This window comes from Hoplias malabaricus, chromosome 3 (assembly GCF_029633855.1).
Source record: "Hoplias malabaricus isolate fHopMal1 chromosome 3, fHopMal1.hap1, whole genome shotgun sequence".
In the NCBI taxonomy this organism is placed as follows: domain Eukaryota; kingdom Metazoa; phylum Chordata; class Actinopteri; order Characiformes; family Erythrinidae; genus Hoplias; species Hoplias malabaricus.
In genome coordinates, this window is record NC_089802.1 from 11,978,438 (window position 1) to 12,122,616 (window position 144,179).

Sequence of the window (144,179 nt, forward strand, 5' to 3'; positions counted from 1 at the left end):
CTGTCAGAAACAGACTTCATGAAGGTGGTATGAGGGCCCAACATCCACAAGTGGTGCTTGTGCTTACAGCACAACACCGTGAGGGCGATTAGACATTTGCCAGAGATTTGCCACTATCGCCCTGTGCTCTTCACGGATGAGAGCAGGTTCACACTGAGCACATGTGACAGACGTGACAGAGTCTGGAGACGCCATGGAGAACGTTCTGCTGCCTGCAACATCCTTCAGCACGACCGGTTTAGCACCACATTGCACCACAGACTGTCCAGGACATCCCTCAGGAGGACATCCGCTGCCCAGGAGCATGCTTAGGCATTGTAGGGAGGTCATACAGGCACATGGAGGCCACACACACTACTGAGTCTCATTTTAACTTGTCTTGAGGAATTTCCACTGAAGGTGGATCAGCCTGTAATTTGATTTTCCACTTTTATTTGGAGTATGATTCCAAATCCAAACATCCATGGGATAATAATTTTGATTTACATTGATCATTTTGGTTATTTTGTTCTCAACACATTCCAATGAATAAAGAGAGAGAGAAAGAGAGAGAGAGAGAGAGGGAGAGAGGGAGAGAGAGAGAGAGAGAGAGAGAGAGAGAGAGAGAGAGAGAGAGAGAAGGAGAGAGAGAGACAAATGATTTTGGCACGACGAATTTGTATGGTATTTGTACACCAGATAAACTACCATACTTTACCATTGGAAGTCTAGCAGTACAATAAAATAAAAAAATCTGCTCTGGGTTTAAAACGTCTCTCTTCATCTAAAGAGAGAGGAAGCAAGATTGATGCAGAGTGGACAGATTTTCTTAAAAAGGCTTTCTGTACAATCCTATTATAAGTAACATTTTTCAAGTTCAGTTTGTGCAAGTTTGAAAATGTCTCACCATGTGACAATGTGATTCTGAACCCTCCACCTTTATGTCTGTCTACCCCTCCTCCCCCCAAATCTGTATACCTCCTTCTAACGTCCAGTTCTGCATCACATCTCCCTTGACCGACAGGAACACAGAAAAATATGAAAATGGAAAAAAAAACAACACAATGGGTTCATTGAGAGGGGAAAATACGAGGGATGGGTATTTTCTCAGGAGGAGGACAATGGGCGCTCTCCTCTGTTTGCCTTCCCCCTTTCATCCTCAGCGGTCCACAAGGGAGCCAATTGTTGAGATACAATGCAAAACAGGGAAACTTTTGAGAAGACACATCGCATTTAATTAACTAGTGGTAATGATCTCATTATTGGGAAGAGCTTCTCTCTCTGAGTCCAGAGTTCACACACACACACACACACACGATGGAGAGGTGAGACAGAGGTCAGTGGAACAGAACAGAACCTCAGTGCCCCACACACACATTTAAGCAGCAGTCTGCAAACAGAGGAGAGGAGAGGAGAGGAGGGAAAAGGTGAGGAGAGGAGAGGAGAGGAGTCAAAGGGGTCTATAGGGTTTTTGGACACTCATCCAAGTCTAAAATCCTTTCCCCTGAATTATAAGTCTTCATAATATTTTCTTTAGTAGATAAATGAACCTTAATGGAGAACAGAAAGCCTTGAATTCCTGTGAAGCCAAAGGCTCGATTCATGTACCCGTTTTTCTTTCAAGAGATGAGAGTTAATCTTTTGATATCACTAAACAAACATTCTTTGGTACGCTTTGCAAAGTTAACCTTGTCTGCGAGTGTTTTTGTTTGGTCTGCCAGTTACTGAAAGGCCTCTTACACTTTTTGAGCTGAAGAAACCTAAATTTATACACCAGGGGAGGATGCTGCAACACAAACACAGGAGGAATACGTAAACAAGACAAGGCCATGATATATTTAGACAGACCAGAATCAGAGTGGGGCCAAAACCCATGTTTGACAATTTCCGTGAATGAAGAAGGGATTAAAGTAAAAAGGAATGAGGAATAATAATAATAATAATAAGGACGGGTTTATAAACTACAGTGGAATGCTAACATTAACTGTTAAATTACTTAAGGATATGTGTGATATGAAAATAAGACAAGCTACACAGTGTCAGAGTAAGGCAAGGGGGAAAGGGAGATAGAGAAACAGGCTGGGGAGGAGTGTGTGTATGTGTGTGTGTGTGTGTGTGTGTGTGTGTGTGAGAGAGAGAGAGAGAGATGAAGGGGAATTCTGGAGAGGTTCTTATCTCCAGACAGGCAGAGCCAGAGAGTGATAATAAGATCAGGGGACAACATCCGCTCTCTTTTTACAGATGGAAAAAATATTCTTGAATTTGAATAGAGTTAATGGAGTAGAAATTTGCATTTTTAAATATCTAAGGATCAAAATATTTTAAGATTATACCTACTTTAACAACAGTTTAATTTCACCCATTCGCCCTGAAGTTATAGGGAGTGTATCTTCAAATATTATATATAACAAAACCCTAAATGACATGGAGTGATATTAATGAACTCCTCGAATGTTCCTTTAAAGGAGATATTTGTCCTTTGTTGTGGCTTTGTGTCTGCTTTAAGGACTCTCAGTTCTCTGAATTCTCAGACTGGAACACCAAGATAAGCAGAGCAGCACACGGTACATGCATCAATCAGTCTGGACTGAGAAACGGACATGAAAGATGCTTAGTTCACATATAGGTTACATATGACTGGCCTGTAGTTAATCACACGAATAGCCTCATGACATCATATGACACAGGAATTACAAGCAGCGATGTCACCGCAACTACCGATAAAAAGGAGGAGATTTTTGAGGCCGATAGTTAAGTGTTTCCAAAATGCTGCATCTCCATTTGCAACAATTGTGTCAACTATGAACAAACACAAAAACGATTATAAAGGAAAACATTATTAATCTAAAGGTGTGGTAAATCAAAATAAAGTACTGTTTTTTCTTGGCGGTGTAAAGCACACAACCAACATTGTAAAGAATGAGAGGTAAAAAAAGAAAAAATTAATACCTGAAAGTGGTCCATAATGGATTTTTGGATGAAACCAAAGAACATACAGAATTAAATCCCTTATTTACTAAGATTAACCAGCATTCATTTTTTTTTGTTTTCAATCATGTCTTTAATAATCACAACTCCTCTTCATTTCTCTAGTTAACAGTTAATGAAATTCTGTTAAGATTCTCAAATATACATAAATACACACAAGGTCAGACAGTAACATATATAGAAACAACACTGCTGAATGATTTGTAATCTTCTAGATGATGAATTGGCATATGGATGCCTTTTGCTCTACTGTAATGTAGCAGGATAACAATCAACAAACAAAATATTTAAGTCCTACTACTCAACACAGTGGCAAACTATAATAACAAGAGTGATTTAAACTTCACTCTTGGACTGCCCCAGAGGTGTTAACATATTGGAGAAATTTGGAAAATCTGATATGCCTGGTCTTTAATCCAGAAACATGTGTCTCTAATCAAAATGTCTGTGCTTATAGGCTGGGCTCAATGAACACTCTTACCTGACATAATCGTCTGATATTTAACGTGTTCTTTAAAAAGGAAAGAAAAAAACGAAAAGAAAGAAGAAACTTCTTATACTTTTAAGCCAAGGGAAAGAAAGAAAGAGAGAGAGAGAGAGAGAGAGAGAGAGAGAGAGAGAGAGAGAGAGAGAGAGAGAGAGAGAGAGAGAGAGAGAAGAGAGAGAGAGAGAGAGAGAGAGAGAGAGAGAGAGAGAGAGAGAGAGAGAGAAAGAGAAAGAGAGAGAGAGAGAGAGAGAGAGAGAGAGAGAGAGAGAGAGATGACTGCAGTGTGTCAACACAATGCAATGTTCATTTTCCACACACGCTTCAGGGCTTAGCTAATTAATCTCGGACACTGAAGCACAAGGCAGGTCTCTTTAAAACACAAGATTATTTTTAATACCGCTTTATCGTCTGTGTTTAACTAAGTCTCTGTCATTGCTGATACAAGTCCCTGCTACCATTGAGCTAAGGAAAAGCACTGTTTGCTTTGGGCATTTTTTGGCCGGTCGCCACAAAGCCTATTTGCACCTAATACAGTGAGAAGCAGACAATTCTTATCCAAACATCAGGTACAAAAAGTCTATAAAACGCATAAAAGAACAAGAGCTAAACGTGCACATACATACCTGCAGACACATATCACTCAGTTTATTATACACAAGTGTAAAATTCTTGGGACGCTATATACTTAGACACTGCTTGGAGGATTTGATTGACAATAAGCTAAAATATCACTAGGTTAGGAACTGATGTTGGATGAATAGATTTGGCTGGAAAACCCCACTTCATCTTCTTCCAAAACTATTCAGTTGTGCTCCATAAGTTTTGGGTTTGTCTCTGGTACGCTCAGCTTTAGGTTTGTTCAGAACCCATCAGTTGACAGTATTATTACTTTTCAATACTGGAGTATTTATTACAACACTTCCGTGTGTTTTATGAATATGAATGTACATGCCACAGGATTAGTAGCAGTAAATATTTTAGGATGCTGCAAGAGAGTTTAAATAGTCCTCTAGTCCATTGGCAGTTGTCCCCTTCGCTCCCTCAAGGATTCTGTATGGGGAGTGCAAACACAGATTAGACAATGTTCTCCACTCATGCAGCCACACTTCTTTATCCCATTTTTAAAGCGTTATTCCTTTTTTTAAATAGAAATCTGTTTCATTAACTTTACAATTAAAGCTATGTAATAACATAATTTTGAGAGTAGGGCCACACCCGAAGTCCTCTCCTCAGCCCTATATATACCCTGCAAACTCCCACCTCCACCCTTTTTGCTTGTATTCATCTATTCAACAGGGGGTTTTGGCTTTATACACATTCCACCACTCTGAACTCCTGCCCAAAATATATCTGAGTTCACCTCCCCATTTCAGTCTTTACAGGCGTAGTCCATACTAGCAAATAGTAAATGTTTATACGAGCCACCTACTCTCTCTGCTACAAATGAAAACATAAGAAACATTGTCAACACCTGGTGTCTGTGACCTCTTTGGCCAAAAGTGGCACGAGTGTAAACGTAAGGGCAAGTTGTAAAATTCAGCAGTGCGCTCACCAGAAAAACACAAATTTTAAATGACACAGTTTAATGTAAAATAAAGAAATATATTTATAGTGTCAACAGGAAAATATCCATAAATGTGACATAGTGCCAGCGCTCTGCGCCTATTCCAAATCAAATTTAGAATCATCAGTTTAAGTTGAGTACCACCAGTGTTAAGCCTAGTTTATGCTCATATGTTTTAAAAGCCTGTAGCATGGTTACAGTTTGTAGCTCAATCCCTCCCACAGCCTGACATTACAGTAGCACAAACACAGCACTTAAATAACAGATGTTCTTTCCCTTCCAGGTGTGTATGTGTGAGTGTGCATTTTGGGAATTATCTGGTCTTCAGGTGTCTTTGAACACTGAGTTGGAATTATTTACAAATTGCATGAAAGTTCCCATGGGAGTGAGAGGACTAATCTGACCTGTGCTGACACAGAAGCCTCTGACTTGATTTGGCTGGACCATACCACATCGGAGATCTCATTATCATGCAGTTTGTTATGGCTTCAAACAACCTTTAGATAAACTCCCAGAAATGAAAATATTTGCTAAGACACTCAGAAAGGACACATCCTCCCAAAGATTCCTTGAAAGTTGAAGAAAACTGTTGCTACATTTAGCTGAAGAAATAAATGTCTGGCATTGTGCAGTTCCTCAGTCTCTGGAGACATAAAGATAACTCTGGCCCATGACCACACAGACACCCAACAAACTGCAATGCTCCAGAGTAAACAATGTGCTATAGTAAACCTAGAACATTAACTATTGCACAGTGAAGCCCTCTGGAAAATGTGGCAGTCAAACCTGATTCTCCTCTACAACAGCACTGCAGGTTGGTCTATGCTGGTGGATGACACAGCTTTTTCTACAAAGGAGACTGGCACACCAGCACACCTTCGGCAAAACTCATACTTTCACAAATTAATCGAGTTGAATCTTTAACTCTGTCTTATAGAAATACCATTTTTATTAATATTAACACACAGCTCTGTAAGCACTGGCAGGAAGCAAGATTGATCCCTGGTGATTCCCCAGCCATCTGAGAGTCTGAGAACACAACTGGCCTCTCTCTCTTTGTGTAGGATGGGCCTGTGTCTCCCCATCACTCAGCACGATGCTAGTCAGCAAGGATGTCTGTTAATTGACATTCCAGAACTGACTGTCTGAGCAGGCTGAGGGCAGGAATATACCATGGGAAACCTTTATTGCTGAAATAATGCTGAAAGGTTTACTATTAACCCAAAATATTGTGCGTTCTTTTTCAACCAGTTTTATCCTGACCTGTTCTGTCAAGACCTCACTTTGTAGTGATAGAAGCATATCTGAAATCTATGAGTCTCTCTCTGAGGTACACAACGTGCACCAGATTCAGGCGAATGGTTTAGTGCTTGATAACATGGATATCCTGAAGTAGCCCCAGTATGGCACCATGTAGCCTCTAATGTTTTAACATTCACCATCGCACAGTTTTAAGCACTGGTCTTAAAAATATCTCTTTGAGTAGTTACGATGCATGTCTGACTAAAACATGGTGAAGTAAGCAGTTAATTGCAAAATAATCAGGTATCTACTGGGTTATATGGAATAATTCTAACAATACATTTGTAGAACACAGACAAATATATTTTTTAAGCCCGCCTTTACACACTATAAAACCCGCACACTGTGTGGTCTGTCTGCTTGGTTAAGAGTTGTGGTCATGTTGAGAAAGCAGTTCCTCTCTTCCTCCACCTCATCTCATCAGCGTCTAACTTTCCATCACACTCACAGAAAGTAGCGCCCCATGTTGCTGCTGAATGTGGATTGTGAAGTGGCCGCTTAGGAGGCGCTCAGGCTAGCTTATTAAAGTTTGGTTTCTTTAGGGGGTGTTGGGGAGGGCACTTCTGCAGTGAAAAGGGAGCTAATTTCATGTGTCACTCAAAATAAATGATGCCAGCTCCCTACTGCTGAGCACTTAAGTTGCTGTAATAGTGCAGTATTAAGTGTAGACCACTTCCCATGTTCATGGCTGGGATAATGAAACATGCCATTCCAAATGAGCTACACAGCTACTGCCTTAATCCTTTCACTTACATGCTGTTATAGTTTGGATCAGGTTTGCGACTCTTTTTTAATATGTTCTTTACACTTTAAATGTTTTGACATGAGACAATAACTGAAAAAACTGGCCAACTCAGTGAAAACTGAAAATTGTAGAACCATTGCTGGTTCCTTAAATACTTTTTGGTGAGTGTGGAACTCACAGTCACTACACTGACATGGCAGATGTCGTATGCTTGTAGAAGTTGCCATGACAGATTATGTACAGTAGTGCCATGTTATCATTACAGCTAATTGGAGTACACTTAGCATAGTTAGCATGTGACATAATATGTAATGACATCAAACATTATGACATCCATTTTGACAGTTGTCAGTAATGGAAACGTGACACTGTTACATTTCTGAGGAAACTCTATTACGACAACTCATAACAGCATTTAACATCTGCCACAGCGTGCTCCAGAAACCATTATGACAATATTATTATGCAAGTAGGGTACAGTTTGTCTGAACATTTCAAAGGATGGCCCTGTAAAGAAATATTTATGTGTCAGAGTGAGGAATCTGCACTTAAAATAAAGGTCCTGTAATAATTAAATATGTATCCAAATCTGTACAATCAAACACTGATTCTTAATGAGATACTTGTAAATTATAACAGTTTGGAGGAGATTTCCCTAATTTCACATCTCTTTCTGTGTGCTTATAAGTGTCAGGGTTAAAATTACTAACACTATTTGCTAATTTAGTTTTTTTAACAGTTTAGTTTATCCTCCCCCACAGAGAGAAAAGCCAATTGGGCTCTATTGGACTCCCAGATATGAATCGCTGTCTCATTATGGAGTATCAAGCCAGTGATTTCCTGATGGGCTTACACTTCAATTTTTCGACTATTTCCTTTGTTGATTATAGATTTTATTTAATTTTATTTCATTCATTAATCTTTTAGCATAATTTTCTCCCCAAATATTTTTGGTCTGCAATTTCACCTTCTGAGTGAATCTATGAAGGCTAATAAATGTTTTCTGTGACATGAAGATAAACACCACTTTTTCAGAACTGCCAGAGCTGCAACGCAACTAAAAAGTTTAGCACATCGGTGGAGAATGCAAACTTGTCCAGATGAGTCACATCAGCTGAGAGGTCCTTGAATGACATTTTAAGAGAAAAAATAACTTCAGAAATCACTTTGGCCTTTCTGCATATCTACAGAGAATCAGTCTTTTGTCCTCTCTCTGGCTCTTGCTCTCCTCTTCCTTTTTCAAGCATATTAGTGGCTCGCTCTTACATTAGATGATTTAGAGAAGTAAATGAGTAGAAACGTTTTCACAAGCAGTAAGGAAAGAGGGAGATGAATGAGGAAAGGAATAGAAGGAGAAATGCAGAGAAAGACAGAGCGAGGCAGACAGAGAGAGAGAGTGAGAAAACTTAGAGCAGTTTGTTTCTCATGCAGCCTCCCCCCTCTGTAACTTGATAGCATAATGAGCTCTGACTCTTGCCAGCAACTTCCCTCTCCCTCGCGCGCGCACACACACATACACACACACACACACACACACACACACACACACACACATATATAACACATACTGCATACACACAGCTCTCATTAGTTTAGAGATGTCTGATGTGTTTAGATTTTTTCCCCCACTTACAATGCAATCTGTTAATAATACTTTTAACAAACTGGTAAAAGACACTGCTTTCACTACATCATAATTGTTTAAACTATATTTGGGGCGGGAGGGTACAATTGCAATACAACAATTTGAATATGATGATACGGCAGCTCATTATTTACCCAAAAACTTGCCAACTAAAAGCAAAGAAGACACATGAAGTGCTCAAAAGCAAACCAAAACGGCTCTGTTTACAAGCCTTTTTCCAAAAAGTAGTGATTCTTATTTAACTGAAGAGCAGAAATCAAAATAGCCGTATAAGCATATCATCCGTAATCCATCTACTACCATAAAAACCAAATACGTATGATAAAAGCTCCACTTTACAGTTGTGTTTACACAGATGTTCTCTATGGATTTCTATGTCAAGATTTACATTGGTGGTTCAACTCCTACAGTGATTACATCATCACTAATATCAGCCCGTGTGTTGATGTACAACTCACAGCCTGGTGCTGAGCTACTGCACACACAACACTGTACATACAGTGAGAGAGAGAAAGAGAGTTACTTTATATGAGATGCAGGTGTTGGCTGTACCGAAGCATTATATCATAGTGAGCTTCTGATTTAGCTTCAGCTACTGGGAAAGAACTCAGCAACCAGGGATTTGGGGGTTTGACTGTAAACTAAATTATGTTTGGTTTTGAACACTGTTGATTATATGCAGTAGCCACTGTTTTTAACAGTTAAAGGATTGCCACTGAAGTCTTAGGGCTTTCAGCACCTGTCCAAGGGCTTCTGTTATTTGGGTGTTTTGAGTCAGCAGAGTTGCTTACAGAAGAACACTGTTAGTTAGTCCGGTCTAAACGATTAAATCCTTGATCATTTTGATATCGTCCATGACTGTACACATTCATGTCAGATAGAATGGAAAATCATGCAAGCATTGCTTTAAAGGGGACGTTCACAAAAAAAGCTCTCTGTGAGATTTGAGGATATTGTTCTATTTAAGTTCCATAGGTGGATAATATTTGCTTATAAATATTTTTGCTGTAGTTATTGCTTTAGGTGGATCTGACTCAAACTTACAGACAAGTTAAACTCCAGCTATGTACAAACAATTGTTGTTTTTCTTCCTCAAACATACTGTTACATCTTAAACTTTGCCTTCATGCACAAGTACTGAATGATATTGAAGCAGTGTGTAATACTAGACAGAGACAACAAATGGCCTTCACTGTGCTGTCCTAGGTTTTTACCTGATTTTATCCTCAAGACAGGAGAGAAAGTGAGACATTTCTATTTTGAGGACAAAGGTCTGACATCATCGGCCAAGAAATAACAAGGGCAGTGATAGATGGAAATGTGAAAGCAGGGAAGTGGGCACAAATACAAACATTTTAAGAATCCTATCAGATTATCTTGTATAGCAAGTTATGCCTCTACTTACAGTTACCACAATTCTTGTCAGAACTGTGGTAGTCTTTGTCAGTCCTTCTGTCCATCAATATTAGAAATAAGTCAATTCTGGATTTAAACTTTAGTCTTAATCAAGCTCATGAAAAAAAATTAATTTGGAAAACTTAGTTGCCATTTACATTTTTGTGTTTACGTAACATATGCAAATGCTATGATGAAATTACAGTGACATAGAATCATTAAATGTCATATAGGTTGTGGCCTGGAGGCGCCAGGGACTCACCTTCAGTGTTTAAAAATCTAGCAGGACATGACATGTATTTTACACAATACTTACAACTTACACAGGGAGAGAGAGAACAGAAACATTTTTAGAAAAGTAATTATAGGTGTTCCACCAATTCCAATAGAACCTAGTAAAGTGTGTATGCATGTGGGGGTATGGGGGAGTTGTGTGTGTGGGGGGGCACTTTGAGTTTAATAGCAAAGGTTGCTCTGGCTAAACTCATAAACATGTCAATGAGACCTTGACCTTGCAGTAAACAGCTCCAGTCCCTATGGCCTCTCTGCCTCTCTCTTTCTCATTCATACCTCACTCCATACATGTTTAACTCTTCTAATCAAACAACAAAATACAATATATAAAATGAATCAATGGAGAGTTTTCTTTCATACGAATGGCATGTTAATCATACTACCCATTGTATACAGGCAGAATATAGTTTACAGACTCTGTACTTTGTAAAGCCTACTGTATAGGACATGAAATACTACCTATGCAAAAATCTGTAGATAGCAAGTGTACCAATATCAGATTATTCAGCTAATGCTACTGTTTAAATGTAAGGAACCTCTTGCCATATTTAAAATTATAACGTTATCTGATTTTCCTACTTTGGAAACACGATGTATTTTTTATACTGTAATTATTTTAACTTTTCATAACAAATACAGGTTTTTCAGGCATTTAAGAATCTTCTACAACCCTGTTATTACAGTCATGGGCTACAAATGTTCTACAAATTGTTTAAAATTAAGGTACACAGGATTAGAGTACTAGAATCTTGTTTTGTCATCAAGCCTACAAATACATTCCATCTACAAACTGAAAAACTACTTATCCATTTTTTCACTGCTGTATTAATAGTTCTATTGGAGATCTGTGGAAAATAAGAATTATTTTTCTTAAAATTGTACAAATACACTATCCTACCGTTTCACTAAATAAACCTTTAAAACCTGAAACAGATCCATTTACAAATTCTTCACTAATCCATGATTCAGAAGCTTCCCAGTTAAAGCAGCTCAGATATATTGTGGCCTATGCTTTGTCTTGCAACATTTGCCTCAATTATTCATTCTCTTTCCTTGGGCATCTGTCTCTGTCCTCTTAGAACTGACAGTGGCTCCAAACAATCTGGATTCTTTAACGTTAACCAGAGAAGCACAGTAAAGCATCGGAAGAGATTAATTACCATTCAGTTAGTCGCGTGTTTTGGAAAAGCTAGAACAACTGTCATAATTCACTTCTCCTGCAGCAGATGATCCTTCACATGCAGTGGTGATGTATTTCCCCAGAATAAACAAACAGATAAATTCATTTGGGCTGGACGGTTTTATGACAACATTTGATTTTATTGCTAGGAGGCCTCTCTAGCGTACACAGTAACTGGTCTTCATGCTCCAATTAGCCTCGATTTCCACAACACTTTATCACATGATTCCAAAACCCCATCCAAGGACAGACAAAAAGACACATCTAGAACAGATAGAAAATGCTGAAGTAATCAAAGGATCAGTCAACTGATTTCAATTGCATCTGTCCTACTTTGTGATTGGTTTTCCCTTTCCGTTTTGAATCCATTGCTTTATTTTAGACCACGAGTTCATCATAAACTAAGCTGTAAAAACTGAAGTTCTTCTACTGGTAGACGCTCGCACTAAATAATTCCCTTTGTATGGATTTTGGCCACTCTACCCACATCCCATTACTCACCGCTGAGTAGCTGATGTCCTGTTTTTCTATGGGATCAAAGCCCATTTGATGTAATAAATAGCATAAAAATAATAATTCTGGCATCAATTAACCAGCCTGATCCTGAAGTACTGGCACAGTAATACAGACAGTTGTCAGAAAGACAGTCTTGAGTGTCTCTCTCTAAGATAATGATGTGAAAAACCTTTTCAGTTATGTGACTGCAAGCAGCACCACTGTGCTGGGGCACTTAACTACCACACCCTTGACATAATTACTGAAAGAGGGTGGGGATACAGGTGGGGCCTTTGGCATTCTTCAGCTATCACAGCTCTACTAAAAGATAATTGTCTTTACAACCAGCAATACACAAGCTCAGTCTTGGCAGAGAGAAACTTGATAAGCTACAGACGCAGAGGTGAATTTAACTGATTGTGCTCTTTCTACTTGATCAAGAGGAACCTGGTGGGGGACAAGTGATACATGAAGTAATCAGTGCATTTGTCTTTACTCGTTGTATTGTTTGCTAAATGCCTATTGATGTTGACTTTTACAAAGCAATAGAAGAATCTAAATATTCACTGAGAGATGTTCACTCTTGAAAACACTGGCACAGAACAACTTTTGGTTTCACAAAGAAAGTTTCAAGGTATTGGTCTTGTCTGGAAAATGAGAAACCGAAGGCCTTTTGATAGTTTTAAGAACCTCAGTCTTAACGCAAGTCAAGGGACATCAAGAACCTGTATATTGAAAGTTTATATTTAAGGTGTTGTACAATATATTCAGCCTGATTCATGTTGGTTTTGAAATTCTGTGTGGAATTCTGGGTCCAATAACAGTAGAACTGTAAGTTTCCTTTTACTGCTTAAAATGACTCAATACAATGTTGCCAAGTCTATTCAAATTAGACTTAATCGGTATTTTTCCTCTGGTCCCCCAATTTTTTCACAGACTTCATAAAAGCCAGTGTGTCTAGGTCTGGTAAATTGTGGAATTCTGTGAAACTAAACAGTGGTGGAGGTGATGCATTTGAGAGTCAGGCTAGGGCTGAGAAACACAGGCTTCTCTCCTTTCAGTGCAGTAATCCAGGGGCTCTGCACTCACAATACACACACATTATATCTCGGCAGGAGGCCTGGGGCTACGACTGCCAAGTCAGGGTGTGTGTCACAGTTTAAAAAGGAGAGAGGGAAAAAAAAAGATAAGAGGCTTCTCGGGCCAGGAGCCAAATCTGCTTCTGTGAATTCCATTATTAGACTCAAGCACGCACGCAACCTTTATAGGTTTTCCCCATTTTCTCTCTCCTCTCCTACAATTACACCTTTGTCTTGTTCTTAAGATATGTTTCCCCTTCAATATGCCACAAACAGCTCTTTACAGGGAAAAGGTCAAGATTATTTGACCTCCTTGACACTGAAAACTGAATTTAGCTTCATTAATTCTTCCAATCCAATATTTCCAGGAAATCAAAATGTACAACTGTCCATAAATCTGATCAATTACTCTATATTATGTAAGTGTAGATTCAGTCATGCACAGAGGTGAGTATGGTCAAGCTGTCTGGGTTCCAGATTTGGGGATTTGGGAGTTAGTCACTATGCCCAGCTTAAGGTTCCTGGCCTTTACTTGAAGTGCAGAGGATATGTCACTGTAGCTGGCATAAAGTGGCATTGCAATATAAAATGCTTACAGACAAGGGACAAAACTCCTTTAAGTTTGTGCTCTTGTCTAGGGGATTTGGGAGCTAGTCACCATTGCCCTGCTTTTACAAAATATAGATACAATTATATGGATATCATATTTATAACAGTATAAAAATGGCAAGGCCCTTTCGGCATAGTAATGTATAGAGATTGGTTTGGAATTTGATATTAATATTAAAAGTAAAACTTATGGGACTTTTAACGAGCCCTTTTCTAAAAGTTATGCTAATTTCTTTTGAAAAATTGTATGCATTATTAATAGTTCCATATTTGGAAAACTCGTTGTAAAATGATAATCGAGCAATGTAAGATTTTTGCAGGAACTGTTTTTAAACTGAAAAGACTTCGGACTGTTGATACCTGTGGAATATATAAGGTTCTCTGTATTTTTAATTGATAAAGTTATGTGTATTATGTATGTATCCATGTATATGAATGTGCAGTGATGATTTTCATTTAATAAAGTTGATTTTAAAAAGGTAATGTATGGTAATGGTATGAATTTAAGGTCAATGGCTTCTTCAATAGAACTCTAAAAAATGAGCACATTCTTGAACATCTATGTTTATCTGTCCATCACTACAGGAGCAGCCAGTGAGATGTTTTGCCTTCATTCTAACTCTCTCGTATCTTCACTTCCGCACACACTTCAACAGATCACTCACACTCAATCACAAGTGCCAAAGGCTCCTGGTCAGGTCTGGCCTTGTTTGCCAGTTTAGATAAACCTGAGTCCATTAGACCAGCTGAGTGGAGAGGGTTTTAGCGACTAGGGGTCAGTGGCTGAAGCCTTGCTCTTGAGAGGCCTACATTGTTCTGCCATCTTTGGATGGCTTCTCTGGGGAAGGATCACAGCATCTACTCATATGGTGGAGCCCCTTAAGTGCTCAAAGCCACACTGAGTCTACAGATCAGAGGGTCTTTACTCAGTGAGAACACCCTGGAGAGGGCTGTTATATACTCAAATATATGCAGCTGCCTGGCCTCTTCTTTCTGCCTGAGTGCATTTTGTAATGTTTTGTATATAACACACACACACACACACACACACTCCATTACGTACAAATGTACATATAGAGTCACATGGAAAATTTTTTTTTAATAATAAATAATAATAAAATAATTTCTTACTTGTGAACGTTCTAAAGCAAAGTTACAGTTTATTTGCTAAAATAAACAGTATTAATTAAAATAACATAAAAATGAATAGGGATAGTTTATTTCAGTACATTAAACACATAAATTAAACAGATGTACATAAAATATATTTAAATTAGCTTCCTGAATATTTGTTCACTTATTATCACGCCAATCATCAACAAAGCTTGCTAATAGACCAATGTTTGCCAACACTTTCTTTGAACATTAAATGACCTGTTAATTCTGAATATACCGAGGTGTGTATTGCCTACTAATAAAGTAGAAGTACTAATAAAGAGAAGAGGTATTAGCCTAGTATTCATTTGCATAGATATGTCACATGAAGCCAAAGACAGAATACTTTGGTTCCAGTGTGTTCACTTGAACTCCCTGAGACAGCTGTAAAACAGAAAGGTCTAAAGAAAAGCAACAATGAAACCATGTTTATTTTCATGCTTACCAATAACCTCAAATGTGCTCCAATGTAACTATAACTGATTATGTAATTGATTTAGCCAAGAATGTGTGGGAAAGGTTTTCATCCAATTGTACTGCAGTTTATTATTTATTTTCAAGTAACCACTAAAGTCTGCTGGCGTCAACTGGAGTATAAAACCAAGCCTCCTTGAATATGTTTACAGCTGGATAATATTTTCAATTGAAGAGGTTTGTGTTGTATCTGTGTAAGTAGGAGTGATGAATCAGTGATACTGCCAAAGCAGCAGATTTGCCAAACTCAAGCTCCTGGCTGACCTTTCATGCAAAGATTTTTCCCCCACTTCAGAGCACTCAGCTGTTCATATTCTAGCAAATAATAATAATAAAAAAAGATCTATTTGAAGGAGGTTGACATTTAAGTTTTTAACAGCTATAGCCAGCCTTAAACATTCCCAGCATTATTATTTCTCTTGTGGGGCAGATTTATATCTAAATGTTAGCCTAACTTCAGTGTAAATGTTTGGAGTGGAGAGGGCCATGAGGACATGGTTCCGGTTGGTGTTTTGCTGTCTTCAAAGCACATCGCTTTACTTGTCTCTTCCACTCAAGCAAATATTTACTTATGCCGTCCATTAAATGGACACTTGTCAGAAGGCCATCACTTCAGTTTCCAAGCCTCAGGGTTCCCTCAGTGTTCTACTTTGGGCGTTCCATGTAAATATCTGTTGTGGAATGATGGATTGTGTTTGTTTGCTGGGAGCGCCCAGGTTTATTTCATTAGCAAATCTAATAAATAATCGTCTGGGCCAGGGATAAGATTTGTTAACATTTGTTTAAACGAAAGTGGAAAAGCTACCTACAGATGCATGTTTTTATTTCTGAAGACGGTAAACAATGCCAAGTGGGTCAGAGGCAAGGCCAGGTCAGCGGCTGCCTGTAGTTCAGTCAAAAGGACAAAATCTCTGTCTGGAACACAACAGCACCACATATTAAATGGCACTCACTTGAACAACTTGTGTATAAATGTTGACATTGGAGAGCAATTTATGTCCTAAAAAGACATATGATTTAAATGCTCTCAGTCCTACAGCCTCCTCTTGAAACAAAAAAAGTTGATAGTGACTCAGATGACAGCGAGAGTGCAGGGATAAATGTTGTAGGGTTTATGACGTTTTATTATTTTTAAAACACTGTCAGCAAAAGTTTTCAAAACCTTTGACAGGGAGTTGTATATTCTTGCTTACAATAAAAAAAGAAAGAAAAAAGTAAGAAAGAAAGAAAGAAAAAAACAAGGAATGGCAGTGACACAATAAAAGTTGACTGCTGAATTAGAAAGAGGGCAGTTTGAAGTCACATCAAAACAAATTGAGCTTTTGTCAGAGCCTCAGTCGGAGCCCCAGTTCTATTTGCATGTGAATGCAGGCAGTCTGGTGGCCAGCGTGGTCAAAGAGCACACATACTGCTCTTTACACACGCCAGTCGAACAGAGACAGACCCAGGATGAATACCTGTCTCAGTATGATCTTAATGACATTCATGTAGCTTTCACCAATATATAATACAGGGTGTGCTCCTTCAAATCACAAGGCCCAATAACGTGCAACGTTTAAAATTAATGATTACAACAGCACTAATACTATTGTATTCCATTTGTTACACAGCACTCTCCAGAAATAGTAATTAATAAAACTTCTGCTATATTCTAACTTTATATAACCATTTATATACATTACACAGCCAGTTTTTTAGAATTTGAATGGTTTGAAAGTCACTAAAAGCATTTGCGTGTGTGTGTGTGGCACTTGAAGCAGGTGATGGCCCAGGCAGAGCTGAGCGGAGAACACAATCAGAGCATTAGCTTGTCCAAACTCTCAGGCTTTTGTTATCATTAGCAGAGCACTAATAGTCCTGTGGGAGGCTATACTCACTAATGCTAGTGTCTGTTAAGTGGACGGCCCCGCTAATGGTGTCTTCAGGGGTCCTGACTCCCAACAAGGTCACCTGAGACGTGGGATACAGAGAGACTGAGCTGAAACTGACCAAGCACTTAGGAAGATTAACTCTAGTGTTGAACTAGATAACGCTGTCAGTAAGGATTCTTCACTCAAGTCCAGTTTATTCTAAGTAATTGTCCTGTTCTTGGACTTCAGTTCCACCTTCAGTACAATCATCCCAAGACGACTACATAGCAGACTGACCCAGCTTAATGTGCCAGACCCCACCTGCTAGTGGATCACCAACTTCCTCAATGGCAGAGAGCATTAGGTGAGGTTGGGAAAGTTTACCTCTGGAACCCAGATCACCAGTACAGGTGCTCCGCAGGGTTATGTACTCTCCCTAGTGCTCTTCTCAATGTACACCAACGACTGCACCTCCATGAACCTCTCAGTCAAAATCCTGAAGTTTACAGATGACACCACTATCATTGGCCTCATTCGTGATGGTGACAAGTGGTTGATCAGGTTATCCTCTGGAGCAGCCACAACAATCTTGAGCCAAACACAGCTAAAACAGTGGAGATGCTAGTGGATTTCAGGAGCATCTACGGGGTCTTCACTCACTTGCCCTTGTCACTTTACCACTACAGCACATAACCACGGCACCCAGTACTTTAATATAAAACTTGCACAATGCAAAGTTTACAGGTATAACTGTTTGTCTCTCTCTCTGTGTGTGAGATAGTATATTTTTGGTCAATCTATGCACACTGTGAGCTACTGTAACCTAAACCAAATTCCTTGTATGTGTGAGCAAAAGTGGGCAGTAAAACTTGATTCTGATTCTGAAGTAAGGTTTAGCAGTCATCTGGTAAATAACACACAGGATCTTCACACATCTGTTTAGCCAGTGGTTATGGACAAGTGAAATCCTCTATTTTTTTTATCAAGATTTTATTCTGATAACAGAAATAAACAGCCTTTTAGTATTGAATAAGTAGCCTGTGTCTACTCTCTCCTCTCCTCTGTGATTTTATAAATATGACCAGCTAGCATGCTGCATAGAGCATGCACATTGACATTAGCAACATGAACAAAAGCATACATAATTGCCATAAGAAAATACTTTAGTACAATGGCTGATATATATATATATATATATATATATATATATATATATATATATATATATACACACACATACATACACACACTGTGTATATTATACTATATATATATATATAACATTTGGTGACTTAAAATAATTTGAAAATATAGGAATAAGAGATTAAATTTGGAACAAATCTGAGCTTATAAATTCTACATTAAAAATATAATAGACAGAGTGCTGTGTCAGTTTTAGGCACCATGTTTTTAACATAAAATTTACTTGGAAAATAAGTGTTTTATCATCTTAGACGAACACATGTATTTGAATAAACATAACTACTTTTAATTAAGTTAGAACTGATTTTATGTATGTTAATAAATACAGAGTAGTATCTTTAGTTCTCAATACCTGATTCACCTAGGTATATAATTTTGTTAAATCAGGAGTGATGCTGGTGCACTTGAACAAAACTGTACTACCAAAAAAATGTTTCGTGCTAATAGAGCATTTGATCAGAATGTTGTTGTTTTTTTTGCTGTGTGTGTGAGATTATAATTATGTTATAATGGGTAATAATGATTACATATTCATAAAACCATCAACTACAGTTCATTTTTAGTTAGAGCACCAACATTTAAAACCATGCCAGCACTGTAATCTATAATAAAGACATGTTCATTCTATTTTAGATATCTGCTTTACTTTCACTTTATTGCATTTTGAATGTCTTATCTGTAACACACTGTTGATAAACACCCCAGATGCCAGAGGAATGCAGTGTTGTAATCTAATCTAAAGACACTGACAGCTCTAGGCACAACTGACCGACACTACCATTTACAATGTTTGAGCTTAAATGACTTCAGTCTTAACAGTCACTTTAGTTTTCTCCTTCTGCTCGAGAATATGCTGAGCCATTGACATTTACTGCAAAGTAATTCACTACGGAATGTGAGCCAATGCTGTGGGTCAAGTTTAAATCTCTGGTTCGCAGATCACTGAGTGAGTAAAGTTACCAGGACTACACTATATTGACTTACTCTGAAAATATCACAGCTCCTGAAGAAGTCCCGTACTGAGCAAAAAAAAAAATAATAATAAAAAATTCAGGCTGAGTGAATACAGTCATGTTTCTGTGCTTGTTGAACGAGAGCCAGGAGCTCAGAGCTCACAGCCTACTGCCATTCCCTCGCACACTAAATAAATACTCACTCTACCTCCAGCATTAATCCCCAGAGTGCAAGCTAGAGAGCAAAAGAGAGATGTAATGTGTCCCCTTTGGAAGGACTTCAGAAATGACGCAGTCCAGTGGAAGCACTACTTTTGAACAAGGCCCCTGTGTTAACAACTACGCATGCTACCGACCGAAATTCACAGCACACGCGTGCACACATATATGGCATACCCATGAATGCACAGAACCCTGAGAAGTAAAACTACAGCCAGACATAAATTTTACAGTCAATATGGAGTTCTTTATTTATAGAAGTTAATTGAAATAAAAAACGTCCATATTTGTACCCTGGTGTCAGTGAAATTCTTCTACATCAGCTTCTTTTAAATGCAAAACAAGTATTTATCACACCTTTTTTTATACAAATGTGCAAATAAGAGGACATCACGAATCCTTCAGTCTTCAGTGTCAGTCCAGGATCCACAGGACACAGCATGGAGAGGGTCAGGGCTTAATGCTCAGCAATCCCACCCTCTCAAGTTCTAATTCAAGTAAAGTGCTCCATTAAAAAAATTGTCCTTAAATTCTCTCTCCTTCTTACAAGGAAAACAACAAAAATATTACAAATGCAAAGAGCAAATAATAATAATAAAATACAACAAAAAATGCTATGCAGTTCAAGCATAAACAGTGTCCAAAGCCTCCTCCTTAGAGTCCACCTGCAACATTGGAGGCACAGAGAAGTAGTCATACAAACTCCAGTTTACCGTGCCCTGTGTACATCCCCCAGTGCACGAGTGAGAGAAAGCGTTCTCCTCCTCCACCACCTCCTGCCAGGCTCAGCTCGGCCTGCCGCAGCTTATCACAGCCCAGACAACAGTTCTCATGTCCTGTAACTGGAACCATGCATTCGAGGTCCAGTTTGGCAACATGGCCTTTTTTGCCATGGTGGTGTCCGTGGAAGCTGTAATGCAGACGAGAGAGCATCTGCTGCCTCTGGGCCTGCAGTCGCTTGTTCTCACTCCGCAGCATCCGGAGTGCCAGCATAATCAGCAACACCAGGATGAGACCTCCAGCAATGGGCACGGCAATCACCGCAGCTCGAAACCAGACCTCTTTAGCTGAAGCTAACTCCTGAACCCTCGTGATCAGGTTCTGGTTGGAGTTTTCTGACTGGTATCGGTCTATAAAAAAAAACAAGAGGGGTTATTACCGATTTAAAAACATGTAAGCAGTGTAGCTAAGTAAGAATGTGAATTCAAGATTATTTCATGATGCCCTTCAAGATTTTTATTTATACTGAATTTATTGATGTGATTAAAGCATGCTCTGCCAAAGGATACTCTGAGAGGAACATTCCAGTACAGTGGGAAAAAAATACATGATCCACATGCAATAAAATAATATGCGATCTGTATTCAAATGCTCAAAGGTAAACCGTCTACCACCCACATGCTCTGTCCAGACTAAAAGTCATTAAATATCAGACAGCAGCCTGACAACATGGAAACTATGAAAGATGGTTCTGTATAATACGCATACATGGGGACTATTATGATTTGGATCAAACTGTATTAACTATATTAATTTTCTGGATACAAAGTGGCAGCACAAGTTCAAACTTAACCCCACAAATTTCCAAACATTAAACTTTAATCAACAGTCTGTGAATTCAGTTGATCCTCCTGTGTCGTTCTCACCTGTAGAGTCAGTTCGAGTGTGAGCAATGTCGTGTATTCCTCGGTAGTTGCACATATCATCATGACAGCACGCAATGGGAGAGGGGCCTCCATTTAAAACGTCCACATTCCTCTTGGTGCACACATCCACTGAGTTTAATAGTGGGTCCAGACACCCATGTGTTAGAGGGGAGTTCGTATTAAGTGGGTCCAAAACCTTGGTGAAACAAGCATTAAGCTCCGACTTGCACATGTATCCGGTGGCAACACAATGGGGTGCGTCGCAGTAGCACCTGATCTCTCCTGTAAATTAGAAAAGATACATAAATCAGAATTGTTGTGTAACATTTAGCACAAAAACATTTAAATATAAATTAAATCTTACTGAAAATCAAACATGGATCAAATAAAGGCAGTGGCTTAGGACTGGTTATGGAGAAAAGAAAAATTCCCCCAACAGTTACGTTGTGAACTTTGCGCTCCACGAAACACACTTCCTAATTCGTGGACAAAATGTAACTGTCGTTTCAGATAATTCACTGTTGTAACCTATATGTCAGCCATAAAGTGAAAAGGAATTTGTCTACTTTTTAATACTTGCAATAATATTAAACTAACTGTACTTCTTATACATTTATCATATCTGCATTTAACCTTTACTGTAATTTCTCCTGCAGTGCCTCTGTTGTCTGGACCTTTCCGTTGTTACTATAAAATAGGAATAGGGAAATAAAATAGGAAGCTGACTATATTTGGTTTGTTTGCCAGCGTAATTGTAAATTATGTTCAGTCCAAATGGAAACTCAAAGAGCAGGAGGTGGGGGGGGGGGGGGGGGGGTAGAACTTGCATGCAATCAGAGAACTGGCATGTGTAGTAAAAGAGTGCGTTTTAAAAGCAAAGAATGTACCAAAATATGTATATTTCTATAAAATATACTGATCACAAATAAAAAGAGATTCTAAATTTATGGGAATATCTTACAGACTCAATAAATACATTTAATGTGTATGAAATATTCCCCCCTGGGGTCGATTGCATTTTGGGAAAAACTGCTAGTGTGCAAAAAAAGGCAAGAATACACCAGGAAAAAACAACCATATAGCCTTCCTGTGATGATGGAAAGAGATTCTGAGCTTTTCTTGTATGAACATGAGCTACTGACAAAGGGCCAGAGTGAAGGATCCAGTTTAGGGAGTAATCACCCTGAGCAGAGAAAATAACCGAACACAGTTTTACTGTCTAGAACCGAGGACTGGACAAGGATTTGGAAGTGTTAGACTTCTTTATCCAGGTTAAACATTTAATGCTTTGACCTATATCAAAAAAGATCAACCTCTGCACACCATCATGTTCAAGCCATGGGCAATTGTAACTGCAGAAAACCTTACCACCAGAACAACTTACTCCAACTAATAAGAGACTAAACAGGGGGTGTCCTGAAGCTAGAAAGCAGAAAACAAACTTGTTTAACTAAGTTATATGGTCCTTTTCAGACATTAATACCTCGGGGGATTAGCCTACGTGCAATGCTTTCCCCCCAAACATGAAGTTTGACCCCGTTTTCGCGTTTGTGTACACAAGCTCTGATCTCGGATAAGAAAGCTATGTGGTATTTGTTACAGCAGTTTTAGTTGTACAATTTTAAACAGGCCAGTTTTTAAATCGTGTAACAGCCTTAGATTAACGTGTAACTGTATAAAGGTGTAACGGTGTTGTTTTTCGTACCTTGTGTAAGGAGAAAGGCCATCGCACACAGCTCCAGCTGAAACCAAAGCGAAACCAGACTGGAATGACGATCCATTTACGGCTAATCTTCACCGGTTCTCCAAGCCTGCGGCAAGATCCTCGAAATCTGTTTCTGTGGTAAATATTCGCGTTCTACATGTAGTTCAAACACATCGCTGCATTCCCATAGATCCGTACTGATATACATAGAGTCCAAACACTTAAACCGAGCGGGGATTCATCAGTGCTCCAGCTCTCCCTCCGGCTCCATAGACGAGCAGAGAAAGGATCAGAGGGAAGGAATGAAAAATAAAGCAGGCGATCACAAAATATAAAACAGTCCTTGTACGTAAAGTATAGTTTCCAAATTCGAAAAGGAATACTGCGCATAAAAACACTAAAAAGGGACACGAGTTTAATCCATAAGAGCTGAGACTTCAACTCGTCCCCCGCACGGCAGCACAGGACCCTCCACACCAGGAGCCTCAGCCCATTGCTTATGGAGATCCGCGTAGCCACGCCCCCGGACCCGCTGATTGGACGAGGAGATAGTTGCTTTATTTTCATACGCGGTACGATAAGGTCGCTGTAATGGGACTCACCGTCGCCACGCCCCCTCGCTGCTCTCATCGGACGGCCTAATTTGCATAACGTTCGTTATGAATTGATTTTTTTTTATTTATGTCTGCGATATTGAACAAAAACCCGAAGAGAAAAGGCTGATTTCCATATGAGAGTTATCGCTATATTAACCACATTCTCTTATCTGTATGGCTTGTGAATTATGATATAGCGTTAAATTTAAACTTTATAAAAGCATTATAAACTAAATATCTTGTAGAATAAAAGTAAATTCCCATAAAATTAAATATTTTGTTGGTTTTATACCTATAAATAAGTCACCTACAGACAAAATGTTACTATAGATTTCAATATGAATTTAACATATATTTGGGGGGAAATGACCAACTAAAAGGCATATTATACACTATTCAGCTCGGCTCATAAACAGAAACGTTATAAGAAATGTGTTCCTCCGGCTACTGAAGTCTACAAAGGTCGCGGAAAACCGGATGCGGGGACCGGGACTAAGCGGTTAGATAAATTAGCAATCCAAAGAGACACATGGCGCCAGAGAGACGACACACAGACGCAGCCACTCAACTACCCCCAAGACAATCCCATGCAAAGCACACGCGCGCGCGCAGCCCCGATCGATATCTCCACAGCCCCTGCAGTCTGTTCATGTTTATCATCTGGTGAGTTCAGACTGAACTGGACTACGGTTTAAAACTCAACATATAAGCAAATCAGCAAGGTTCGGTATAGAGCTACTTTCAAACAAGTATAAACTTTATACAGGTGTTATACATGTTGAGAATAGACTGTTGTTGCCCCCCCCCCACACACACACATTATACAAAGTCTACATAGCCTATATATGTGATGATATATAAAGTTATGGCACTGTTGCCCCCTACATTTTGATTTCCCCTTTCTCTATAAGTAAACTGGTCTCAGAATTGTTGCCACATATGAGCTCCAGTGAAACATGAAAATAAAAGTTATTTATTCACTGAAAAAATCTCCTTTACAGGCCGGGCTAATAAAGCTGAGAATATCACTAAACATTATTTCTGAATACTGTTAATTACAGTAGATGTAAAGATGGAGGCGGCTTTGGTGGAGATCAGCTGTTGAATATGTGCACACAGACGCACACAGAGTCACACGGTAACACACAAGAAGGAAGATTCACAAATATGCAGACAACTGAGATACAGACACACAGACGGAGACACAATGTCACAGACACATACACAGACAGGCGCGCGCGCGAGAGAGAGAAACAGACACAGTGGCGCTCAGACCTCGGTGACCTTTGGTTGCTGATAGACGGCCATTGGTTCAGGGTCAGAGGAGAGGGGTGTGTGTGTGTGTGAGAGAGAGAGAGAGAGAGAGAGAGAGAGAGAGAGAGAGAGAGAGAGAGAGAGAGAGAGAGACAACCATTGCAGTTAATTGTTGTTAGATTGGCCGAGGCGCCAGTCTTTTCACCGATTATTAGGCCCTACCCCACACATATCACTGGTCAAACCTTAACGCGTTTCAGAATGAAACCCGTAGTGAAGTGCTGCATCAACCACAGCGTTTAATGTTACATTTATTTTAACTGCAAGCAGTTAATCGTTAGAATCAATATATTCGTTATACAAAGTCGGGAAAACTTTATTTCCTCCAGTGTAAATCCGCATAGGAAATGTTCAAAAAGTGAGCCAGCCCGTAGATGCATATTGCCGAAGTGTATGCGAGCACCTTATCTCTTCAGAATTATGATTTTGGGCAGATAGACGGGTTTTGACACAGTGAAAGCATATGGAGTTTTTCTGAGCAAGTGCTTCCCTCTAGTGTCCAAGATTGGACCTGCACAGAGTGGTTGTCCAAAATCTCATTCTGTCTCACTGAACATCCACCAATTATCTGTAAGCGCTTATCCAGTTCAGGAATACACCTTGGAGCGGGCGCTAGTCCTTCATAGGGCAACACAGACACTCACACACATTCACTCACACCTACGGACACTTTGGAGTCGCCAATCCACCTACCAACGTGTGTTTTTTGGACTGTGGGAGGAAACCGGAGCACCCGGAGGAAACCCACGCAGACACAGAGAGAACACACCAACTCCTCACAGACAGTCACCCAGAGCGGGACTCGAACCCACAACCTCCAGGCCCTTGGATCTGTGTGACTGCGACACTACCTGCTGCCCTCTCACTGAACAGCATGAGATGATTTTTTTATAAACAGTGTATGTTTCTGTAATAACCTTAACAGGGCACGAGAGTGTTCAATGTAATGCTCACTCTATCACTTAACAATCTATTTTGTTTTTCAAAACCCAGCCCAGGCAGAGCAGTATCAGTAATTAGAGTTAGTAATTTGTGATGAATCATGTGTAATAAGAATAAAGGAGTAATACATGTCATTTCTGTTAGGATTAAGTAAACATAATTAATAACAGGCATCATAGTTAAAACTGTTACTATAACCTTTTAAAGCCATTCCCAGCTATGATCGTACAGAAGCCATTAATGTGTGAGGGCCCTGCTGGGTGTAGACATATATTTGTGCTACATTTGCTGTTGAATACTAATGTGTTTGAACAGCTTCTAATCTACAAAAGAAACAGAGAAAAACAATAAAAATAGGTGTGACTGTGTGCAGACGTATCTGGCTATTTCAGCAGGGGGTGGGGTGTGGAGTGTAGAGGACTCTGGCTCCATTCTTCACACCTTTAAAGACAGAGAAAACAGGGAGAGTGAGACGGTAAGGTGTTAGGGGGTTGCTAGGGATGAAGGTAATCAGACACAGACAGGACATGGCCTGCGTATAAGGAAGGGAGAGAGAGAGAGAGAACTTCTATGGCCTTGCATTCAAGTTAATATAGAATCTTTCAGTCGCAATGAACCTATAATATCAGAGAGTTGATGTTGGCATTATCCTTTTGTGGGAATTGAATATAAAAATGATAAAATAAATCATAATTATAATATACAGTGAGGAGTTGGTGTGTTCTCCTCGTGTCTGCATGGGTTTCCTCCGGGTGCTCCGGTTTCCTCCCACAGTCCAAAAAACACACGTTGGTAGGTGGATTGGGACTCAAAAGTGTCCGTAGGTGTGAGTGAATGTGTGTGTGTGTCTGTGTTGCCCTGTGATGGACTGGCGCCCCCTCCAGGGTATTTTCCCCGCCCTGCGCCCAATGATTCCAGGTAGGTTCTGGACCCAACGTGACCCTGAACTGGATAAGAGTTACAGATAATGAATGAATGAATGATAATTATAATATATGAAATCATTTTTTAAATCAAATCATGCTACATTGGCATTGGTGGAATTGTTAGGGGAAAAAAACCAACAAAACAATGCCAAGCATGTCATCAAGTTTCCTGATGATACAAACTTTCCTGAGCTCATTTCAAGCAGCAATGACGGCCTACAGAGAGGAGGTAAGGCAACTGGATTTCTAGTGTAAAGACAATCTCTCTGAACACCAGCAAGACAAAAGAGATGATTGTGGACTTCAGGAGGAAACAGAAACTGCACAACCCTCTACATATCAGTGGTTCAGCAGTGCGCATGGTGCCCATCTTCAAGTTCCTGGGACTGCACATCACAGAAAAACTCTCCTAGATACTGAACATGTCCTTCTTGGTAAAGACGGCACACCAGTGCCTCCATATCCTAGGAAGACACACCCACATCCTTAACTGTTTCAGAATTGTTTTAGAGAGAGAATTCCGACCCGTAGCATCACTGTCTGGTTTGGACACTAATCTTCATCAGACAGGAAAGCACTGACTGCAGCGGATAGTGAAATCTGCCATTAAGGATATTGACAATGAAATGCATACAGGTGCATCTAAAAAAAACTAGAATATTATAAAAGGATAACTTTTATTCATTCATTATCTGTAACCCTTATCCAGTTCAGGGTTGAGATGGGCCCAGAGCCTACCTGGAATCATTGGGAGCAAGGCAGGAATACACCCTGGAGGGGGCGCCAGTCCTTCACAGGGCAACACACACTCAACACCTACGGATACTTTTGAGTCGCCAATCCACCCACCAACGTGTGTTTTTGGACTGTGGGAGGAAACCGGAGCATCTGGAGGAAACCCATGTGGACACAGGGAGAACACACCAACTCCTCACAGACAGTCGCCTGGAGCAGGAATTGAACCCACACTCCTCCAGGTCCCTGGAGCTGTGAGACTGCGACACTACCTGCTGCACCACCATGCTTATAGCTCATGTAAATCAGAATTACACTATCTTAAATTACTAGTGTCCAAGCAAATTACTAACTAAACAGTATAAATACATTTGATCTCAATCTGCTTCACCACTCACAACCACAATCACAGGGAAGATTGCTGACTTGATAACTGTCCATAACATGGTCATCAATACCCTCCACAATGAGGGTAAACCACAGAAGGTCACTGGGAAAATGCTGGCTGTTCAAGCGTTATATTAAAGCATACTATTTGAAAGTTTAATGGATGGGGAAAATGTGGTAGGAAATATGTTCACCGCCAACAGGGATGACCGCAGTATTGAGAGATTTGTCAAGAATATTCAATTCAAGGACTTCGGAGAGCTTTAGAAAGCTTGGATTGAGGCTCATTTCTGTGCATCAAGAGACATGCTGCACAGACGTCTCCAGGAAAAGGCCTACAACCGCCACATTCCTAATTACAAGCCACTTCTGAACCAGAGACAACAGCAGGAGCTTACGAGGGCCCAAGAGAAAAGTAACTGAACTGTTACTCCGTGTTCCCAAGTCCTATTTTCAGATGAATGTAAATGTTGCATTTCTTTTGGAAATCAAGGTCCTAGAGTGTGGATTGTGGAGTGTGATGAGTTGAGAGGCACATAACCCAAGTTGTCTGATGTCCAGTGTGAGGTTTTCACATACTGTAATGGTTTTGGGTGCCATGTCATCTGCCTGTGTTGCTTCACGTTGTTTTATCAAATCCAAGGTCTACCAGGAGATTTTAGATCAATTTTTTATAAATCAGCTTTATAGAGATGTTGATTTTTTTTTTTCCCCAGCAGGACTGAGCACCTGCCCACAGTGCCAAAACTAATACCAAATGGTGGGCTTAGCACAATATTACTGTTGTTGACTAGCCAGCCTACTCTGCAGGCTTGAACAGTATTGTCATAAAGAAGACAAGAAACACCTGCTCCAGCAATAGAGACAAACTGAAATCCAGTGTCAAAGCAACCTCTTTCAGCACTGCGACAAACTGACTGGCTTCACACCATGCCACACTGACAAAGCATTTTGTAGTAAAGGGGCCCCAACCAGGTACTGAGTATATAAATTAACTTACTTGTCAGACATTGGACATTTCTGAATTGCACACCCGAATCCTTTTGATCACAGTAAATATAATAACTTGAGATAGTGGATTTTGGTTTTCAAGACTGAAAAATAAGAACATGTCCATAAATTTGCTGACTAACCTGTAATAGCGAGTAAAGAGGCTCTGCCATTGCTGTGCGTTCAGACAATTGGCTTATAATCCTTAAGTGAGAAGGATTACTAAGGCAAGGGAATCCAACAAGGACTGTGGAAAAAATGTTGGTTGTTCCCAGTCAGCTGTGTCTAAAATTTGGTTTATTCATAAACAAAATGGGAATGATATAAAAGGAAAATATACAGGTAGATTAATGAAGATGTCAAAGTGTGGGAATTGAAAACTAAAAGCTATAAACTTTGAAAGAGAAAATACAAAAACATTCCAAAATAAGATGGGGATTCATTTAGTGTGACCAGACGTCCTCTTTTACCCGGACATGTCCTCTGTTTTAGACTTAAAAAATGTCCGGCGGACATTTTGTTTTTCTAGAGCTTACATAGAATTTCGAGAAGTGTTTCGTTCACAAACTAGTCCCGCCCTCCCCTACTCCGATTGGTTCGCTTGAGTGAGAAGGGGGCGTGGTGAAGTAGCCTAAAATTTTCCTGATTGGACGGTCTGACTGTAGCGCTACCGTTATTGGTCGATAACCTTCTCTGTAAACATTTAATTGGTCAGTCTGTACGTCAGTAGTCCTTGTTTACGTCAGGCAAAGCCCATGTACCCACCCTCATCTCGAGCAGCTATGCCGAAACGTAAATGTATGTTCTCGGATGAATTAAAAAAAGAAATTCCCATGTTTTGTGTAGCAAATAAAGGTGTAAAGGACCTAAAAGCACACATGGGTTTAGCTAAACATACAACGGCAGCGAGGGGCGAGAGCTGTCCTCTTTTTCACCATCTGAGATCTGGTCACAGTAGCCTAGCAATAAGCTAAACTTATTTAAACAAATGTAGAGGTACCGTTATTCTTGTAAATGTGATCGAAGTCGAACTCGAATTCATCCGACACTATAAACCTCCGTAATGCAGCTACGTAGCCGAGTATAATCTGAGCCACCGAGTTTAGCGAGTCAAGCTAACGTTAACTAACACCAACTAAAACAGGCGAAGTGAGTGTCCTTACCCTGTTTACCTCCATGTTACAGAGGCTCCTTTCGTTGGTTTCCTTACATGCCCATAGTGTTGGAAAAGCGCCAGTGAAATGAGCTACAGATAACGGAGTGAGCGGATGGTCCTTTCCAAAGTGCCCGTTTAAAGTTGACAAATGTAGTCCATTTTCTGGATATTTTGGGATCTTTGGGCCATTTGTTCACAGATGTCCCACTGTACATTGAATGATTGCAGCCAAAAACAACACACCTTTTCGTCATTTTGCATTAAATTAAGTGCAGCTTCTAGAGTTGTTGTCCACCATCTACGTCACAGGCAAGACGCCCATTAGAGTTTCCGAACACCGTTGGGGGGGGCAACGGTCTTTTAAACCTTATTCCTTCAATTAGTAAGAAATAACATGTTTTCTGACTAGCAATAAACACAAGTTAGGAACTCAAATTCCACTGTATTTATTTGTGTGACACTTTCATAGAGCTGGTGCTTAGCCTTTAAGTATTTTTAAAAATGATAATGCAGCTCACCAAGGGCAGTTTGTCAAAACTCATTTTCTTCAGGAGAGGAATCATGGCCAGCAAACAGCATGGATCTCAATGATATTGAACATTTATGGTGGAAACATTTAAAGCCTGGTCCTTTTCCTTTTAAATTTTACATTCGTTTTTCATATTGTGAGAATAATTTTATATGCCTTTTATTCAAGCTTAGCTAACTTTACATTAAGACAATCAGCGACTCTAACAAAGAAAGGATTAGATATGTTTTATTGCATGTTTTCATGTGTGGACATAGTTGGAGATGCCCTTTCACACGTTTCCACAGCAGGAGAAAATGTATAAAATATATGTAACGACATTCAAATTAAATACTAGTTTACTGATATATGCTCATAATAAATCATTGTGAGGGTGCAAATGTAAATTTAAAGCAGAAGGAAAACACTTATATAAGACACATTGAGTCCCGCTGAAGAATTTTCAACTGAAGTTCTACATACTGACACCAGGTAGAGCTATACATCTACTGTAAAAAATGCACTCCTCCGCCTGTTGATCCTCCAGGTGCCTACGTTCTTTATCCTAAGGCTGAATCAAAGCTTTCTTTTCAGGGAGGAATGTTAACGCAGAGGCTTTAGTCAAATGAGAAATTAAAGAAATGAGAATGCAGAACAACGCTTCTGAATGAACTTTCTCCAAAACACCTGAAACTAGAACTGCAGAATTAAAGGGTGTCACACCTGGAGGAACAGTGCAAATGTTTTCAATTACACCTTAACATCTTTGTTGTACTCCATTTTAATAGAGTTTAGTTAATATTATGATGAAAAAACTACAACCGTTATTGGTTATAATTTAACAAAATATCCTTGGAATGGCTGGTCACACACACACACACACACACACACACACACACACACACACACAGGTGCTGGTCATAAAATTAGAATATTGTGAAAAGGTTCAATATTGAACCTTTAACTCAAAACACCTGCAAAGGCCTTAAAATGGTCTCTCAGTCTAGTTCTGTAGGCTACACAATCATGGGGAACACTACTGACTTGACAGTTGTCCAAAAGACGAGCTTTGACACCTTACACAAGCAGGGCAAGACACAAAAGGTCATTGCTAAAGAGGCTGGCTGTTCACAGAGCTCTGTGTCCAAGCACATCATTAATAGAGAGGCGAAGGGAAGGAAAAGATGTGGTAGAAAAAAAAAAGTGTAAAAGCAATAGTGATAACTGCTCCCTGGAGAGGACTGTGAAACAAAACCCATTTAAAAATGTGGGGGAGATTCACAAAGACTGGACTGCAGCTGGAGTCAGTGCTTCAAGAACCACCACACACAGACGTTTACAAGACATGGGTTTCAGCGTCGCATTCCATGTGTCAAGCCACTCTTGAACAAGAGACAGCAACCGAAGCATCTCGTCTGGGCTAAAGACAAAGAGGACTGGACCGCTGCTGGGTGGTCCAAAGTTATTTTCTCTGATGAAAGTAAATTTTGCATTTCCTGTGGAAAGGCAGAAGAGGGGACGCACAGAATCCACGTTGCTTGAGGTCCAGTGTAAAGTTTCCACAGTGAGTGAAGGTTTGAGGTGCCATGTCATCTGCTGGTGTTGGTCTGGGCTCTCTTAACACCTGAGCAGTGCCACAGACTGATCCACTCCATGCCATGCCGCATTGCTACAGTAATTCTATTTTTTTTTGTATTGGTCTCAAGTAATATTCAAATTTTCTGATACTGGATTTGGGGTTTTCATTAGCTGTCAGTTATAATCATCAAATTAAAATAAATAAACACTTGAAATATATCAGTCTGTGTGTAATTAATATACAAGTTTCTCACACACACACTATATATATATATATATATATATATATATATAAATAATAGCTATTGTACACACTGAATCATCACTGGATTAACAACACCTACCTTATCAGCTCCACTGACCATACAGGTGACAAATGGGATGCCGGTGTGCACTGGTATGAGTGGCTCAGTCACAGCAGTGCTGCTTGAGTTTTATAGTATTCACTGTTAAACACATCTACCTTGATGGGCCACCTTTTAGATGTAAAGTCTGAGACAGCAGCTCATCTGTTCCAGCTGTTTGTGTCACATCCTCAACTCTGTTGGCAGGATATATTTGGTTGGTGGACTATTCTCAGTCCAGCAGTGACAGCAAGACCCTTCACTCCAGCAATCCCTGCTGTGTCTGATCCATTCATCCACAATAAATCCAGTGATGGTTCCGTGTGATATACATTTATATGAAACACCCCATGACAGCACTGAGAGAAAGGATTTTTACCTTCGTCCAGTACAAGTAGTATATTTAGATATAAATAATCACAAAAGAGCAGATATCAGTTTTACTTTAGCATGTTTATTACAATACATACATTTCACATTTGACCTTCTGACCCCAGGTGACCCTGCCCTGATTCTGATGTAGCAGGGTTGGTTATGTCCAGTCCTTGGCCGTGACCTTTCGACTCATCTTCCTACTGTCCAGTAGCACTAGTTCCATTCTATCCAATCAGGGTGCAAAGGAAAATGTGTGGCAATAATTTATGAATACAACATATGATATACTAGTAAATCACTGCAACTTTTAATAAAACTTTTTTTTTTTAAATCCATTATTACTTAGCAACTGTACAACGGAATGAACTCTTGGTTTTTAATGCAAGTTGCAATATACTCCTCACACTTTTATTTTATTTTTTTTAAAAGTACAGTTTAAACAAAAATAAGAGTAAGGAAAAGAAATAAGAAAAATAAACTTGCTGGAAAGTCTGGAAACCAACTACAAAAAAGGGGCTTCTTGGTGGACAATTAGACGCCTCCATCATTCCAAGGAGAAGTCAAACTGGGTCGCAGGTGGGCGGGGGCTTTAGACAAAGCTGCAGGAATGGTCCCCCCTCCTGTTTAGTATCTCTCTCACTGAGCAAAGATGTTGTGCTCATTTTTCCTTCCTCTTATGATCCCTTCCTCACACAAGCAGGCACAGGTGTTGAAAGCGGGCACAGCTGGGCCATTGGGGCAGTAAGGAGACAACTGAACCATGTGGACAGTTATGATCTACATCCTTCCAAAAGGCTGAGGGTGGGGTGAGCAGAACCATTACAGTGCAACCAGAGAAGAAACAGATGTAAAATGTTAACCAGATAAACCATTTAGTATTACGACCAAGAAAAAGAGGGAAAAACCAAACGAACTAGACAGAGTTTAGAAGGTGGAGGTGTGCATGGTCAGGAGAAGACAATTGTGTGCTTGTGCGTGTCTGTTGGTGTGCCTCATCCCCACTAGTTGTCTCCACTGGATCGTCCACCTTTTTTCCATGCAGGTCTGGTACATGCTCATGGTATCAGCTCAGGGATCTTTTTTTTTCCTGAAGAGCTTTCTTTTCTTCTTTTTTCAGATTAAATTTTCCCAAATTAGGTTTAAAAATCCGTAGTCAGGTTTTGACATATGTAGGCCCGAGGACAGTGAGTTCCCTCAGTCGATATTGGTGCTGACTAGTTATGTTTGAATGTCCAAAGCTTTGTTTTTTTTTTTTTTCCTTTTTGATAGGCATGGCTTCATCTACAAAACATATTTACAACATGGAAATAACATCTACAAGAAATCTACATATACAGGGCCCCTGGCAAGAGCAGGTCCCAAAAACCTTTCCACTCCAGCTGGCCCATCACCTCCACCCGTAATTCCCCCCACCCTCACCCCTCAGTCCACAGCTCAGCACAGCTCCTAAAGTTTAAGACTGGGCCCAGAACAGAACACAACATAACCTTGGTTCTCCCAGGGTTCTGTGCACTCAAAATGGGTTCCCCACTCATTCTTCTACCTCGTCTCTCATTCAAAACCCACACCAAAGAAACCCAGAGTTCTCAAACCATGAAGGAATTCTGATTCTTCAACTTTTCAAGTTCTTTAATTTGTTGTCTCAGAAATAGTATCCTGTGAGAAACAGTAGAGGCAGAAACTAATTAATTCTGGGATACCAAGGAGTGAAACCTCTTATACACAATTCAAGAAGTCTTTTGTATTTGTAGTTCAACAAAAGCTAAACGGTATAAAAGAGTACAAACGTACAAAGCATTTTCAAGGCAGTTATTACCTCTGTTCACGCAGTGTTGCCTGGATCTCACACACACGCACTAGTGAGCGCAGGTTTTTAAGCTCTGTGCAATTCTCAGACATGTAAATGCTGCCCATGGTGTGTGCCTCCTCACGTAACCGTGAGGCCTAAGACAAGCAAACAAAACAAACAATGTTAGTGTGTGAAAAATTTGCCTAAATCTCAGACAGAGCAGTAAGTAACACCATATATTAAAAGCATAGCATGTAATGGCGTACCTGTTTCTCAACATGTTCTGCGGGCCAGCCCTGCACATGTTTTATGAGGTTCTCGTTAAAGTGTGCAGCCAAGGAGGGTGTGAAGGAGCAGGCTTGTCTTCCTGTGGTTGTGCCAGCTTGGACAGAGCCTGAAGGCATTGCCCCACTCACCACATTGGAACCCTGACCCCCGCCACTAGCATTATTACTGCCACCAACGTGGTTAGGTCCAGGAGATGGGCTTCTTTGACTGCTATAAGAACAGTAAAGAAATAACAGTAAAGTCAATACTACATTATGTTAAAGTGTTAATCACACCTAAGGGTAAACAATTGAAATCTCCAGATCATTTCTTTAACAAGAAAATGCCTATGAATTGTCAGGCTTCAATGCTGAAAGCCTGCCAATTCACAAAATTAGTATCACTAAATTAAAATGTCTCAGTTAATATGGTGAAGACAAAATGCTATTTAAAACAGCAACTTACAGTTAAAAAATAGCAATTTTCAACTTCAATAAAAAAGACTAATTGTTCATTATCCAGATTCTTTAGCAGCTGTTTTTATTTTTATATAAAAAAAAAAAAATCATGTTGCTGTTCCAGTGCTAACCAGAAGATGGCAGTCAAATACAACATTTTCATGAGATTTCACTTTCCAGTGCAATATCTCTAACAAGACCACTGCTCACAGACATGTGTAGGTCAGCAAGGCTGAATAATTGTTGTCTACCTTATATAAATAACACTGGTAAATTTTTTCCTCCTCAAACTACACACCCATCATAGCTAAATACTGCACTGTGGTAAAGCGATTTAACTAAAACACAAAGCGATTAAAAGAAAACATCGTACCTAGATGTGTGGAGATCAAATTAACATACATAATTTAGGTTACTGTGATAAGCATTTCTCATGCTTTCTGACAGACATTAATGCACACCTCTGTCTCTGCAGTGTCCGCGGGGAGTTGCCGTTGTCATGGTGTTTGTCTGAGGGGAGGGACTGTTGAGATGAAGGAGGGGGGAGAGAACTGGACTTAACCCCTAGAGCATTAACCTGAGGTGGGGGGGGGGGGGGGGTTGCAGAGGAAGAGGAGAAAAATAAATTACTACTAATAAACACATCGGCTGCAATATAAATAACCTGCAATATTTGTACAGTACACTACTCTAAACATGTTAACACAATGTACCTTGGTTTGTGATGAGACAGGAGTGGTGCTGAGTGGGGTTTTGAGAGGTGCTGTATTAGTTTGGGGTGTACTGATCCTTGGGGACACATACGACCGAGGGGATGAAGCATCTGACGTCAGGGACATCGGAGATTGACTTGACTGCTGAGCTAAAAGTAAAAAGTAAAATAACGCAATGTTTTGTCCAAATTTGTGTCTCTCTGACTACAATTTGTACAAAGACAAAGTTAAATTAAATTCATAAATACAAGAGCAGCAACATCTGTTTAAAACAATTCACCAATCTTAACAAGCTCTCCTCAAAAATATGGAACACAACACATCCCATATCAGTCCAATACGCAACACGGCTTATAGTGTCCAAATACAGGATGACTATTTTATTTTATTTGACAACCCTAGTCTGCAGGGAAATTAGGGAAATTCTACTGGATTTAACGCCATTACATTTAGGGAACCTTCAAAAGTGTTCCACAGCGATCACCCACTCCTAACTGTCTGTGATGAGGCTGAATTCAGCTGCTTGGGGCTTTTTGTTCAAATTTTCACATTAAACGTCTCAATTTAAGTTGGCCCCACGTCCTAAAAACAACAGTGCCACCTAGCGGTGGGTTGTTCTCCTGCTGGTCACATTTGTGGATCAGGCTGCATTTGTATTTGGATCGGGTGAAATGAGAAAGAAATGTTTCATAACCCAAAAACCTGCAAGAGGTAATGAACCAATACATGTCACAGAAAAAAGTGACATCACAAGACCCCGTCTCCAACGATAAACTCGATGTGTACCCGTCATTTTTAATTTTTTGGGGACTCTCAGATTAGCAGAGATTTCCTTGTCTTTAGCTGGATTTTTTTGTCAGCCACCAATCCAAAAAGCATTTGAACCTCTTCAAGACATTACAGTGAGCCTAGCTGCCATTGTGAGTCGGATAAAGACAAATGTAACCACTGCTTTAACTGGAGAAAACACCAAACATCTCACAGAGACCCGAAGCAAGGAATTGAACCCACAACCTCAGGACCCTGGAGCTGTGGAAGTGACACTACCTATTGTGCCACTACACCAACAAAGCAACAAATGCATGATGCAAAAGTGAAATATGTCATTACATTGCCTACAAGAACAAAAATCACACAGGCAACACAGCAGAACCAACAGTGCCAGTTGGCAAGAATTTTTATAAAACGTGTTCTGTCAAAAAAGCTAAAGCCATCAAACCTACCCCTAACATCTGTCCAAAGAACTTTAAAATCTATATTAAAGAGTTCAGGAATCAATAGTAGTGCATCTACGCCTTTTTGTGGTCAAATTAAACAAAACGTTCACTGCAGTCTCATTCATTCAAGTGATGTTTGTTAAGATTGAAAACAGATTTTTCATTCATTTATGTAGTAGCTAACACCATATTGGCAATGAGCCTTACTAGTGGCTGAAAATACAGACTATTAAAGATGTACACAGATTTTTGTGGCACATGACATTACTTAAACAAACAAATAAATATTGCTGTAATTTTGTGTTGTAACATTGCCCAATTGCAAGAGATTAGATTCTATTAGATGCACCTAGGGCAATGGGTCTTTGCAAGGATGAAGAAATACCCCCAAAAAAGCAGCAAATAAGGGATGATGATGTTTCACAGCAGCTTGACACTGATGCACAAATTCATTTCAAATGAAAGCATTTGAGCTCTGTGTGTTTCTGCTGCACCTGAAACCTCCATCAAGCATGATTGACTAATGCCTAGAAAATATAACATTAGATTTCCCTTCATGTATTAAACTTGAGCATATCTTTGGAATATTCACCCCCCCCCCCATCACTTTATATGGATAATCCAATCCACTGAAATATAAAAATACATAATAAAAAAAATAACACTTTTGATAATTGTTATATTTACTTATTAATAATTTTATATTTTGCTTACAACACTTACATAAACTTTTATAAACACGTTCCAAGTAGATTTACTAAAAATTGATATCCCTCTTTAGAATTTAAACAACGTAACCAATTATACAATGAAATATTAATGTTCTCAAACTAATTCAAACCCTTAGTATGATCTAATCCACAATCCCAGGGACCCTGGAGCTATTTGGCAGTGACTCTACCTTTAGCATGAAAATGCTGTGTTCTTTGAAATCAAATTGGTTTAAATCAAATTCTTTTATTCTTTGAAGAAACAGTGCTTGCCAAACAGTAATTATCACTCTATATTCCAGGCCAGACCACAATCAGTTTTAGCACAAACTCACTTGGCCCATATAGATAAAACATAAGTAGCTGATTAAATTCAAAAGCAATGGATTAACTGAAGGAGCATGAGTGTCCTTAGCAGAGGACCAGCATAGTATTCTGCTCAACACACAGAAAGCAAGCTGCTATGCACAATTCATGCCGAGTATCTGAGTATCAAGATGTGTAGGAGTGTTCGGACTGGTACCTTGGCTAGAAAGCTGGGCAGCCTGAGAGAGCAGTGTTGTGATATTGAAGGCAGATGGACCAGCAGTCAGAATCTTGTGGAGCATTGACTGCAGTGATGCCTGTGTCACCGCTGCTGTGAGAACTACAAACACAAAAGTAGTTTAGAAATTGAGTTCTTATTAGAGTCAGAAGCAAAGGGTCTGGATAAGAATTTATGCTGCCATACAATCAACTTTCTTAGTCAAAAAAAAAAAACAAAAACGCTTAAAGGCATCAGAGCAAATACATACAGTATAGACTTCTGGCACCCCATAAATGTGATGTGAATATTAATAAGAAAGCCCATATTAAACATTTTATACATTTTTAATACATCATTTTGAGACACTGTTCAATTTTTTTTATATACTGGAAATATGGTGTTTATTGTTATACCACCAACCCTAAACGAGCCAGAGCTGACTTCAACATGCCTACTAATTTCCAGCCCCACCCACAGCAATGACCATTTAGCCAGGTAACTAAAAATACAAAAGCCCAGTGTGAACAAGACAAAAGCAAGCATCCAAACAATCAGTAGGACATTAAACTCAATATACAATCAGCATATGTTCTAGTCTAAAACTATACTCCTGGAGCAACTAGTGAGAAGCAAGTTGTAGTAGCAAATTAAGCTTCCCTTTACGCATTAATTAAAGAGCAAGTTTCTTGGACAGTTCGTTTAAGGCACTGAATGTAAAAGCACTGTAAATCGTTGCTTGCACCATCAAATATTGGTAACCAATCAAGCACAATGGACTAAAGTCTAAATTATTTCACTCCATGATTACTTTACTAAGTGAGAGAGGTAAAAAATTTTCTACCTTCATTGATCTTGGCCATATCCACGCTGGCATTGTTCAGCTGAAGGGCCGTCTGCAGAGCAGGGAGAAGCTGGCGCAAGAGGGAAGGGTCTTGCAGGATAGTGGGTGTTGCTGGTGACTGCATCACTGGGGAAACTGGAACTGTAGAACTTGAAGAGGAGCTAGCAGGATTGGTGGCGCTTATACCGGATACAGCAGATGATGAGGAAGAGGAAGAAGGGTTGAGAGAAGGCGGCTTTTCTGTGGCAACTGCGGGCTCTAATTAGGATGAAGGGAGGAGAGAGGGTGGGACAAAAAGGGACACAAATGTAAAAGACGACCAAAGCTATATTTGAAAAATATCCCTAAGCAATATATAAATGTATTCTTTAATTCTAATAATGATTTCTTATTGATGAAAAAGGTAGAAGGAACGTTATTGACACGAATATACCCCATGGGATAATGTTATTTAAATACTGGGGGAACCTGAAATGTTCAGAAAAAACTCAGTATGGGTTTATGCAACATTAATTACAATAATCAATCGTTTTTGGCATATTTACAGTATTACTTCAATCCTTACAAAAAAAGATCATTGGTCATTTCATGGGCAGTGATGGCAGTTACTGGTTATAACCCAGAACATAGAAAGTTAATATAAAACCAAACAAATTTACAAATGAAAATTTCCCACAAAATCAAACTTTTTCTTTGACACATCTTTATACTCCATGTAGGCCAAGTTTTGCCTTCCATACATGCTGAAGTGTTCTATAATCAAGATTACTGAAAGTGGCATCAAAATGTAATGTAGTTGTAAAATAAAAGTGCAAAACAGCCACAATTGGGAACGTTTCAGAAAAAAAAAAATCACTAAATTCCTTTTTATAATTAACGTCCAATCCATTAATATCCAGAAGATTTGGATAAAAAAAAAAAAATAGCTCATGCTACATCTGAGATGTTACACCACAACTTCTTTTCAAACTGCTGCATATTAGGGGTGGGGCGACATGGCAAAAATACAATACCAAAATTTTTTTTTTTTTTTTGAAGGATCACAATCTTGATTTTACCACATTTCTTTTTTTTTAATGCTGGTTTTAATCTCTTAATATTCCAGGTATTTTTTCCATTTTCCACCTGAAATTACATACTCAAATCCTGAAGCAGTGAATAAACTAGAGACAATTTTATGAAATAACGTTGCTGAAAAGCCTTTAAAAATTTTAAAGATATTAAAATGAATGTTCAGCGGTCAAAATGTGATCAAAACTAAAAATTGTAGGCATTTTTTTCTCAATTTAATTTGGAATCATCTTTGAAATCTTCCTTTGGTATCTTCAAAGGCCCCATCTTCGCCATAAGATAAATGATTAATTATGTTTTATCTAAGCTTAATGGCAACATTTTACCTTCCTTGACAAACTAATCTCATGCACCTCTCCAAATGGCTTTTTACCCTCACCAAACAGGAAAAAAAAGTTCTGAGTATACTGACGTAGATTCATTCTGATATTTAGCCTCGTTTCTAACCCAGTACTCTTCCCCTTTAAGGCCAGACATGTTGGAAGGAGGGCACTTTCCCCGATTGGCCGCCTCCCTCACTTCCTCTCCTGTGTTTTAATTTACAAGTAGGGAAAGAGCAGATAGTGAAAGAGATCTAAGCTTTGAAAACATATTGTTTTGACTGTTGTTTATTTTGATTGCTCTTGCCATATAAAACTGTCTGTGCTGTCTCTTGCAGTGCGCCTCTGTTAGGCGTCAAAGCATGGTTACTTCCCCACCTCCTTGTTTGAGCATCGCCCCAACTGTTTACACACTTGACTGACGTTTTGTTAAAACTACATGGCCAAAACAGACACACAAACATGACTAATGAGTGGATTGATGGAGAGAGTCAAATTGGTTCTTGTTTTGAATCTGAGAAACTATGTAAGTGCTGGTATGCTGTGTGTGTGTGAATTGCTTGTGGGCTCCTCAAGCTTCGTGGAGCCATAACGAATGGCGTGAGTGTGAACATATGAAACAACAACTTTTTGTCTTAATTTGGTAGTCGTACATTTTACAGTACTGACTTACATTATCAGTGTCCCAAGAGTCTGCCCATTCGACTAATGTGTAATATGTACACAGTATGTAAAAAACTTATAAAAACTGCAGTAGACTGAATGTGCATTAGCCCAATCTCCCTGTGATGGTTTATCGTGGACAAATACTTATCCTTCACAATCTGATATTGTCATATTGCAAACCCCTACTGCACACACGTCATAAAACAGCTGAACATCAGCTTACAGACTCCTGCATTGACTAGCATTGTGCTGAGTGAATGGGGTTGAGGGAGGGCCATCCAAACCATCCAGTAAGAGGGCAATTATAGTCTCTTGCACTCCTGGCCATGGACGAACCTCTCAATTTTCAAATGGGCCAACAATTGCACAGTTTCACCTTTTAGCCCACATTGTTTTAATTAAAAAATATATATATAATGTGTAAAGTACTGTTTTCAAACTGCGTATAGATACAAGAAACAAGACTATTACATAGCAACCAAACATCTATGTGCTGTGAACATGAAAAACCAACCACAGCTGGAAGTCGCGGTGTTAAGCTCTCAAGGCAAAAACAAAAGAACGTGCTATTGTCCAAGAAAAAAAAAAGTATATTAATTTAAATAAAAAAACTCAACCTAAAGGACGTAGTGCCATCACTCTAGATACAATATTTCCACTGATCCATAGAGCAATACCAGAGGAAGTACACGTCTTGCTCAAGCTTGCACTGGGCAAGACGCCCTTATGTGCGTGCAGGTACTGCACAGAATCTCGCTCTACTGGACAATGTTTTCTATGAAGATTTTAACTGGTTGTGAACAGCTGAACACCTGTGCTGGCGATGCTTGAGTTACCTTAATTCTCTAATAAGGAGGGGTTTCTACTCATGTTTGAACATGGTGTAGTATACAGATTACTTCAAACTTTGCTGTCATATAATACAAGATTTCCTAAAAGCGCCTGGTTGAATTGAGAGATGCGCTTAATATGTTCAAATAATTATGTATTAAACAACATCATACATGTGCATACCATGTAACACTAAATAACTATGTGCAAGAATACTCTTTAATTATCAATACTATGTACTACTATGTAACTTGTAATTACAATAACTCAGCCAAGCCAGCCCACATTAAGAACAAGAGTATGACAAAGTGAACACTGCATACTTCCTGAACACAATAGCGTGTCTCACTGCTGATACTCACTGGTACTAGAGAAGCTGGTGGGAGCGGCCTGTATGGCTTCACGCCTATAGTCTCTGTCCTTTGGGAAGTTGTTGACCATTGCCGTTGTTGCTGTCGCCATTTTAGTCGCCTCCTTCTGTCTCTGCTCTCTAGAACACAATAAAGGAACACAAGGGAAACGGGGAGTGAGTACAAATTATAGTGACTTGCCAATAAAAGAGATAATTTTAACCCTGTTGTGAATTTTATACCAGGAAACAAGCTCTGTGAATTTGTATAATTATAATAATTAACACTGAGATACGAGGAAAAAGTGGGGATACAGTATTATCATTCTATATTACACTCCTCCTCATAACAGCCAAAACAGCTAACATAGCTGATGATCTTTAAACGCATGCCATTTTTCATGGTTGTAGGAACATGCTGGTTTAAAATTTTCATTTCATTTTCAATTTACAAAAAATGGGTTTCCTGGAAAATAAAATAAACACATTCTAGCCAAAATTATTACCTGACCATCCTATACCCTCTTAAACGTTGCAGCGGATTACCTTTCAGCACACTGTTCCATTTTAAATGGTGATTATATTGCTATTCAAGGTGATTTTAGTTTGTCTATCATTAATTTCAACCTTTTCAGCACATTATAACAAGTGCAATAACAATGAACATAACTTCTTCTCCTTATTGGGTAATTAGCAACTTCCCATAATTTAAAACAAAGTCTACATATATATTCAAACACATCACAAAGGTTTGTTTTCTCTTATTAGTGCTGGAATATGCTGAAGGACGCAAAGTCATTACATACTTCCATTTTATTTATTTATATATTTTATTCATAATTACACATATATTGCCTTTCTAGATAATCGAAGATACTTTATAATCAACACTGCACAGAATGCCATTCCAATCAACATCAATCCACACTGGAAAGAAGCGGCAGCCAAACACACACAGCAAACTCTCAACCAGGAACGACTGTCCACCTGGAGGACTGCATCGGGCACAAGGAATTCACCCAGGAGATTGTGCCAATTCATGTCTGGGTGTGCACTCATACAGACATTTGTTCATCATACACACTAATTCACTAGGGCTGGGTGAAATGACCAAAAAACAAATTTCTTGATATTCCTTCAAGAAATTCATTCATTCATTCATTCATTATCTGTAACCGCTTATCCAATTTAGGGTCGCGGGGGTTCCAGAGCCTACCTGGAATCATTGGGCGCAAGGCGGGAATACACCCTGGAGGGGACGCCAGTCCTTCACAGGGCAACACAGACACACACACATTCACTCACACACCTACGGACACTTTTGAGTCGCCAATCCACCTGCAACGTGTGTTTTTGGACTGTGGGAGGAAACCGGAGCACCCGGAGGAAACCCACGCGGACACGGGGAGAACACACCAACTCCTCACAGACAGTCACCCGGAGCGGGAATCGAACCCACAACCTCCAGGCCCCTGGAGCTGTGTGACTGCGACACTACCTGCTGCGCCACCGTGCCGCCCCCTTCAAGAAATGCACACTTCAAGTAAACTTGCATTAAGAAACAAACTGCCTGTATCCAAGCTGCTGCTTAAATTTTTTTTTTATAACAAAGTAAATAAAATGGTGTCTTCACAAAAAGTTCATATACATAATTTAATATTATTTGATTATATGACCTGTTTCTCTCAGTGTTGCCACATAACCAACAATCCCCTGTAGGTGAAACTGTGACTCCATTGGCTGCAGCGCTAAATGATGGACAGCCAAGTCTGGCTGCTGATTGGCTAAATAAAAGTGACGACCCATGGGAAGTGCATCCTCTGTTTGAGAGCTGTAGAGTATCTGCACCCCCCTCCGGCTGAGGGAGAGCAGCGTGTCTCAAAGAAGTCATGGTGTTAACAGCACTCTTTTTTTGGAATTAAAGCTTCTGCGCTGGTTTTATGTTTGTCCTTTGTTGACTTTAGTTATCAGAGAGATAGACCTGAGTGTGCGCAAAAAATGTGCCGAGAACTGCTCCAGCAGCATACACGAACAATGGCGCGCATGATACATCCCCCAACTTTAGCTTGAGTTCACGTGCCTACATCAGAAGCTCGCGCTCACGTCCCAGTACTGCGATATGCCAAAAGTTTTATCAAATCAAAAAACATACCGGTATTATCTTGAATGATATTATATCACCCACACCTATCATTCACTCTCACAAACACCAGGACTGTTATTAGAGAACCCAATTAACCTAATGTTTTTGGACTATGGGAGAAAACCAGAGGCCCCGGAGGAAACCTGTGCAGACACAGGGAAAACATGGAAACTCCACCCACATGGGCCTTGAACACCAAAAGCGCCGGGAGGTGAACGTCCTAACCATCAAGCCACTTTGCTTTTGGCATGCAAATTCAATTTCTTATTACAACGTTGGTCTACGTGATGAGGTCAGTGAATTGGACCCATCAACATCCATCCCACAGTCTAAATACTGTCAACCTGTTTTAACTTTCAGGTCTTAACTTCACAAAAGTCTTAGCCTACCTACAATCACATCGATTATTTGAAACAAGCACCCCCAAGATGCCTTTATCTAACTTATAGTGGTTGTTAATCTTTAAGATGTACAATTTTGGTCTTTCCTGTAAGAGTATCATCTGAGCATAAGTTTGCTGGGAATAAGTCTCTAGAATATTGCTCTTGTTTTGCTGACCCAGCTGCAATTATTTTTGCCAACACATTACTTATCCAAAGACAACAAACAAGTGTGTGGTAACACATTTTCACTCATCTGTGACAGTGCATGTTCTGATAAAAACGGGCTCGAGATCATCATGCTTGGTTTTTTTTCTAGCCTGAATTACAAACTCAGTGCCCTGTTCCACCTTAAATGGTGCTTAAATGGTGCTAATCAAAATATATTTGATTACACACCCCCAATTCCCAATCCCCAAACACATTAACAATACCATAAGAAAACTGATAACCGTGATTAAAAACAAAATATGACAAATGTATATTACATATTGATAAGATATATTATTAACAATATCACAACAAGTTCTCATACTGTTTTTGTAATCATAGTCCAAAAAAATGAATAAATTATGTTATTTCAATTTCACTGCACTACTGAAATTTAAAACATTCAATAACATTAATCATTTTTCAGAATATAACAGATGCAATTATGGTGGAACATGAAAATTTGAACAAGAAGCCAACTCAATTAACCTGGTGTTCCGATCTGGAAGCTGTGTATTACTGTGGTCCTACAGTACCAGGGTACACCTCATTTTATTTTAGTAATTTTGGGGCAGCCCTACACCAGTCACTCTGCAATTGTTTACTTTAGTTAGCCACAGTAAAATATTTTCTGAGGTAGGCAGATCTCTTATCAACCCAGCTAAGATAATACTGAACAGGTGCGCTGCCCTAGGTAGCAACACCTTTTAAAAATATATAACCTTGCTTTATTATATAAGAACATTAAAGAACAGAATACCAAGGGTGTCACGTTTGCTTACTTCTCAAGCCATTCTTTTGGTTTCTCCCATTGGGAAACTTCTGTTCTGCAGTTGTAGTAGTACTTCTTTCCTGAAGAGCTGATGTGTTCTGACCAATCCTCTGCAGGATCAAACGGCTGAGGAGCAAAAGAAAACAGATACATTCTTATTATACCACAGTTAGTTGCGCCTCTGCAATGTGATTGGCTGAGAGACAATCCAGGAGTGCGAATATTACACTATAATGGCACTCTGACCAAAGTTATTCAGGTATCACTTCGCAAAATACATGTAACCTAGCAACGATGCCAGTGCGTACAAGACAAAAGCTGTGCCTGGACTTTTTCAGCCAAGGTCGATCTGGTTCATTTTCCTTTTGCCCACATTATTTTGATCAGAGTAAAGGGTTATGGCGCAGTGGACCATTATCTGCTTTCTGATTTGCAAACAAAAGAAAATCAGAAAAAAAGTAATTGGCTACATTTCTGTGACTGTGTTTAACTCGAGTCAAGGTGCGTCTTTTTTTCCCACTGCTCTTGTTCACCAGCACAGCTCTGGAGCAATACTCCAAATACTCACTTTTAACTTAACCAGAGAGAACTTGGCATCATTTAGTGTATGATATATATCACTACAATCTGAATCCACTGTAAACATGGTTTAAACCATGACATTTTATTGACTTGATGCATTTATCTCTGTTTCTATCCTGATTTGGACAGAGAGCAGCACTGTATAATGCAGCCTTGTTACCCAACAAATCTGGTGTGAACATGAACCACTGCTCAGTGGAGAGAACCAAAGTACAGAAGTCCTTGATGGGTCCAACATCACACAAGATGGATAAAAACACTCATTTTTATGGTCTTTGTCTTAAAACCTAATAATAAACTGCAACAACTAACTATAATAATACACTCAAGATTCATGCTATAATGTGAGATAATGGCACTGGTGTACTGATATTCGGTATGAGGCCTCAGTGCCAATATCTCATGTTATGGCACTCCCTCTCGTGTATTATTGCTGAGAGCCGGTCCTGTGACTGAGGCTCTGTTCTGGTGGAAGCTTTTCCCTCAAGCGCAGCGGTTCTGAATTGTATTGAGCAGTACATTTATCCATATTTAATCACAAGCAGAGCTGTTTCATGACCATTTCTTTCTCACTAGCTGCAAGTAAACATTTGAAAGCGGTCTGGCGGGAGACTGCAATTACAATTATGTCTGACTAGTTAGCTCCTTAACTACTTAAACTGAACTCATTATCACTGTGCTCAACTCTGCTAATTAAACACATTGTCATTATTTAGCACACGGGACTGTATAGTGTCCTATGCATAATATGAGAAGTAATGTTTTAATAGCTTGCTGACTTCTAAATGAGCTAATAAGCTAATGCTTCAGTCAGATCCCTCCCCTAATGACAAACACGCTATTCAACACCAACCAGTGGGCAGCACTATATTATCACTTTTTCTGTAAATTGCACGTTCTGATAAAAACTGCAGCCCTTACCAGGCCTTTTTAATCGACAGTTCCCTCACACAGGCAGCAGAATGCTACAGCTGATTGGCTGTTTGCATGTCACTGATAGCACTGTCCATTTATGAAGGGATCTTACTGGCTGTTTAAGACCCAGGGCAGGAAAATACTTTGGTTGTGTTCACACAGCCAAACATTGCATATTAATTTTGTGTTTTCCTGCTAAATCATATTTAACATAAAGTGAAATTATTTAACATCTAGACGTTACCACTGAAATGTCTACAAAATACTAAATACATATAACACAGCATAAAACTCAACTAGTATAACGAGGAATGCCATTAATCTGCAGAAAATAAAATTGTCTAAATGTTACAGATTATCTTTTCCATCACGTATACACAATATTAACATGGTGCAAATGTTCCCATGACAGTTTGCAAAGAAAACTACAGCAGAAAATAAAAATACAACAATCAGAAAGCCTGATGCTTTTATGTCAGCCATTAATTTTGAAAGCATGAGGCATCACACCACCACAACAGACATAAAACAAGACATGCATTAGGACCAGTAAACATCAGAAAACTTGAACAACAGATGGAAAAGGGCTTACAAAAAGGGCTTTTTAAAATTTTAATGATCAAATTCAGACAATCAAGAATACAGAAACAGAAGAGATGGAATGAAACAGCGATGAGTGAGAGAAAGGGGAGAGGCAGGGGGGCTTGAGGGAGAGAGCTGCATCCTGATGCAAGCATGTGTAATATTAGGTGAAGCAGACCTTGGTGCATCACCCATATAGACTTTCTCTGTAATCGAACTAAAACACTCCTCCTCATGCACTGCTACATAGCCCAGCCAGGCCAGTATGAGTCAGACCTACTTAAAGTGTAAGAATTTAGTTTTAATACAGATTCCAAATGAAAGGTACCAAATTGTACTCTTCTTTAACAGCTTATCTCTACATTAACAAACAAACTGAGGCAAAAGAAATCTTTTTAAAGTTAATTTGTCCATGAAAACACCTGTCTATAAAAATGCTGACCAAGTTGTACATATTTTAAGGCCAATAAAAAGCTACTGTTGAGTCAAAAAAAAAATCCGCCTTTCAAATGAAAACAAACATAGTTTAAGAACCAGACCTATTCGGAATGTAAATGTCTGCCCGGTGACCATTAAGAGAGTTACTGCATTTAAAGTCTTGCAAGGCCAAGTAAGATCTTTTAACAAGAATGTCCTGAGACAACCATGATAACATTTAATACAGCTTGTACTGCACAATAAACTGCAATATTGAAGATGTCCGGCAATATTCACAGAACAGGCCAGACATAGAGCAGCCATGCTTTAACAAACTCTCACCCCCACCTACGGAGCAGGAACAGAGCAATATCCTTATTTTTTTTCCCCATGAATATTCATGTTTGGGGGTTTCCTCTGCCATTCCTCTGAGCAGAGAGGAAAGGATGCCTAGCATTTTACAACATTGTCCTTAGTTACAATTTTTTTATTGCATTTTACAATTTTTCCATTGTCCTTAGTTACCAAAATTTCAGCAAAACTTTACAGATAATTAAAATTAATTTGGAAAGTTGTGTTAATACTTTGTGTAAACACAAATTAATAATTTTACCAAATCTGTCCACAAGATCCTTTGGTAATTCATTAGTTTTACAGAGCCTAATGAACTTCCAGAAAAAATTAAAAAATGTTTTGTTTAACATTCAACATGTGTTCTCTTGACAATCATATCCAGGCCCACAAACCTACTGCAGTACCAATTATCAGCAATGACAATTAGTTAAATAAATGTTGTAACCATCTGATCACACAGCATGGAACTGCCCATTTTACTAGTTTGCATGGCAGTTTCACCACCACAATTCAAATCTGCCAAACCTGGTCTAGCAAGTAAAGGGCAAGCCCACATGACTACTTAGCACCAAAACTACACTTCGTCAAGCATTAGCCCACAGCTACAGTTCACCAGAAATACTTCTGCGTCGACCCAATGTGAACACGCTCCTCTCCAGAAATGTAACTATGCGTCACGTAGTCGCAGACCACATTTTGTGACTTGTCGGTAGTCAGATGGATGTTGTTTAAGTTGAACTGAAGAAATACAAGAACATGAACTACTCTCCTCCACACAGAGACACAGACAGCAGCAAACTTATAGTGAGAGATTTCCACAGTCATGGTGTCCAACTCTGAAGTATAAACGCTCACAACGGATTAAAGCTCTTGCATGACCTACAGCATAGGCTCAGCTGCAACTAAATGCAGAAGTATAAATTGGCCTTAAGGTGGAAACGGAGATAGCTCAAATCTATAGCTAAAGATAGCTAAATCTTACTGTCAGAGAAATACAGTCTATTCCTGTTCCTGAAATGTTCACTTTTTGGAGATGTGTGTTTTTAATTGGTTAGCATGGCTGACTACATACAAACATTTCCTAATTAAATTTTATATGAGACCTAAGAATCACCTCAGGCCAACATCATAGACAATGTTCCTGCAGCAATAGTTAAAAGTTCAAAACATAAAATAAAATGTCTGCAATCTGATCTGATTGAAAACCAAAAGGCCATCTGATTGAATAGGCCAAAAGGAGGGGAGAGGAGGGGGGGGGAAGAAAAAAAAATAGGAAGCTTCACTTTTGTTTATTTAGAACAAAGCATGATTTAAATTTGCACCTAGATTTACATTCACTCCCACTCTCCTAAAGGGATTATGACACTGTGTGTCTCATTTAATAAATCCAGACAAGTTTAAATGATAATGGTGATAAATCAAGTTAGTATTGTTAGCACTTTCTCAGTCCTGCCTCTATTCTCTTTGCATCAAAACACAAGTTTTATCCTTACACAGCAAAGACATTTAGTATGGCTGCTAAAATGAAGCAAATGCAATTTAATAAAAGACCCTTAAAATTGAAGCTTACATTACTGGAATTATTTTTAATATTGTGCACAAACAATTGGGTACATTGACAGAAAATACGGGAAAAACCTGGAGTTCATTATTTGCAGAATTGTATAACCCCACCATCTGAGGCTCTACACTCAAAGGGCTTAACCAACTTTCATGGCACAGCGTAAAGAGGCTAAATTGTATTAAAAATGCAGCAAAAAAACAAAACAAAAAAACCAAAAACAATAACAAAACAAAATAAAAAAACCACCAAGCCAAAACCACAAAAACCCAGAGCTTCTCTGCATAGGGTTGGTGAGTCTGCCTAATTCAGAAAACATAAGATAAACCAAGTCATTTTGATTAAGTGCTGCTTCCTATGTAGAGTGTAGAAATTTTAGAATTTCCCAAATAATAATTTTCCCTGTTTATCTCCAATTGCAGCAATAGACCCACATTTATGTGAGCTCCCAAAGATGAGTTTAGATGGAGCAAAAACACTACAGTCATGAAGAATAAGAGTACTGATTAAATATGGCAATAAACAAGAGCGGAGAAAAAAGAACACCAATTGAAACGACTAAGGACTACAGCGTTTCCCCTCATAACTCAATCCTTTATCCTGTGGCTCTTTGTTAACTTGTGGAAAAGTGGTGTAATGTGTCCCTATTAAATAAACAATGTTAATTTGGAAAATTCATACTAACTTCATACTAAATGCTGAATGACATTTCAAATCGAGGCAGACAAGTATTAACTGTAGTGACGATGGTTAAAAAAGTATATGAAAAAACAACAAATATGTAAGATAATTTATAATTTTTCTTCTTTGTAAATCATGCGACTGGTGTGATCTCCCAAAAGAGCCAAGATTATCAACAGTAAAGGAACAGATGGTCTAAACACAGGAGGGGTTGCCACAGCACCAGACATGGACTTGTTTCCTAAAATCATCAAGCCTCAGCAAAGATGTATGCAAAATAGGAGAGAAATCACTTCAATAACCTTAAGAGTAGGAATGTAAACGTCTGAAATTTGTTTCTGCATTGATTTTGGGATTTAAATTATTTTAGATAATTTTCTTAACTGACCATGTCCCCAGACACACTGCACTTCACGTTCTCTACAAAATGGTACCAAACACTGAGCATGTAATTAAATAAATAAACTTTTTATTCATTTATATTATACTATATACTATATATAACAATTTATTTTATTTGTAGGACACCTAAATGTAGTTGTGAGTTCAGAAAACTAAAATAATAATAATAAAAAAGAAACGCTAAATAATCTGAACATTTGAAGTTACATCTGCACAATCATTAGTCTATACAAGTAGTAATCCTGTGGCGTTATTGATGAATTTGATGAGTGAAATGTTTTAACACTCCAAAAAGAAATGTGCAGGGCAAAAATAAATAAATAAATAATTAAATTACCTAACTTTTAACCACAGCTTATAATACTGCATCAAATGTTTGAAATTAAATTAATTATACTGCCAATGTCAATGTAATCAAAAACAAATCAGAAACACTTCTGGTTAAATAATCTTCAGATGAATTAGTAGAATTTGAGTATTAAGGCTTTTTATACAATGTTTGTTTAAAAAAAATATATAAATAAAAAAACATAATAAAATAAAATAAATAAAAAAATGTGTGGTGATCTATAGACTAAATAATATATTACTTTTCCTCAGGGGGAAACAAGTTATACCAATTATCGAGCACAGCCCAGTAGGCATCAGCAGGCATGTATGCATGTACTTACTGTGTCTGACGATTTGTTGGGGTTTGAGTGAGAATTGGAGCTATGCAGAGAACTGTGGTTGTGGGAGTTCTCTTGAGGTGAAATACTGGTCCCTGAATAATAATAAACATATAAAAACATTTTTAACACATATCCATGTAATTTAAGTCACAATCAGTCCCAGACTTTGAAAAACAACTTTTAAAAATTGAGAAAATCAATATCAAGCAATTTATGTTTGAGAGCTGGTTTATCTCTTTAAAATGCAAATAAAATGCCATTTCAAAACACTAGAAACATTTATTATTAGAACAATAATAACATAGGTCAACAATATGTTGCCCAAAAAGATTTAACAAGCAAAATAAGTCTAAACATCAAAAAAAGTCTGAATAGAGTGTATATATAAAAAATTATATTGCCAATGTAGAGAAACGCCATGTAATCTAGCACTTGACTCTCCACTGTTCCTCAAATCATTCCCTCTTCCATTAACATTCATCTATAGCACTATAGCATGTTTACCACTGCTTTCCTTATATTTTAAAAGGTAAAAGCAAGGCTTAACATAGTAATATCGTAGTAATCATTAAAATAAACAGGTGTGTAAATAATCCTTTCTAACTGTGTTTAACGATGAATGGCATGTATGGCTTTATATACAGAGCTCTTCATTAGCCAACCTGTCTTACCTCACATTACAGAAATCACTGGCAAGTCATATTTGCATGAACAAAACATGTGTGACACTGTGTGAATTGTCAGAAGGGAAAACTCACTACAAGTTAAAAAAAAAAATACTTTTCTTTTGACAAACTACTTAAATTTAATATGAGAAAGGACATGATCTTGCAAAGTTACAAAGTTACTTCAAGCTGGCTTTAATTTTTAATGCAGCAGAGTTAACAGGACACCCACAAACTTTTAAGAAATTTGGGGAATTGTTTCTAGACTTTCTCAGCTAATCTTTCCCCACTTGATCCATTTTCATCCAACTGCGAACCAATCACAGTCGTAACATTTCTGTGGAGGTGTCCGACAGGGTACAGCATACGGTAGCCAGCTGTGAAACATCTGACACAGTCTTGAAGACTTAAATTGGCCTCAAGTAACAGCCTACTCAAGATACAATACACAACACATTACTCAAGACATACTAAAAACGAACAGTCTTCTTTTAAAACAAATTGTATACACCAGCTTTAGTCCATCATGCTGTCCAAAGTGTCACTGATTTTTATCAAACCCTCTCCAAACATATGCATGCAAGAAACAGTGAGGTTTTCAATATACTGCAGATGAAATGTTACTAAATTACCTAAGAAATGTACAGAATGCAGGGCATTGGGTCTCATACGACTAGATGGGGATTTTAACAAGAAACTGACTCTTTATCATATTCACAGCACTTAATTATATCTGCATACAAAGAAGCACTAAACACACACTACATTGCCAAATGTATTTACTCATCTGCCTTCGCACACACATGAACTTCAGTGACATCCCATTCTTAATCCATAGGTTTTAATGATGTCTGTCTGCCAAATTGCTGCTTCAAGACTTGTAGGAAGGCACTTCTAAACCTTGTGGAATGCATTTATGGGATTTTTATGACCATTCTTCCACAAGCGTATTTGTGAGGTCAGACACCGCTGTTGGGCGAGAAGGCCTGGCTCACAATCTCTGCTCTAATTACTCCCAAAGGTGTTGAGGTCAAGATTGGAGCAAGTTTTTCCACATCTCATGTCTTTATGGACCTTGCTTTGTGCACTGGTGCCCAGTCATGTTAACCTTCCCCAAACTGTTGCCACAAAGATGGGAGCATGATATTGTACTTGGTATGCTGAAGCATTAAGCATTCCTTTCACTGAAGCTAAGGGGCTGAGCACAACTCCTCAACAACAACCCCACACCATTATCCCCCTTCACCAAACTTTACACTTGGTACTTGTCTGACTGCATTGTGCCGTTCTGGCAACCACCAAACTCAGACTTATCCATCAGATTGCTAGACGGAGAAACGCGATTCATCACTCCAGAGAACATGTTTCCACTGCTCTAAAGTGCAGGGGCAGCGTACTTAAGACCACTGCATCCAACGCTTTCAACTGCGTTTCATGATGCAAGGCTTGCATGCAGCTGCTCTGCCATAGAACCCATTCCTTGAAGCTCTCTACACACTGTTCTTGAACTAATCTTAAGTCCACGTGAAGTTTGGAGGTCTGTAGCAATGGACTCTGCAGAAAATTGGCCACCTCTCTGCACTATGTACCTCAGCATCTGCTGACTTATTTTGTGGCCTTCCTCTTCGTGTTGCTGTTGTTCCCAATCGCTTACACTTTGAAATAATACCTCTGACAGTTAACTGTGGAATATTTATTAGCAAGGAAATTTCATGACTGGACTTGTTGCACAGGTGGCATCATATCATGGTACCATGTACATGAGTGTACACGCCACTCATCTAGGGCTGTCACAATAACCACAATACTGTAATACCACTCTATTAACCAGCCAACCACAAGGAATTGCAAGAACCGTCACTACCAGAGTGTATAAATGTTTTACCTTTCATTGCATGGTCTTTCTTGTTTTACACTTTGATGTGTGTAATGAATGTTTTCCCAACTGCTGGCATCTGCTCAGCAACAGCTGAGTGTCAGTCTTCGTTTTATAAAATCGACACATTGGGTGCAAACCTAGTCACAAAACCAAAAGTTCGACAATTTGGGAGCATTTCAGCTTTCAACCAAATGAAAAGGGAGGGCCAGGCAATTCAGACGAGGAAATATGCAAAACATGTAACAGAAAAGTCACGGTGAAACAGGGAAATCCGAAATTTGAGATTTCATCTAGTTACCTATAATCCAGCTATCGGAGCCCAACTGCCTCCACCAGCACCGAGTCATTGAGCAGCATCAAAAGGAACAGTTCAGGCCGGTTCCATGCGACAATTAGGAGTGAATTAGAATCAGGATGAATTAATCAATTTGGGGCAATAAACTCACATATCGTAGTTTTGAACCCTGTTAAAACACAGCATGGGAAATTATTTCACCGCGACAGCCCTACACTCATTTCATTATCCAACTACAAGGAACCAACTGCTACTTCTTAAACACCTGCATGATTAGTAGTGATGCACGAAACTGACATTTTTAATTTTGCAACAGATACAATGCATAAATGCTGCATACCAGTCAATACCCAATACACACATATTAACCCTCTGCACTCCTGCCAGCGGGATAAAACAGAATTTCTACCAAAGCAACTCAGCGAGTTTTTGTCCTAAAAACATAATAAAACATACTTCTGGAACCCTTAAAGAAAAGCAATTCTACTTGGTTGTTATACAAAGATAAGTAACAAGAGGCATGTCTGAGACTCAGAATGCGACCCTTGATAGCTCACCCATTCATATGCATATGATAATAGCATGATAATCTGGACGCTTTTATTGGAGGTTTACGCCATGTGAAAATGCTGATTTTAGTCATATAAACAAAAGCACGGGGCTGTGTTTTCGCACCGAGTGCGGCGCTCCAAGATGGCGCAGTCAAGCATTTCAGGTCTCTGAGGAGTAACAGCTTCATTTCGTAAAGTGTAAGTAAAATATATTGAACTAGTTTTTCTGCAGCGCTTTTGGTGCTGGTTAGCTTCGATGCTACGCTAGTTCAGCAGTATATACCAGTAAAGGAATTTGTGAAGCTGACAGTAAATGTTTTTTAAATGTGCAGAGGCACAGGGTTCAGCTGATAGAGGGAAAAAAAACGACTTGTAGTAGAGTTTGGAGACACTGCTGCTTTCAAGCAGTCGTCTGAAGCTCATATGTATGGCTTTGTTGTTCCAAAGTAGTCTGTGTCTTTGCTAAATAAATAAACACCACCGTTTACAAGCAATTCAGCTGGTCTCGCTGATGTGGTGGGGGCTAATGTGCCACTATCTTTGACACCAGGGAGGAGATTTCTCACCTGTCTTTCACACCTGTCACATGAAGAGTCAATGTGCCACAGGTTTAGAAAAATACAGTTTCATATCAGATTCATAGCAAAATAGAAGAGAAATTAATTAAAATATCAGAAATCTGTATACACCACTATGTAGGAAACACATATGTCTACACAGTTTAGAGCGCTGAAGAAAACTCCATAAATGTTCATAATGTGTTTTTTCACTATCACTGTTTTGGGAAGTCCATATTTAGAGTTAATTTAAACAAAAAACAGATTAATTACATACATCTCTCACATTATTGTTGCTGGGTTTGTGCTAAATTAGCATGTGTAGCTGTTTGGGAACAAACTCTTTTTAGGTAGGTGAAATTTGTTAAAATATCAAGGCATGTTAGATCACCTCAGACGTAGCCGAACGGCCTCAGACTCCAGGGGGTTAAGGTACTGAATTTTCTATTTGTCACTAAAACATAAACAATTGTGCAGGAGCCAGCATTCAAATTCAAAATATAAAAGCAATCCAACTTCTTAAAATATATTAAAACAAATAATCTGTGTTATTTATTACAGCAAAAAATAAGCAGCTTCACTTTGTCAAAAAATAATCAATCTTATTTTGAAATATTCAGTGTAAACAGTAACTCAAGCAGCTGAACCTGAGGATAAACATGTAACCTGGTCCCCCCGGTTACTTTCTCTCACAGTGCTCTAAAAATATATTTTGTTTCAACGTTTATAAACATCAACAGTAGACTACTCAAAGTTTCTGGGGTGTATTTATTATGTTTCTAGAACAGAAACTTGTCGAGTTACGTGTTTTGTTGATTTTTGTTTAATCCCGCCCACAGGAACAAGACTTGTCCATGCGCCTCCTCCAGCCGGATGTATGTGTGTATGTGAGAAAACCCATCATGTTAATGCCAGGTGAGAATGGGACCAGAGAGAATGTAGAAGAGAGAGAGAGAGGCTGAGAGTTGGTCCAGTGACTGTAGCTGTGTTCCGAAGTAAGCTTTGCCCTCAAGTCCAGCATTTCTGAAATATAAGACATGCCTTGTACATGTTGGTATCATGTGGCACAGCCACTATAATTGGGCATCATGTCTTCACTTTCTGGTCAATTCAAATTAAAGCCTTTTGAACATGGATCTGTCCTTTGGATCGAACTAATTATCAGCCGACCCAGCCAATTTTGTTAATATCATATGATATCATATAGTATAAAGTATCGGATCAGTGCATACCCTCCGACTGAACAAGATACAGTAAAGTTTATTCTTTTAGGAAATTACTACAGCAAAACCTGGGTAAATAAGGCTTCTTTATTAACAGAGAGCCAAGGCTGCATTGTGCCATTCACTGACTTTGGAGACTTGTGAGAACTGTTACGGTTTCATTTTACACATTTAGTGCAACCAGGACCACGAAATAACGGAAAATCACAACATTGTCTTGAATGGCTAACAAGACACTATGGCTAATACTATGTCCAATAACGAGCTACTTGAGTTGTTTTCTCAAATTGCTATTTGTATCCTCTGAGCATGTAGCATTTCGTTTCTGTTTATTTAAAAAAATAAATAAATCTCCAAAATTAGGGATGTACAGATCTGATCTCTAAGACCGGTATCTGGGGCCAATCACAGCATTATTTTACTGATATGTATAGGCTTAATTGGGCTCGATCTTAAGTCCGATCCTCCGTTTACTCTAGGCGGCACGCTAACACTCCCTCCTCCTCCTGTAGCACTTTGTAAATGTTGTTTTAATATGACTCTGCTGGCCACTGCAGCTTTCTGACTGTTACTGTGTCTGACACAAACACACATTCCCGCGAGTCGAATTCAAAGCTGGAGCACAAGGGGGCGTGATTAGAGTCACCAACCATCCCTTATTTGGGCACTAAATGCTGCGTTGTGTTACGTTTTATCCCATATTTTTGTAGTGACACCGTTAAAACGATAATTAATTTAAGACACGTTGCTCTCCCTCAGCCGGAGGGAGGGGCAGATACTCCACGACTCAAACAGAAAATGTGCTACTCATAGTTCGATATTTTTATTAAGCCAATCAGGAGCCAGAGTTAGCTGTCCATCATTTAGTGCTGCTACCAATAGAGTCACAGTCCCGCCTACAGGGGTTTGTTTTTCTGCTCCGCTGAGAAAATCAGGTCAGTGCAGAAAAAATATATAACTCATTTGAGCACAGTGTCATGAAGTAACTACATTTCATTTCTCCCTCAAAACATCAATGATAACAATGAAGCTGACTGACTTTTAGAATCAAAGGATTAAAAAAAAATAATAATAAAAAAAATCACATTAACTTTCATATAAGATTAAAAATAATATTTATAAAAAAAGCAGCAGCTTGGATGCAGGCAGTTTCTTTCTTAATGCGACACATTAAGTGTCAGATACACTGGGCTGATTTTAATAACCATAATATAATTTGAATGTGAACTGTGTAACAGTATTATCTATGAAAGTTTAAGTATTGGATCAGAATTTGGTATCGGCAGATACTCTATATTAAAAAGACTTGGACTGGGGGCAAAAAAAATTGATCAGGGAACGTCCAAAATTGTGGGTAATCGCAGCTCTAAGCACAGAGTCCTTTAAGGTGGAATGGTATGTTTGAAGGAGAATAACGAATGTTGTTTGTACATGACTGAAGTTTAACTTGTAAGTTTTTATTCACTGTTTGGATTACCATAGAAACTCATTTGTAACTGGAGCTGTTTAGTTTTTTAGCGCTTTTGGTGAGAGAGAGGAGAGAGAGAAACGAGCATAGACTGAACCAATTTGTTTTTTCATTCATTTACAGACACAGGGGCTTCGTAAACATATTAGACAGGTTTTGAGCACACAAACAAACTAAAGAGCAAGCAAACGGTGAGGAAACATCTTCTGAATTTTAAAAGTGTATTTTGATTACAGTCATGGAGTATTCTTTAACTGAAATCAGCGTAATTGAATCCAATTTATTGGATTCAATTCCAATAAATTAAGCATTTCTATTGGTCCATCCCTCATGAAATTTACACACGATATCAGGACAGCTGCTGTTCTTAAATAAAGTAGTAAATTAAAAATCAACAAAAATTAAGATGAGCTGAGCATCTGATGGAGTGTCTTTCGGTCTTGTTGGTAATTTATTGTTGCACAAATAATAATTATCAAATCAATTATATTATAATAAAATATTATATTAAAACAATATTAATTCAATTATTAATGCATAAATTAACAATGCTAGTTCAAAATATTATGTCAGATTACACTGAATGTGAACCACTCCCGCCAGGCTACTTCGCACATTCAGCATAAACTGACTAATAATTTGACCTAGCATTGTTAGCTATTCACTTCACCTGTAGACCCTCAGAACAAACAATACAAAAAAATAAATCTCAGCACCCACCTAAACAGCTAACTGGCCATTCTGATGAATGAACAATTACAGATGAATCTCCATATTTTGTCTAAGCCTTGCAAACAAAATTAACAAAATTTTAAATTGATGACACAATTTACCAGCCAGTTCTAAATATTACTTACAAAAGCACAAATCATCTGAAATTACTTGTGGACAGAAGTCATTTACAAGCTCCAAACAACATTAAAAATAAAGCATACTGAATTGCCCATAGTGCAGCCAGGCTTGTATACACTTGACGCAAAAAGAATCAAAAATGTAAGTGTGGCATTAACGTGTGATTTAAATGAGAAAGACCAAATGACCACATTTAGTAGAATTTTGATAATTTTTAAGCTGGAAATTAATTTACTGTTAGCAGTAAAGCTTGTGTTCCAAATCAAGCCCAATTCAGCCCAAAAATGATCATTTCAACAACAGCTGAACAATTTTTAGGGTCACTGTGATATATAGCAAAATAATTGGAAACATAAAAACTATTTCATTAGACTGAAATATAAAATGTATGCTGTGAAAGTAGAAACAGAAGCGCATCTTTAAATTCCTAATGTTCATGAGCTAATCCTTCACACAAAAAAGAGCAGGGAAATTGAGACAACTGTTTAATTATTATTATTATTTTTTAAATGAACTACTGCAAAGAAATATTTGCTTTCATTCATTCTTTTTCTGCAATGCTTTCATCCTGTTTAAGTTGCAGTTCGTACAAAGCCTACCCAGAATCTCTGGGGGCAAGGCAGGAACACAACCTGGACGGGCACCTGTCCATCACGGGGGTATCTCAAGCACAATCACACCTATGGACCCTATTCAAACAGCCAATCCATCTACCAGCATGTGTTTTTGGACTGTGAGAGGAAACCAGAGCACCCAGAGGAACACACCAAATTCCCATAGGGTGAACACACCAAACTCCTCGGACCGTCACCCAATGCAGATTGGAAACCAAGGACCCCAGAACTATGAAGCTGTGTGACAGCAACAACACTATCTGATGTGCTACTGCATTGCCCCACAGTTTTCATATTATAGTATTTAATTATAAACACATTTTGCTACTCCACTTTAAATATAATTCAACAGTTTCACTATACTACAATTAATCTCATGTCTGATTCCTCTTGATTAGTCTGTACACTTTTAACCAAAGAAAAACGACTACATTACCAATATAACAAATGGACCTTTAGTTTGGATAAGACACAAAACCAAAATAACTTTAACTGTTTTGGAAAGGGTGCACAGAGGTCAGAAACTAAATTAAATAGTTACAACACTGCTTCTTAAAAGCATTACATTTTGAACATAAGATTACATATTGATCATATAATTCAATATCTCATGTCTCAACTCAAATGTAAAGTACAACACCAAAGAAATGTAAAATAACATTCAGAATATACAACTGAACAGCACAGAATTTAATGATGCTCAGAAATTAGCACAGATGTGGATCCAAGTGCTTAGTGTTTACACACAGATAGTAAATTTTCCCATAATAATTATCTACAAAGAAAAGACACCAACAGGTTTAGTTTTAACAATATTTTCCAAGGCGGTGGATATGCTCTACGTATAACATACAACCCTAATGCAATGAATCAATCAAACGAATCTCTCTATATAACTCATGAATATGTTTTCTACAAGTCCTAACATAATGAGTCCTGGATCTTCTGCAAATCAGGGAAATGTATATGTCCTTACCACCATCTCGCTCTCTTGCCCTGTGGAGGTGCAGAGTCTTGGTTCTGCTGTGGCCACCACTTTCTGTGTGTTTGTTGTCTGGGCTGTCAGACCTCCGTAAAACCTTGCATGGTGGGGTCGCATCACTGCTTTCCCGCATTTTCTCATGACGATGGTCACCAGTGGGGTGACTCTTGGAAGAGTATTTAAGAGTCTGAAAGATAAAAAAAACATGTACACTTCCTGATTTTAGCTCAGGTCTAGCATCTTGTACATTGTGCAATAACAATAACTGCCCAGTTAACACAGGTATGCAAAATGTTCGAGTTGGTTTTTAGACTGCCCCACTGAAAATACAACACAAAAATCATACCCACATGTAAGATGATTACAGAAACAACAAAAAAATCTACACAAGCATTTATAGAAGACATAAAAAATATTGTCACATACATTACTTTATATAGAATTTCACTAGAGAACGTTCTCTGATAAATGTGTTATTAGTGATAGTGGTTAGATCTCAATGGAAATTTGATTTGCCTTTTTTCATTTTTAACTCAGCAGTAAAACTAACCTGAAGATGAGACAATAACCGAAATAGGCTTTAACACCCATTATGATATACTGCTTTTAAGTGTTTCATGTGACTGTGCATTTTGTAAACAGGCTTCTGAAAAGGGCGAGTCGTGACTGATTCAGGACGTCAGTGCAGAACGAAAACAGAGCCGTGTGAGATATTGTTGTTTAAATGACTGCTATCATTTTTATTCAAGTATTAGATATTGTTAAAATAGTCGGAGACGAGCTTATTTGGACATCTCGTCACCGACGGCGAGTTCGGATGTTTAGCTAACGATACAAACATTTCTGCAGCATAATATTCCTCTAACTAACCTTAGTGTATGGAATTAACTGCTACTGCTGGCATAAAAGGTTCTGATACTATAGAAGATTATTTTAGCAACATCTTCACCGTCAAATTTAAAAAAAGAGCAAACACGGGCCTCGTCTAGCGAGCTAGTTGGCTAATTTAGGAGCTAGCCGCTAACAGGCGAACGTTAAGGCTCGTTGGTTAAACTCGTTGGAGTGAACATTAAACTTCACTGCGAGGTGAACTACGACTCCAATAAAACTACACATCTAGCAGTGGTTTGTTAGTGTGAGATAAGTTTGGTACACATTGTGTGAGACAGAAGACTTTCAAGCAGTTTTGGGCTTGGAGGCCTGTCCTGCTCCTCGCAGCGGCCCTTTTAATCTGATTTGTGTGAGCCTGCTCGGCGTTAGCTAACCTGGTAGGACTGAGAGTCCCTTCGGTCGTTGCACCTACAGAAAAAAGACAAAAACAAGAAGAAAAACAGGTCAGACACCTAAAAGTTGGCACGGATATTTTACATAAACGACAGGGCAAGCTGCAACAGTTGCATTAAGCTGGCCAAGTTTCTACTTATTTTGGTTTCGCTAAAAATGGCGGAGTGTCAAAGCGGAGGAAAAAGGAGGAAAGGAAAATAAAGAGCTGTTTACCCATCGCCGAGTCTCGGTTGTTTCCTTGCATACATTACCATCAATGCCGTGTTAGTGTGTGTGAAGTAGACGTGAAAGGTGGGTCGCTTATTTGTTTTTTAAGCCACCGAAGACCCGATCTCATCTATTATTTCAACACTTCTGGCTATTCGAGTCTGTATTCAGCTCTGCTGCTAGTCAGAAGAGCGCCCTCGCTCCATCTCCCACTCTCTCTCACTCACACAGCACTAAACTCTGCCCCTATCTACAGCGGAGTGAAGCTCAGCCTGCTGCTCCCTCTCTCACTGCGGGAGACTCGGTCTGAGCTCGGGTAAACTCGGACACTCTCGACCTCCTCCAGTCTGCGGGTCCTGGAAAGAAAGACAACTGCGCCTCTGTGTGGACTAACACTACACCGCCTACTGCACCAGTCTATGAGCCCTAACTGATCAGACACACACTTGCACCCATACGTCCATCGTCTCACACCAAAATACGCTGCTGTTTACAACACTTTACATACATTCTTATAATAGCTATATAAAGGAGCTCAATGCTAAATGGACCCAGGCTTTTCAGAGGTCACCCTTAGGGTAAGCATCACCTCTGCTATTGAATCAGACACTGTGTGGTCAATAACAATTGGACCCAATACATCAGCATTTCTGTGTTCACTGCCTGGTTAACAGTGGACCAATGCACACTGGTTTGTCTCTCTTCACAGACACATATTTTTAAATGTGTGTGAGATTCATGTGTATATATGAATAATAGGGTACCGTTTGTGCTCAAATGCAGTTCTAACTGCTACATTGTTTAGTTTACATTTTATTTAACTATTTTACATTTTTTCTCTTGGTCCACATTCATGTAAAATAAGATATTTAACACTTTCTTAGGTAAAATAATACTTGATGGATAGTTTAAATCAATATATGAAGAGTTTTTTTCAAAAGATAACAGAAATAAAGAGCCACTGTATTAAATTAAAATCAGTAAACAGTCCGTTAAGATGTCAGTGACTACCATTCTGTTCATTTCCAGCCTGATAAAAGTTTTGATTGATTATTAAATAATCATTTTTCCCCCATAGATACCCGCAGGGATATTTTCCAATCTTTAGTGTGTGTGTGTGTGTGTGTGTATACCATAACATTATCTCACTGTACATTCTCTGAATTCCCCTGACCATACAGGCTTTATAATTGCAGACTATAGTCCATTTGTTGCTCTCTTTGCCCACTTTTACTCTGTTGTTCAATTGTCAGGACCACCACAGAGCAGGTGTGATTTGGGTGGTGGATTATCCTCAGTGAGAGAGAATACAGTGAGTGTAGAAACAAGGTGATTGTTTTCTAAGACGATCTCATTTTTATTTTGTAAATATAAGCAAATTTAGAATAAGACGCGTGCAACACACACCAATATGTGTTACATCAGTTTCCAGTTTACACTTTTAAATCATTTGGGAAATGAGGATATAATCTTTTGCAGTTTTAAAAGTGGAAAATTATCCCATTCGGGCTTGATACAGGCCAGTAGCTTTTGGTGCCTCATTCTCCTCTTCAAGATGCGACACAGGAGACAGATCTGAACTCAGGGAGGCCAGTCAAACACATATATTCTGTGTCTACCAAACCAGCAAAGGCAGAAAGATGCCTGACAAAAAAAACCCTATATTTCTGGAAAAGATGTTGCCTTGATGGCAGCATATATCTCAGCAGTGTCAAATAAAGAGTACTATACAGGTACATTTTTGTTCACCAAATGTACAGACAGCATAAATGTACCTAATGTCAAAAGGTACACAAGGGGTTTTAAAGCCCAGCTGTGTTCCCTACAGGTACATTCTTGTCTCCAGAAGGATGGGTGATTAATCATAACACTTCATAATAGAAGAGTTTTCAAAAGAAAAAAAATGAAATCCTGGAGCTGAAAGGAGATATATGAAACAAATCAACTTAAATATCCATAATTAATTTAGTCTGTGGTACATCATTTTTCTAACTAAAGGTACTGAAAATGTATCCTTGAGGGTAACCCCTCTGTGACAGCTGTTTTGAGTGTGTAATTACATTTATATCAGTAGCATGACAGTTTCACATGCAATGGCATGGCATGGACAAGGTCTGTAAGCTGGTTTTCCCAGTTGGGGATAATTGTAAGTTGCTCTGGAAAAGAAATCTGACAAATGCTGTAATTTTAACAATATTCATTGACATTAAAAAGGTATGGAAAGTACAGTTTATTGTTCGTAGCACAGTAAGACCAACACCACCAGCTTCTTGTTAGCTAGGTTTTTATTATTCATTATTTAAAAAAAAACCAACCAACTTGTAGCATTGTTTTCTTATAGTGGACAGGTGCATACAGGTTTTTGGATCTACAACACAGTGACTTTTTCTGTCTCGCAGAACAGGCAGCTTTTCGAAGGTTTCTACAGAAATGTCACTTTCCAAAAACCCATAGTACACTGCTTTGAAGTCCAAATAACATATCTTTAGATGAATCAGATCACACCAGAGAAATGCCACACAAAGAACCAATACAGTTAGTGATAGTTCTTTATTTGGACTAGTGCAATAAATACTTACACAAAAAAATTACGGAAAATAACAGTTAAAGTAATATCCACGTAGTTCATCTACAGTCCAAGCACAACATCTAGAAAGGAATCTGGGTTCGTCATAGACATGAACGGAAGTCTCAGATTTCACCAGAGCGTTACTCTCAGAGTTGCCTTTCTTCTTCATTGTGACTAGAACAGTGAATCAATCAGGGCTCATTCACATGACCAGCATTTCAGTCCAGGCCCAAATAAAACCCTTCATTCTCAGGAAACGTGTTTTTAAAAAAAAAAAAAAAAAAGACACTCACTAATCTCTCACAAAGCTTAGGTAAACTTTGAAATGTGGACCTAGCCACAGAAGGAGAAACATATTGCACTAAAACTACTCATCTACCAATGCTGGCTCACTTTGTGGCAGAATAATTTGATGGGTCTGATTAAGTGCTGAGCATTACAGAAGCAGAGACATCTGAGAAACATACTTTTTTTTTTGTAACAGAAGTTAAATAAGAAAGGAATGTTTGTATTTTCTTCATAACAGAAAACAAATATCACAGCTGAACAATTCCAGTTGATTGCTTGCAGTTACAATATAGTAGCATGCACTTGATGTTTAAACATTGTGATGTCTGTCAACATCGTCTCCAATGAGGGGAAAAAAGGGCATTGCACATCCATGTAATGAGAGTACACCTTTACGAGAAAGCTTTAATTTTTACTAATATTGTTTACTGAGCCGGTGGATAACTTGGCATGCCTAGCTATTCAATAACTGCTGCAAGCCATTATCATATCTAAATTAAACACAAGCACAAAAATACCCCACAGTAATACTGGTAAATATGGGAACATTAGTAAGTTTGTTCAGGAATAGCTTATGATTCATTAACAGCAAACTGGACCTATGCACATGTGACTGGTTCATTAGGTTTTACAAGGGATATAAACATTCATGAATATTACAATGTTTATATGAAAACTGCACTTATTACTTGTGTAAAATGTACTTAGTAGATCGCCAATGTTTATTTGCATTAAAAACAGGGGAGAGCGTAGTAGCTAGGCACTAATGAACATCCTTGGCACTTGGCTACATTTTCACTATAAATTAAAAATTTCGTGCAATGGTAAAATTCCACATTTGTTATTGGTGATCTCAACATTGAAAAATACGGAACATAAATTTACAAAATGAACTAAATAAATAATAAGAGTAAGAAAAAAAAAAGATTGATTAGTTAGAGAGGTGTTGTTTTTGTTCTCAGCAAATTAAAATACACTGTGCCACTTCTTGGGATGAGTAGGGGAATGAAAAAAGAAAGAAAGTGGGTCAGAGGATAGACACTTTAGCCTTTTAATCGTGCAGGGGCTAAGAATGGGATTGGACACCGTGTTCTAGAAAGGTGACAGGAGATTGGTGAGGGAAAGAAGAAACAAGTGATTGTCGTACAGGGTTTAAATCAACCCTCCCTGGCACTAACACGGGGCTCTGCCAGTGAGCTGTGAATGATGCCTGTGATGGACTCCACTCCTTCTCCCTCCAGGAAGGTACGGTGATCACCCTCAATGACATGGACTGAAACTTTTCCATCACACACCTGCACGTAAAACCAACATATGTTTTTCAGAGTTCCCTTAAAAACAATAGTAAATACTAATAGTTGTGGGTATTTAAATAGCTGTATAGTTTTCCAGTTAGTTTTAAACTTGACCTAAATTAATCAAAATGATACCAGGATATCAGTATATACAAGTGCCAACCGATTCTATGGTTTCTGTTCAGATGTTTGCAGTATTGCATTACTAGATCTTATGCTTACCTCATGCAGTTTGTAGTCAGCTCCCAGTCCATCGCCATATTCACTACTGGCTTTGGCCCTCAACAGGGTGATGTTGCCATGGTACTTGGTGTTGGGGACATAGCGGTCAGCAGCTTTGAGTTTGTAGTAGAATGTAGAGGCAGCGAAGTGGAGTGAGTCACGGTTGACGTTCTTATGGCTGGAGGTGATTAGATCCACTGCCTGGTTTACTCGAGCCTCAAGATCTTTCAGAGGAAGCAATGATTCCAAGAGCTGTACATGTGAGAGAGATAATTCAAGTTGCAATATGTATGTTTGGAGATTTGAGAAACTTGTAGTTTCAATATCAACTTACCAAAAATACCAGCCATTTTTCGTTAATTATATACAAATGCAATCAGAAGCTCAGGTTTAGGGTTTGCAAAGCTGAACATTTAGTGATCAAATTATTTGAGATTACACTAGCAGTGGATACCACAGAAAAACTTTAATGCCACCTTGTGGCCAAATTATAAAATGCAGATATCTCCAATGGTATCGTGGAAGGCAGCTTACCTTGTTGTACTCAATGCCAGTGAACTGCTGGATGAAGGCACACAGTGCTTCAGTTTCAGCCTCAGACTCATTGCCTGGGGTCAGCTTGGCCCTGTAGCTCTATTAGTGTGAGACACAAAGCAAGTGAAGCTTCAGACAGTGACGTTGCACTGTGTGTTTAAAGCAGTAAATAAATATTCTGAGCTGCAGATAAAAATGTAAGTGTCCCTTTCCCACCTGTGTATATGCTGCAACATAAGAATGGGAACCATCAAAAAGGAACAGGTATTCCACAGGGCACTGTGCCTCCTGTAGCTGAGAGCACATCTCAAAGGCCACGCAGGCACCAAAGGAGTAGCCAGCAATACGATAGGGGCCCTCAGGCTGCACCTGCCTCATACAGTCCATATAATATGCAGCTAGATTCTGAATACTGTCCAGTGGAGCAGCTACAAAACACAAAAGATAAAATGACAATATTAGATCAAAGACTAACATACAAATTACTTGAAAAACCAATGCAAGAATGTATTACAAATGACACTGGCTGCCAAAAAGCCCATGTTGATGTTTAGAAACTGTTTACTGTTGATGTGTTTTAAAAGTGTCTATCCTTTCTGATCACATACAAACATTTCCATGCTCATATTCACCTAGTTTAGCTAGTTATCCATGTAATTAATGTCTGGCTAATGGCTAACAGTGTTGTTTCTAAGACCGCACGAGAGGCATTTATGCTCAAAGCCTAGCATTTCTGGTTTAGCGGGTTATTTGTATCCCATAATGGCATTGAGCCTTGCTGAAAATAACCATACACTTTGCAAAGTGCAGCATTCTTTATGAGATTATAAGCAGTGTTTGTGGAATTTCCAGCTTTGTGGTAATACTGTAGGTGACCAATACCCAAAATTCATTAAAAGAAGCACTCTAAAACATTAAAAAAACCTGCACACCAAGCAAGAAGGTATGTATACATTCTAAAAAGCATCTCAAGCTTGTCCTCTCAGTCCTCTGCAGGTGCCTGGTTTGAAGACATCCCACATCAAGGTTTTCCATGCCATCTTTATTGTTTTCCATTTACAAAATTCATTATCTCTTTTGAATGATCTACTATGAAAAATAATATCTTGGCTAATTCTATTTGACTGCAAGTTTAAATGGCTCTTTATGCATCTATCCCTGTTGTTATTTCAATATGCTCCTTGCCATGCATATTGCATAAAAACCTGCCAGTGTGGTGGTTCCTGCTGACATTACCCTTGGTGCACTGCAGGCCATAGCAAGGCACACTTAGTTTGGCGGTGAGGGTGCGGAAGGCAGCAATGGAGCCCTCGATGGGGTGAATCAGGAACAGCGGTCGTTCTGCACTTTGGACCTCATTGAGCCGTGTCACAGTGGGGCCATCTGGGTTCACCAGCATTAGGCTGATATCTGATTCCAGCAGAGCTTTAGCAGCAGTACGCTTCACCTGGGGCGGCCTGGCTTCTAGAATATGACCATGAGGGAAAAATTAGCCTGATAACCACATACCCACATCAAGTGCCTCCTAAAGGAATTAGAGTTTCATAGAAATGTACATTTACACACACATACCGTCTGGTCCTCCAGATTTATTTGAAAGCTCTCGAAGTTTGTTAATGGTGAGTTGGCGGATTTCTCTCATTGCCATAACAATGTCATAGTCTCTCTCTAGTGTCTGCCTCACTTCTACACCCATCAGTGAGTCCAGACCCAGATCAGCCAATGAGGCATCAGCATTCAGGCTGCTTACATCACGTACACCTGAACAAAGCGCACAGTATAAGGTTTACTAATTGATGTAACAGATCATGTATAATCTATCATAAGATTCAAAATGTAGAAGCTATAATTGAAGTTCTTACCCAGGATGTGAGCCACTGCCTCCACAAGATCCCTCTGTCCACCACTTTCTCCTTTTGCCATCTGCACTCTTTCTGCCAGCACGAAGCTGGACATGACAGGACTTTGCTGGCACAGGAAACGGTCCAGAACCTCCAGACACGACACCATACGCTGAGGCAACGTCCCTCCAATGACCGCATCGTTCCCACCCATGGTCTCCAAGACAACACCTACATCACCAATGGCACCCCACTGGATGGCCAGGCCTGGCAGGTTGTCATGACGACGCTGTTCACACACTCGCTCCATGGTGGAGTTGGCAAAACCATAGTTACTCTGACCAGCATTGCCACGGCCACAACTGACCGAGGAGAAGACCACAAAGTGCTGCAGCTCAGGACATTCCTGCCTTGTCACTCTGTAGAAGAAAACCATATATCATATGACTTACTGAACTTAACTGGATTAGTTTAATGTCAAAACTATAAGCACTTAATAAGCTTACCGGTCCAAGTGAAGAGTTCCTTCATATTTAGGCTTGTTGACCTCAGTAAAATGTTCTGATGTGAGATTCTCAAGCATACCATCTTTCAAAACCTAATACATAATAAACAAATAAATGTATATCTTCCCAACATCTTGTTCACACGAATTAGTTCCTTTACTCAAACAAATGTACAGACAGAGGTCTTTACCATGGCAAGGTGGAATATGCCTCCCACAGGGCCCAATCGGGAGGCTTCTTTGATCAGGTGCTCCGCCCCTTCCAGGGAGCTGACATCACTAGTGGAGACTAGGACCTGGATGCCAAGTTCTCGCCACTCACGGACACGCTTAGCCTGGTAACCTGTTAAAATACATCAGCATTTTATTGTCAGCACATGCTAAGACAGGAACTAACAGATTCCAACGTGTGAAAAGCCCTTCATTAGCCAGGTTCTCTACAAAATGACACATGCCCACATTAAAGAACTATGGGATATTGACTTGTGGTCCAAAGAAAACAAATAAAAAAATGCTGACCAACTGAAGTTATATAATTCAAGACATTTACCGTTGCGGATGCCAGATCGGGAAGTAAGCACCAATTTACGAGCTCCTCTCTCAGTAAGCCAGTGAGCCAGCTCCAAACCAAAGCCTCCAAGACCTCCTGTTATGATGTAGGAGTGTGAGGCAGGGCAGAACGTCCGGCAGATTGCAGGAAGACCAAGACGAGCAGCTGCAGACTCACTGCTGCCCTCCTCAGAACGTACCTGAAGACAGAGACACAAAGAATGATATATATATAGAGGGCAAACAAATTTGATTAATCATAATTAGAAAAACCTCATCCCAGGCCATTGGAAACGTGTGTTTACAACGACACCTGATTGGACAAGTACTCACCTGCAGCAGGACCTTGCCAATGTGCTTGCCCTGAGCCATATAACGAAAAGCATCCTCCACCTGGTCCCTTTTAAACACTGTGGTGCGGAGCGGCTGCACCACACCGTCAGCAATGCCCTTCTTTAGAAGCTCAGACACCTCCTCCCATTCACGGTTACCCTCCTCAAACAGAGCATCCAGCAAGATCCCATGGAAAGCCACATTCTTCAGGAACAGAGCCATGCCTAAAACAAAAGTGTAAATTTAGGCAACTGAAGATTAACTGCTGCCACCGATATTCTGACAAAGAATGTGATTGTGTGTGCCACTGTGAAATATTAAAATCAGCGTATTTTTAAGGAAATATGTAATTAAACATACACATATAAACCCATAATGTTAAGGCTTTTATTCCAAAAAACCTTTGCAGTTATCTTCAGGATTAATTGCACATGCCTAAAATTCGTTTTCATTTTCATGAAAACAATCAAATATATTTAATCAAAGAAAAAACAAACAAACAATGTCTTCAAAGGGTAACAGACTTCAGTGGATCAACAGATTTTCTATAAGAGTCTAAAAACACTGAAAAATTACTAACTTGTAATTCACCATTTTGACTGGAATAAAGTGTTGGTCTCTGACCTCCACAAAGCACAGAGTGTGTATATGATCATACATGTATTTATAGTTGGATTCTAGCTTACCCAGAGGAGTGTTGTTGGACAGGTCATATTTGCCAATCTCCAGGAAACGCCCGTGCCTGGCCAAACAGCGCAAGCTGGCCTGCAGCTTCTCCTCAGCGAGGGAGTTCAAAACCACATCGACCCCTGAGGCCAGTAAAGAAGACAGTGCAGATTACCCACACATTCCAACAGATACGTTTTAATAAATATGATTGAAATTAGTGTTAAGTGTCATAATCTAAACAAGAGTCCAACCTTTGCCTTCTGTATGCTTTAGCACATGTTGCTCAAATGAGGCATCTCTTGAGTTAGCAAATGAATCTTCAGTGAGCTTTGGGAATCGTTCCTGGAGGTAGGCCCTCTTTTCTTTAGAACCTGTGGAACCGTACATTTGTTTAAAATATATTAACTACTAGCAATTACTTATATTAACTACTACACAATCACTGCTAAAACGCATAACAAGTATATACACAATTATAATTTTCATTTTACCCTAACATCTTAGGCAGTGTCAAGAACAATGCGAAATGTTTTTTGTAGATGTTGTGGTTTGGAACTTTTACTCACCCACAGTAGTGAAGACTCTGCAGTTCATGCTGAGTGCAATGGCGATGGCAGCCTGGCCCACACCTCCAGAACCAGAGTGGATCAGCACACTCTCACCAGTTCTTAGACGTCCACGCACCACCATAGAGTAATATGCTGTAGCATAGACTACAGGCACAGAGGCAGCCTGCTCCAGAGTCCTATAAACACACACACACAGCAACATTAAGCATAATGAATATCTTTATATAAATATTTATCACCTTCTTTATGAGTCAGTTTCCCAGACACATTTAAAAACATCACCAGTGATTCACCACTAAAAAGCTTCTGTATTCTAGAGTTAAGCTTAAAACTGTTTAAGGAAATCAGCCCTGTTCTTTGCAGCTTAATATATTTATTACCCTAAAAAGTGTATGCTAACTATGCTTGTCACAGTATAAAATTTGCTAACTTCAATAAAGATGTAAAACATACTCAGAGAAGTATGGCTGTTTACTGCAATCTCTGAGCAACTTACAAAGAAATACAGCAATAATTTGGAGACTTTCTCACCAGCTGGAGGGAACGTCCAAGAGGAAGCGCTTGTCAGCATCCACACAGGTGGCCAGACCTTTAGCAGGCAATAAGCCCATCACCGTCCGCCCACTGGGGTCCCGTCCAGAGAACTCCATTCCCAGCATACACTGCTGCAGCGCTATGTCTCCTGCACAAAGAATGAAAACAGTATTCTCTATAAACTTGAGGCCAGTGTACCATCGTTTATACTTTGTGTACACAACACAGCAACACAAATGGATGTAATGCTTGGCACGAGAAAAGTCACGAACAAAATGTGTGCAGCAGTGCATAGATCAATCAATGTGTCTGTATGTGTGCACTCATTTATTGCAATAGGTCCTGTAAAAATGTGTGCGCCAATTACCAGGAATAGCGTCTGGGGGCAGTTTGCCACTTGCCAGCATGATGTCTCTGAAATTGAGGGAGGAGTAATAAACCCGACAGAGCTGCACATTGGGATTGGATGGAACAAAGTGCTGTAGTGGGGACGCAATCCAGCGCAGCGAGGACAGATCACCACGAGTCAGCACATTCACATATGCATGCTCTGTGAACTCCTCATTTAAATCTACAACAGAGGGGGGAAAAGTCATGCTGAGATCAAAAACACAAGATAATGTTGTATTATTAGTTCTGAAGCTGCAATGTAAAACTAAGGGTGCATTATTGCCCTGATTATACATATTAATGTGTTCTACCTTGTTGAAGAAGTTGGTGTCTGAATGCACCCCACTGACCATCTCTATACACGTTCATATTTAGGTTCTTTTGCAGCACCATCTGCATGTCTTTATGGGTAAACAAGAGGGTTGGAGCTGTAGAGGACGTCTTCAGATTAGAAACAAATGCACACCTAGTGAGTGGAGACAAAACCACAGACACTTAATATATAAACTATATTTTTTTTATTCTTTGTCTTAGAGAACTGTTCCTTCTTGTATGCTCATGTGATTTATGCAATTTTAATAAAAACTTTTCCCCTGTGTAAGCAAACTAGTTAACAAAGGTTATATCATCGTTCCACTGCTTCCTTCCTGTGTGTGAATAAACTAACCGAATGCGATTGCCTCCAGGTTCCTGTCTTAGGCAGTTGACCATTCCCACCACTCCATTATGGCCTTGAGAGGCAGTAAGCCACACTGGTTTCTCTGATGGCTCAGCCAGTGTGTTCTGACAGAAGAGAAATTGAAGGATCACATTTCAGATTAAACAATTGTTTATGCAACTTAAATGATACATTGGTCACACATTCATCAACTTACCTTAAGAGTCTCTACCCATTCGTAATCAGTAGAGTTCACAGATAAAGTGATAGGTTGTTTTTCAGAAGCCTTTCTGCGGGCAAGAAAGAGAACTGTCCCATAGAATGATTTTCTCATCATGACCAAGTTAAGAGAAGCCTCCTCAAACAGCTTTTCCCACTCAACCTGAGCAGCCGCAATTTCAAGACACATAAGGACAGGAGGAAAAACAAAAAGAATACATTAGAAATACATCAAAAGTAAGTAGATGTTTATTCAAATGTCCTTTTGGATCATTTCTGTTGGCTCTTTGTGTTACAATTCTTCCCTAAAAGTTAAAAGGCATGTGGTATGATTTGCTCGGATGAACTTTAAGTATCAAACAAGCACCTGAGAGAGAAGTCTGTTCTGATTGTCCAAAGATGTGAGAAACGACACCGTCTCCCCCAGTGTCTCTCCCCTCAGCAGTGCATGAAGCAGCACAAAGCCCTCATCCCTGGCAGCAGAGGACAGGTTTTCCAGTAGTGTGGCAGGGTTTGCCACAGGCCCTGGCACACAGTTACACACCACCAGGTCTGCACCAATCAGGCTGCCAGAGGCTGGACCATGCTGGGGGTCCCACTCAGATGCGGTGACACCCTGTTCTTCCAGTGTGGTTTCCTGGGAGGTCAGCAGCTCGGTGCTGATGTCAGAGGCAGTGTAGTCCAGACGCAACATGGGCTGAATGTTGAGAAGTTTAACTGCACGAGAAAACACCTGGCCATCGCTGGAAAAAGCCTGAGGAGAGGGCAGAACAAAGCATAGCCTCACTGCACAAGCACTAACTTGTGTAGTATATAGTCTGTGAGCTGGTGTAAAATATTAAAAGTAGAGCGAGGCACATCATGCTTTCTTAACTGTATGGTTCTTTAAAAGCTTTGCCAGTAATCTAACTAAGCAATTTTCCTTTCCACCTATATACACTGTAAATTAGCTTTTATTTTGCAATGACAGCCATGTTGCAAAATCAAAACTTTAATAGCAGCCACCATAAATGCCTAGGTTTTTTGAATATATTTTTCTCCCTTACAGCAACATCCATGGTGTGCAGCAAGTGCATTTTGATCCAAGTATGCAGTTTAGTGTCAAGAATGCACATTAGTATCTCAACTAATTCTAATATCTTCATCTAATTGAAAACTTAATTCTGCACATAAATCTTTCATTGTACCTCCACAACTTTGAGCTTCCCAGGAGTGGAATTCTCCAGAGCAGTGTCCAGGCAGTGGCGCAAGGCATGAGAGTCCAGCAGGCCATTAAGGAGTGGGTCTTGCAGAAGACACTGTCTTTCCTTCTGCACGGTTTGCTCCAATTCTGAGTGCAAGTTGCCATTGAGCTCCAGGCCACAGAGTACAGACAGCAATCGCAGCAGCCCTCCCTCTGCATCTATCAACTGCGATTCTGTTGCAGTCTCCAGCCCTGGGATGGAAATCTTGACTCCCTGACTGGCTAGCTTTCTCTGGAGGCAATTTATCAGACCTGTAGAAGAAGCAATGCACAGATTATGTCATGTCACATTACTCTGTTTTTCATGGGGAGAGACCAAGACCACTCTGCATGATGGAAATAAATAAAAAAATAAATACACAGAACTATGCTTTGGACAATTAGCGATATAAAAGTTATATCAAAATTATCACACACATGCATAAAAGATAAAAGTACTTGCCTTTGCAATGTCTCAGCTGCTCGCCTAATTTCTCACTTGATCTCAGGCACTCAGTTTCCACATAGGGCACAAAGACAAACTCCTCTAGTGTTGGGGGAGTCTGTTGCTGTTGGCGACGTGGTGCTACAGTGGCATGAAGACCACAGATCTTAACTCCACCTGCTGTAATGCTGTCCAGGCAACGGTTGACATACACATCTACAGCTAAAAAAAGAAAGTGAGAATTTTAAGCTTACATTTCATTTCTACAATGCTCGTATATTTAAACATTCAAACTTTAACTCTAATGCTACATTCAGGTGTTCATCAGAAGGTTGTATATACCCCGTGGTTAAGTAGTAAATACAACTTCACTGCGTTCGGGTGCTTGGCCAAAAATCCACCCACTGTATACAACATGTGCCCAAAAAGTGATTTATCATTAAATAACAACTAAACGCTTTTTGAGTAATAACATATTTCATCATAATATTAGACTTATCTACAGAAAACATACATAACGATGCAATTCAAATGCATAATAGCTATTTTCTCCAGGGGAAGAGGAAAAAGGTTGCGATACACGTCACATCTCGAATCCAGAGTTTACCAGTGGTAAAGTGAGAAAATTGGTATTTCCCAGTATCCAACATCACTAGAACGCAGCATAAGGGCTACCATACCCAAGAGAGACGTGGGGGGGGTGGGCAATAAAAAAAACAACAATATCAAACTTATTTACCCTTCCTATCCTCTGGGTAGTCATGAACTCTTTCCTCATGTAGAGTGGGATCTACACACACTGAGCGGATACGAGTAGGAAGGCGTAGATTCCGACCGGACAAGCCAACTACAATCATCTGCAGCATGGTGTCCAAAAAGGAAACCCAGTTTCCTGTCCACTGCAGCTTCCCTTGGTTACCTACAGTGTAACAGGATAAGACATGAGCTTTTAATCATTAAAACACAATGTTGGCAGAAACGTGTTCCTTTAGTTCGAAAATACGGTGCAAATATAAAGCTATTTACCAGCATTGTTGGACTCCAAAATGCCCTGGAATGTCTTTCCGTAATCATATCCACGCAGGCGCAATTCTTTGTAAATGTCTCCAGATTTCAGACGCAGCTTGGGGTCCTCCTTCTCCACAGCCACAGGCTCTACCAGCTGAGAGTGGAGAGAGTCCAGTGCTGCATCTTCCAACACATTTACCTTACCTGAAAGGTTTAGAAATGCATACTCGTTTAAATACACGCATCAAACTACAACATGACACATGAATTATATACATATTTTATAATTCACAATTAACTTACCACTGACAGTCAAATTGCCATTCTCCGATACCTCAAAACGACTAGTGGCAGGCATGAGACGAACCTCCAACTGGACAGACCCTATGATGTGATCAGAACAGGAGTGAAACAAGCTGGTTTTTCTACTGCTCTCTACTTTTATGTAAAAGGAGGTCAATATTTAAATAAAAAGGTTAAGACTTTTTACATAACTGAAGATGGACATAGGACACACACACACTTACCAGTCTTGGGCAGAATTGTGGCTCTATGGATGGTGACATCCTCAAAGATAACTGGTGTTTGCTCCAAAACAGTACCAAGACTCTTCATTAGCGTTCTCCATGCCAGCACCAGGTAACCCGTAGCAGGATACAGGACACGCCCATCAATACAGTGGCCAATCATGTAGTGGTCTGGGGATTCAGGGTTTATATCTGCACAGAGAAAAAAAAAAAAAAAAAAATATGACGGGAAAGGCCATTGACCATTATTCTTCCTGTGTGTGGTTCAGTGTAACACAATCTACCCACCAATATTGAATACAGTGGCAGAGGTGGAGCCTCCAGAACCAGCTGGGAAGTCTTCCACCTTGGGGACATCCCAGGTCTGAGAGTGGTCCCACTGGATTAGAGGGGAAATGAGGGGGGTGCCCACTGGAACAGGGTACTTTACAGCTGGATAAAGCTTGTCACTGTCCACATTAATGCTGTAACAGAACAATAAGTAACTAAGTTTAGCGTGTTATAATAAATAATATTGCAATTTATTAAACAAAATTAAATATGAAATAATAATGAAGATATGTTGGTGCTAACCCATTCATGTAGATCTTCCCTACATGAGAAAGGAAAAACTCCAGGTTATTGGCATGTCCCCTCTTCATCAAGGGTAGAATAGAACAAGAGGTCTTGAGGCTGCGCTTTAGAATGGCCTGTAGAGGAACAAGAATAGATTTAGTAAGTAATCAGCAAAAAGTAGAAAAACAAATAAAATATTTTACGTTTGTCCATGTCTCTTTTCCAACTCTCTCACCTGCAGCAGGGCATGTGGTGCTATCTCCACCACCACAGCATTGTCGGGCACAAGGCTCAGGCCTTCCTGGAAAAGCACAGGGCTCACCAGATTGTTGACGTGATACTCAGCTGAAGAGTAAACTGCAAGTGGGCTATCCCATTCAGCCTGAGGGATGGATGTACTGATCCAGCGTGGAGAACGGGGGCGAGGATTTTTGATCACCTAAGGTGACACACAATCATGAGAACACAAGAACAGAACTGTGACTATATTATGAGCAGCCTGTGAACAACATTGCATTACCAGTCAAACCAGCCAGTCATGACATATTTGAAGCATCATTAAACAACGCTGAGATACAAAATTAAATCTCAGAAGTTACAATTAAAAGTGTGGGCGTGCGTGCAGATATTTTAATTTTAAGTTTCCTTTCACTGTCCCCTTCCTAACGGAAATTACTTATATTTAATTCTCTCATCTCTTCAACACGAATGACTCAAAATGATTAGTTATTTTTGACTAGAGATTAAATTAAACCGGTTGTTCTCTGACCTCTGATCATTTGCCTCTGTCAGTAATAAATCATTTTTAACACGAAGATAGTCTGGCACATCTGTCAATAAGTGGGGGCAGAAATGATCAGGAGATGGCAGTGTTGTGCAACAGCACCAGTTTACCTTTTGTAATGCAGCCAGCAGTGAGGGAGCAATGGAGGCCATGTAATAGGAGTGGAATGCGACACCGGCACTGCGCACTTCTTTGGCGAACACACCACTCTTCTTAAGTTCTGCTACAAATTTGCTCACTGCCTCCTACATATACACAATGACCAGGTAATTCAGTAAACATTTCAATAAAAAGAATGTATGAAATTCATATGAAGGCCAATTATACCTGTGGTCCAGAGATAGTGACTGTATCTTCTGCATTGTGGCAGGCAGGGACTACCCCCTGTGGGCACTGAGTCTTACACTCTTCCCAGGTCAGACCTAAAAAAGCATTGACAATAAAACGTTAATGTACAAGCTCAAACCCAAAAATAAATATGACAAAGCCCATTAGCCTTTTCCCATCCCAGTTGAACCACCCCGTTCAAAAAAATCCCAGTGTTCCCAGTGCTTAGGCGATACAGCAAAATGCAGAATGTCTGAGGGTCCTTGACAAGTGGTTTATAGAACATTACAGTACACACCCAGGTAGACTACTGTGTTAAAGGGACAGTTAATTAATTCTTTTCTTACCTACGGCAGCCATGCCGCCTGCAGGCAGCTTGGCTTCTTTGATGCATCTGCCTCTCCAGTAGGCAGCTAAGATGGCCTCAGTGTGACTGAGGGAACCATCAGCATAGCCACAAGCCGTTTCTCCCACAGAATGGCCTACAATCCCATCAGGCTGGAGACCCATTTTCTGTAGCATATCTATCTGTGCAATCTAGAGACACAAATACAGACATCTAAACAATCCGCAAGAAGCAGAGGACAGACCATGGCTAATAAAGTTAGACAATGGCCTAACAAGCAGTCAGCTGTGCTGAATAGGGTACAGACAGATACAATTACAAAATTTAAAAGGATGATGAAATGATAATCATTCAGTGTTTAGATTTCAATAGTAGATATTGCAACACATTCTGTTGCAATGCCAGGCACAAGCTGGCCGATCTTAGTTGACTAAGAAAATGATAGCCAGAGTTCAGTAAGTGTTTGTGTGTGACATAGGAGAACTCTGACCTGAATGGCTGCAAGGCTCACAAAGGCATGGACTGTGTCCTCAAAGGTGTTCTCATCAGCCTCCATCAGCAGGCGTGACACACACAGCCCAGTGTCCTTCAGAGCCTCGTCCGAGCGGAGGACGGACTCTCTGAACTCCTGCAGTTGCATCAGGCTACGGCCCATACCGGCCCACTGTGTACCCATACCTGAAAAAAAAGCATTAAAATAGTAAATAAAAGATGTTCTGGGTGATTTGAAATGAAATGCAAATGCTACATTCTAGCTTCACGTGATTCTACAGTCGTCATGAGCTTTAAGAGTGTGTGGGCATGTACTTGCAGACAACTGGTTTAGACAGCATGCCACATTTTTGTCAAAAAGTCTAATGATTTGCTCACCAGAGCAGATGTACCAGAGAGGTCTGGTTGTGGGCTGGACCTGTTGGATCTCTCTCACTTCCCCTTGAGCTCCCAGCAGTGTGTGGCCCCGGAAGGGCATACTTGCTGTTGGCACAGCAGAGATATTATTCAGCAGGGTCAGTAAGGCTGGGTCCTGACTATTTTCCTGGGCCTTCTGCAGGAGAGAAGCAGCAGCCGCCTCAGTGCGCCCACATGTCAGCATCAGTCTGGGGATGGTCTGTGGCAAAGCAGGTGCATGGGGTGTGCGCCCAGGTGGACGAAGGATCACATGGACATTCGATCCTCCAAAGCCAAAGGAGTTAATTCCCACAATCCCTCCCTGGACGGGAATCGGCTCAGTAACAACACGCACCCTTCCGTCAGTCAGGGCAGGAATGTCAGGATTGGGGCTGTGAAAGTGAATGTTGGGTGCCCACACGCCATGCTCCAGAGACAAGACCACCTGTGGGCAAAGTGGTTGTGCTAGTGTTAGGCCTGTTGAGAATGATCAATCTCCCACATCATATATGTTATTGATAAACAGGCTGAAAGTGGGCTAACAAAGTATGCAGAGCAACAAATGGACTGTAGAATGACAAAGTGCTTCTGTATGGTCAGTTGAGAATAAACACTGAATGTTTAGACTCACTTTGGCAAGGGCAGCCAGCCCAGAGGCAGGCTCGGGATGGCCCATGTTGGACTTGGTGGATCCAATAAGCAACGGCTCCCGCTGTGATTGGCAGAACACACTAACAATCCCGTTAACTTCTTGTGGATCCCCAACCTAAAATAACCAAACAACACAGTCTGTTTTATATGACATTAATTTAAGGCTGCGTGTCTGAGTGTGTGTGTGTGTACACATTAACTTACCTTGGTGCCAGTGCCGTGAGCTTCAACATACTCCACCTGCTCAGGTAAGATGTTAGCTTCTTGGTAAAGAGAACGGACAAGGATCTGCTGCATTTCTCCAGAGGGAAATGTCACACCTGTACAAGAGGTTTACAACATACACACCATTAATCACTTCAACCACAGGTGGTCATTTTTGTTCTTGAGACCCTATAATTTATTATCTTAGGTGTGGGAATCTCCTGAAATGATTGTTAAAGGAAGCTGCATTCTAACATAGTATAGCATTATGGTCTTCGATATTTTCATCCTTCAAGGTGGGATATTTCCCTAGTTTACACATCTCAGGGGAAACACATAAAAGTACATAAAAATCTAATTATATAAGATCATATTAAAATTATCCATTAAACCTTCAAGTAATTATTTTTGAATATTAAAAAAAAAAAAAAAAAAAAAAAAAAAGAATATGTAACCTTTGCTTTTACCAAAGTTATGCAGGAGGGAAATACTTTGTTTGTATCACATGAGGGTAATCTGACACAGTTCCAGTGAGGACACCTGCCTGGTGTGTCACATGAGCTCCTGCATGGAGGGAGCCTTGTTTAACACACTGGCATACCACCACCTCACCAAATTCAGTGGTATGTTTAGAAACACTTGCTGAGTGTAAAGGAATGCCAACGGGCACTGGGGCAAAGGGAAAAGTGTACAGTACTTAAATGACCTTGTGTATTTATTTCCATTACAGTAATATGCTTTGGATTCAGAGGATTTGGGCTCAGATCAAGGTAGTGGAATAGTTTGGCAGATTTTACCACTAAAACCAGTATTCCAAACAGAATGGCCATAGAAATGTAGGAGGCACAAAAGGGAAGGCACTATATTTAATACCTTGTTCTTTGTAGCCGTCTGTGTTGTTGCCAGCGTTGATCACTGTGGCGTAAATCCTCTTGGCCATAGACCTCTTGGTCAAGAGCACAGCCACAGCAGCTTCTGAACGACAGTAGCCATTTCCTGAGACAGCAATTAACAAATACATATTTAGTGTATAATCTAAGGTAAACTACTACAATCCACATATAATACAAGGAAATTATTTGAGCAGGGAATAAAATTAGTGCAAAATATTTATTTAAAAAAAACAAATAAGTATATATACACTTATATATATTTATTGTAAGACTACCTGATGAGTCAAAAGATTTGCAGGTCCCCTCAGGGCTAAGCATGCCCAGTTTCATGAACTGCACTGAGGTGTTGGGCTTGAGCAGCAAGTTGACTCCCCCAACAAGGGCTGCTTCACATTGGCCATGACGGATAGCATTAAAGGCATTTTCCAGAGCCAGTAGACTTGAGGAGCATGCTGTATCAATGGCTGTACTGGGGCCTTGAAAAAAAACATCCACATGTATGTTAACAGTCATGTTCATGTCTGAGGCATGTAGTATAATCAGCTTATGCAACACATCACTCCTCGCACAAAATGACTCATAGCAGCCATGACGTGAGAAGGTACTATCAACATTCCTTTAATAAAGCATGTCACAGAGCAGACAATATACTAATATAAAAACACACAATATACACACAATTATAAAACAAGTACGCTGCTTTTTTTAAACCATGGATCAATTAAAATAAATAAAAAATATATAAATAAAAAACACGGGGGAAGAAACTTTGCCTACCATTGAAGTCAAAGAAGTACGAGAGGCGATTGGCAAACATGGCACGCTGGCAGCCAGTCATGCTATAGCCCAGCAGCTCCTCTGGGTCTCTACTGAATGCTTCACCAGCCTCAGAACCACTCACACCAATGTATACACCAGTTTTGGTGCCACGCATGGATACAGGGTTAATGCCTGCCAAGTTAGAAACACTATCAGCACTCCTACTCCCATCCACAAGAATATGAATTACAACAGCACTGTTGGAGTGTAAATTTAACTGCCAATTTAGTGTACAATGCTTAAAAAATAATGATGCCAAAAATGGTTAATTTGGAGTGAAAGAGAAGATCCACTTTTGGATCCCAAAAAACCTGTCAATGTATGGTTCTTAAAGCCATAAACTGCATATTATTACACACCATCAAATTAATTTAAAACTCCACAGGAATGTATTTTGATGAAATATATATGATTTACAAATGTGCAGTTGCTGCACAAAAATACTTTTACATATTTTATCCCTTGGTATACTGGGTGACTGACCTCCATCAACGATGGCCTCGTATGATATCTCTAGCATAAGCCTTAGCTGGGGGTCCATGGTGTGGGCCTGTTTAGGATGGACACCAAAGAAGGCTGCATCAAATCTGTCTATTTCTTTTAGTTTTCCATTTCTGTGAGGAAGTCCATACAGACCTATTAAAAAGGGAGAAAAATGCAGCATGGTTACTGATGAGAACTTGAGGAAATAAGACAAGTTTTCTGTTGTATCAAAAGAATCTTCCTCTTTAAGCCTGCTGGTATTTAAGAACATGAATGTGAACATTAGTTGTCTGCCAAAAGGAAAAAGGAGTGAGAGGAAAGAGAGGTCTATTCAGACGAGGCTAGGCCAGCCAAGGCCAACACAGCACCAGCCAGGTAGGCAAGGAAACAGCAGAGAAAAGAAATGAGTAAAAGAAACCAGAGACCACAGAGAAGGCAGATGAAAATTTAATGGGCCATTCGTTGATTAACTACATTGTACACATGGAAATTAAAAAAAATAAAGCACTTTACAATAATACGAAGTGGTTCGAACTATACATATTACATCAATTTTACGTGGCTAAAAATGTGTCCTCCTGTAAGACCTAGCAGACATTTAAATGGGGTCTTGCAATGTGCCATTTCGACAGGTTATCAAATTGAAACAAGTTTTCAAATACTGAAATCACTAGTCGGAAATTTGTTAAGCTGAATAACAGGAACCCAGTAGGATAATATGCAGTTATAATAAAAAAAAATGACATGTAATTATGTTCTGAAATTCAATAAAGACTCGACTGCATAGTCTGTAACCACCCATCCAGTTCAGGATTACGGTGGGTCCGGGCCCAACCGGAATCACTGGGCACAAGGCAAGAAAACCCTGCAGGGGGGCGCCAGTCCTTCACAGGGAGATACACACTCACATGGACACTCAATCTAAAGTATATATATATATATATATATATATATATATATATATATATATATATATATATATATATATATATATATTTTTTTTTTTGTAACTCCCAAACTTTTATTGTAGTGTGCTGATTTAACTTAAATAACAATTCCAATCAACAAAGGATGATGAGGGGATATTAAGGGAAGAACATTGTGACATATCAATGAAGAGGTATTACATTACTAAATTTGTACAGTACCTGGCTTCCACCTTCTGTCATCTTCTGTGACCATATCAATTCCATTAAAAAGGTTCTGCCAAAATTCTTCCAAATTATTTGACTCAGGCAGCCGACCTGAAATTCCAGCTATGACGATGTCCTCCATAGTGATGTGAGTGCTTCTGTAGATTCAAAAAGCAAGAGACAAAAGAAACTGCAGTCAGAGAACAGACATCCTGATAACAGTGACAGCCTTTCAGATGGCAGTTCAGTATTGTGAGAGATCGTGACCTATTTCAAACCATAATTTTGGGACCACCAAGTCAGCTCAGACAGGGAGAGGGATGGGGAGGAGAGGGAGTGGGGGGGAGGGGGTCGCCTGGACGACTGTAGGCTTTGTTCCTCATTTTAGGGCCACTGCATTCATGCTAATGCAGATCACACAATGGCCAGCTACAAAGTAGAAGCTGGGATGGGATTCCTGCTTACTGTGAGGTGCAATCAAGCGCCACACTGAGCACAAAGTGCTCCTCTGTTCTGCTACCTTAGAATTCACAACCAGAACTCAAGCAAGGACGATACAGTTTCAAGACCAACGTGCGTTTTATTCCAAATGTATCTACAACAGAGCACCCAGACCTGGTCCTTGAATACACTGCACTGCACATCCACTTCCAGGAAACCTTATAGATTAATACTCTCTTTAGATTAAGAGTAAGGAAATTCTAAAACTCAAACAGAAGTAGACCGGGATTGGGACACAACCTAGAAATAACACAGTAAGGCAATTCAGCACATGATGTAAGATTTTCTTCATATTTTGCAATTTTCAACAAAGCAGAAACATGCCAAATAGGCAAGAAGGACTTTGGCATTAGTTTCAAGTAACATACATCACTGCAAAGAGTTATGTTTTAGAAGGGGAAAAAAAGTAGTGTTGCCTACAACAGGAGCTTTTGTTAATTAGACTAAAGTAGTTTGCCACATAACTGGTCTATAACCTACCAACACATAAATCTTTTATATAATGGATGGAAGAATGGTGCTGGACAGGGACAATGTGAGCAGAGAAGTACCATAGTGACATCCAAAAGAAAACATACCTGCCAGGCAGGTGCTAGCACGCAATAGCTTGTCACTACATGTGTTTGTGTGAGGGTGAACATATAGCTAGTTCTCACATTCTTCTCAGCATTACCAGAGTATGTATCATGTTGAAATGTTTCCATGTTGTAATTGATTTGTACTGCATGACCTCTTTAGAGCACTTACAAGGTAGAGATAGTAAACTACAAGGCCTTTAGCTTTATGCACACACCAGAACCACAGGCTGGAACAGATTGAGAGACCAAGTAAACGGATTTCCAGGAGGAGATATTGTAATCTACCTGACCCAGATCTAAAAGAAGTCTCTTTGATTTACAAATATAGAACAAGGCTAGTCATGCCTAATGACTGAAATAAACTACTCAGTACCACCTTGTTGTCATCACTTATAAAGGGGTAACTATATTTACCACCCAAGAATACAAGTGTGTTTACTTAACTCGTCTTTGAACTGTTTAAAAAGCGGAGGATCCCAATAATTATGCATTGAATTGTAGTCTTTTTTCTTTAAAAGAGCAAATGTAGCAATTTTAAACTGTGGTTAGGTTGTTGTAGGCAAATAAAGTAACTTTTGGTCTATCTGAATTAGTTTGATGTAACTTGCATTGAGGTGGGCTAAAACCACTTCTAATTCTTGTTCAAGAACTGAAATACTTCCATTTCTTCCCTTACAACCTCTACTTTTAATTAGTATAATGTTCAAAATGGACATCTCAGGAAAGTAAGGCAGTATCACATAGGAACTGGGAGAGGAATGTCAATATCTCATGTATTTCTCAGGTAAAGATCTAACTTAGAGAAAATGGTACAATCTCTACCTGGGCTAGCCTTATAGAGGAAATCAAATTTAATATTGTTATAAAAGCAGTGAAATTAATAATGTGCAGCACATTTTCAGCTCTTCAGGACTAGTAAAAACGTCATAAGCTATTGGTTTGAAATTTTTGAAATAACTGTTCCCAATGTCAACAGATTCTTTTTTCTTTCTTTCTTTCTTTCTTTTTTTACTTTCAATCAATGCCAATGTTTGCTCATACCGATAATTAAAACAGTAGCAAACTTTACAGAAAAGAAAACCTATAAGATGAAGAATCTTTTCCTGTTCCCATTCTAGATTAGTTGCAACAAGTTTTACTGGTCTTGCTGTTTGTATGGTGGCTCAACAGTGGGCCACAATAAAACATGAAATGTGTAAGGATAAGCTCTAAACCGATAAGAAATGGAAGTTGAAGTGATAGCAGGGCATTGCCCTTCCATTACAACCAACTGCACACCAAATGAGACTGTTGCTCCTCTCTCCAGCAGCACACAACTGGGATTATTTCAGACTCCATCACATGCAAAGCAAACTCCAAATTTAGGCAGTATTATACCCTCACAAGAAAGACATAATATTATTATCTGCAACCCAACTCTCATTAAATTAATTCTTATCTAATTTAGCTCAGATTTCTCATGTCTGACCCCTCAAATATCACCCTTTGAGCAATTGAATCTTCCTCTGGGCCCTCTTGAACCACCTTCCTCTCAGCTCTCCTTCACTGCAGATTTAAGACAGGGCCCTGTTGATTGATGGACTTTTATTAGTCATTCCTGAGTCATTCAAATAGCATCAACGTCAATGTGGCAGACACCTTTTCCAAATAAAATAAGATTAACTTAATCTAAGACTTAGTTTCAAACAGATATGAAGCTCCTACCTTCCTCTGAAGAGTGGAACGGTGCTTGTGCTGAGCTCCCTGCTTTAGGAGCATCATACACGGCAGTTAGCATTAACATGCTATGACAGCTAGGTAGCAAGTAGCAGCAGAAGCCGTTAGAAGATGGGAGACAGTGCCTAAGCGGACTACCCAACTCTCCGTTCCACCTTAAATGGTGCAGCTGTTCCAGTCTACGCCTCGCGCCCCTGAATATTGCCGGGGCATCATTTAAGGATTAACAGGGCGAATATGAAGCAAAGTCGTGTTTAAAAGACACCAAGTTCAGAAATTTAAGTTTGTAAAAAGTGCCATTATCGCAGTGGTTGCGTACCAAATTCACATTTATTAAATGTAACTTAGATACACGTATTTTAAAGTCCAGAATCATCCTGAAGCTCGATGCAACGTATTATACCTTAGTTTTGGGTAGTTTTTAATGAGAATATTTAACAATATAACATGTACGTACTAGCATTAGGCTAACTTCCCATTATCAGCACCACACACACACATACATATGAGTAATAAAATGCAATAAACGCGCAGTGTCAGCACTCACCGGTACTGTTAGTTTAAACAGAGCTCTGTAAACACTTCTCAGATCGATGTGCATCAAACGTGAACAGAGTCCGGGGCTGACCTATATTCCTATCAGTGTCCCTTTATCTCCAGTGCGCCTGAGTTCAGCCTGAACACAAAAAGCCCTTCTCTAGTCCCTAGGCTTGCCCTAAAACATTACTCTCGCTCCTGTGCTCTCTGCCTCTGTTTCATTTAAATGTGAGGCATGCTGTATGGCCACGCCACATGGGCTGACAGTTGGCTCCGCGGCGCAGTCCAATGAGAGGAGAGAGAGCGCTCCGCACACAGGCCATGGGCTGATTTCCCAACGCCACTCTCTTCTTAATTCCGCCTAAAAAAAATAATGCCGGGTTACTACAGTTCATTGCTGAGGCGCAGCATCACTCTCTCACACAAGCGGCTACTTTCGAGCCACGTTTAGAGTTTAACCTCAGGACTGAGAAATACACTTCTGATAAAACACACCGTGCCCTCAGATCAGATCAGATCTGTCACACATCAAGGACAACAGTGTTTTCAGCTGGACGGCCTTGGCGCTTTATCTTTAAGGAGTAACACTCACTGCGGAGTTTCTATTCTTTCTATTCACACATGTTCAGGTTTGTCAAGCTGACAAAATACTACTGTTCAAAACAATTAACATTTTTTAAAATCACATTTCTTAGTTTAAAGCTGATATACACGTGACCACTCTTAACCTGATCTCAGCTTAAACAATTCATTAGCCATTTACCTACAGTGTGTGCAGCCCTTTCTTAAATTGGTTAAAAAATGATAAAAATATATTTGAACCTGACTTTTAATGTAATATATATTTATATTTGACCCAGGTTTGACACACGGTGTTATATCGTCATGCTTCCTGATTGGGGGTACAAGAAGATGACGGAATTGTGTGAGGTACATCTACAGCTTTTACCTTGTTGTGCTGAGATGACAAAACTGACTCAAACAGTTCAGAATATCATTCCTCAAAATCTAGTATCAGTGTGTAGTCAGTGTACCGCGAAGAAGTGGGTGGATAAACCGTGCTCCTCGGTGCTTGGTGTGTTTAAGAGGGAGATGTTGAAATCTTAAAGAATGAAGAAGTGCAGGGTCAGAATGAGTTAACAGAGAAAGAAGGAGCGGAGTTTTTTTACCCGCTGCTGTGCTGTGATTGAACACGTGGGACTTGCGTGTGCCCAAAATTGACAGGGAGCGATGAAAAAGAAAGCAGCCAATCAGCGCACGGAGGTGTGTAGGATTGCCCAATGAGGACGACTCGAGGGGCACTGCTTGGATATAGGGTGAGGTGATGGCATAGTGTGGGCGGAGCTACGGACCAGACGAGCACAGACTGTGATGTAATAAGAAGGGTTTGGCCAGTTTCAGGGTTACGTTAGTTCAGAAATGTATATAAAAACTCTTCCTTTGTTTTACATATAAACATTATGTTGAAATACAAGCGCACAACACAGGTGTAACAAAGAAAACGAACAATTTATTACATTTTTGTAAAAATATTAATAATGTCACAAAATGTCCTTTCAAGTTAAATAAATAAATCACAATAACAAAAACGTCAGTCTAGTTTAGTGCAGTGTAGCACGAATGAAAAACTGTTTCCACTACAATGGATTTCTTAACACTCATTATTTAACCTTTTTACTTACGATCAATGCACACTTTAAACATATTTAAAACTGGGTTAGTCATATACTATTTCATACAGAAAAATATGCACAAAAGAATGATGCCAAATAAAACAAATAATAGCCATCTGTTTCTTCTTCTCTTGTACTTGAACATGATTTGGACCAAGGTATACAGACAGAATCACACGTTCTGGACAGTACACAGGAACTAAAAGCACATCATTTGTACCTGTTTATTTTCAGTCTTTAATATTGTAGTTCCGAATTCTGACCACCTTACCAGAAGGCCTCATCTTTTTGACAGTTCCAGATTCAGTCCTGGATTGTTTCTTCTTTTCCTGGACCAATGCTTTCAAGCCTTGAACTCTAAAAGGTTGGCTCAAATGTGTGTCTTTGTCACTGATGGCTGATGCAGGGACCCCATCTGTACATATACAATAATAATAGTAAAACAACTCAGGGGCATCATGATAAGTTCATATAAACTTTTAAAGTGGTGGAACTGGTGCACACTTGCCTAGTTACTATTATGTCATCCATCTTGTATCACAGGATTACCTTCCAGATATGGTGTACCTGCTGTAAAGTCTTACACCATGTTCTAAATTATTATGCAAGTTATGTATCTGTAGGAGTTGGTAATATTTAGGATTTGTCCTGGTATTTTTTTATTACTCATATCTTTTTAGATAACTGGTATCAATCTCAGACAGGTTTAATAATCAGTCTGCCAGGTGATATTTATTAAAATCTTATTTAAAGGGGATGTTCCACAGTATTAAGCATGGCACATTTCTCATGTAATATGAGCAGGAAGAAAGATTTTGCAAAAGGCATGAAAACAAGTGATATTTCACAAACACCTAAGAGATATCAAAATGTGAAAAGATATGTGAGTGATTCAAAGCTCAGATGAATACAGTTATATAAAGACGTATGTGATGATTTGGGCCAGAATATTGGGAAGAGAGAAGGCATGTCCTTTTAGGGTCCTTAAGAGTGTCAAAATGATCTCTGCGAGATATGTGGAGTTCTTAACTGGCCATTGTATGCCAAAGTATAAAAAGAAGAAACATGACTTCTGTGTAATAATACCATTTTAATGCACCATCCCATGCTGCAAAAAACATATTCGACTGCTTGGTTGCTAAGGGCATAAAAGGAGGAAAATCATGGTTTGGCCACCATCTCCTGGCCTCAATCCTATTGAGAACCTGTGGAGCATTCTTTAAAGGAAGATCTATGAGGAAGATCTATTAATGTAGCTCAAAAGAGCAAATCTGGGAGGAAATGGATGAGAGAGTTGTTAAAATCATCTCAATGAATGGCATTGAAATAATATGAATATCGTTATGATCCCATTGAATGTTTGAAAAGTACAAATAAAGCCAGTTTCAGTCCTTCAAATAAAAATAACATCCACAATGTAATCTAAATAATTATTGAGGATAATAAAAATCCTTCTGCTCTGGAAAAAACAAGCAAAAATGTGCATTACATGTGCATTATATTACTGCCCAATATTCGAAAGTGTATACAAATACTTATTAACTTACAACTTGTTTAAGTGAATAAAATCTTTGATGTAGAATATACCAGCTAAAGTTGTAGAGTATAGAGAACTCTTTCATCATTTTCTCTTCAAAGAGAGTTTCCAGAAGGCCTGCCATTTTTCATGTATCACTTCTTCAAATGTAGGAAGAACAGTATCTTGAAAGACTATTAATCCTCTACTTTCTTAACTGTATGATTCCAGTTTAAATCTGCTAAAAAGCACCTAAAAGATGCCAAAAAAATGTCTAAAAAAGTTGCGAGAAGGTAATGTTCATATTAAACATGCAGATAAGCTGGTTTCATATTCTAACTGCATGAGCTCAAAGCCTATTGCAGGGAGAGTTGGGCTGAATTCTAGACATAAAGAGAGTGAGCACATTAGCCAGCACCCTGTGTTCAGACTAACTATCTCAGTGCCAAGGCAGATCTCAAAGCCACGCAGATGATGCAAACATTTGACCACGGTGCAGTGTCATGAAACTGATATGAAAGAGTGTTGTAATATAGACAAACGAGAACACACTCAGCAGGTCATAAGAATATGACCTGTTTTGTCTGTGAGAGTAGATTGATCAGGAGGGCAATGATTATTGCCACAGATTTCAATGTCAATCAGATTAGGTGGAAATTAGTTAAATTCCAACAAAACAATATTTGTATTTGCGAATTCTACAAATTTTATGCCATAATCAAAATAAGAACGAATACAGTATTGCGCTAAATAACTATCTGACTAGTTTCTTGGCTTTTCATTTACAAGAAGCCTTACAAGAAAAAAGTTTCTGCACATAGACTGATGTTCTATGTGCATTTACAAACCTCATTTCCAGATAAAATGGGGCATATTTGTACAATGCTTTAAAAACAAGAATGTGTGCTATATGTGTTATTTCTCTTGAAGCTTTAGTTAACTGACGAAGCACAAAGAAAAAAATCCAATGTTTTCACTGAGCAACGATTCTATTTTGTAATTAAAAATTTACAAAATTTAGATTTTGACACATGCAACACACTCCAAAAAAGTTGGGACAGATGCACATTTACCTTTGTGTTACCTCAACTTTGCTTTTACTTACACTATTTAATCATTTGGGAATTGTATAATCATTTGGGCGTTTGTATATTCCTGCTTGTTGCAAGACTTCAGCTGCTCAACATTTTGTCGCTCCAGTGGCCTGATTCTTGTCTTTTTGCTATGCTTAAGCTTAAGCCCAGAAAACTCATGAGCATTTCGACATAGGTTTGATATGTGTCTTTCTCCTTGTGTAATAGAGTTTCACGGTGCATTTCTTGATGAGTTATTACAGTACATTGACAGTTTCTCAGGCCATACCATCTGAGGGCTCAAAGGTCATGCACTTGGTGTTGCCCAACACGGACAGAGGTTTATCCTGATTACCTGAATCTTTTTACAATATTATATTGCAGATGGTGAATATGAAAGACATTGGGAAATATAAATTGTGCTCACTCACGAGACATAAGGATTGCTCGCAAGGTCTTAAAGGTATAGTTTATGCGACCATGTGTAGTTTGAGGGCAGGTTTCTCAAAAATGGTCGATAGTTACAAAGATGGCAGGCAACTGTCAATCAGACTTTGGAGGTACTAGTTGTTCAATGTCGGGTTGGTGTCTCATAGCCCTTAACACACATTTACTTGCCAATCAAAACCTCACCTCTGTGCTCACTGTCGCTAGGAGTAAGCACTGTGGGACTCAATCCACACTCCAGTATCTGCCACACATCACGCAGAGACTCATCAGTGTCCACAGAAGACTGCATGGTCTGGGGAGAGCTGGTCAGGTGCACAGGACACTCAGATAACACAGGAGGATTGTTCTCTTTACTAACTGAATTCTGTCAGAGACAAAAAGAGAACAACAAGATCTCACGTCATCATAGAAATGATGCGATAGCGGTGAAACAAAGTGGTGAACGAGGTCTTAGCTTAACTTATTAATGACAAAATAACTACAAATTAAATCATATTTTACTATAATACCTGGAGTTGTGCTTGTGGGTCCCATGGGTTTGTGGTTCTGACTTTGTCTCCACTCTCACTGCCAGAGACATGGGAGCGCACTATAATAGGATTTCTCTTGCTCTGGTATCTTTGTGCATATTGCAGCTCCTGTAAGAAGAATAAATTATAACCAATGATCCCAAAGTTAATATATAATATTTACTGTATGTCAGGGTCTGTTTACTGATTTTCTAATTTACATTCACAAAGGACAGTTCAATAACCTCCATTCTGGCACTCTCTAGTGGCCTTGCTGATAACATTGCATCAGTAGTATGTCTAAATCAGAAATGATGTAAAAATGTGATCTTTTACACAATAGGCTTACAAGAAAACATGACTCATTTCACACAGTAAAGCTTGACTCTCTGTACTATTAGATGGTTTACCTGAGTAGTCAGTTTGTACTGAAGTTGTTCCAAGGCAGACAGGCGGCTCTGGGGCTGGGTTTCAAAGTTAGATTTTTGTGGATCTTTCTCCAACAGGCAAATATTAGGCCTGGACTCTGTTTCAGAATGGTGTGCATCTGATGAAATATAAAATAATTTTCATCATTCAAGAAGGTAATTTCAAGTTACACATACACAACTCTAAAGGTATGTATAGGAACTGGTTGGTGTAAAATGTTAAAGATAATACAGTCATCGTGTGTTAACTTACAGGCAAGACAGAGTATGCAAACATTTCTGAAGCACTGAAATGAACAGAGAGCTTGGGATTTCCGGGTGAGAGTGTTTGGTACTTCAGTGAGGGGCACAAGGATATTTGATTGATCCTCCTATAAAACCAGGATCAGCTCAGTGTGGTGGAAGACCAACACAACAATGAGGGCAGAATTAGTCATGTTAACTTCCCCAGTCCCCTTACAAAAGGATGGTTAGGAGGTATCCAGTCAACAATCTGTACCCACACACAGACCCCTTGTCTTTTCTCTGCAAGTTAAACAGTGCGTATATAAACTTTAAAAAGCTGCACAGTGTAATATTTGTGTTTAGGTCCGATAAGTATATCTATTCATTGTAAATAAAATAAAAAATGTAAGATTGGCTTACTGTTGTAAATGTTGTTATAAATTCACTGGAAAGGTATCCAAAGTTATACAATCACTCACTGCTCAGTCCAGCATCTGCCAACTGAGCCCGGAGTCTATTGCCCATTTCAATGAGCTGCTGTTTGTCCTGGCTGAGACAAGATATCCACCGGGTTGCCTGTCTGAGTTTGGACTGAAGTAGACTGGCATCACCAACGACGCCTGCTCTGCCAGAAGAATTCAACAGCAGTTGCTGTCTGAGAATGAGGTTCTCTTTCTGAAGCTGCTTTACCATCTCACTCTAGATAAATCAAAAGACTAAAACCATTTAGAAATCACATACATTACAAAATTATAAGGTAAATGGAGTTCCACTTCATTTGATCTACCTGTTCCAACACGATGGGCTCTCTCCTGCTTGCAATATCCAGTTTCAGTGCAGACACCTACACAAAGATACCATAATATATTCTTACGTCTATGACAAAATTCATTTTTAAAATTGTTGATCAGTCCCAAAATAGTTACCATACAATAATAATTTTGTCTTTTGGAAAATTGTGAGTAAATTAAATATAAATTAAATAAAAATTAAAGTAAACATTAAAATTATTCATTCATTATCTGTAACCGCTTATCCAATTCAGGGTCAGAATCCATGGGCGCAAGGCAGGAATACACCCTGGAGGGGGCGCCAGTCCTTCACAGGGCAACACACACACTCACACATTCACTCACACCTACGGACACTTTTGAGTCGCCAATCCACCTATAAACGTGTGTTTTTGGACTGTGGGAGGAAACCGGAGCACCTGGAGGAAACCCATGCGGACACAGGGAGAACACACCACACTCCTCACACAGTCACCCAGAGCGGGACTCGAACCCACAGGTCCCTGCAGCTGTGTGACTGCGACACTACCTGCTGCGCCACTGTGCCGCCCACATTAAAATTAAAGTTAGTTAATTTGTATTGTTAGTTATAAGTTCTGCCTAAAATTGAAACTGAGTAAACATACACAGAAATACAATATGAAGAAACATCAGCAACACCATGTTGTAGGTTTGCCTATTTTAACTGACATCTTATTTTTCATGGAAGACAATTTTTCAAACAAAGTATACACTATTCTTAATTTAACTATAAACTTTACTGGCCTGCAGGGTGTGTACTAGGCAGTACTAATTTCTGGAATAGATCCAACACCCAGGAAAATACTAAAACAGTAGTAAAGTGAGCTAAATGTGAGCGAGAACAGGAATAAATTTAATCAGTGTTTGCAAATAAAAATTATTTAATCAAGTAAGGCAATTTTGTCATACAATTAGTGAGACATATTACTGTCCTAATGAATGTATGTTCTTATTGGCCAAGAATCATACTTATTTCTTGAATGCATATACAGAAACTATTTTTTCCAACTATAAAATGGAGTGATAACATCACCATGCCTAACACAGCCCTCAATGTTTGGGAATTCTAAAATTATGTTTTAAAACATTCAGAATCATTCATTCATTATCTGTAAGCGCTTATCCAGTTCAGGGTCGCGGTGGGTCCAGAGCCTACCTGGAATCATTGGGCACAAGAGGGAATACACCCTGGAGGGGGCGCCAGTCCTTCACAGGGCAACACACACACACATTCACTCACACCTACAGACACTTTTTGGGTCGCCAATCCACCTAACAACGTGTGTTTATGGACTGTGGGAGAAAACCGGAGCACCCAGAGGAAACCCACGCAGACACAGGGAGAACACACCAACTCCTCACAGACAGTCACCCGGAGCGGGAATCGAACCCACAACCTCCAGGTCCCTGGAGCTGTGTGACTGCGACACTATCTGCTGCACCACCGTGCCGCCCTTTCAGAATCAGAACATGTTGAAATTACGCTCACCTGGTTGCCCAGTGCTACTGTTTCCAGATTATGAAGAAGGCTTCCTTTTTGGTACTCTTCTGCTTCTCTTTTCACCTCCTCCAACTGCATCTCTACACCAGCCAACCTTTGTTTCAGTCTTGTTTCTTCAGCTACTGCTTCTCTCTTAAGATTTGCTAGTTCCAATCGTAGTGCTTCATTCTCCATCTCTCTTGAGTGACACTAGAAGGTATTAAACCGTAACTGCTGATTAAACAGAACTTACCGTTTGGTATTTGCTCTCATAAAGGATATTAATTCATTCAATTATTCTCTCTCTGCCTCAGATGGTTTTATTACCTGCTGCGTAAGCTGAGTCACCATTGACTCCAAGTGGGCCAGTCTCACTTCCTGCTTCTTTATTGCAGCAGCAGAAGCTACTTTATCAGCTCGCAGTCCACCTGTCAAAAAATGCCTAGAATCAATTGTTCATGCAGAGGAGATTCTAACTGCTTTTTGTTCAGATATGATCTCAAATGATAGTGGAAATATTCTCAAAAAATTCTTCCATTCATTTTAGGGAAAAAAATGTAATACTTTTGTTATATGTTCATAAATGTGAACCGATTAAGTTTTGAACATATCAATAGGCCCTGAGGTATTGTTTGAAATGAATACACTTGGACCAAAGTGTCACCTATGGTCTCATTGAGGGATCTGATGTGGTTTTGAAGGTAGATGTTGTCAGGGGAAACAGGGGGCACAGGTGCAGCAGGTGGAATGAGATTAGTTGTTTTAGAAGCCTCTTCTAATTGGTCTTCAAGGCATCTGCATTTAGCCATCAGGTTCTGTAATTCTTCTTCCAGGGCCTGGTTATATTCTTTAGTCCCTGTAATAAACCATTAACACTTTGTAATCAGCCCAACAAGAGAGCTAAAATGTTTTTAAACCCATTAGTCTCTTTTTCAATGCTGTTTTGAGAAAAAAGGACTGTGTTGTTACGTTAACTGCATTGCTATCAGCATAAATAACATCACTGTGGAGTCTGACTGTCAAACAAACCCAAAAACTATAGAAAGAATGGCTAGTACCTGTACTGCTGGGTGCTTGGTCAGAATGTGAAGTTATCACTGGATTCTGTGCTGGGGGAACTTCTTTGCTAAGGGTCTCCATTTGCCTCCTCATTTCAGATACCACTTCCCTCAGGTTGCTGTTCTGCTGCTGCAGTCGGTGGATCTCCTCTGAGGGAAAATTGCTGCTCTCCCCTCCATCTGCCTAAGTGCCAAAAATACCATAGGCTATTTAACAGATTGTTATAATAGAAATTTCGAAGTAGTTGTGTATCCAATAAATACATTCTCAGCCATACAAGGTCAGGAGTTCAACATGGTTTAATTCTTCCAAGAAAAGTAAGCATGGTTATAGCACGGGGTTCAACTATTCAGCAGCATTTTAGAAATAAAGTAATACATTGATAAGTATGGAAGCAAATCTGTCTCATCAGACTTTGAAATATTACCACCTTTGAATTTGTAGCATTGATTTGTTTTTTGCACTGAAATTGTGCATCTGAATATAATTGTTCTTGAATAGAACTCGTGAATTTTCAAGAACACGTTTTCACTTTTATTATTCAAGGTTAATAAATTCAGATAAAAATATTCAAACAATATATTTCGAAGTTGCTCAAATTCGGTAGACGAAGTTCAGATACCAAAATACGAGTTACAAAAAAGTCAGATACACACCCGGGATACAAAGGATGAGCAATCGATTCATGAGGATTTTCTCTTTTACCTTAAATGGTGCAATAGTTCTGTCGCCGTTAGTTGGCGAAATACGAACACAACTTCCAAACCGTGGAAAAACTACACGTTTAGCTTCCTTCCGCAGATATTATCTCTTTATTTTCAAAGTGTCTCAAAAATCTGAAAGGCTCCCTAAAGGCAGAATATAACAAACTATTGACATCCTGAAGATGAAGAAATCATACTGTGGAGATGTTTTGTAATGGCCCTATGAACAGAGCGTGTGATATGACAGAATGTGGAAACATGAACTTTGGAGTAAATGTCCCATGGCTTTTTTATTTTGTAATTGTCAGATTATCAAGAAACTTAAAGTGATATTACAGAGGGTGCAGTACAAATATAACATCCCAAAGTGCAGAGTTTAATAAAAAATAAAGTTGTGTTTGTTTAAACACTGAATGTCGGTGTGTATATTCACAATGTCTGGTTATTTCTAATATTATTATAAATATTTATATAGAAATTTGTGTTTTTAGATTATTTATTTGTTGTAACAATGCTTCTTGGCAATAAACTTTATACAGTTGAAAAGCCTGTTAATTTCCCTTTTCAATGGTGCCACATTTGTAAGGGACATGCATTTGTGGGATGAGCAGTGGAGCTTTTTCATGAGTTGCACCCATGAAAAATTTGCCAAATCCTCTCTGCCAAAGCCAATTACAACCTATGTTTCTAAGTAGTTTCCTCAGTTTTATTTGTATAAGCTCCTTTTTTTAATGCTGTTCTAATGAAAGTCAAATATCCATATGTTTAAATATGTTTAAAAAGGCTTTCATGGGGTGTTCTAATTTTCACACGACTGTATCCCCACAGTTCATGTTTCCACATTCTGTCATATCACATGCTATGTTCACAGGGCCAAGTTTAAAATTTCTTCATCTTCAGGATACCAATAGTCTAAATTTATTAACCTTGAATAATAACAGTGAAAACGTGTTCTTGAAAATTCACGAGTTCTATTCAAGTGCAATTATATTCAGATGCAAAATTTCAGTGCAAACAAAATTCAGTGCTACAAATTCAAAGGTGGTAATATTTCAAAGTCTGATGAGACAGATTTGCTTCCATAATAAGCCTTAAATTAAAAGCACCTGCCTAACATTGTGTAGGTCCTACTTGTGCCACCAAAACGCCTGTGACCTGTGAAGGCAAGGACTTCAGAAGACCTCTGAAGGTTTCCTGTAGCAGATCCTTAAAGTCCTGGAGGTTGTTAGGTATGTGATTTTCCAGCTCATCACACAGATGCTTTATTGTAATGACATATTGTCAAATTAGCTAAGCCACCACTAGATGGAGACACGTAAACGTCATTAAGCAAACTCAAACGTGAATGCTCATGTACTGTCCAGGTCTGTAGTATGACAACAAATTAGATTTCCTTATTGTTTTCCATTTAATCGGTGGGACTGATTACTATTATCTTTTCCAAGTGTCTCTGAAACTGACAATAGTGTAAAAGTTAAAGTACTAAAGCTTAACTTTGAGAAATGTAAAAAATGATTAATTTAACCTTATTTTAAAATGATAAAACACAATAATTTAATACTACAAGAAGCAGTAGAGCATTGTCAAAATTAAAGAAAGAGTGCCAAATCATTTTTTCTTTGTATGTCTATAAACTAAGTTCCTTTAAAATTTAATGTTACTTTATATGAAGCTACTACTGAATTTAAAAATTAAAAGATGACAAGAGTGTATGGCATACAATAGGTTTCATTGGTCATTTACTTCAACCTAATGCATTCTCTCAAATTGTAATCATGGAAATGTAAACGCTGAACAGTTTATTTCAGTGTGTTTAGTAGATCTGTGCAGACTTAATTACTCGAATTCGAAAAGTAAAAAAACCTAGCTCTGCGTCACATGTCATTTATCACTAAAATCCTTGCTTTATATAGAATCTAAATAGAATATCGAAATATGTCTTATTTTATTGGTAATTATACACAGATCTTTAACGCAAATTGGTAGTGTCATTGAAACTGTAAATCTTAGGTAAAACAACTCTTTTCTTTTAACTTAAAATGCTTTAAGCATTCGGGAAATTCTAGAATGAAATGAAATCATGCATCAGTTCACAAATGTGGATTAACCTAAAAATGATTATTCACCATTAAACCGATTTCAACTGATTTTCTCCCTCGATGTTTTTGCTGATAACTGGAGACACAAGGCTGTCATAAAACAGTGGTAAATACATTTTTATAAACATGAAAACAAAAAAAATATTCATACATCTCAAACTCTTGTCCATATATATAAAAAAAGCATTTATCTTCCTAATCACTTCATTATTCTCTCAGTTGATGGGGATTCTGGTCGATTTACTTGCAGTATTACAGTGGAGCAGAGAGTAAAGTTGGGAGACACAGATCACGTTCAGGTCAGGAGTGGGTCACACGAGAATTCCAAACTGCGAGTCTGGATTCAAACGTGTGAAAGTGGCTGATGCACAGATGCTGTCTGTCAAATTCAGCTGTTCTAAAAAAATGGGAAAGATGCGGCATCGGATATAACCTTTCCTTAAACACGTTCACAAGAGGCACTGTGAACTTTCAAAGTAACATTCAGTTAGTGTCAAAGCATCTCTTGCTGACATGCTATTTAAAGGCCCTTAAAACGCTGCATGATAAATGACCTATAAAGAAGCTGAGAGAGGGGAAATGATACCATTCAGGCCTCTGTCTGACCTCTGCTAAATGTGCTGGCATCACTCTGAATAGCTGAATAACACACCTTCCTGTGGTTAGAGCTGAATATTTCAATTAGATTAATTAACTTAATTTAAATTAAATTACATTTTGTTTTGCTTTTTAAAAGTTATTATCATATTAAAGAGTATGACGAAAGAAATGTCATATGTACTAACCTGTAGTAGCTGTTCTGCAAGAATGGCTTTATGCAGCATTTATTGCCGTTTTCACGTATGAGCTAATACCCAGACATTTGCGTTCTTTCAGGGTAATGTCTAGAAAGGTTCTGGGCTACACTGCATGTCTGAAATGGGTTTATGACTAAGAGGGAACAGGGACTTTCAAGGGGGAAGTAGGTCCTTAAACAGTTCTCCAAATCCTAATTCTTCACTTGGAAATTCTGTGAATTCTTTTTAAGAAATGAATGTAAGGCGGTAATTTGGACAATTCTTTATTTCCATTTTAGCTTTTTCCACTGAAGCTTTTAAAGAGCATTTTAAATACCAAGCAAGCACTAGCTTAGAAGTCAATTTTTTTCTCACTTCAAGTTCTCAGCATTTCTTAAAGTTTGATTAGAAAATGAAAAGAAGTCACATAATTGTGTGGACTAACCTGAGAAACTGTGCTTGGGGCAAACCCTGCTGCATTCAAAGCCTTGTCTCTCTCTAAAGTCACAATCCTCAGTAGAGCAAGAGTTTCTTGCAATTCTCGCTCCTTCTCATTTAGTTCAGCTCTTCCCTGAGGACAAATCCACATATAAATGGCAAAATCTATTAATCCAAATATCCTTTCATATAATGTCAAGACTTGAGTCTTAGTTTGACCACCTTGCATGATCCTTTCCAAGCACTCAGAGGGTTCTAATTATAAATCTGGTGTGTGAGGGTTCAGTTATCCTCAACTTCATGTTTGCTGACCATCCCTCAAGCCAGGATGGCTCAGCTGACATTTAGCTGGCTTATTTATCGTGTGGTATTTGACAGTTAGTTCACCTGGTCTCTGGCCTGGGTCAGCCCTTGGATGAGTTCCTCGTTCTTAAGGTAGTTTTGAGCCTGCACTTCCTCATAGCGCTTCTCCCAATCCAGCTCCAGCTGCACACGCTTCTGTTCCAGGGCTTGCTCTCTCTGAATCCCACTGGCCAACTGTTGTTTATATCTGTCACCAGCACAACATAATTCATATTCAGTAAGCGAAAAGATTCAAATTGCCTTAAGTCTTTAAAGCAGTCAGACAAGTGTAAAGTATAGGGCAAAGAGAACTCATTTTGGTTGGTTTAGCATTTTCCAACAAAAAGTATTATGTGTAATATATTAAATAAAAAATTTTCAATTCATTTTAATACTTTTCTTTGAACCATAATTGATATGATTTATGATTAATCTAGTTATTATAGTTTCTCTATACTAACCCCTACAATTGTAGGAAAAATGGTATGTGGTTTTATCACAATGTCTGATGTTATTCTCAATTTTTTTGGTTTGCTATTTGTATAACACCATGTAGTCAACAAGTTTCAAGAAAAGATTTAAATCAATATTATAGAGTCCTCTATCACATCTTTTAATTGGTCTGGGCCCTCTGATCACTCACCTCTCCAAATCCTTTTTACACTTCTGTATGTCTGCACTCCCTTTGGCCTCTTTCTCCTTAGCAGACAGCAGCTCTGTGTCCTTGGCAACCATCTCTTTTGAGACCTGTGTGATGTAAGCTTCCCAACCAGCCTGCGTCCTCTCCAGCTGTGTGTGGAGCCTTTCAGTCAACAAGAGACACTTTGAATGATAATAAAACAGATTAAAATGCCCCTCCCGGCTGTGAGAGCACTTAACTGTTGCAACTGCAAAATCAGGGTGGAAAGAGGTGACTAAAAACAGGATGATGGACAGTTGTGTGCTATTAAAAGTGTTACACTCTAGGCATAATCTAAAAATATATTTTTTTTGTTAAATAAATAACAACATTTTCTCAAGGGCTTGGTTTACTATTTTAATAGCTGTTCTCAGAGACACCCCCACTCTTCCGGCCAGTCTAGCTACACATACAGAGAACAGCAAGTGCCTGTTAACATTGCAGTGCATCCCACACAATCTGTACACAGTTGTTAAACTGCCAATTTGGAGCTCTTTACCAGTCTTTTCCAAACATATAGTATTAAAAAAGCTGTGTCAACAGCCTGACTATGATACAACATGTAATGAATTCTACATAGCAGGACATTTTAGTGCTTATTTTAGAACATGAATACCATACAGTGCCATATCAAAATGGATATGATGTTGGAGTAGAGTGGGTGTCCCCTATACAAACTATGCTGTGTGTAATGCTTTATAAATTAGTTTGCTATTGCAATCCCAAATCCAGTGCATTTGAATTACATAAATAAAGACTGCAACAGCTTTTAAATTTTGTGTTTGTAGGTCAATGCTAGAATTCAGAGGCCTAAAAACAACATGAAAAGATACATGGCATCAACATTTGTTTTTGTTTTTTTGTTTTTACGAACCACATTTCCAGGAAATTTTGGACATTGATTAAACTGTAATAAAACAATATGTTTGTTTGTTCTTTATTTAACTGTCAAAAGCACAACGTTCCAATGATTTAACTGAACAATGTGATGGTATTTTGCAATTTAATGCCTGCAACTTACTCCAAAAAAGCTGGGACAGGAACAAAATAAAAAATAGAAAATTCATGTCGCACTCTTTTGAAGCCTTACATTATTAGCAGGTGAACATAAAATGTATAAAAGTAGTTTCAAAAAAGGTTCTTGGCAAAGAAAAATAGGTCATTGCTCATCAATTATTCCAAACTTCATGAGAGGAATAATAAATAAAAATGTAAACAGAACACTTTTTAGTGCATGATTGCAAATAATTTACGTATTTTACTGTACTTCTACCGTACTTAATATTGTGAAATGATTCAGGGAAACTGTAAAAATACATGTCCATGTATGGTAAGGCTGGACACCAATTGAAGAAGTGTGACCTTTGATCCCTCAGACGCATAAGAAAATGTCATGCTACCATAATAAATATAGGCACACAAGCTTGAGATTACTTTAAAAACTGTTGTCACAGAGTCTGTCGCTGCAAACAACTTGCACAAACTGTTACACAAGGAGAAAACCATGCATCATTTCCATGAAGAACCACTAATTAGTTCTCCAATCTCAATCTCGTCTCAGATGGTCTCAAAAACTGAAGATATATGTGATGTGTTCAGGGAAGTCAATGTTTCCTTTCATTAATGTTTCCTTTCATTTAAAAAATTAAAATAAATAAAGAGAGATATCGTGTTTATCATGCAAATGACAAAAGGGACCATCCAGACAGTTATCAGCTATCAGTGCAAAAGCCAACATCTCTTAGAGTAAGTGAGGTTCATCGGTAACCACAGCATGGGTGGCTTACACATGTGAGAAGCTTCCATGAATGTAGAGGTACAAATTGGGTTTTAGAGACATGAGCTGCCTTTAAAAGATGACCTTTTCCTGCAAAGTCCATAGTTAATTCAGCAAGACAATGACAGGCCTCGTTTTGTATGTGCTACAACAACATGGCTTCACAAACAGAGTGTGTGCTGTCTCCAATGGTGACGATGGAATCAAGGCAACCACTGAACCACTATTCAGCAGCTGAAGTATTGTGTCAAGTCAGAATGGAGGTAAATTAATTTGTTTGTGCTTTTAACAGTTAAATAAAGCTTCAAGAGAATGAACAAATTATGTTTTAATGCATTTAAAACATTTTTTTAGAAATGTGGTTTATAAATACATAGGTAAACAATAGATTTTTCAATGCATTTTACTGTAAAGTGTGAACAGGCTTACTCTTGGATTTGTTGCTCTCTGTGCTGGAGGTCTGTTTCATGGCTTTTCTCTTTCCTCTCCTGCTCCAGGACTAATTTGGTCAGCTGGTCCTGGAGCTCTGTAACCCTCCTCTTCTCCTCCCGCAGGTCACAAGCATGAGCCTCCCTCATGGCTCTCAAAGCAGCCTCTCTCTCCTGTGCTCGCCGCTCCAGCTCTGCGTGCCTACATTCAGCAACAATAGCACAGCAAATCACTGCTCATCATTTCACTGCAGCAAAACATGCTCACCCTGAAGCACAAAACTATTTATAGTGCTTCCACCACTTTGGGTTCATGGCTTCTACATAACTGACATTCTTATATATATATATATATATATATATATATATATATATATATAAAGTCTGTGGAGCATAATCTTACTTCCTGATATTGATTTCTTCTTCATTTTTATGTTTGCCTTCCATCTGTTTCAACTTATCCTCAAGTTCTTTAATCCTATAAAACAAAAGTAGATATCTTAGTTAAGCACACCTTTTGACATGTAAATATGTAAAACTCTAGGGTAGTACCTGGAGTCTTTAACTGCAATTGTATTCTTGAGATCCCAGTCTCTGCGCTTGGTCTCTTTTTGAGCTTGCTGACAAAGCTGCTCAGACACCTCTAAGGCCTCAGTAGCCTGGCTGTGAGCCTGGGCATGGACCTGCAGTTCTTTGTTAAGGAGCTTGACCTGTAATTTTAAACAACAGCTTATATACAAATGTGATTTTAAAAAAAAGGAAAGAAAAGAATGTAGATGTACTACATTTACAGATGTAAATGTAGATTAATAATTTGTGTGTGACGTGTCTTACAATCTCTTACCTTAAGCTCATGAGACAGTACAATGCTGCTCATTTCATCCAATCTCAGGTTGAACTCATGTTCACGCTTTCTCATCTCACTGTCAAAATCTGCCATTATTTCCTGTCATGCATTTCAGAATGATACACAACAACCTATCAGACACTATTTCACATTTAAAATGACTGTTGCTGCATTTTTTTTTTTTAAAAAGGGGAAAAGATGATTTCATTGGTGATGGAGCCTCCTGAATGACTGAGTGTACAGTCTGCATTAAGCACATGGGCTTGACTCAAATCTAATATTATTTTGGACGAGAACACACCAAACTCCTCACAGACAGTCACCCGGAGCAGGACTTATAAAGTCAATATCATATCAATACTCACAGATGTATATAAAATGATCTCACTTGATCGCTTTTGCTTTTTTCAGAGTTTCTGATTCAGTAATCAGAGTTTCTGATAAAAGAGCAGTTAATCAATCAGGTTCAGTGCTTGAAATTTAGGACCAGTATACAAACCAGGGCTTATTTTACAAAAATCATCATATTTACATTATTTACATAAAGCATGCCCAAATTAATGCAGAATAAGGAATAAGCCAAAGAATAATAGTACTCATTAGGGTTCAGAATCAATGGCTGTACACATAGGTGTGAATTGCTCATCCTACTGACCAAACTTTATAGCATTACAATTACAACGACTGAGAAATGTGGGGTCAGATTTGACGACAAGCAACTTTAATGAGAAAGGGCCTATGTGAGTTTTTTAAGCAAACATTTTGACATTGTTGTTATGCAGTTTTAGTTACTCTGTATCTTGCTGAACTACAGTAGCGACTAAAGTACCAGTACAGTCAAGTTTCACATAAGCAGCTGTTGATCACATCAAAGTATTTACTGGCTCACCAGTCAAATGTCAAAGGCTAACGGCTCTGAAACAAATAACACAAACTCTATTCTGGATATGACCATCACACCTGACAGAACAAAACCTTTTAATGTCTAATCCCTCATCAGCTTCTCATAAGAATTTCTCTGGTGATAAATCCACAGACATCAGAAACCCAGGGGCGCTGCCAGCTGAAACCACCTGGAGTCATATAACTTGCTTTAAATACCACACAATAGTCTGTCAAACAACACTCTGTGCAAAAATACAAATTTAAAAGTCAGTAAGCAAATCTTTTAAAATGTAAAGAAACATTGTAAAGTATATTTATTAATTGAGAACTTATTAAAAATAAAACTACTACTACTAACAATAATAATAATAAATGTATTTAAACTTAAAAAGCTCACCATCTTCATAAATTAAAGGCTAGTCTAAATGTATTACAAACCGGAATATAGCTCTAAGACACAAACCATAACTCTTTGTTTATGAAAAGCAGATTAGTACCACTAATAATATTCAAATCCAGTTCTGAGTATGTGAGTCTGCAGGCAAAGTATGATCAACCTGTTTCTGCAATGCCAGTTCCCCTTCAGACTCCTGTATTCGCCGTTGTAAATCTCGTCTCAGGGTTTCATTTTCTTTCCGAAGTCGCTGTATCTCATCTTCTTTTACACTGTACAATATGAGTTTAGCCTGCATATTAATAACTGTGGATGTATAATTACATCTAACATTTTATTAAATTTAAAATCTATTAGGGTGACAACTTTACAATATGCAATACTTACACAGTTATTGATTTCTTGTATGGTTTTCTAAGGTCTGCATATTTTAAAATGTACCTGAGCTTGGGATCAACATAAATGCTTGTATTTTTTATTTTTTTTGGTTGTTGTATTGTTTTTCCTCACAAAAATGTCTACACGAACATCTAAAATTAGCATGTTTAGCATGTTCTAAAACTCACTGCTCACTGTCTGCTTCCAAACAGACCTCCTCTTATGTATACTGTACAAAACTATTAAATCTTAGTATTACTGTAGTGTAGTGGGTAATTAGTTTTATATTAAATATTTGTGTAGCTGCTGTCCTAAGCTGTTCCTCATGAAGCCTTACATCAAATAATACAATACATAACCAGTTTAAAAAAGGCTAATAAATGGCTCATAATATATTATTAGTTTAAATATCTATATCTTGTTTCACAGGGAAATATTTCTTACGTCTGTAATCTTTCCAGCTGGATTTGATGCTCCAGTCCCCTTCGCTGATACTGTCCCCGTAGATCTTCATTTTGTCTCTTCTCTTCTCCGAGTGCATCCTTGATTTTTGCTAGCTGAATCCTGAGCTCACTGAGCTCCTGTTGCCGAGCACTTTTTTCAGTCTGTACATGAAGAGCCATCGCATCATAACGCTCCAGCTCTCTGTCCCTCTCCTCAAGCACATGCAGGTTATACTGGAAATCATCCCGCAAGCGCATAAAGTTTTCCCTCTGAGTTGAAAGCTGGCTGGTGGCCTCAGCCAGTGCAGTCTCCAGCTGCTGGATACGCAAGGTTTGGAGCTCTTTCCACTCCCTCTCCTTACAGGCCAGCTGAGCCTCAAGGTCCCTAGAGTCCTGCATTGCTATGGGTAAAGGCCTGAATATCAGGACATTGCTATTACTTCCAGTGATGTATAGACAAATCTCTAAGAAGAGAAATTGGAAGATCAAAAAATTATTAAAGGACTAAAATATTCAACTTATTTACAAATAGAGAGTTGGGGAAAATATAAACCTATGAGAGTTTTAATGGTCATTTTTAAAAAATACATTTTCATACAACATTATGGGTAACCTATTTAGAAAAACATGCAAATTCTAAATTCTTAATATTATCGTTGTCTTTCTCTCTGCATATGTGTTTGTGTGTGTGTGTGTTTTGATATTGTAATATAATGGATGACAGCGTCTGATCAAAAGAAAACAAAAAAGGTATTCTGGTATTCTTCACTCATTGTCCATTTTATCATCTGTTAATCTATAATGCTGTTGTCTAAATATGTTTTTAATTGATGGACTATTTTTACTCCAGCAATGACACTGGATGGTTTCATATTTTCAGGAGCACTCCTGAGTCTGATCCACTAATACAAGCACAACCTGTTCTCTAGAGGTCCTGACCATTGAAGAACAGGGTGAAATGTGACTGAAAATGTACGCAGAGGAACAGAACAAAAGTGAGTAATTGTAAAAGTACAACAAAAATTACAAGTGGACTTATATGGTAAGTAGAGCCGATAAACTGACAACTAGTGTTGAATATTAGAGTGTTTATTAAAGCTAGGACGATTCGTAAAGCATGTCCGGCGGTCAGGTAAAACCACATCTGCTCTGGATGGTAAGCAGACAGCCTAAGATAATGGTAACTTGTGGCACATGTTTTAAAAGCTGGTATAACTGCTTATATGTAAGAACTAGGATGTTTAGCACTAACTAGCTTGCTAAGTATGATGTTTACATCAACGGCAGACTCGTTAGCCTTATTAGCGCATGCGTCCACAAGGTTTTACCCTGTCTAGTCCTGAGTGTAATATGAAATAGTGTTTCTAAGTATTGTATAACGTAGGTTATATTTTCTATGTTATTTATTTATTTTTTAAATGTGGGCCTGACATTAGTTGCCGAGTTAGCTAAGCATCGGGTGCTAATACGGTACCCTTACAACTAACGTTACACAGAACCCAGTAGACCACAGAGATAAAACAGATTTAAATCTGTTATCATGTTTGTTTTATACAAGAAAACAATATTTATAACAAAGCAGAAGTCAAGTTACCCTTCACTCTACAGGTCTTTGTTGCTATGGGAACAGACACTTGGAGTTACACTGAAAGACTCCGGGTGGAACTTCCCTAGAAAGCAGTTCCTATGTCTGGAAAGGTCCATGGCTGAATTCCAAATACGCCACATGTATGTAGTGCTCTATCTAGTTCATGAAGTGACAACTGCTCTACTCAAAAGTCTAAAAGAAAGACCTTTTATTAAGCTGTACGCTGCACAATTCTAACATATACTGAATTTGGAGGTAGAAGCCATATATTTATGCTCTATGTACAGGTTGTAGGAGCCATTTTACATTCAGCCCTTTCATTAAAGAGCTAATCCCTCTCCACTGTGCATTAAAATTCATTAACACATTTCTGGTCAATATTTTCTCTATAATTTAAAATCAGAGACCTATTTCAATAGCCCCAATTTAATTTAAATAAATATGTATGAAACCTGATTGAGGGGGACTTTTACATAACTTCAAGTAAGAAAAACCTTGTTACTAAATAAACACCTTAGGTAAATGTTTTAAACGTCAGCATTTTGCTACGTTGGCCTTGTACCCAGCCCATATTTTATACATGTATATAAAATGTTTCGTCAACTATACAACGGTACATACCGTGGTGCACCAGATAGTGTCACAGTCACACAGCTCCAGGGACCTGGAGGTCGTGGGTTCAAATCCTGTTCCAGATGACTGCTTGTATATGGTTTGGTGGGTTCTCCCCTTGTCCACAGGAAAACACACATTGCTAGGTGGATTGGCGACTCATAAGCGTCCCTGGGTGTGAGTGTGTGCGTGAGTGTGTGTTGCCCTGTGAAGGACTGGGTCCAGAGTGTGTTCCTCCCTTGCGCCCAGGGATTCCAGATAGGCTCCAGACACACTGCGACCCTGAACTGGATAAGTGGTTACAGACAATGAATTAATAACTATATTAGTATAATATATTAATAATATAATGAAGATATAACTTTTTCCTTAACCATGGAAACTGACAGAGAGCACATTTATGTGAGAAACATACTGATGTCTGGAAATGTGGGTATGCATTCCTCCTGATCATATAACATTTAGACCATTATTGTACAAAGAAACAAAACATTATTTACATGTGTTTAATGTACATCTTACATTAGCTGATGACTACCATTTGCAAATCTATGACCTAGATTTTTTTTTCATTTAAAATTCATTAAAAGTAGAAGTGTCATTACAAAACATAATTACTTGATGATTTTAATTACATATTTTCAGTATCGTATAGTCTAAAAGACATAGTCTAAAAATGAAAGTTAAATAATGTGATTTTACAACATAAGTCAAGTGATTTTTCCAATTGTAAAGATGCCTATCCTACTACAGCAATTTAGTTCTGCCCATCCACTTTCCTATTGTGTATTTCCAATTAGTCCTGACTGTTGTTAGTAAAACACAATATTAGAGGCTAATCAAAATCATGGTCATTTAAATATATCTTTAGGCATAGTGACAGAGACACACCTGTGGCCAAAAGTCTTCAGTGATCATGAGTGACGCATTTAAACTGTTCCAGGTTCAACAGGAAACTTGAACAATAAATATTATACTAATATTATAATCTTATCTTATATTGTTTATTATATAATATTCTCTTCAGTGCATGATTCAGCTTGTCATGAATCATACTGCCACATACTGCATCAGCCAATGTATGAGCACCAATGAGTAAAACTGTGGATTTCCTGTAGGAACAGGCTGTCACCCACCACAAAAAACAAATGACGAAAGAGGAAACCTAAAACCTGACCCAATCTTCTCACCTGCCTGCAGTCACGTATACTTAACATCAGAGTGTAAAGCATTTAAGATCCACCCTCAATTGATGTGTGATGCTGTCTGACATAAATCCTGTTCAATAATTTGTGTATTAATATTTAGATTATCTTATTCAGTAAAAATATTCTTAATTAATTAATTAATTAATAATAATAATAATAATAATAATAATTGTAGTAGTAGTAGTAGTAGTAAAATGTATTCAGTACCTTTTTAGAAGTCAAACAAAATGTAGATTATTACACAATATTGCAGTTTATAGTATTACTATAGCTCTTTATGTATAGGTACAAATAATAAAAGTAAGGGAGCAGTAACAGACATTGTTCCTAATGCCCTTAATGCTAAATACAGAAAGAGTTACGATCAACGTGCAAGGGTTCTAAATCCTATAATCTCTGAAGTGAATACTATACCATCTATAGATAGAACAAATATGGGGTTGTCCTAGGAGAGAGAGAGAGAGAGAGAGAGAGAGAGAGAGAGAGAGACGGAAAGGAGAGGTGGCTAGGGGAGAGGAGAGGCAGGAGAAAGAGAGAGAGAGAGAGAGAGACAGCACGTACGTTTGGGACAGAGCATCACCACATACTGCACGTCCGCCGGTCTACATCACTACGTCCTCAGGTGACTGAGACTGGGCTCTACTGCTGAGGTATCACTCCAGAGGGGCACATTCAGCCAGAGAGAGAGAGAATGAGAGAATAAGAAAGAGAAAGAAGAGTGATGCTTCTGATACTACAACAGCATCAGAGTAAAAGCGCAGCGATCTCAGCGAGCATCAATAAGGTATGTTCTTACACGTAATATATTTGCTTTTACCGCGGGATTATTTTCAGTGGGTGTTGGACACGTTGAATGCAGTGTTGTCATCTTATTTTCGAAAGAAGCTGTAACAGGTGCTGAGGCTGAGGATGGAGTCTTTCTAATAAGACCCAGAAACATCACTATATATATATATATATATTTCTCACATTTATTTAGAGACATATATATTTTTCTAATTATCAAAGGTTCTGCTGACATCGAATTATTTTATTGGTATCATTTCAGTGTTCTACACTCTTTACACTCGTTTTTTTGTGCTGCTTTGACAACGTACAGATATAAAAAAACACAAGCTAAAGGAGTTAGCACGTGCGGCCATGTAGCCATGGATACGACCAGCGACCATAGCAGCACAACACAGTATCAGGTTAAATAAACAACACCGTTCAGAAAGCAGGAGCCCATACGAGACGATTACGTATATAACCAAAACAAGTGTTCGTAACAGAGGAATGTTTGGCGCTAACAACGACCAAACCTTTCAAACGGTTTAAACGGAACTTTATCCTCGTGCTAGAGCCAGAATACGCAGCCCACTGGAGTCACGTAGACCCTATCACGTAGATCTCCCTAAGGACTGATGGAGGGATACGACATTACAACGACAAACAAAGGATAACTCGTGCGCATTGTTACCTCTATCAACAGAAGCCAACTAACTGAACAGAAATAGTATCACTGTGACGCAAACTACAGTTATTGTGTCATTTTGTGAGTCGTGCGCGCTTCAGGGAACCGACCTCTCACATTTCCTATTATTTAAATTGGCTGTTGGGAATTCATAGCTCATGCCAGTCATACTACGATCATAAGAATCAGCAATGATTAGGAAAATAAAAGTCCAGGACCAGCAAGACCACTGCAGACCTCCATCATGTTTTCAGTTTGAAACTGAGTGTAGCATCACTACGGTCAAAGGCTGGGATGTAGGTCATACATCACACAGATAAGCCTGGTCAGCTCACGCGAGGTTTTGCTTCTGGGTAGGCTTAGAGTGTCAACATAATAAAATGAACGATGAATTAATGTACAAATATTGGCTCAAACACATTGAGTTTGAAGAGTATTTACTAGGAGAATCAAAATCATGTTGTCTCTGTCAGTTTCCATTCATGTTTTTTTTTGTTTTGTTTTGTGTTTGTTCTTTAATAAAGGAACCACTGGTATATTTTTTACACTTCCAATCTAAAGTTTGAGAAGCTGGTTTTCTGCTCCTCACATTTAAACCAGACTCAGTGATGATTAAGTTTGGGCTCTTTTTTTTGAGAATATCAAGTGAATGATCTATGAGTGTTTTCAGAAATATTACACTTAACTGAAGCAAGTTTTCAATTAATTTGAACTGAAAGTCACATCAATGACATGTGAACAGTACAACCAAAACTGGAATACAGTCTTATCATGAACTGCTTGTGCTTAACATGATTTTATAGCCATATGCACAGTGAAACAGTTTAATATTTGTGGTATGTACATTATAGTATATATATATATTCGTACAATGTATGTAATATGAGTTCAATTGGAAAAACAATTGATTTAGCTGCTTCTGTACATGTTAGCCACATTTTAGAAACCATGTTCTTAGAGTATACAAATATGTGCATGTATCTACCCCACAGCTAGTGTAGGTACAGTTCTATCATACTGAGCAATTGAAATTTCAAATATCCACATATTATTGCAAATGTGCAGAAATTACATCTCAGCTTCCAATGAATGGGATTTTACAGGATTTTTGGTTTTTGTAATGTTCTAGAAACCATTGTATAAGGGGGAGGGGGTCAGAAATTACTGTCCAAATGCTTGTGAAGTTGGAGGAAGGGCTATTGGGTGTAAGGCGTTAACAGTCCTAATGGCTTGGGGGGTAGCAGCTGTTTGGTAAACCGGTAGTCTTTTGATTTCACACTGTTGTAAGGTCTACCAAACTGGGGAACTGTGAAAAGGTGGTGTCAGGGGTGGTCATTGTCCTTGATGGTCTTTGGGCTCTTTTGATCACCTTGGCCTGATGATGTCAGGAAGTGATGAGAGAGTGAGAGTAAATTGAATCACAAAACAGTGATCTATGTGAAAGAGGTGTTATACTTCCTATGGACCATCTTGGAGCAAACAAGTCAGTATGATAATCAGGGAATCACAGTGGGATACAGAAGCCTATCCTTAACAGAATGCTTAATTATTTACTTGTTGGGTACGTAACATTGCTATATGACATTACAATTATTTTCTTCAACTATAGGTTTATTTAATTTATCAGTGGTAAGACGTAGTAATTGCAATTAATTATTTGGTATCTTTTTTGCTAATATGGAAACTATGTAGTTATGAGTAATACAAATAAAACATACATGTAATGTTCAGGTCAATTCTTAAAACAAGTTGAAACACGACTTCGGTGGGATATTATTTGTAATAGTTTTTGCTCCCTTCTCTGCAACAAAAGAGAAGGCAGAATCAATGAGTACACACCATGTGTAGTTTCTAATTTTGGGCGTAGGAATGTTGCTTGATGGAACAACTTAAGATAGGAAATGTCATGGTCTTAATTTAGGAAGAGTAAAGGCCTTGGAACACTGCAGGGCGGGGTTTAGGTGGGTTTGTTTAGTGGGGGTACATCCCAAAACTCCCGCCCACTAAACCCCCCACAAAAGTTGCACCCATGGCCAGAGATTCATTCACACGTGGAGAGACAACTAGGAGCAGCTGGGTAGGTTATCTAATGCATGTTGATGTTTTGAATTACTACCAGTTATATGTTGATTTTGGAAATGGTATTGGTAATGTTGCTTTAGACAATCTTATTCTTGTTAAATATGTTGTGCTTATAACCCTAATCACTTCTTTATATAGTTTAGTAGCTTAAGTAGTTTTAGTCTTGCTTAATTTGAAGTTCATAAGAAACGTGGTGACATGTTCAGTTAAAAAGGAAATTTTGAAAGTTGATTTAATCACAGGATGTTGGTCGGCGTGTTGCATTTTTTTTTGGTTTATAGTTTGGACATCATTTGTCAGTAAAACTCAAACTCGTACACTGTTGGTGGTCTCAGAACATTAGAAGTAGAATTAGATCTTCAAGTCATTAATTGTAACTGTATATTATATAACTGTATTAAATATGTGGCTGTATTTTGCGGTCAGTGGTTAGGCTTGTTTTCTGCTTGTATTCAAAGGCATAAAAAGGTTGTGTTTGAACAACTTTTGTGACTGGATATTAATTGTGATCACTGAGTTCAGCACAGTTTAAAGAGAAAATACAGCATGTTCCAAAATGTCACATTCAGTATGGATTAGATGATTATCCATTGCAAAATCTTGGTGTGTCAATATAACTAACGCACAATGCTCCTAAGCACTAGGAAGGGTACATCATGAGACTGATTTTTTTTCACTGCATTAGCTATTAGTGTAAACAGTGTGTGCTTGTGCTTTCAGAAGAATCTGATTGTTACAATAACAAAAACAATGCAATAATCTTATTATTCAAGTCATGGGTTTAGGATAGTAATGGGTTTAGGATACTAACGCTTAATTCTCACTTGTCACTTCTGTGAAAACATGATAATCTGTAGCACAAACAAAGATTAAAGGAGAGTTAGTATTACTTTTACATGCACAGCTTGGAAGGGCTAGTTCCAGCTGGCTCTGAGCAGTGATGACAGTACAAGATTCATAGTCAGTCATGGAATAAATTATGTCACAGCATTCTCAGTGTTGCACAGACAGGCAAAGGCAGGGCCATCATCTTATTACCTAAACAAACCTAACCACTAGTACAGCTTTCACACAAGTAAAAATAACTAATGTTATATGGGTTATAAAATCTTCTGTGATGACTGGTGCTGAACGATAAGTGGCCACACACTGAATTCATATTACAGGGAACAAAAATATAGCTGAAGGAGGACATGGATAATGTTCACAAGAAAGAAATAAAACTTGGCAATAACATATGAAGAACTATAACATCAAAAGTTAACTATAAATAGAAAATACACATGAGAAAACAATGCAAAAGGACATTGCTAGTTGTTTGCTAATGATTTATTGATTTGTGTTTGTGAATGCATGTGAGCATTCCAGCTTTTGAGGGCACGTCCAATAAAGGGCTGGACAGCAGACACCCTCTCACTACCATTGTGCAATGTGTGAACCATCTGGTGTTTGTAAGAAGGAATAGAACATTTAATAGTATATTTAAAAATATATTTAATTTATGTTATCTTAAAGATCTTTTAGTCAATTTTAAATAATGATACATTGTGTCATAGTATATATATATATATAATATATCAATGTCATTTGGAGCATTTATGTGGGCCCATTGGTTCATGAAGATATCACATAATGACAGCTGCTGTGTTCAGAGGAGAAGAAATTGCAACAAGTTAAATAAGTAAAAAAACGCTTGTTCTTAAACTTCCAGCTGTTTTTGTGATGTCAGTAAAATTTAGTGCACTCTATTTAGTGCAAATTTAATTTATATATATATATATATTTTTTTTAAATTTGATGATATTCTTTTGTCCTTTCATACTTTCATACAGTTTCTTTCCAAGGTTTTGCTGGCACTAACATTAACCCACATTAACAGACATTTTTCTGTCCACTCTACCTTTTTAATCTTCATGTATTTTGCCAACACGTATATTTTCTGTTTGTTTAACAGTTTTTAGTGATCTAAACAGAGCATCATGGGAGGAGTGGCACTAGATGATGGAGACAGTGGGGTGAAGGCCCCAGATGGAGGATGGGGCTGGGCAGTGCTGTTTGGAGGCTTCGTTATCACTGGATTCTCCTATGCTTTCCCTAAAGCTGTCAGCGTCTTCTTTAAGGAACTGATTAGAGAGTTTGATGTTGGCTACAGTGACACTGCCTGGATCTCCTCTATTTTGCTGGCCATGCTGTATGGTTCAGGTATGGGCCAGAATTAAATGGAATGAGTGAAGGACAATTTATGGTTGCTCTCTGTAATTTGGTTTAGTGAATGCTTATTTACATCAGTGAAACAGTCTGAAGGAATATTGTAGCTTTTAATATTAATTTACCTTGAGTATACAGCAACAAATATATTTCTGACATACATTAACAAACATTTTATTTAATGGCTAATGATTAATGGTTTTGATTCTTTCAGGGCCCCTGTGTAGCGTTTTGGTCAATCGCTATGGGTGTCGTCCTGTGATGATGGTGGGAGGCCTGTTCGCTTCTCTAGGCATGGTCTTGGCATCCTTTGCCACTTCCATTATTCATATTTATCTCTGCACTGGAGTGATCACAGGTGAGATTCACTGCTATCAAACATAATTTTTCCCATTTCTCAAAGTTGTGAGTTAAGTAATACTTCAGTTCTTGCCTGATGTGTGACACCTTAAAGTAACTTTGTTTTTAAAAACTGGCACCATGGTTAGACATGGACATCCTACAAACAGTACACGCTGATTAAAATCGTTTTGATATGGTTTAATATAATATGTGATTTGTATCACAGGTTTGGGACTTGCGCTGAACTTCCAGCCTTCACTCATCATGCTAAACAGATACTTTAGCGAGAAAAGGCCCTTAGCCAATGGTCTGGCAGCTGCTGGCAGTCCTGTAGCACTGTGCTGTTTGTCTCCACTGGGCCAAGCTCTTCAATACATGTATGGCTGGCGTGGTGGCTTTCTCATCCTTGGGGGTATTCTACTTAACTGCTGTGCGTGTGGAGCCCTCATGAGGCCCCTGACAGGTCCCAAGAAGAGTGAGGATGACCAGGAGGCAGCAAAGGCAATAGAAGAGAAGCCCAAAAAAAAACACAAGTTGCTGGATTTCAGTGTGTTTAAAGATCGAGGGTTTGTCATCTACACAGTGGCAGCTGCTATCATGGTACTTGGTCTCTTTGTGCCACCAGTGTTTGTGGTAAGCTATGCTAAAGCACTGGGCAACGAGGACACCAAGTCTGCCCTTCTGCTTACCATCCTTGGGTTTATTGATATCTTTGCCAGGCCCACTTGTGGTATCATTGCTGGACTGAAGTGGGTACGCCCACGCTGTGTTTACTTCTTCGCTTTCGCTATGATTTTCAATGGCACAGCTGATATTATAGGCTCAATGTCAAAGGATTATTCAGCACTAGTAGTCTTCTGCATCTTTTTTGGTATCTCTTACGGAATGGTTGGGGCCTTGCAGTTTGAGGTGCTCATGGCAATTGTGGGAACAGAAAAGTTTTCCAGTGCTATTGGACTGGTGCTGCTGGTAGAAGCTCTTGCGGTGTTAGTGGGACCACCCGGTGCAGGTAAGTTCACATAATTTTTACTGGCTTCTTATAACACAAAACGACATTTTCAGAAAAGTTGGGACATTCTGTAAACTGCAGTAAAAGTCTGTGATTTATTCATTCTCTAGAATCACAAAATGTGTTCACTGAATAACTTGACTGTATTTTGTATATTTAAACACATTTGGAACTTGATGCTTGCAACACACTCCAAAACAAGTCGAGGCATGCGTTACATCAACTTTCCTTTTAGTTTTATTGTTTAATCTTTTGGGAACTGAGGACACCCATTTTTAGTTTTCAAGTGTCCATTTGGCCCAATCTTTCTTTATACCTGATGCGCAACAGTCCATGGTTGTCCATGGTCTTATTATCATTGTATTTATCACTGAAACTTGACAGTTTCTTATGCAGTGCCATCTGAGGGCTCATTTAACATTTATATCCAGCCTTACCCTACATGGACTGATTTACAATATTAAATATAGTTGATAGTATTCATTCATTCGTTCATTCATTCATTGTCTGAAATGGCTTATGCAGTTCAGGGTCACCAAGGGTCCGGAGCCCACCCGGAATCATAGGGCGCAAGGCTGGAATACACTCTGGAAGGGGTGCAGACACAAATAAAAGGGGTCAATAAAAAAAGTGAAATTGTTCTTCATAATATTTTACAGGTAAATAAAAGCTCACAAGAATGAGATTCTGGTCTCTATTACATTTTACAAAATGTCCCAACATTTATGGAAATGGAGTGTGTAAACTGTACATTACAAAACCCTTAATGTGTTTCATCATACTTTTCTTTCTGTCTGACCTGCAGGACGTCTCCTGGATGCCACTAAGGTCTATATGTACGTCTTCCTGCTTGCAGGCTGCGAGGTAGTCCTCTCAGCTCTAGTACTTTTTTTCTGCAATTTGCTCTTCATCAAGAACAAGCCACAGACGTCTGATTCTTCAGCCAAGATGGAAATGGCTATGACGGAAACTGAGATGGAGCAGCTGAACAAAGTTCCAGAGGAAGATCTTGACGATGCAAGTGGCAAGAGAGCAGCAGAGCCTGAAAAGGCACAGGAAGGAGAACAAAGCAACCAAGAAACAAATGAAAAGTCAGCAGTGGAACCACAGAAATTGTCCGCAAAGGAACCAGAGGCCAGTAAAGACGAACAAAGTGTTAAGGTGGAAGCAGTAGACCTCGAGAAGGTTTCAAAAGAAGTGACCAAAACAAATGGATGTGCGGTTGAACCTGAATCATCTCTGTGAGGACATTTCCATGAAGAAATGAACAGATAGTTTTTTCTAGATATTGCAGTTTAGTGTGCGCCTTTGGTGTTGTTTTAATGTTGTGAGCTTTGCTGCACTGCGCCAACAGCGAGTCAGATGCACAGAAACAAGTCATATTTGAATTGAATTGAAAGAAATGTATTTAGTTCACTTTAGCCTCTCACTGCCTTGTTTCATCAACAGTCAATAACAGAATCCTATCCATTCAACCAAGTTCAAGTATGAAAGCATCTCTGATAAAACCAAGCAAGTAAAGTATGAGTAAAGTAGGTATACTGTGATTTGTAAGCAGGCCAAAAAAGAGAAAATAAACTCTTACCTGATTAGGTCTAAATGACTACTTTCTATTAAAAATCCACGAGGCCAGCGTTTACGTTCTCAGTATCTAATAAGTGCTATTTAAAGGGACTACAATGCTTGCTGTGTGTAGAGGAGCGATTAACATGGATTAAGTCTAGCACATTTTACATTGGAACCAAAATATATGACCAGTCATCATTCATGGGCCATCAGTGTTTTGTCTATTATGTGTTTTATCGTCTTTGGCATACAGTGTTGGCTGCTGTATACTATGTGTATATTAGGCATTGTGTAAAAATTGTTTTTTTGGATAAACTGTCCTTGATTGAGCATGAGAACACATTATACGTACACTGTTATTAGAGTTAAAGAGTTAAATGTTTGTCTTGTGTCTCAGTTAACTAACAACTCTATATCAAAAACCCTGCTTGGAGTTAACAAGTGTGAAAGACACTTTTTCCACAGTGAAGAATTGTTTTAAATATGTGGTCCTATTTATAGGTGAATGTCTACACCAGTGTTTCCAAGTGCAGGTCTTGGAGTGTGATTGCACTGTATAATGTAGTGCTGTACCCTGTAGTAACACACTTTATAAAAGTGAGATAATCTTGTGTGTTATTCCAGGAAAAATACCAAACCAGGGTTCTGAGGGTCAGTATATGGAAACACTGGTCTATACCTCTGCAGCACAGAAGAGCTTGAATTATTTTTCTGATGCATTAGAAACAAAGCAGAAGAATGAGTACCAATATTTTTTGATGTTATTGTCTTGATGTTATAGACTGTTTTAGTTTTTTTTAAATTAGATGTCTATTTATTATTTTGTGCAATAACTCTGTCTATCTTAGATTTTGGAAAGTCTGATATGGCAGCTGCATAGCCACCATCTTCTTAGCGTAGTTTTTAAATTCGAGTTTTTAACTTTTAATTGTGTTCTTAGTAAAACGTTTGTCAAAACCGAATTCTTTAAATTACATTTGTTAAATACAACAGCGTTTAATGATATCCCACACCTGAATACCCATTGTGTATTTCATGTTATTAAGGCAGTCAAGAGACATTTCAGTGATCACCAGTCTGTATGGTGTGACTTTCATTTGTTAACCAGCAATGTACATTGTACTTGGTGTATGCTTTAAACACTTGAAATTTAGCTGTGCCTTAAACCTAAAGTACAGTAACGTGCAAATACATAGATGACACTATTTTAGAAATAAATATATTTCTCCCCTCACACATGGAACTCTCTTTTTTTGGAATGTGAATTGCATATTATACATGTGATTAAAACCCTGTCCTATCAGACAAACAAACAATACATAAACTTACACTTGTTTATTTATGTATTGGACCAGGCACTATATTTCATGCTGTAAGTTATATAACAGTATAGCAAAAATAATAGAAGTAATCTGCTGAATTTCATATCACAGGCAAAGCTGCTGTGGCTTGCTTGAAAACAGCTCCCCCTTGGGGAAACACTCTAGCTGTAAGTGTGAGTGAGTAAGTTAAAGAGAGAGAAAGAAATAAGGGAGGAATGAACAAGTTCAAGGGTGCTAGGTCTCTAAACTAATACAACAAAGCTTTGAGTATGGACACATTTGTTTATTTTAATTTAAAAATAATGTTTTTGTATTTTGTGTGAGCATGGCCTGATAGAATGTGTTAAGTAAACCTCACTTAATACACGGATATAAATGACTGATAGAGCAGAAATAAATTAGCATTTAAAAAAATAATAACATGTCAGGAAATATTATAAGAGACCCAAAGAGATTAACCCGGATTAGGTGTGTTCATTCAACCCCCACCCCATACAAACCAGAGCTGTAGCTCACAAATAAGACATATATGCAATCCTATTAGGACCGGATTTGCACAGTATTTTCAGTTCAGTCCAGCTGGTGTCCATTCGTAAAAGCATTAGCTGTCATTTGGCCCACCCACTCTCACTGCCCAAAAGGTTATTGATCAGACTTGGAGAAATGATTAGAAAAATACTTGTTTTTTTTATAGATACAGAAATCCCACACAGGTCTTATCTGATATTTTTATAAATAATATGGTTTACAATAAAATCCCAGGGACAGTCTTATATGCACAGGCATTGGTGTCATGCCAAGTTTCTGAATGCATATTCTATTACCGGAGGCATTTTCACTGACACAAGGGATACTGGATTACTGCACCATTTCTGCAGGCTAATTAGAAAGTGCTGGAGTACCGGGAGGCAAAAAGGCACAAAAAGAACACGATAAAGTTAAGATGGAATACTAGAAAAGGTGTGACAAGGGTTGTTTGTTAATACTATTGTAATATTATTTACAGCATATAATGCGGGCAATAAATGACTTTTTATACTATTGATCTTTCAATGTTTTATATTGATCAGCCAATGCACAATTGTTTATATTTCTATGTATAAACAGAGAGGGATATCCAGGAAATACATGTGAAACATCCCAGAATGAAAGTAATATCAATTCCTTTTCTCCTTTGGCAGCTTTTGCCTGCTGCATTTCCTACAGCACCTTTCAGACCAACTTTCTTAGACATGGACAATAACCCATTGATATGCATCCTTCAGTCAGAAAGCAATTAATATATTACTTTTATTTGGATGTGGCATTCAAATCCAACTTCTTAATATCTGTCGTTATTAAGCTGCCAGTGTTGACATAAGGCAAGTAGATATAATGTACATAGGTAGAACGAAGTAATTGCAAAGACAATATTTGACTGATTTTCTTGACACGAACTGGATTGAGACATTGTTATATGATGCAGAGCTAAGTTAAGACTGAAAGGACAACACTGAGGAGAGGGAGTTATTATACGATTATGAAAAGTGACCACCAGAGGGCGCATGGTGCATCGATCCTAAACTTCCCATTTATATAATAGGGACAGACACACTGAATAAAGACTAGCTAATCACCTTCGCAGATAAAACATTTCACAAAAATTTCAAGAACAATGGTGTTTCATGAATAAAAATCGATGACCAGACTGATCAAATAGTTCATTTATTTACACATGTACACAAAAAAGTGCACAGATACAGTGATACAAATTCTATTAGGGCTCATAGATTGGCATGACTTCACAAGACCAATAGTGTGGAGCCCAAAATGGCCATGGGTTACAGAGGCCTGGATAAGGCTATTTCACTTATTCAGGCATTAGACATTTGCCCTCTTCAGATGTTACAGGTACATTAAGAGTACATGAGCAAGGCCATACGCATCAGGCATCTCAAAGTAAGGAAACCGATCAAGGAGCAGCTCCCTCAAATCCATGATCATTCAACAAAACGTAAAAGTGCGGAAACAGAAAGCGGCTTTGATCAACACATCTTCCCTGATAAGCTTGATACACTGAACCCAGGTTCATCTTCGCGGTACATGTGTTGAGCCACATCAGTGCTGGAACATTCTTTAAAGGGGACTCCCTATTCACCATTCAACTGAAAACCTTTACTTTAATTGTCAGTTTAAACAAACAAGCAATCTAACAATGATCCCAAACCTGTTCAAACTATTGATTTGCATTTTAACTTTCCCTACCCTATGGAAAAGCTCAGATGTATTAGTTTCAACAGTCAATAATTAAGCTTTAAAAATTGGTCTTAGTGAGCCCTCTGATGTCCAGCACTTCATTTCATTGGCATTGTGCAAAATAAGAAAAAAACAAAACAGAAGTAATGCTTCAATTTGTGGCTAGTTCATAGTCTCTATTAGGTGAAAATGGAAACATTTACATGGATATATTACAATTTTCACAGCTTGTAAATAGAAAAGACTTACAACAAGGGGAAGGCAGTAATATACAGCAGTTAAGGAAGCCAGATTTTGGGTGTGTGTGGAGGGTCCGGGGAACTGGTGAGCTTAACAGGCCCTGCTAAATGAATGTTTCAGGGAAAGAATAGAAACTACCCCATCCGCTTTTAATGTGTGACATTTTGGCCCCTCAATGATCTGTCCATACTAAACACCAATAAGACCATGCAAAAGGAACCCATACTGCACCACCCACCAGTTACAGACAGGGCTATCTAACTATATTAAAATAACAATTGGTCAAATAAAATCATTACAAGTCCAGATATGGAGCCTGTTATGGGACCCTGAAATGGGAAAGATAAAAACAGAATAAAGCAAGACAATACCAAATGGAATCAAATCAGTTAAACACATAAACCCTGACAGGAGAACTTTAAAACACTTTACGGACAGAGATTATGGATTAGCTTGAATGCGTTTGAAGACAGACACCAGTGATGTCACTGGAGTTTGGCTGGCTGATGCAGTCTTTATATCTTTACATCCTCTGCTTGTTAGCAGGTTTTGTATATACCAGAGTGAAAAAGACAATAAGTAAGAATAGCAGAGAAAGCAAGGGAGAAACCCCCAACAAAAAAAGTAATGTAGGTTCTGAACATTTTTTTTTTGTTTGTTTTGTTGTTTCTTTTGACTGAAACAAGACTGATCGCCCTGTTTATTTACTGTTAAGAGAAGAGCCATCAATCAGCCATGTTGAGGTGGATCAACCATTGCACTCCATGTTGCAGAGTGGAGGCTCCTGGGACATGTAGTCTACATATAAAACACAGAGCATAACACTAATATTAAACTTTGGATTGACCACAATTTCCAATTAATATGTACAAGTCTGCACATTTGAGCAAATTCAAATTTTAAGTTACATGATTTGAGTGCTTTAGATGAATTCAAATCCAGTGTGTACTCTAAAATATTTAGTATATGACTTACCTGGTGCTGCCGCCGTCACACAAGCTCATTGCAAGCAGCTACTTGCCATGATGATCAAAGGGAATGCTATTCTGAAGTGAAAAAAAAAGAAAACATTATAGTACCCTCTCTCTTCCTAAGACTAACTTATACAACGGGAGTTTTGTTAGAAATGAATTGTGCCACAGAGTAAATATTATGTATACATGAAATAAAAATATTTCCAGGCCTCAGTTTTTGTTTATGAAAATGGTTAATTAATATTCTTATATTAAATGTTATTTGACAGACCTTATGCATGTAATTAGTATACATAGTACCTTTTTATAAAGATATGTATAAGCAGTGGGAGCGCACCGACACATTAAATAACAGTGAAAGAGACTGGACACTGCCTTCGCCCATGTTTTAAAGTCAGTACATGGAGTGAGCTTCCCATTTCCAGTCATAATATTTAAGGCACATTCAGACACATAGCCAGATGTTAGGTTGACTCTAGAGTTTATTTGGGTTTTATTCACTCAGATGAAGCATTCAGGTTACGCGCTGGGCCCGGGGCATCTTGTGGGCATTTCAGGGGTAGTGCTATCTTGTACCTGTGAAGTGGACATGCGGGACGTATCCTGCCGCCCCGTAAGGTCTGAGGAAGAGATGTTAACTGGAGCTCCACGGTGCAGCCGCATGCTGACTTTCCGCTCTCGCTCCATGCCTGTTACAGGCCGTGGTGAGGATGTGTTTGCTGTGAAATCCAAAAACAGAATATTACCCAAAAGGAAAACAAAACAATTTCCAAACTTTGAATGTATGATTTAAAATGAGAGGTGTGCGTGCGTATGCTCACCTGTGTGTGAGGTTGGAGTAAGGGGTGTTGGGGGCGCACCATCCTGTGTGGCACGGGGTCTGCCTGAGGCCGATGGGATCCCTCTGGTAGCAGGATTTCTGCTGTGCCTCAACCTTTCCTCCCGATCTCTCCTTTCTCTCTCAGCCTCTTCTGCTGCACGATTAGCACCCTGAGTGGGAATGTGAAGAGAGATAATACAAATTAAAATGCTCCTCAGGGTCTTTATAGTTTTTATCAAGGATCCAAAAAAAGGTGTAGGTGGGAATCTACATCATAATAATAATAATAAATTTGATTAATATAGCACTTTTCAAGATGTTTCAGGTCTCTTCGTCAGGGAAACCAAGGTACATAATCTGACAATGTACACAATACCTATATTAAGCAATGCAGGTAAATAAAAAGAAACAACCGATTTGCAAATAACACATTAATAAAAGTTAATATTTTGTGGCATACTTACAAATTTTAGCATGTTCCAATCAAACACGTAGTCATATGAGAAACCCTGTCTGTGGAACAGGTTCCTAAAGAGCTGCCTCAAGTAAGAGTAGTCGGGTTTGTCATCAAAACGCAGAGAGCGGCAGAAATTGAGGTATGTGGCAAATTCAGCTGGATGTAGGAAAACACAGAAGTAAAACACACTGTACATCAGACTAAGAAAAAAAACAAAAACAAAAAAAAAAAAACCTTTAGAATTAATACATACAGGGGTAACCCTTGCAAAGCACTTCAATGGGTGTCGACATTTTCTTCTCACTGATGCGTTCATATTTCTGTCTTTTGGTGGCAGCTTTTAGGCCTTGCCATGGCAGAGATCCCAGGTTAAAATACATTAATACATAGCCCAAAGACTCCAGGTCATCACGCCGAGACTGCTCTATGGGTGCACAACACACAGACACACACAAACGTAAGCATGCATACTGAGAGGAAGAATAATACACATGTAATATCAGTAATACACATGAACAGACCGTCATCTCATGAGAAGCTCATTTTGCAAAGCAAAGTGGTGTTCCTAACAAGTTTAGAAAATCCCCTTATGAAAATAAAATGGTGAGGCTGTACTCAGAGACAGATCCACACGTACAGTCTGCATGTCATTCAAATTATCCTAATGTCTGCTCAGACTGAAATACAAGCATAGGCCTGTCATGATAATGACAATATCAATTTATTGTATAGTATATAGAAATTACCTCTATATTGCCCATTGTGCTTACATGTACTCCATATATTTGCTGACCTCTATATTGGCCATTGTGCTTATGTGTGTGTTTTCTCCTTTCTCTCTCTCTCTTACAAAGCCGAATTGCACACTTGTGGTGTGGGAACATTTTTGCTTTAAGCTGAAAGGGCGAGGAGAGCCCATAAACGTGTACCAGCCCGGGATGCTGAATTTGCTTGAAAACAGTGTCAACGAAAGATGGCAATACATTAACTATCTGTGTCTGCCTATCCAGTTCTTGGTTCACCTAAAATCACTGTTCGGGAACTCAAGGCACACATTCACTCACAGCTATGGACACTTGAGAAGCCAATCCACTTATCAACGTGTGTTTTTGGACCATGGGAGAAAACCAGAGCACCCAGAGGAAAGCCACACAGACAGGGGGAACACACAACTTCTTACACATTCACTCGGAGTGGGGCTCGGACCCACAACCCCAGGACCCTGGAGCTGTTTGACTGTGACACTACCTGTTGTGCCACAGTAGATATTTAAATATTTTCTACATAATGACTATTCTTATCAATTATAAATTACTACTATTTGAAAGTTTGTAACTGCATTATTATGCGATTATGATTGTATCAGTGGACTTTACTGGTCTTAAAATTTCATTATTTTTTAATCACAATAATTTCTGGGACAATACATAGTTGAAAAAATTTATCATCATGACAGGCCTATATATAAGCACTTATGTAACTGATAAAAATGCAGCATTAGACGGGGTAAAAACACAATAAATGTAGATGCTAATAAGGTTTTACCAATGCCCAGGTGAGTGTTGATTGAGGCGTAGCGGGCAGTGCCAGTCAGATTCTTGTTCTCTCTATATGGAATGTGCTGGTGTGTGCGGGCATCACGATACTTTTTAGCCAGACCAAAGTCAATAATGTAGACCAGGTTTCCTTTTTTCCCCAGTCCCATCAAGAAGTTATCAGGCTTCACGTCTCTGTGGATGAAGTTCTTGGAGTGGATATACTCTATACGGCTAATCTGCAGAGAGGAAATCTTGAATCAAGGCATGCTACATCAAAATGGAATTTCCATAAATTGAACTTACCCTTATAAAATTCACGTTTAAATGCACAAAAATAGCCTGAATGTATCAAGGCCTGTGGTTCTCAATCCTGGCTGATTTCTGCCTTGCACATTTTAGATATTCCTCTGCTCCCCACACACAAAATGCAAATAACAAGCTAATTTAAAACCACGTCTGAAATTGAATGTGATGAGAGTGTGGAGAATACTAGGGTCACCAGGACCAGGATAATTCTTGAATCACCATCTAAGATATAGCGCCTTGGAAGCATTAATTAATAAAAAAAAATAAAAAAAGAATTATTTATATAAAAAAAAAAAAAAAAAAAAAAAAATTATATATATATCTCCATGTAAGAATTGGCTTTTTTGTCTTCTGGGTTCTCCCATCCTACTGCTGAGTATAATTAACGTTTATATTACTGTCATTAAATCAAGTTACACACACAGACACAGCCAAGGGATATTCACATCTGTTGCGACTGGCTCTTGGGGCTTCTAGTGATAAACAGACACTCTCAGTGTTAAGCCTGGTGAATGTGTGTAATCGAATAATGTACACTGGACAGTGTTATTACAATCAGGAAGTGAAACCTTTGTGGTACTTTAGCCATGAGCTAATCCAGCTAAAGTTAGCAGCTGCAAGCCCTGGCTCACTCCTCAGTGACTCTCAAAACCTGATTATAACACTTTCATCAACAACAAAATAAAATAAGGAGAAAGCGCATGTCCTGTGTTTGGTCCATCTATGCTCCCTCCACTGAGTAAAGTTGGTCCAATATTAACTCTTGTACGGTTCTCTCTCTCTAATGTCAGTACTGGGAAAACCAAGCTGGATTCTTCTTCTAGCGAGTGAAATCCCAGTAAGATATGTGCTTTACAGCATACCATGTTTAATAGCCAATTTTTTAAAGCATCATCCGAGCCTCACGGTGACAGAGGCGCTATTCTCCTAGTACGCATCAGAGAAGCATCACAATCATTTTGAAGCTGTAATTTTAAAGTAGAAATACCACATGATGTTACTTACATTAAAAAGCTAATTGCCTGAGGGATAATGGCCAGAACCATTTCTGTTAGCAATATTCTGTACTGGTTTTATGCAGATGTAAGACCAGTCGTTCCTAGTTTTATTGCTGTTCAGAAATGACTGTCCAGTATACTACTGTCTCACCATCTGATCAGCAAGTAATAGGACAGTCTTGAGGCTGAATTTCCTGGAGCAGAAGTTAAAGAGGTCTTCCAGACTGGGTCCCAGCAGCTCCATCACCATCACATTGTAGTCTCCCTCTGCACCACACCATTTTATGGTAGGGATACCCACTGCAGGATGTTAAAATTACACATCAGAATTAGGCTTGGGCAATAATGTAAAATTACAAAAAAGAAAAATTGTCTACAGAATTATCACTATAAATGGTAATATTTAAAACACAATTTACAAAGTAACCTGCATGAGTGATGCAGGTCTTTAAATTCTTTCAGTCATGTAAGCATTTTCTACTACAATTCTGTGCTCTGGAGCAATAAGCTTTTATATTAATCAACACACTAGCCACACGTGACACCATGGCGATAACACACATGTGAAGAGCAAAAGTACAGATCATGTTCTATTCATATTTTTAAGATTAAATAAAATGTTCTGTTTATGTACACACGTTTTATGCTTATGGCTACACTGAACTCTTCTGCTTTTTTAAAGAAACCTGGACTCCAAATTGAACAGATGGATGAGAACGACTTTTATATGCTCCTTGTATTAGGTTCGGTTCTCATATCTATTACTTATTTGAGAAAAAAATAAACAAAAACAAAAAAACACATTGGGAAAAACTGCAAAAAAAAAGTTACGGATGAAATCAAGTAATTGTAATGCAATATTTTCCCAATTTATAGCAGTGGAAGACTCAAAATATGGCAAGTGTCACATTAAGGAAAATATATACATTTTAGAAAGTCTGCATTCAAACATGTCACACAGCTCTCCTGTAGAGAAGGTTTTGCAAGTGTATAGAAGCATGGAGTTCTTTCACCTACTGAGACCTAAAACCTCTACATCTCCAAAATTTCCGCTGTGAAGTTTTCCCTGGAGGACACGACAGCATGTACGCTCATTGCATGAACCCCTTATGGTTACAGTTGTGGCAAGCCATTGTTCATATCAACACAGACACCCCGGAAACGTTTTTCCATGCAAATGTTACAATATCTACACAGCCCCACCCCAAAAAAATATATCTCCATTAGGTTTCGTGTTGTCAGCGCAGATACCCGTTTATATCACCTAGGCCTAGTCAGAACAGAGCAACTTTTCATTTATATGTTAATGGCAAACATATTTAAAACTAATTCCCCAATCTAAACACAGTCATGAAGGCTGTTTCAAATCATACAGGACGATTGTGCAGCATTTAATTCTTTTTAAAGTAAGCTATTTTTGTATGTCACCTCCTCCTTGCATCATTTTGTAGATCTTGCTCTCTATATGGAGCTGAGGATGCTTTGTCTTCACACATTCCAGCTTGATGGCCACCTCCTCCCCAACAGAAATGTCTGTGCCTGAGGTAGATGACAGAAAAAACAAGACAGAGGTAAGAGGCTAATTAAGACACAAAGACATCACTGAATGCAGCTTATATCTTCCTTGAGATGGCAACCATTTATTTTATGAGAATATATTCCACTTGGATGACTGAAATGCTGAAACAGTGACCTAATAGGGCTGTGAACCAGACGGTGAGATGAAAGTATTGCACTGAAGACCAATGTTAACAGTCTTGAAATTTGTTTTTACCAAACAACAATTTATGGTTAAGACAAGGAAAAGTATACAATCTCTTAATTCTTTAAATCAAAAACATGAAAATGCCACCAAAACATATACAATGTACTACAAATGTTGTCAAAGCACTGTCTTATGCCATTTTAATTATATTTATCAGCACAGAAAGTCATAGGAATGCAGTGAATGAAACCTAAAATTGAAACCAATCTAAACTCTGTGAAATACAACTGTTTATAAGGAATATGCAGAACTGTTTCTCCTCCTTTCTTTGCCAGAAACTGTAGAACCTGTTACACAAGTTTGCAGTGGGAGTTTCAAATATAAACAACCACCCGTGTTCCTGCCCAGTAGCTGGGTAAACAAGTTCTAACTTACATCAACTCCACACTGACTACAGATTTATGTACAAGACATGCAAACTGAAACTTTGGATAAGATATAGATTTGAAAGTAGCAAGTGTCCCATTCCCACTTGAAAGCAATATGTATAATGCAGTAATGCGCTCTCTGGGTGCAGCACAGTTTCACAGGCAACTTAAAGACAACCAATAACAGACCTGCCCAAATTCATAGCAAGACCACATGAAAAAAAGATTCTAAACGTTCCTATAATATAGCAGAATTCAGCATGCTACCAACACTTTGCCAAGGCCAAACTATTTAGTCAATCTGAACTAACAACCACAACTAAGTGTGGTTTGTGGTAAAAAATCAAATAATGAATACATGTGTTTACAAACAACATGAATTTTAGTAAATTCAGAAAATCAGTGGGCCAAACTCAAAGCACAGAGTTGTACAAGTTGAAAAGTGGTGCAAGACGCACTGGAAGCTATAGCATGTGATATTGGTACTGATCTTCCCTAAATGGGCATGTCATAGTATTTAGGAGGGGAAGGAGGAAACAAGAGGGGGGGGGGGTTCAAATAGAATAGGATAAAAAGCATGTTGTACATCTTGGTATGAGGGAGCAGGAGTTCTGAATGAATAAGGCAGAAAGATTGGTCTGCGTGTGAGTCACACCTGCGGCCTCCCCCAGTGCCCTGTGACGTGTATGAGAGACCTGCTGGGAATCCCCAGTGTTGGGAAGTAATGCAAAGAATGATAGCAGGCCATGGGGAGGACGCAGTACAGGGCAATTGTTTATATTAAAAAAAATACAATTAACAATGGCAAGTCAATAAAACACTATTTAAACATGTTCCTGTTAGACAGTTCCAATAGAATTATGTTAGTACGTGATACTGATGGGAACAGAAGCAAAGTCTATAAAACAGTCCAAAGGAAATTAAATAATTAAATAAATAACTATTGACAAAATGCAGATTTATGGAAATAATAATCAAAAATAATGACTACATGTAAGAAGTCTAAACGCTCAACACACTCAATAACTCTTAGTTACACTCAACATCTGCAATGAACTTAAATTCTTGTACTGAATACAGTGTGTAACAGTGATGATTAGATTCTGCCCTCTTTATCCTGATCAACGTAAGACTACAGCAAACCTAAATGCTCGGCGCATACTGAGATTCTGAACTTTAGACATTTGAGGTTTATCCCGATCATTCCCAAAACACACACAAAAGAGGAGCCAGTTTAAACCCAAACCAACTGCTTATTAAAAACTTTCTTCTGTATTACGTCTAATAAAATCATGTATGAAAAAAAAATGCATCAAAACAATTGCATACTCCTTGTTTTAAAGGCTAAAGTAAAATAAAATATCCTGTTTGTCTTGTTGTAACCAGCAATACCTAAACTATAAGGCGTGAGTGGCTGATAGGGCAAACCATAATTTTTATTAACATCTGAAAGACGTTTGCTAGCTTTTGATTAATTAAAATCAGCTTTTATCTGTTAAATTTTTAATCAGTTTATCAGCTGAACTGATAGGAGTGCAACCTTGACATTGATCACAGGCAGCAAACTCATTGTTAGGCAAGTGCAGAAAAACAATTCCTTCCTTTAATAACTGCAGATATGTATTCCTAATAATGATCAAACAGCACTTTGTAGAAGTCTTAAGTACCTTAAAACAATCTATGAGAAAATCATAAAATAATAAGAGGCCACACTATAGATGCCTGCCTTTCACATAAACCACAAGGCATTTAAAAGCAATTCACTCAAAGACCATTTGCTGAGATTTATTATTATATCCACAGACCACTTCTCATTAATAAATCTTGGTGTCAAATATACTGCTTTCTTTTTAGTTAACGTGTCTATTCCTACTTACAATCCTACCCTTTTCAGTTTCCTAAAGCTTAAACTACAACTAGTCTACACTGCTGTAAGGCTATATCAACAGAAACTTAAATAAAAAAACATATTACATGACATGAGTCTACCAGTATCTATAATGAATGTGGAAAGTTCCCTTCTGCCATACTGTATATACTGTTAGTTGCTATATCTCTAGCTTCAGCAAAGCTTTTTAACTACACAATCCCTATTCTAGGCAACATTGATAGAGCTATAATTATGTTAAGGCAACAACCTCTGAACATATACAAACTATAGAATAGGAACCTACAGAAATCTGTGGCCAAGAACAACCACACCTGCCACTTAAAGCAAACACAGGATTACAAATTGTACTTTGTTTTTGTGTGTAGCATGTCAAAATAAACCAGCTGAGCTGACATCACTACCTGGTGTGGCTGCTTCATTTCTTCTGAAACATGTATAGACAGGTTAAAGCTCACTAAAAGTGTGGTGGGACGACTATGCTCCAAATTTTGAATGGCCAGGATAAAAACTTGTCTTGGGTTTGTCCACTGCTAAAATGACTGGACATGTACAGCTTAGACAAAAATCACCATCAAATATGTTGATGTTCATGATGTCATTTGAGATGACACAGGGTTACACAAGACGATTTATATAAACACCCCTAAAATCTTACTAGGCACTTATGGAAGAATGTAAGGAAAGTTATGTTGTAAGGTTTGCTATGTTGTAGCCTGTGTAGGAAACATTACAAGGACAACTTCTTGGCCAAACAAGGGGTTCACTCAAGACATGAAAACCTGAAACGTTATTTTATGGTTCTGACACAAGGGCAAAACTAAATGACACACCAAGCAGGCAATACAACGCTTGGATAAACATCAGTTTATTTACCAAGCAAACCATTCTGGGAAGTAAGACCATGAACAAGTTACAAAACACCCAGAGTGAGGCAAACATTTTGGTGTAGCTAACCAGCTAGCATAGACATCCGTTCCTAAAACTTTGAGGTATACAATTAAGACAAATACAACATTACTAAACATCTAAAGTTTTAATAAATACTCACCCAAATAAATGTCACCAAATGATCCACTTCCAATTTTCCTGCCCAGTCTGTATCTGTTTCCCACTCGAAGCTCCATTGCTGGGATAACACCTACCCCCTAGCTAACTATTGGTATAGGGTTTTCAATTAGGAAGAAATATAAACTCAGGTGTGACAAAAAAAATCACTTTGTTTAAACTGAACCTTCCTATAACCTTTTGACTTTACGCTACTCCAACCCCCCCGAGTCCCTGAGGAAAAAGCCGATCCTTCAAGCGGAGTTCAATTTTCACCATTCCTTTTCTAATATACCAGAGAACAAAATGTCACAATATTAGTCTTGGGTTAAAGCTAAGAGTCTAAATATTATGCTCTGCTAGGTTTGATGACCATTTTCTCTTTCTTTCATGAAGATGGGATTGGATTTTTTCAATGTCCCCTTTTCGTAGCCGCTGATCTCCAGCTGTCACAGGCCTCCTACGTTCAGTATTGCAGAAACCTAACATTGTGACATCACTTCCCCTAGCAACGGCTCGTCACTCTGTGGGAGGGGTTGGGTAAAGTTAATTAGCCCAGAAACAAACCGCTAAAAACTTCATCATTCAGACACAGTCTAAAATAATAATAATAAAAAAATGTTTTTAATTTAATTCCAAAAATCAGAAAATCAAAGTGAGAGGTAAGAAGAAATGAGAAAGGAGACGAACTGATGTATTAAAAAAATAAATAAATTTCCAGATTTATAGAATTTAAATGTAAAAGCAATAATGAAAAATATGAAATAATTACAGTATAACATTTTAAAAAAGGAACAATAATGGCAAAATTATGACTCATTTTCGTTTCACATTACATTACACAAAATTCAAGTAGGCGCCTCCACCAACACTTGAGACAGGCCCCCTTTTACGCTGATTGGCTGGAAATATTGTCGATTGTTCTCTCTACAGCCAATCGCGAGCCGGGCACATGGCTGTGAGTTTTTATCCGTCGATTGCGTAACAACGCAGGCACGTGTTTTGCAGCGAGGAGCAGCAGCAAGCCAGATAGATGTACAGACAGAGCTACTACTCACAACCACACGCTTACATTTCATTCTCACCTCACTTCATCTTTCACTGAGCACATTTACGTCACTGCCGTACTATCATGCAGAAAGTTCAATATAAATGACCAGGATAAAAAAAAAACACGTTTAATGTGATTAATCAATTCAAGTCAAGATATATTTTCACAAATTATGACGTTAAAAGCTTTTAACTCCACATAAAACCTGACTCAGAAAGACTGCAATCCAAAAATTGTGCATGGATCTTGTGTACAATATCAATCATATATAAAAAAGTACAACTGAATTATAAACAATAACCGGGCCATAAACAAACCTCTTGATAAAACACAAAATATGTCAGTCTAGTGCTGAGCGTTTACTGTAGATATACACAAAAATCATACTAATGATTTAAAAAGGACATTTTTGGGCCTGTGTAGAGATATCATATAGGGCCTGACCCACTGAAATGTATTTTTCAGTGTACTTGCCAAACCCATATAAGAACTCATTTTAACTGGACAGAATGTATTATTCATATTCTGTGCTCAGCAGTGTTCTCTGCTGGTCCCCTCTCTAACAAACATCCCACTATGTGATGGTGACGCACACAGTAGAAAACTGCGTGTGCAGTAATGTGATGAAACTACACAAATCTACTTAACGCCTGCACAGATGGCTGACTACACCCTTTTAATATATGAATGTATAAAGCGTTTTTTCCAACTCTTCCTAAAATTTAGATATATTTTACTTATATATATATATATATATATATAAACAAATTTGCAATTCACTGTTTCTGGGATGTAATGATTGATAAGGTATTTTCATTTATAAAAGAGTTATTTCCAACCAGGGAATTTGATCAGACTACAGACATTCCATGAACACTGACACAGGATTTAACAGCACTGAGATTTATACTCTGCATATTACTCCAATTGGTAGGTGTGTTCTACTTCCTGGAAATTAAGCACTAGTTTTAAACGGGAGCACTGCAGTATCAGTAATTTCCTGGGGCTTCAGACATATTTTGGAATCATTAAACAGATAAAGCACATCATACAAAGAAGCTCTCCTCTGGTAAAGTAGAACTACACAAAGTAGTAAAAGTTAGTCTGCAAGAAAACTGGGTATCAGTTCAGTCCCAGTCCATTTGTAAGGGCGTAGACAAATTAATTATTAAATTAACAAGTAAATTATAATCTATTGCCACTTATAACTATTAATTTATAAATGCCACTTGTAGAAATGTTGTATAAAAATAATGTAACACAACGTCATGCTGTTAAACTGAATATCTACATGGCTGTGATCATTTCTGGCACATGGCTTCCACCTCTTTATTACGACCAGGAGTGCTGTTATGTTATATTTATTAAATATATATATATATATATATATATATATATATATATATATATATATATATATATATATATATATAAGTTATATTGATTAAATACTGTCTATTTTATCAGTTTAGCTTCGTTCATACACATTTATGTCATAAGCAGTTTTTAGCACAAAGGTATAGCACAGTCAATCAGAACTGAAGACATTAAATGCCTCATTAAATATGTCTTAAATAATAATAATAATTTTCTTAATTTTAAGCAATATAAAGAAGTTACAATTTGGTCAGGTGAATATTGATTATACCACACAAACATAATAAAAGACCTCAGGGGAGAAATATGAGAGAAAATCAGGTTCAGGTCTTGATCACTGAGGGAAACAAAAATATATGGTTTCTCAATCAGAGAACAGATTTAGCAATAAGGCAGAAGATTATCATCCGTGTTTGAAAAATAGCACTTCAAATATTAGAAGTGAATTGAAACTGTCTGAAACCTTCAGGCCCACCTTCAAAGATTGAATTTCTGTTTAAATTCTTTGCTGGTGTGGACATCTAGTGGACACAGCATGAAATAACCACAACGTGTTTAATATTGATCAGAAAAGACTACACTTGTCATAATGTAAATATTAAGATAAAAAATAATACAGAAAATGTTTAAGCCTCATGCCAACCACCAACAAATGATGCAAATATTAAAATATAAAATGATTCTAATCACAGAAACAGTGACCTGAGACTGAATTTTTTTTGTTAAGGTGTGGCATTTTTGTTTTGAGTTTTCATAGTCACCCTTCCTCTGTGTAAAGCAAAGTCTAGATTGAGGCAGCTTCTTTGTTTGTTTACATAAGAGGGTTCGGGCTCAATCTAGAGCACTGGGAAATTCCTTCAAGCGAAAGCCATGACCTTGCTCTAAGTTTCATAAACAGACATGTTGTAGTCATTTTTCTTCTCAGAGGTTCACTGAACTGTATGTGATTAAGGATGTGGTATGCAGCACATTTTTCAGAAATTGTCTTATCAGCTTGCTTGTAACTTCTATTTGCCATACATACAGCCTTACACTTCCCAGGCCTCAAACAACCTCAAGAGCCCTGTCAGAGAATCCGTTATTGATAGTGGAAAAAATTCTCTACAGAGAAAAGAAAAACAAGGAGAGGCTGTTTTTGTGGATGTGATCAAAGCAGATCCTCCATTGCCCTTCCTACGCTCACTCTGAGACCAGACTCATATCATGCACACATGCGCTTTAGAGCAACTCTGCTTAGATTATCTGATAGTTAATGTGACATTGTATACGTTTGATTTCCTTCTTCCATTATACATGAATGCTGTTACAAGCAGTGTTCAGAACAAGAGCTGAATCTAATCTGTTCTGTTCTTGTCCATAATCTTAACTCCAACCCCAGATAAGCCTCATATACATCATATCAATTTATTTCACCTGGGGATAAAAGCAAATAAAATGTTCTGGCCTACACTGCACAGATGGCCAGACGTTAATGCAGGATGTTTTCAGATGTGTCCCCTTTTATTTGCCTTCTTTTAACTAAACAGCTCTGAGGTTTGATTTATTATGTATGGTGATGTCAGCTCCTCCAATTCCATAAAGAGCATGTTTTACCAGCACACATACTCTGAGGGTGTGTATTCTATCTGAGAAAAAGCCTAGCCTTCAACTTCAGGGTAAATTAGACACTTTCAGGGTTAAGGTTTTTAAAGTAATTTCAGCAAATCCAGGCTCATGATCGGTATATAATCTCATACATATAATGTTGCATATAATTTATTATCAAAAGAGGACACGTTTGGATGATTGGATTGGAGTGATGAGCTGAATGCTTAGCTGAACCTAAGTGTGCTTTTAGGTCCTTTACACCTTTATTTGCTACACAAAACACGGGAATTTCTTTTTTAATTTATCCGAGAAATTACATTTACGTTTCAGCATAGCTGCTCGAGATGAGGGTGGGTACATGAGCTTTGCCTGACGTAAACAAGGACTACTGACGTGCAGACTGACCAATTAAATGTTTACAAAGAAGGTTATCGACCAATAACGGTAGCGCTACAGTCAGACCGTCCAATCAGAATATTTTAGGCTACTTTACCACGCCCCCTTCTCACTAAAGCGAACCAATCGGAGTAGAGGAGGGCGGAACTAGTTTGTGAAGGAAACGCTTCTCGAAGTTCTATGTAAGCTCTAGAAAAACAAAATGCCGGACGTTTGTGTAATTCCGGCCGGACATTTTTTAAGTCTAAAAAAGAGGACATGTCCGGGTAAAAGAGGACGTCTGTTCACCCTATTATTATCATACTCAGTAGTATAGAAAAGTGGATGCAAATATCTGTCTGTGGAAGACTGTTTAAGAGCATTAAGAGAAAACATTCTGTCCTATTAAGGTGATCCTGTGTTACTATGAAGGATGACAAGGAGCCAAGGAAAATGAACAGATATCACAAAAAAAATATAAATAAATAAACCTGGCAGTACCTTATGACACTTTCTAACTGCTCTCTCCATTTTAAGTCCTTAAACCACAGCCTTAAACTCCTGGTATCATTCTAAAGACTTTATTATTCTGTTACAACTGATGAGTATTCCATAACTAGTCAGAATAACAGAGTGGTGGGATTTAATTACATTCGTACTACGATTACTACAAGAATTATTTTGGAAGACGTAGTTTTGCATTACTTTTACATTTTCATTTAAAACGTTTTTGTCTGTTGACTTGTCTCCCATAGTGAGTTGCCTTCTCACAGTAGAAAAATGGACAGAAACTTTTTGATTTTTGAACTTTCAGATTTGAAGAAGAGTGTAACATTAGTTTCTATAAAGATTCCTCAAAATTAAAGAAATGTATATATTATTTATCAGATGGTTATATTTTGGTGGCCCTGAAGTAACAGTTCCTCTCTTAATTATGATTTTAACTTTAATTGTGCTGATTATTTTTGTTTTTCAGTTGGTGGTGTCTATATATTGCACAGTGTTGTATGGGTTGTAGTATAATGAGGAATGGAACGGTTTAGCAGTTCAAAGCGTACACTCTTCTGTCTATTTTCATGCCTCCCTCTCTCTCTCTCTCTCTCTCTCTCTCCACATTCCGACATTTTTTATACCACCGCTAATTACTTGGCATGTATTTTACAACTAATGGTTAACTTACATAAGAGTAAGAACCTGAAGTTTCCCAGGATTGATCTCAACTCTCTTTTTCTCATTTGTTTCCTCTCTCTTTCTCATTCTTCCTTTCTTTTTTATATTAATATATTTTATTTTATTTTATTTCATTTTTTTTGTTTTCTTCAATTCGGTCCTATTCCATTTGTGCCTGTAATACTTTTCTTTTGCCTTTGTTCTGTTTTTGTTTTCCATTCATCCCTCCCTCTTGGCTGTATCTTTGCCCCTCCCTCTGTCCTCGTCCCTTCTTGCACTCGTTCTTCAGCTTCGGATGGCAGGCTGGTTAAGGGAGCGCAGAAAGGAGATGTGTCACGCAGACTGACAGAGGTTCTAAAAAGAAGAGAGAGAGAGAGAAAGAGGGAGAGAGAGAGAGAGAGAGAGAGAGCGAGAGTGAGAGAGATCTTTCCTGGCTAACACCAACACTCACTCTGTGAAATAGTTATTATTTTGGTTGCTTCCAAAACTAGAGGTAAGTGAATTCTTTTGGACATTATATGCAGCTTTCCGACAGCCCTTAACCAGCATGTACTGGAGTATGGGTTAGGATGGAAGAGCATGAGTCTGATGCATGAGTGAGACTATTATTCTCTATTTGAAGCTGTGCCTTGTGGAACTTTTAACAGTGATGCAACAGGATGAAAAATTTTCCCAGATGGCACACTGAACTTTATCCTGGTGTGTGATTAAAAACATCCCCAGCAAATGAATGAATCCCAGCCTGATTAGAATATTTTCACATACCACTATCACTCTTCTGATCGGATGAAAACACTAATATATAATAATATATAATATATAATAACATACATCAAACAAGCTCAGCTGTGGTGTATTATAAAAAAATAACAACTAGCATGTTAATAATGTGGTAGTTCAGTGATGCGCCCCATGTTTGGGGACAAGTGATTGGCACAGCCACCGGCCAGAGCTGAATCTAGGACAAGAATTCTTTAAGCATGCCATCACAAAGCCCAGTTCAAACTACTCCATTTTTGGAATCAGTTCATGCACTGGAAAAAAGTGATAGACCAAGAGGAAGCATGTCAGTCACCAGTGATTCTCCAGCTCTTAGAGGGCTCATTAATCTCACATACTGAATATGCAGCATCTATGGCTGTCTTATATTGTTACTGCTCAAATAGAAACTATTTAATCATAAATAATTTAATACAACAAAAATACATCTCAGTAAGTAGTTTTAAAAAGAGCTGCTGCATTGGCTGCTCTTCAGCTGCACTTTGCAGGGTCACGTGATTTTCTCAGTATTGTTTATATGGGTCAGACCTGTGGCTGACCACAGCAATGTGCCACGTGGATTTCAAAGGCACCACACTCACTCTCAGCTTTGATGAAAGGCTCAGGATCAGACTTAGCGCTGCCCTCTCCTTCCACCCGGGGATATCATAAATCACAGTCCTGTATCACTAAGAAAATTAACTATGAAATCTCTGGGTTAAAATTAATCAACTCTTCTTATCTCTGCTAGTGCCAGATTCTCATGCAGCTTTAATTAGTCCCTCACACACAGCATCAGGTGGGGTGCTTTTGTTCTAGCTGTTTAGAGAGTATTGCAGCTCTGTACCCATTAGGTAATTTCCCTCTACAGCTATATGGAGTGCCCTGCTGGTAAAATAGGAATTGTTGTAGGATTGTTAACACAAAAATAATATGACACTCTCACTGTTGGAGCAAAACCCTGTGTTTTGATATATTTTTTCTTTTTTGATTAATTTGAATTTGAATTTTTGGACATAATCCGAACATTTTTAAGTACTACGATGAACTAAATGTCTGCTACTGTTAAATCATGGGCTGGAAACTTTCCCTGGTACCTTCCCTACACAGCACACAGACTTGTTGGTACAGGTATGTTACTGAATACTCAGTCTGCAAACTGACTGGATTGTTGTGGTTTTTACTCCCTGTGTGTTCGCAGCTGAGTGAGGAGAGCATTTGAGGTGGAAAGGGTAAGAGTTAACCAAGTCAAACAATGAAGCCAGTGCAGGTGCATTATTTCCACAGAGGAAAAAAACGAAAGGCCTTCTACCTTTCACTCTTAAACTGCTAGAAAGCAGCTGTTTTTAAGCACTGGCTCTTTCCAATAGAATCACAGGATAAATGCACACTCAGAATCATTCATATCAGTGAAGGTAGGACTGAAAAAGATGGAGGCCCTTTCGAGAACCGGTTCCGGTCCTTTTGTCATCAGGTAATTCGAGGTACACAGGTCAGTACATCCCACATTCAAGATCTCTGTACCTCATCACTCACTAAAGCATGGTAGCCTGAATATACTGGATGTGTGGTGAGTGCAGAGCTCTTGGCTGGGCAGATAGTGAAGAGTGAGTGGGAAACACAGGGCAGGTGGGCACTGGCATGCAGCAGTTGATGACGGAAGAGAGCTGCTATCAGATCAAAACAGTTCATATCCCGTGTCTGCGGGTTCTCACAGACCAAAACAGGCATATAAAGTGCAGATGAATGCTTAAACAGTGCACATCCAAAGCCTTAAAGGGTGGGTATTCATTGCGCTTGAAAGTAGGTCACTGGTTCTTTCAGTATAGTTACAAATGGACAATGACTTAATCTTTGGGAATGCTCACACATGGGAGAATCATGCAAGAAGATAGATTACACATGTAACCAGTTACATAATGTGCTCAATTTACTAACATTTTTTAATTTTTTAAAGCATTTTTGTTTTGTTCCAAGCTTATTTCACTGTGTTTTTTAATACCATGCTCCTCATGAGTGATCCATTAATACCAGGGGGGTCTTGCAGTTTGCTATCAGTAAAGTTGTCATTATCTTCACTGAAACTGGCTTCATTTCAGGCCTGCAGGGCATCAGCGGAGACATTCAGCATCCAGACATGGGTTTGTGTCACAGTGAGGCAGTGATCAGTTTTGTACATGAGTTTGTTAATTTACCTTTCTTAAACGGGCTATGGAAGCAGTTCCTATGTTTCTGACCCACTATAGAAGCTAATGCCTGCACTTTAAGCCTAGAGTAAAGAGCCAATACAACAAAACTGAGTAACTGTGATTTAATAATTATTTACAGATATGTTGTAGCTGATTTCTCACCAATCACAGGGAAATCAGAGAAGAGAGTATTGAGTTAGGATGAATAAAGACTTTTGGATGGAGCCAGAGGCTGCAGGAGTTTAGAAAGTCATTAACTGGTACCTTTGAAGGCAATTCACATGAGACATGACTCCTAACCCAAGTCCCAAAAACCATCAGAAAGATGTGGCTAACTTTTATACAGGTGCTGTCTACTCTTTAGACTTTAAAGCTTTCCTTTCTTCACGGTGTAAATCTAAAGTCAGGAATTCTAAACCTACCGCAGCTCTGCCTTAGAGGAGAGACAAGTTGATTCATGCCACTATACCATTGTATAGTGCCTGGTGAGAACAAAGCAGATTGCTAAACAGCGATTAAGTTCCATTGTGATGAAATCAACAACACTTATAATAACACAATTGGATATTTTGGAAGGAGAGATTTTAAGGCACCCATTTAAAAGTGTTGGGCCCTTTGTTCATTAACATTTCAGTAGCCTTTTCTGGCCTTCATGATAAAGACAGAGCTGGATAATCCTTTTTTTTCCACACTTTTGTTTCTTTCTGTTGTGGGCTCATCTCTTAGAATCAACACTCTAAAAACTGTTGGTGGTGTCAGATGATCTGAGGAGAAGCAGTGGGATGCTGATGATTTGGAGCTTGGTGTTCCCTGGAGATGGGGAAAGCAATAACACTCTGGGCTTATGTAATGCATTTACAGTCAGCTCAGAGCAGATGTTGATAGAGCCGAGGAAAGTGTTTTGGCTGGGATGAAGGCACCACTAAGCCACTGCAGCAGGAGTAAACAAGACCTTCAGACCTTGACATCCGCAGGAAGCAGGGAACTAATGCTATCAGATTTGAATAAGCATGAAAGGCAGGGGACAAACAAACAAGGGGTATCACAGGAACAAGACTCCCAAAGATTCATAAATTACCATTCCACACTCACGTGGGAACTCTGCGTGTTAGCTGTGAGATTAAAGATGCAGACCTTCACCGCACGTCTGCCTGACCACAGATGAGGAGCTGGTGAAGGTCAGAAGTGAGCACATCAAAAGATTAGTGAGGGATTAGAGCTCCCTCAAAGCAGCAGCCCCCAAAAACCTTTGAACCTCTACAGGTTTTTTTTTTATCCTTCTGCAACTTTCAGAACACCATATACAGTAGTTTATTTCAGACACAACGAGAGGCAGTAAAGTGTGAACTGATTACTGCAGTGAATTCACCAGTCACATGTTTGTGGAAAAGTGAAGAATGCGATTGATCTATGTTCACAAATACTGTAAGGTTTATGACTTTTGTGGCCAGTAAGCTCTATGTTGTTTCAGCTGGAGGTGGTGTTTTTTTTATTAGTGTCAGTGAACATATCTGAATATAGCCATACTGAGGAATATTATACTACACACAGTGAGCTTATGTCTTATGGGAACTTTTCTTTTGTTCCAATAGACCAGGGGTGTCAAACTAGATCCACGGAGGGCCGTGTGGGTGCAGGTTTTCTTTCCAACCACGCAAAAGCCCCACACTACTGAAAGTCAAGATCTACTGATTAGATCCAATGATTAAAAACAGGTGGAATGAGTGAGTGTGTGAGTGAATCTGTGACTTTGTGTGTTGCCCTGTGAAGGACTGGCGCCCCCTCCAGGGTGTATTCCTGCCTTGCGCCCAATGATTCCAGGTAGGCTCTGGACGCACTGCGACCCTGAACTGGATAAGGGTTACAGATAATGAATGAATGAATAAAGGCAAGGATTTAAAATAACACCTAAATACCACCAAACATAAATCATCTGAAAGGCACAAGATCTTGTATTATGGCACCCATATTCCACATTAAAAGGATACTACCAAACTTTGCATTTGTGAATAGTTTAAGTAAAAAATGGTAGTCCTATATATATAGTAATGCAAAGTAGTACATTAATGCTACTCTTCTACTAGCCTCCTTGACCTACTGTCAAAAAAGTCAAAGTATGTCATTTGCTTAGTCTCTAAATGGAGACCTGCCCTCGTCAGCACTTGTCTGCACAGCTGGAGACAGTTACAGCTGTGTCCTGTTTGGAGTATTTTTCCACTTTTTCCAGTCTCCATTATTGCTGTGTGTTTCTGTATATAGAACATTATGTAAAGTGTCCCACATTACTTGCTTTGTGCATTGACTGGTCACCTCTGGAAGAGTATTAGTGTTTCTTATTGAGATATTAGGTTGCTCTGAAACCCAATGCCGGTTGGAGAGGATGCATTTCGGTGAGCCAGTGTGTGAGGGCCTTTGTCAGTGTAAACATTCAATTACTTAAGTGATCTGACTGTAGCTCTTCTGCTTTAAAAATGAATGGATTATTGAAAGCAATAAAATGTTCCATGTGTATGAACATCCTAATCAAGTCAGACAGATTCCCTGTGGGCTCAAAAGTGGCCAATTGTGTACATAAAAAATGTGTCCCGAGATAAATTGTTATTGGTTTCTTTCAA

The 144,179-nt window shown here is 38.7% G+C and overlaps 7 protein-coding genes across 10 annotated transcripts in view; 2 read left to right on the plus strand and 5 right to left on the minus strand.

The window, feature by feature from the left end:
- Positions 1 to 19,431: 19,431 nt before the first annotated feature.
- Positions 19,432 to 25,679, minus strand: bambia (BMP and activin membrane-bound inhibitor (Xenopus laevis) homolog a). Its single transcript, XM_066665007.1, has 3 exons — positions 22,968 to 25,679; positions 21,263 to 21,544; positions 19,432 to 20,746 (listed from the first exon to the last, which is right to left on the minus strand). The coding sequence occupies exons 1-3, from the start codon at positions 23,041 to 23,043 to the stop codon at positions 20,310 to 20,312; spliced, it is 795 nt and encodes a 264-aa protein (XP_066521104.1). The 5' UTR covers positions 23,044 to 25,679; the 3' UTR covers positions 19,432 to 20,309.
- Positions 25,680 to 32,883: 7,204 nt separating this feature from the next.
- Positions 32,884 to 63,241, minus strand: waca (WW domain containing adaptor with coiled-coil a). The gene is made up of 13 exons (XM_066666160.1): positions 62,830 to 63,241; positions 62,598 to 62,631; positions 61,327 to 61,519; positions 52,247 to 52,338; positions 46,092 to 46,207; positions 42,590 to 42,717; positions 39,340 to 39,597; positions 38,496 to 38,618; positions 36,046 to 36,194; positions 35,794 to 35,909; positions 34,874 to 35,105; positions 34,635 to 34,762; positions 32,884 to 34,474 (listed from the first exon to the last, which is right to left on the minus strand). The coding sequence occupies exons 1-13, from the start codon at positions 62,868 to 62,870 to the stop codon at positions 34,405 to 34,407; spliced, it is 1,680 nt and encodes a 559-aa protein (XP_066522257.1). The 5' UTR covers positions 62,871 to 63,241; the 3' UTR covers positions 32,884 to 34,404.
- A 1,917-nt stretch (positions 63,242 to 65,158) lies between these two features.
- Positions 65,159 to 87,890, minus strand: fasn (fatty acid synthase). The gene is made up of 42 exons (XM_066663770.1): positions 87,626 to 87,890; positions 84,299 to 84,441; positions 83,151 to 83,303; positions 82,626 to 82,799; positions 82,124 to 82,324; positions 81,829 to 81,951; positions 80,956 to 81,071; positions 80,732 to 80,866; positions 80,083 to 80,545; positions 79,703 to 79,890; positions 79,214 to 79,403; positions 78,867 to 78,961; positions 78,650 to 78,784; positions 77,991 to 78,194; positions 77,774 to 77,889; positions 77,489 to 77,664; positions 77,201 to 77,392; positions 76,977 to 77,057; positions 76,692 to 76,877; positions 76,405 to 76,584; positions 75,684 to 75,887; positions 75,186 to 75,493; positions 74,366 to 74,752; positions 73,997 to 74,161; positions 73,789 to 73,904; positions 73,433 to 73,587; positions 73,099 to 73,302; positions 72,729 to 72,879; positions 72,195 to 72,373; positions 71,880 to 71,999; positions 71,646 to 71,768; positions 70,960 to 71,183; positions 70,628 to 70,826; positions 70,269 to 70,420; positions 70,079 to 70,170; positions 69,594 to 69,991; positions 69,304 to 69,492; positions 68,968 to 69,195; positions 67,948 to 68,159; positions 67,732 to 67,830; positions 67,198 to 67,449; positions 65,159 to 66,975 (listed from the first exon to the last, which is right to left on the minus strand). Exons 2-42 carry the CDS (start codon positions 84,423 to 84,425, stop codon positions 66,838 to 66,840), a joined length of 7,530 nt encoding a protein of 2,509 aa, XP_066519867.1. The 5' UTR covers positions 84,426 to 84,441; positions 87,626 to 87,890; the 3' UTR covers positions 65,159 to 66,837.
- A 1,271-nt stretch (positions 87,891 to 89,161) lies between these two features.
- On the minus strand, positions 89,162 to 108,710 carry ccdc57 (coiled-coil domain containing 57). Of its 2 annotated transcripts, XM_066663771.1 has the most exons (20): positions 108,625 to 108,710; positions 107,032 to 107,494; positions 106,373 to 106,481; positions 104,928 to 105,029; positions 104,636 to 104,793; positions 104,487 to 104,561; positions 104,085 to 104,285; positions 101,843 to 102,001; positions 101,245 to 101,407; positions 100,865 to 100,990; positions 96,840 to 97,023; positions 96,446 to 96,637; positions 96,109 to 96,209; positions 95,791 to 95,991; positions 94,277 to 94,333; positions 93,969 to 94,188; positions 93,247 to 93,383; positions 92,837 to 92,965; positions 92,511 to 92,691; positions 89,162 to 89,703 (listed from the first exon to the last, which is right to left on the minus strand). In XM_066663771.1, exons 2-20 carry the CDS (start codon positions 107,427 to 107,429, stop codon positions 89,519 to 89,521), a joined length of 3,078 nt encoding a protein of 1,025 aa, XP_066519868.1. In that variant the 5' UTR covers positions 107,430 to 107,494; positions 108,625 to 108,710; the 3' UTR covers positions 89,162 to 89,518. The 2 variants fall into 2 exon arrangements, 1 of the variants encoding a protein (XP_066519868.1); XR_010801870.1 differs by lacking the exons at positions 89,162 to 89,703; positions 92,511 to 92,691; positions 92,837 to 92,965 and adding an exon at positions 93,518 to 93,635 and having other exon boundaries at positions 93,251 to 93,383.
- slc16a3b (solute carrier family 16 member 3b) lies at positions 107,918 to 120,324 on the plus strand. 3 transcript variants are annotated; one of them, XM_066663773.1, is made up of 6 exons: positions 108,410 to 108,758; positions 111,061 to 111,222; positions 115,928 to 116,175; positions 116,396 to 116,539; positions 116,750 to 117,532; positions 118,338 to 120,324. In XM_066663773.1, the coding sequence occupies exons 3-6, from the start codon at positions 115,953 to 115,955 to the stop codon at positions 118,775 to 118,777; spliced, it is 1,590 nt and encodes a 529-aa protein (XP_066519870.1). In that variant the 5' UTR covers positions 108,410 to 108,758; positions 111,061 to 111,222; positions 115,928 to 115,952; the 3' UTR covers positions 118,778 to 120,324. The 3 variants fall into 3 exon arrangements, with proteins under 3 accessions (XP_066519871.1, XP_066519870.1, XP_066519869.1); XM_066663774.1 differs by lacking the exons at positions 108,410 to 108,758; positions 111,061 to 111,222 and adding an exon at positions 107,918 to 108,025; XM_066663772.1 differs by lacking the exon at positions 108,410 to 108,758 and having other exon boundaries at positions 110,971 to 111,222.
- A 1,790-nt stretch (positions 120,325 to 122,114) lies between these two features.
- On the minus strand, positions 122,115 to 133,561 carry csnk1db (casein kinase 1, delta b). Its single transcript, XM_066663694.1, has 10 exons — positions 133,061 to 133,561; positions 129,417 to 129,527; positions 128,140 to 128,288; positions 126,692 to 126,920; positions 125,400 to 125,570; positions 125,154 to 125,302; positions 124,691 to 124,859; positions 124,446 to 124,588; positions 123,871 to 123,941; positions 122,115 to 123,693 (listed from the first exon to the last, which is right to left on the minus strand). Exons 1-9 carry the CDS (start codon positions 133,134 to 133,136, stop codon positions 123,909 to 123,911), a joined length of 1,230 nt encoding a protein of 409 aa, XP_066519791.1. The 5' UTR covers positions 133,137 to 133,561; the 3' UTR covers positions 122,115 to 123,693; positions 123,871 to 123,908.
- Positions 133,562 to 138,936: 5,375 nt separating this feature from the next.
- c1qtnf1 (C1q and TNF related 1) overlaps positions 138,937 to 144,179 on the plus strand; it is an 11,210-nt gene continuing 5,967 nt past the window's right edge. Inside the window, exon 1 of the mRNA XM_066665071.1 lies at positions 138,937 to 139,109. The gene's annotated coding sequence lies outside the window, so the exon portion shown is untranslated. The remainder of the gene's footprint in view (positions 139,110 to 144,179) is intronic.

Bases quoted from the DNA above. Each gene is read 5' to 3' on its own strand.
- bambia (XM_066665007.1), bottom strand. From the start codon at position 23,043: ATGGATCGTCATTCCAGTCTGGTTTCGCTTTGGTTTCAGCTGGAGCTG. The intron at 21,545-22,967 runs GTACGAAAAACA...TCTAATTTACAG, and splicing joins GGCCTTTCTCCTTACACAAG to GAGAGATCAGGTGCTACTGC. The intron at 20,747-21,262 runs GTGAGAACGACA...TTTTTTTTATAG, and splicing joins CACTCGAACTGACTCTACAG to ACCGATACCAGTCAGAAAAC.
- waca (XM_066666160.1), bottom strand. From the start codon at position 62,870: ATGGTAATGTATGCAAGGAAACAACCGAGACTCGGCGATGG. The intron at 35,910-36,045 runs GTACATTGTGTT...CCCCCACCTCAG, and splicing joins CTGTCTCATCACAAACCAAG to GTTAATGCTCTAGGGGTTAA. The intron at 35,106-35,793 runs GTGTGCATTAAT...CTGTTCTTATAG, and splicing joins CGGACACTGCAGAGACAGAG to CAGTCAAAGAAGCCCATCTC.
- fasn (XM_066663770.1), bottom strand. From the start codon at position 84,425: ATGGAGGACATCGTCATAGCTGGAATTTCAGGTCGGCTGCCTGAGTCA. The intron at 78,785-78,866 runs GTATAATTGGCC...GTGTATATGTAG, and splicing joins TCACTATCTCTGGACCACAG to GAGGCAGTGAGCAAATTTGT. The intron at 72,880-73,098 runs GTAATTGGCGCA...TTCTTTGTGCAG, and splicing joins GCCCCCAGACGCTATTCCTG to GAGACATAGCGCTGCAGCAG.
- ccdc57 (XM_066663771.1), bottom strand. From the start codon at position 107,429: ATGCAGGACTCTAGGGACCTTGAGGCTCAGCTGGCCTGTAAGGAGAGG. The intron at 93,384-93,968 runs GTGAGTGATTGT...ATATTTCATCAG, and splicing joins GGCAGATGCTGGACTGAGCA to ATGCACACCATTCTGAAACA. The intron at 92,692-92,836 runs GTATTATAGTAA...TGTCTCTGACAG, and splicing joins ACCCACAAGCACAACTCCAG to AATTCAGTTAGTAAAGAGAA.
- slc16a3b (XM_066663774.1), top strand. From the start codon at position 115,953: ATGGGAGGAGTGGCACTAGATGATGGAGACAGTGGGGTGAAGGCCCCA. The intron at 116,176-116,395 runs GTATGGGCCAGA...TGATTCTTTCAG, and splicing joins GGCCATGCTGTATGGTTCAG to GGCCCCTGTGTAGCGTTTTG. The intron at 116,540-116,749 runs GTGAGATTCACT...TTTGTATCACAG, and splicing joins CTGCACTGGAGTGATCACAG to GTTTGGGACTTGCGCTGAAC.
- csnk1db (XM_066663694.1), bottom strand. From the start codon at position 133,136: ATGGAGCTTCGAGTGGGAAACAGATACAGACTGGGCAGGAAAATTGGA. The intron at 128,289-129,416 runs GTGACATACAAA...AACATCCTGCAG, and splicing joins CAAAATGATGCAAGGAGGAG to TGGGTATCCCTACCATAAAA. The intron at 124,860-125,153 runs GTAAGTATGCCA...ATTCCCACTCAG, and splicing joins ATTGGAACATGCTAAAATTT to GGTGCTAATCGTGCAGCAGA.